This window comes from Molossus molossus, unplaced genomic scaffold, assembly GCF_014108415.1.
Source record: "Molossus molossus isolate mMolMol1 unplaced genomic scaffold, mMolMol1.p scaffold_m16_p_16, whole genome shotgun sequence".
Lineage (NCBI taxonomy): Eukaryota > Metazoa > Chordata > Mammalia > Chiroptera > Molossidae > Molossus > Molossus molossus.
Window position 1 is genome coordinate 39,973,066 of NW_023425351.1, and position 144,179 is coordinate 40,117,244.

At 42.5% G+C, this 144,179-nt stretch overlaps 3 protein-coding genes across 8 annotated transcripts in view; 1 reads left to right on the plus strand and 2 right to left on the minus strand.

Annotated features, from left to right (window-relative positions):
• The window catches only part of LOC118631617 (cytochrome b-c1 complex subunit 7), a 4,276-nt gene extending 3,166 nt beyond the window's left edge, over positions 1 to 1,110 (minus strand). Inside the window, exon 1 of the mRNA XM_036264111.1 lies at positions 1,010 to 1,110. Within this exon, the coding sequence (XP_036120004.1) occupies positions 1,010 to 1,028 (19 nt within the window). The 5' untranslated portion in view covers positions 1,029 to 1,110. The remainder of the gene's footprint in view (positions 1 to 1,009) is intronic.
• Positions 1,111 to 4,295: 3,185 nt separating this feature from the next.
• On the minus strand, positions 4,296 to 27,272 carry MTERF3 (mitochondrial transcription termination factor 3). 4 transcript variants are annotated; one of them, XM_036264363.1, is made up of 10 exons: positions 27,167 to 27,272; positions 24,186 to 24,340; positions 22,489 to 22,840; positions 21,091 to 21,243; positions 16,181 to 16,370; positions 10,819 to 10,966; positions 10,409 to 10,480; positions 8,861 to 9,022; positions 7,829 to 7,881; positions 7,207 to 7,228 (listed from the first exon to the last, which is right to left on the minus strand). In XM_036264363.1, exons 3-10 carry the CDS (start codon positions 22,823 to 22,825, stop codon positions 7,222 to 7,224), a joined length of 1,122 nt encoding a protein of 373 aa, XP_036120256.1. In that variant the 5' UTR covers positions 22,826 to 22,840; positions 24,186 to 24,340; positions 27,167 to 27,272; the 3' UTR covers positions 7,207 to 7,221. The 4 variants fall into 4 exon arrangements, 3 of the variants coding, with proteins under 3 accessions (XP_036120255.1, XP_036120257.1, XP_036120256.1); XR_004959894.1 differs by lacking the exon at positions 7,207 to 7,228 and adding an exon at positions 8,209 to 8,332 and having other exon boundaries at positions 7,863 to 7,881; positions 27,167 to 27,265; XM_036264362.1 differs by lacking the exons at positions 7,207 to 7,228; positions 7,829 to 7,881 and adding an exon at positions 4,296 to 4,537.
• Positions 27,273 to 27,582: 310 nt separating this feature from the next.
• On the plus strand, positions 27,583 to 94,728 carry PTDSS1 (phosphatidylserine synthase 1). 3 transcript variants are annotated; one of them, XM_036264047.1, is made up of 13 exons: positions 27,583 to 27,888; positions 44,274 to 44,365; positions 54,581 to 54,625; positions 57,974 to 58,098; positions 63,732 to 63,890; positions 67,226 to 67,377; positions 68,940 to 69,081; positions 71,005 to 71,117; positions 76,140 to 76,205; positions 85,342 to 85,441; positions 90,517 to 90,585; positions 91,296 to 91,365; positions 93,346 to 94,728. In XM_036264047.1, exons 1-13 carry the CDS (start codon positions 27,710 to 27,712, stop codon positions 93,453 to 93,455), a joined length of 1,422 nt encoding a protein of 473 aa, XP_036119940.1. In that variant the 5' UTR covers positions 27,583 to 27,709; the 3' UTR covers positions 93,456 to 94,728. The 3 variants fall into 3 exon arrangements, 2 of the variants coding, with proteins under 2 accessions (XP_036119940.1, XP_036119941.1); XM_036264048.1 differs by lacking the exon at positions 27,583 to 27,888 and adding an exon at positions 41,996 to 42,047 and having other exon boundaries at positions 93,346 to 94,727; XR_004959864.1 differs by lacking the exons at positions 90,517 to 90,585; positions 91,296 to 91,365; positions 93,346 to 94,728 and adding an exon at positions 83,734 to 83,898 and having other exon boundaries at positions 27,646 to 27,888.
• Positions 94,729 to 144,179: the final 49,451 nt, after the last annotated feature.

Sequence of the window (144,179 nt, forward strand, 5' to 3'; positions counted from 1 at the left end):
TTTACAGCAGGCATGTCCCTGCAAACGAGGAATAGTCTATAGAAGAAACCCCATCCAAGATCAAAGCCAGTTGGTGATAGGACTTAGGGCAGGTATATCTAGTTCCAAACACTAGAGCGCCTTCAGTATTTGTAAAGTTAAATTAAATAATGCATTCGCAAGTGTCTCCCCCACCCCCCAATAGCTCAACGACGCTTAGGTTAATTAATTTTTCTGGCAATTTAATGTTTCCTAATAGCCTGACAATTGCTGAGGGCAGGGTGAAAGGGACTACTATTTCTTTTTAACAGATACGTCAATTTATACCGTCAGAGGGCAGAGATTAGCAACAACAACAACAAAAAGGTAAAATTCTATTTGCTGTTCACGTTGTTTTAAATATTCCGGTAATTTCCGTATTCTATTCAATAATAAAGATGTTTGTTCTAGTGCCTCCAATAAATACAAATGTCTTCAAATTTACTGACCAAGCTGACGTTCTCGATTAGGTCAACTTGAAGCTTCTCTGCAACCTTTGCTCAGCTACCTCTAAGTCCCGGTTGGAGAAGCGCGAGGGGCGGGACGCTGTCTCCAGCCCTAGTTGCTCCGGCCTCTTTGCCCCCGTTACCACGGTCAAGGGCAAACGAACAGCCCTCGCCGCGCTGGCATTGAGTTCCTCATGCTAATTCACATGACGGCACTTGTCACAAAAGGCACTGAGCTCGTCTTGGCTGAAAGTCATCCAGTTATCTCCCTGTGCCCTTGACCTCTTCTTAGGCCGGCGGAAGGAACGCCGGGCACAGGCCAGGAGCCACCGCGGGCACCTTCCCCAAGTGCAGGTCCGCATCCCAACCCCCTAGGCAAGCCTGGCCGGGGGTCAGCAAGGGGGCAGGCGCAAGGCGGCCTTCAGGCTGGACCGGAGCCGCCCCTTCCCTTATGCCGTAAAACTGGCCATTTAGAGCAGAGAAAGAGAAGAAAGTTGCTGTGAGAATAAAAGGTTGAGAACAGCGATAGGGCATCAATCACCTACCAGCAGGCCGGCCCGCCATTTTGACCCGACGCTGAAGCGTTGCCTACTGGGTAAGTCCAAGAGGGCGCGCTGGGTCCGGCGCGCAGGCGCCTCAGCAATTGTCGCAAGGCCAGGGAGGACGCCCGCGCAGGCGCCGTTCTGGTGGCGACGCTCGGCCCTGTCAAGCGTGACTTTCACGGAGGAGGCCGGGCGTTGTACGCGCCGGGTTCCGGAAGCGTTCCAGGTGACGTGATGGGGAAAACCCTTGGAAAGGAATTAGGGCACCGGGGCTATATCCTGGGCCCTTTAGAGACGAGCTATGAGACTCTGGGCAATATTAATTGCGCCCTTGTGTCAAGCAGCGCGCTAGGCGTGTTATGGGCATATTTTCATTTAATTCTAATTCTTAAGTACTATGATTATCCCCAATGGAGACAGGAAGAAACAGGCTTAGAAAGGTTGGATAAATCGTCCAGGGACACACAGCTGGGAAGAACTCGGATTCATCTTCCAGTATTTCAGAGTTCAGATAAAACTTTGGAACTCCTTAATTCTAGGGCCATATGCTGCACTACTATTCCAGAAGACACTAACCCTCTCTGGCCTTCAGTTTCTCCAGCTGAAGATCTACATTAAACCATTTAGTACGAGGTTAAAGGTTAGTTCAGGGGGTAAAAAAAATAATATTAAATCTAATCTATATAGCAGAACTTGCATGCAATTAAGGTAAAAGCAAGTACAGTTTTAAGGTCTCAGCTCCACCATATTAAATCTAGGGCATAAAAAATCTAGGGCCAGAAAAAAGTTCAGGGAGTTAGTATGGCTGATGCTCCTTCAGTTATGGTGAACTTCTACCATCAACTGTCTCTGTCAGCTGAGGCTGCCGTAACAAAATACCAGACTGGGTAACTTAAGAACAGAAATTTATTTTCTCAGTTCTGGAGGCTACAGACGCGTCAAGGTGAGCACAGGTGAGAGCTCTTTTCCTGTGGCTTGTAGTGAGCTGTCTTCTCAGTGAGTCTTCACATGGCAGGGAGAGAGCAAGCTCTTTTGTGTTTCTTCTCATAAGGGCACTAATCCCATCATGAGGGTCCCAGAGTTATGGCCTCATCTAAACCTGATTATTTCCCCAAAGTCCCATTTCCAAACACCATCACATTGTGGGGTAGAGTTTCAACACATGAACTTTGAGGGGGATACAATTCAGTTCATAGCAACTACCCATTGACACACTTTTGTTTCCTTTGTTCTGAAGTTGAGACCTGGAACAGTAGAATCCATGTCACTGTAAGTTCTAAGTTAGATCTAATGGTCTTAATCCATTTCAGTTCTAAAATTCTGTTGCCTTCTCTCTTATCCTCCTCTGTGCCATTACAATTTCTCACATTAGTCATCCTGCATGCATAACTAAATAAACTCATACCTAAATGATGAATAGTCTGAACAATGTGAAAAAAATGCAATACAGTTGTACATTGGCACATTGCCTTACAAGTACTCAGTAAACTCTTTTCCCTTCCTCCTTACCCCGTAAGTTTCAGTTAGAGAAGGAAGATCTTGTCAAGGGATCAGATACCCAGGACTGTCATAAATAGAGAGCCTGGATGTTTGCTGGTAGTTATTAATGTGGATTCAGAAGTGATTTTTGGTTTTCCTCCTGGCACATGGTAGAATTGTACTTCTCTTTCCCCTTAGAGCTAAGCAAGGCCATGTGGTGCTTTGGTCAAGAAAAATGTGTTTTTGAGAGCAATTTCCATATTCCTTTCCCTTCCATAGACTGGCTATACCCAACATAGTAGAGGCTCCATCAATCTCTATCACTAAAGTTGTAGAGGAGAGCCTTTTTGGTCCCAAGTTGGACATGTATGAGATGCAAATCTTCGATGCTTTTAAATCATTTGAAGTTTTAGGACTATTAAGTACATCACCAGAGCTAGTCTATTCTAGCTATGAATAGGTTGTTAATAAAGGTTAAATGAGGTTCTCAGCCATAGAAAGACCAGGCAGGATGGTGCCATCCTTTGTCTCCCAGCTGTACCTTCTTCCTTGTTTCCTGTCTATTGATCTCATCCATTAGTCAGCTCCATGAAGGCACATATCTGTGCCACACTCACCACCATATTCTAGGAACTCAAATGTATGTTGAGTGAATGAATAAAATATGTAATAAGAAGGCCACTATACCTGGCCCTGACCAGTTACAAATTTCTCATAAGGTTTCAGGACATCCAACATACCACAAAATACTGGTGTACAACAAGCTAACCCCACGTTACTGGTGTAAAACACCGTTATTTTTCCTAATTCTGAATTCAGCCGGTAGTTCTGCTCCATGTCCTATCTACTGAGGCTGGAATATCCAAGATAGCCTCTTCACTCACATGTCTGGAACTCAGTTGGCATCACTAGAAGAGCTGAGATTTGGTCAGGAGTCTCTATAGCAAGAGGCTAAGATCCGATGTGCAAGTGCTTATCAAGAGGCTTGACAGTCCCACGGACAAAATTGCACTGGCCTAGTTTCATCCTAGAGGAAACTACATGAGTGCAAATACCAGGTATGGTTCCATAGGGGTCTCCAGTGTTAACATTCTATTCAGTCTTGAGATCCTAAGGCAGATTAATTAAAGTCATGATGCCTCATTTTCCAAATAGACTCAGGTGTAATCATTTGCCCAGGATTGCACATCTAACTGGTAAGTGTAAAAAAACAACAAAAAAGTATCCATTTGTTACAAATCTTTGCACACAGGCAGTAAGTCAAAAATTTGTTAGGACCTTTTACCATGTCTCATTGTCATCTACTTACTTTCAAACTACTTCCCTCCCTATTTTTCCTTTCCTGATTCTCAGTAGTCACCTCTGAGCATCTGTGCTTGGGAAGACAACAGTGTAGACAGTCCAAAATTACATGTGTTTTGTAGCATTAGCTAAGTAAGTAGTAGACATTAGGTAAATAATATAGTATGCTCCAGAAACTCATTTAACATTTCAAAGAAAATACAGCTGTCTTGTGATAAAACCACTTTAAAAGACCTGTGAATGTAAGAGGAAAACCCTCCACTTTCTCATCTTCACCAGAATGACAACATGCCAGGCTATATGTAGTAAACCAACTCTGTTTCTTTAAGTTTGTTATGCTATGTTGTGAATTTTCTTCTTCCCTAGAAGGAAGGAAATGGTTGAGTCAAAGAATTAAGTCACTAGGATTTTTAAAAAAGATCTACCAGAAGTGTACCAAAATTTATAATATCAAGAAATTGTTTCCAATATCAATTGAGGCTTGAGGCATTTATTTAGAAGAATATCAGTCATACATACATTTATTTTACATTATATTTTAACATTCATCAAAAACTAAAGAGTTTTTAAGAATTTTTCAAAGTCCTGTACTGAGGCTTTGGCAATCTCCTCACAAAATATTTCATCAGGCATTGAAACCAATTTGTCCAAAGAGATGTAGTTAGGTTTTGCTGGATCATACTGTGCTCTTCCTAAATAGGTCAGAAACGAATGCCTTTCTTTGACTTTAAACAGCCTTGTATTAAATACCTACAAAAGAAGAAAAGTTAAAAAAAAATTGTGCACTGGCAGATGAACTATTAAAATGTTTATGTGGCTAAAATTTTTAATAGGCTAACAAATATAAAGTATTGACCACATGCTCAGTAAATATGACAAATACCCAGGGTTTAAACCTTACAGCTTCCACTAAGAAAGTATAATTAAAAAGGGACTCAATCCTGGCCATGGTGGCTAAGCAGTTAGTGTCAGCCCACAGACCAAAGGGTTCAATTCCCAGTCAAGGGCATGTACCTGGGTTGCAGGTTCATCCCTGGCCCCCAGTCGGGGACATGTGCAGGAGGCAACCGATTGATGTGTCTCTCTCATCTCTCCCTTCCACTCTCTCTAAAAGCAATGGGAAAAATATCCTCAGGTGTGGATTAACAAAAACAAAACAACAAAAAAAGGGACTCAAAACTTAGAAACAGAACAATTATAAAAAATTAAAGACTACATTGTCATCAGAGAACATTGACTAATCCAAGGACACAGGAGAAGTGAAAAAAGCAAATCCTCAGACTCCACCCCAAACCTACATAATCAGAAACTTTGAGAGTGGCGCCCACAAGTCCTCCAAATAATTCAGAAGTCTCCTAAGTTTGAGAGCCAAGGTTAAAGATCCAGGTCTATGGCATCAAAAAATGTGTTAGATTACATAATCTGTGAAGCTTCCCCATTTAAAAAAAAAAATTCCTGCTGCTCCCTGACTTAACCTCAAAATGAAATGAACCTGGACTCTAGGGGAGCAACTAGGGAAGAAAAGTGTCTTTCCCACCTCAGGGTTAAAACTCCTAAGCAGGAGAATGAGTAGCAGCAACCTTAGAAAGGAATCAGAAACAGGCTAAGTCCCTACAGTTAGCGGCAAGAAAGGGAGAATTGGGAGATCCAGACTTGAAAGGGAGCTCTATCTAAGCTGAAGAGACAGACATCTGTGATATGCCCTGGCAAGGCCCAAATGAACCACATTCACTATGTTTCTCAGGTTATTCACTTGACTATATTTCAGGTACACTGGGAATACTCTACATGGCACATAACCTGTAGGAGTCATTGCTTATGTTCAAGTGGACACAGGATAATAACAGATCACTTAGAAAGGACATATATAAAACAATTGTTAAAAACTAAAGTATGGTGACCAAAAAATGGTGCGCTAACTCAACATGCGTCTGGCTTTTTAACAAAACATCCTTTTCTCTCAGACAAAACAAATTACATGCTGTTCTGCCTTCGTTTTGGTAACTAAATTCCCATTACTGCTCATAAAAATGTAGGAAGTTTCTGGATGTATTTCTTTAGAACAGTGATTTACAGCTGTTGCTCAATCATTTTTAAAACATGTAACACCTGATTTAGTCAGGGGCACTGACTTCTTTTCCTTAGATTGTCAAATAAAAAAAAAAAAATAGTAACAACAGCCAACACAGCAATAGCCATCTGGTGTGAATGAATCAAAATTATACCTATTTTTGGGTCAGATCAGCAAAATAATATATTTTTTGGTGTGCTGCAGTATTAATAGTTTATGTGTACCAAGAGCTAAAAAAGGTTTGAAAAATCACTGCTTTAGATGTATGACTTTTTATTTTATTGTTGACAGCGTTACAGATGTCCTCTAACACCCTCCCCCCATTTATCCCCTCCTCGCAGCTCCTGCCCACCCCAGGCCCTCACTACACTATTGTCTGTGTCCATGGGCTATATTTAAGTCCTTTGGTTAATCTCTTCCCATCCCCCCACACCCTTCCCCTCTGAGATCTGTCAGTCTGTTCCATGCCTCCATGCCTCTGGACCTATTTTATTTGTCAGTTTATTATGTTCATTAGATTCCACTTATAAGTGATATTTGTCTTTCTCTGACTGGCATATTTCACTCAGCATAATACTCTCCAGGTCTATCCATGCTGTTGCAAAGGGTAAGAAACTCTTTTTCACAGCTGCATAGTAGTCCATTGTGCAAATGTACCATAGCTTTTTTTATCCACTCATCTACTGATGGACACTTGGGCTGTTTCCAGATCTTAGCTATTGTAAATAACACTGCTATAAACATAGTGGTGTACACATTCTTTCTAATTGGTTTTACGGGATTTTAAGGATATATTCCTAGAAGTGGGATTGCTGGGTAAAAAGGTAGTTCCATCTTTACTTTTTTATTTTTAAAGGATTTATTTATTTATTTATTTTTTATCCTCACCCGGGGACTTTTTTCCATTTTTTGATCAGATAGAATGGGAGGGAGAGAGAGAAACATCGATGTGAAAACATGGAGTGGCTGCCACATGCACAACCCAACCAGGGCCGGGGACAAACTGCAAACCGAGATACGTGCCCCTAGCGGGAACCGAACCCGGGTCTCTCTAGACCACAGGCCAACGCTCCAACCACTGAGCCAAACCGGCCAGGGCCATCTTTACTTTTTAACTTTGAGTAAATTCAACACTGTTTTCCATAGTGGCTGCACCAGTCTACATTCCCACCAACACAGCACTAGGGTTCCCCCTTTTCTTCACATCCTCACCCGCATTTGTTGTGTGTTGATTTATTGATGGTAGCCATTCTGGCAGGTGTGAGGTGATATTGTCGTTTTAATTTGTATCTCTCTAGTGATTCGTGACGTAGATCATTTCTTCATATATATCTTGGCATCTGTACGGCCAAGTTTAGGATGCCTAAAATCTGTGTTTTTAAATGTGATTTTAGTGCATTTGGTCAAATTTATAGTTTCCTCTATTTGTAAATTTTCTGTCCATCTTTGAGACCCTACACATTCTACAGACATCTCAAATGTAATTTCTTAGAGTAGCAGCAAATCCTAGTTAAGAGCATGGGTTTTTAAGCTCGATTGCCAAAGTTCTAATCCCATTTCTGCCCTTTGTTACCTGGGTAATCTTAGACAAATTACTGAATCTATGTTTACCTTCTTCATTTATAAGATAGGGATAATAATAGTACCCACTTTATTTGATTGTTGTGAAGATTAAATGAATTAATACAAGTAAAGCAGTAAAGACAGTGCTGTCTCATAGTAAGGACTCAATAGCTGTTATTATTTCTCTGATTTCCCTACCTCTTCTGAACTGAATTAATAACTCTATAAGACATATGGTTAAAACTAATTTTATGTAAAACAATTACACTTTTTAAAACCCATCTTCCATGTTAGATTATAAATTCCACAAGAATACAGACCATGTCTAATTGGTTTCTGTATCCCCAAATCAGATTCGCTTTTATCATGCTTCAACTGCCATTGCTTTTCAGTTGAAGATTACTTACTTTACAATTGTTCCAAAAGCCAAATTTGCGCCACTCCAGGCATCTAACACTTTCTAAAACAGATACATATGCAATTGATGAAACAGAAAAAATTCTCTATTAAGGACCCATTCATAGTAAAGTATGATAGGTGGATAAACATTGCTATTTGTGAAGGAACTGGATGAAATGCAATCTAGTTCTGAGGGTTGTTATTAAAGTCACATTCCTTTTGCCTGTCTTTATATAAAGAACACATCTAGCAAATGAAGTAGAACGATCACTTTAATGAAATTTAATCTCCATTTATCCAATGAGTACTTACTCTAGTCACATTGCAAACAGAAAAGAAGAATGACTTTGATGAAATGCAATCATTCATTTGTTCAGCAAATATTTACCTAGTGCCTACTAATCGCCGGGTATTGTTCCAGGTGCTGGGAATTCAGCAGCGTAAAAAAATAAAACAAGATCTCTGCTTTCAAAGAGTTAACATTCTTGAAAACAGGCAGATAATGTCGCTCTCTAGGTAAAGAACAGGAAAGTCTGATTAGTTTAAAAATATAATTAAGGCTTTGTCATGAGGGCAAACTGGAACCATTTTACATTTGGTAGGAAATCATTTAAATATGGTTTGTTAACTAATGGATTTAGATAGACTGTAAATAAAAAATGTATAGCACTGAAAGGACCTTTAAAGGAAATGATCTATTTCAAATTTAAATTGAGAAAAACATAAAAGAAATTACATTAGATTCCAACAGGCATAGACTCATCCCTTATTTCTCCTCTGGAGAGGGACATGTGTACCCTAGAAGTTGTAAACTTTGCACAAGCCACCCCTGCTTCTACTCTGTTTGATAGATGTTTTCTTGATAAAAAGATGGGCAGGGCAAAAGAAATGTGACCTTCATATAACTCTCAGTATTAGACTGCATCTGGTCCAATTCCTTCACAAACAGCAAGGCACAATCACAAGCGAACAGCATTATGCTACGGAGCAGCTGCAGATGGAGGGCAAGGCTAACTCTCACAGAGAGTTGTGTGCGTTACCTGTGGGAATCTGACAATGACATGGTGGGGAATGCTCATCACATTGTGCACGTAATCGAAAGTCTCCGTAAGTTTCCTTTTATTTGCAGTTAACATCTTTGGGATTTTGGTGATCATATGTTGAATTTCATTATGTTTAAAACCTAGTTCAAGACGATAAACCTAAAAGAAAGTAAAGTTGCTATAAATCATGAATAGAAAGTTATCTTGGTACTATGCCAGAAGACACACTGATTCTTTTAAAATTTAAAATAAAAATGTTAAAATCTAGAGATAGCTATGCCAGTGTCCTCAAGGGATCATAGCTTCCTACTTCTGGGGTAACCTGAATTTCAAACCCCTCTCCTGAGAATGAGCTACTCACAGCATGGTGATCAAGAGGATCCAAAAGGAGCTATCATACTCATGAGACGTAATGGTGTGGGCATGGGGTACCTGGTCAGGTTATCTTTATGGGCCCCACCACAAAGACCAGCAATAAGACTTTCAAAGTGCTTTTGAGCCTCTGCTCCCAAGTGTTATCTGGAAAACGGCATTTCATAATTCCAGACAGAAATGAAGAAAACTAAACAAACAAAAGTGGGTTCGGTCCTCTATGTGCAATCATATTGGCCTATGTGCAATTATATTGGCCTGTGTGGCATGCTTGTATCACTCGGCATGCTCTCCCTGACTAGACTGGAAGCTCCATAACAGCATGGACTCTCTTCCCAGCACGCTGTGTGGGCAGGTGCTCAACAAAAATGTTTACAACTGACCCCCGGCCAGTTTTTCTCAGTGGTTAGAGTGCCAGCCCACGGACCAGAGACCCAGGTTCAGTTCCCACTAAGGGCACGTACCTCGGTTCCAATTTGTCCCCGGCTGCGGTTGGGGTCGTATGGGTGGCGACCAGTTGTAGTGTCTCTCTCTCATCAATGTTTCTCTCTCTCTTCCGTCCTTTCTCCCTCCTGCTCTATCTGAAGATAAATGCAAAAATGTCCTCGGTTGACGATAAATAAAAGAAACAATAAAAAAAATGTTTACAACTGAATATAAAACACTTTAAGCACCTCAGAAAATAGGTTGTAGATAATAATTTCAGATATTACTACAGCTTTGTGTACTAACTGGTCAGCTGCCCTTGGCTGCCATTCTCTGGGAGAAAAAATAGTGAAGAGTGTCTGATATGTTCTGTGATAGAACTACAGCTGGCAATTGGCACAGGTCTACAGAAAGCAATGTGCTGGCCACTGCTCTCTTCCTCAGAAGTCTTTTGAATACAGCCTCCAAAACTCATCTCCCACCTGGGTGACATAGACACAAGCTCTCATACTGGGCAATGGAAGCAGTTTCCAGGGACCATCCAGATACTTAATCTACTGTAGGGTTACAGGCATCAGTGTCTGCAAGGTGACTTACTCATGTAACATCTGGTGAACATGTGAAAATATTATCAACTTAAACAGCTTGCTAGATATTTATTATTTTCTATTTTCATCTTTTTAGAAAGAACTTAATTTAAACACTTAAAAAAAAAAGCTGATTTCTCAAAGCTTCAAGTCATCCTACCTTTATATTTTCTTTCACGGGCTCCAGACTTCCAGTTAGTAGCCTTGGGAGACGAACTACCAGATCTCTAGTCTATAGTTATAAAACAATCCATCGTTACTATACATGCATGTCCGACTATTGTGGAAAACCAAAGCACTACTAGAAATACAAAACTAAAAATTCTAACATGACCCTGTCAGAGAGGTGCTAGGAACCCCATAAATACATAAATTTAATACTGTTTGAGTAAAAAAAAAAAAATACTAAAAACAAAATTTAAGGAAACAATTTGATAGAATATTATAAAATAATACAGCTATATGTTTAACCTAGCAGGCTTATTTATTCATACCTGTTAGAAACATGAGATTTAATGGTTACTAAATGTAGCTGACATGGAAATATATAAATTATCCTCTTTTCTTTACCTTCTTCACGCTAAGTTCAAGTTCTTTCTGAAAAAATCCCAATCTGTTATCCAGTCTTTCCACTGAAAAATTCAGCAAAAATGGTGCATTTCTGACCATCTGTGTGATATCTGCTTTACTGAAATTTTTTGACTGTAGATAAGCCACTCTAAAGAAACAAAATACATATACATAATAAATATTTACTAGTTGCATGCTACTTTCCCAAATACTGTTTTTAAAAAGCCGACCCCCAACACACAAAGATTAAAAAAAACAACTACAATAATGGCCCAAATATAGTTAAATCAAGCATCCATCTAGCTCTAGAATGGTTCCCCCATTTACATTTAAAAAAACAGAAAATAATTCCCTCTTCAGTTAATCTGACTTACTTTATTACTTGGTAGAAAAAAAAGAGAAATAGATTCTGTTTAAGAATATTTTTGGCCTAAGAACAGGAAATACACAAATTCAGAAAATAGACTCAGAATTCTCTTTAAAAAGAAAGACTTTCAGGCCTGAGATGAAATTTTTATTTTAGTATCTCAGAGAAACTTAAAGGAAATTTTTGCCCTGGCCAGTTTGGCTCAGCGGTTAGAGCGTCGGCCTGCGGTCCAGAGAGACCCGGGTTCAGTTCCCACTAAGGGCATGTACCTCAGTTGCAGTTTGTCCCCGGCCCAGTGGCAACCACTCGATGTGTCCCTTTCACGTCAATGTTTCTTTCTCTCTCCCTCCCACTGTATCTGAACAAAATATCAAAAAAGGTCCTCGGGTGAGGACTAAAAAAAAAAAAAGGAAATTTTTATTTTAGTACATTTACTGAGTATGTATTTTCATAATTAATTTTAACCGCAATATGTATTTTGTTAACAAAGAAAAAATTTCCTGCTAAGTTTCTGGAAACCAAAATAAGGTAGTGAAATATAATCTAAAAACATAGTACAAGTCAGTTTTTATTAAATGCCTAAAATATACCAAGACATTATCTTGTTTAATTCTTACCAGAAAAACAAAAAACTTGTGAACCAGATAAAATTTCTATATTACATTGGAAAAAACACAGATCTAGAGAAGTTAAATAACTTTAAGACTATCACCTAATTGACGAAGTTGAGATTTCAACTAAGTTCTATACCTACCTTTAATGCCTATATTTCTTTACCATGTATCAAATCTTATATATTTAAATGACTACTACTACTTTAAAACTGTCTCTTAAAAACCAAAAGAGAAAAGATTAATAAATTTAACTTTATAAAAATTAAAAATTCAAAGCAAGAAAACAGGATCAATAAAGCCAAAGGCAAGTAATAACCTGGGGAAATATTTCCAACATGTCACAAGGAAAGAACAAATTTTCTTAATATATAAATAATGCTTACCAAAAAAAAAAAGGAAAATAGACATGAAAAATGCTCCAAACATTTGATGTTCAAATCATTTCAAAAACAATAATGAGGCATTATTTTTATCTATAAAATGAACTGAAATCAGTGTGGTAACACTGTTTTAGTGAGAATAGCAACTGACACTGTACATTGTTGGTGGGAGTGTAAGTTGGAAAACAACCACCTACATGGTGAACATTTTGTCAATGCCTATTAAAATTACAAATGTACATACACTTTGACCTAATAATCCCTCCACCCATTTCTAGAGACCTGTCCTACAGATATACACCAATGTGTGGAATGATGTATATACAAGCAGAGTCACTGCAGCCTCACTGAAATAGTGAAGACTGCAAACCACCACCATGTTTACAAAAAAGGGACTACATAAATCCAAATTATGAACTATATACTAGGGATAAAAATAAATAGGAAGCACCAATAAAAAACTCTCTCCAACATACAGCAAAAGTAAGAAAGTGGGGTACAGGTGTATAAATGCTAACAGTCATATGTATTAGTGCTCATGTGTATGTGTGCAAATACATATGTATATATGCTTGTATATGGTAGAACATTCTTAGCAGGTTGAACAAAAAAACTTAAGCACTGGCTGGTTTGGCTCAGCGGATGGAGCATTGGCCCTCGGACCAGGGTCCCGGGTTCGGTTTCCGCTGGGGGCACGTACCTCGGTTGCAGTTTGTCCCCACCCTGGTTGGGGTTGTGTGGGTGGCAGCCACTCGATGTGTCTCTCTCACGTCGATGTTTCTCTCTCTTCCTCTCCCTCTCCCTCCTGCTCTATCTGAAGATAAATGCAAAAGTGTCCTGGGGTGAGGATAAAAAAAACAAAAACTTAATAGTAGCTGCCTCCATAGATAGGTCTTAGAAGATGATGAGGGAAAGGAGTTAAGTAGGTACAAAGCAGGATTACTTTTTCTTTCTCACTGTTCAAGGTTTATTTAGTGTTTTTAGTTAGTATGACATTGGGATAGTTGGCTGCATTATTTATATGTGGACTTTGCTTTTTATAGCATGTGGCAATGTACACTAATCTGATACATATAGTGAACAAAATAAGACCCTTTCGAACAGTTATGCACAAGACATGCAATATTGGATTTATACATTAGATCCCATGATGTGATTTATTGGAGGAAAATAAAAGTTGGACTCGGCATGTTGGGTAAAAAGGAACCACAAGTTCTATAACACAGTGAACACACATCTAGTTTGAAGGGCAACTGTAGTGTGTGCAACACTGGTAGTGGTGCCTTTGAGGAGGTGGAAGTATTCACATTAATCAGTTTAGGACTACACAAGACAAGTAGCACCCAGCATCAGGATGCAGATGCAGGGTCTTATGAACCATTACTATTTCTACCTTTAGGAAACTGATATTTTTAGTCACAAATCAGATAAAAAGGACAATATGCACAATCTCCAAGTGAAATCTTGTGGTAGCCTAGACTGTGAGGTGGTATGACATGAGAAGACTTTGAACCTGCAGCTCTTTCGGGATCCCCCAAAGTGTATCTTGCACTCTTCTTCAAATGGGCTTCTTTCTCAGGTGTCCGTTACCTTCACAACACAGGAGATTCCACTCTGTCCCAAGATGCAAGGAGCACTAAGGAAGACTCTTCTTTTATTCCACAGAGACCCTTAATCATGGCGGAAATTGGATGCACCTGCCTAAGATTCTTCATTACACTTTCTGCTAAATCTGCAGTGGCCAGGCTGTTAGTCCAATGGCCCAGGATGATCACCAAGGAGGATTATAGTGTGTGTAGCAGCAAGGATCAATATATCTGATTAAAACTGTTGTCTACATTGTGATAATATTTCCAATAAAACATTATATATATAAGGCACAACCAGAAAAAATAATTTACGTGCAGATTATTCATTTGAAAATTCTTACAAAGAATCAACATTTTTACACATTTAAAATTTACTTCATTAAAAAGAAAACAAGTATATGAAATCAGTGCTCTTATAGAAATTCTAGAAAATAAGAATGCTGTACATATACCAGAGCTAGAAGGTAAGTTCAATGAAATAAAGCTTATTTTTCATTGTATTTATTTTGAGAACATATGAATAAATTACCTATTAAAAAATACACAGTAATTTAAAAAATGCTCCACAGGTTAATTTGTCAGCCAGATTTAGGAGCCATCAGACTACTATCTACATGAGAATATTCCTTAGTTGTTAGGAGCATGTGTAACTTAAACTCCTTTGAAGCTTAAGTTTCCTTCACAGAATTAAAAGTAGAGGCAGTATGGTGTAGTAGCCAGGACTCTGGAGTAAGACTAATTGGGTTTGAATCCCAGGCCTGCCACTTACACTAGCTATGCAACGTTGAGCAAATTACTTAACCTCTGTGCCTCCCCAATAAAATGGGGCCTTTAAAACAGTACTACAGTAGGAAGTACTGTAATGGCTCTGAGTGATCCCCACCTTCTGGTATGTACACTTCCTCAGAATTAATCTCGAGCAAGAAGGGCAAGTTGGTTTTTTTTTTTAAATGTTTTTGACTTCAGAGAGCAAAAGGGAGAGGGAGAGAGAAACATCAATGAGACAGAAACATTGACTGGCCTCCTGCACGTCTCCTACTGGGGATCGAGCCTGCAATCGGGGCATGTGCCCTGACTGAGAATCAAACCAGGGACCTCCTGGTGCACAGGTCGATGCTCAGCTCCTCAGCTACACAAGCTGGGCACAAGTTGGTTTTTGAGTGGGAAGAAATTAGTGTTTCAGATAGCCAGGAGGAGCAGATATGGATATGTCAGACTGCGTTTCCTAGAATTCTTCTTTCTCTCCCCAGTATTGTAATACAAGTCCCATTAAGGGAAGGAGCATGACGATCTTACATGACCCAAGTCTCTAGCTCAGTGCCTTGTGTATACAATAAAGGCTCAAATTGCTCAGTATAAGGAATGTGCTGTTCTGCCTTTTTTTTTTTTTTTCCTAATTCAGAAAAAAGGAGTATCAAACTATGAAGGTTCAAGGAATTGCAAAGCTCTCCGGAATACAGTGATGCTCCACATTAGTGTAGGAATAGTCTCGGGAGAAGACTTGGGGCAGACCAGCTAGGAGACTGCAGTAGTAATCTTGGTGCGAAATGATGAAGACTTGAAGTAAGGTATTCAAAGTGAAGATTAAGGGACATGCATTGACTGACTTGAGAGATATAAAAAGGTAAAATTGATAGAGTGAGGTGATTTATTGGATGTGGATACTATAAGAAGAGTAGCCCGTTAATACTAGTATTTCTGATTTGGGCAACAGGGTGACAGAGCTCCAATTCATTGAATCTGGAGTACAGGGCAGTGATTTAAGTGAGAGGTGGGGGTGGTGATAAAGTCAAAGTGTGAATTTAACTGACAGGGACTCTGTTTCATTCTCTGTGGTGTTCCCAATGCCTAGCAGAAGTCTTATCTCACTGTACTGATATCACAGATTCAATGCATTCTCTGAATGTGAAATAAAGCACAAAGTTGTTTACAGAAGTGCTATTGAAAGACACACACAAAAAGGAACCAAAATAGATAACTGATGAGAATGATTAAACAAATTATACAATATTCTGCCAAGAGAATGTCAAATGTTTACCTTCAGAAACTGGCTAGTAAAAAACACAAAAGTTCACAATTTCTTAACTTTAAGTGTACTCTGAGACAATCCTGACATTTGTTCATGGATTAAAAAAAACTTATTCCAGTTTCCAAAGAGAAACAGTTAAGTACTGACTCAGCGAGAAGTTTTTATGTTTTGTTTTTGTTTTCACATAAAAATAATAATGGGCTGTTGAAAAAACAATTGTTTTAGATTCTTAATTTTGATCAAAGAAGGTCCAAACAACACAATAACACTCATGTTCATTATCTCAGGTGATCCTTATACAGCTGAGACTTAAAAAATAACACTCATGTATTTCCTTCAAAATTACTTCTTGGGTTATATGAGAATCATTCTAAAAACCCTACCTGGTCTTAAGATTTTCAAGGTCTTCAGAGAAAATAGCATAATTTTTCGTCAGGAATGTTCCCAGTTGGTTATCCTCTATACCCAGATCTTTAAGGAATAGGAGTATTTGCTTAATGTCTTTTTCAAAATCCAGTCTCAGAAGGAGGTTGGCTGCATCTGGGTGTTTCTCTATCTTGGACAAGTCCACTCCTATAATAAATATAAACACTGTTTGAAGAGAACCGCTTAACTTAAATTCAAATGAAAACATAGTATTTATTTCAAAGTCATATATAGAGGGAAAACAATGCATTTGGGGCTAAATTTCCACCCAAAACAAATTCACTAAGTCATATTAGGATCATTATCTATGGTTTCTTGAGTATTGTTTGAAGGATGCTTATGAGCATCTAATGAGTACCATTACTTAACTGGTAATGCTGTAGGGTAACAAACCATTTAAATAAACTTAGTTTCTTTGAAGTTTTCTAAGTCATTTTCTTAGTTACAAGCATTATTTTGAAATATGCTTATGATCCCCTCCATAGGAGGAATAAAAATGACCACGTGTCTAACTCATCATTGTAATCTCCAGATCTTTAGTACAGAGACAAGTACCTTGAAGGCACTCAAGAAACGTGTGTGTGAGAATTTGTGAATGTACGCAGCCTTCAAGTACACCACAAAGCAGAAAGTATACAACCTTTAACCCTCACATATTCTTATAATTTTAGGTAATCTAAGTAAATTAGACAAGGGGCAGGAGAGAAAGAATAAAAAGGGGAAATATCAAGTTGTTATTTTTTTTTTTTTTATCCTCACCCGAGGATATTTTTTCATTTTTTGTACAGATAGAATGGGAGGGAGAGAGAGGAAGAGAGAGAGAGAAACATCGACGTGAAAGGGACACATCGAGTGGCTGCCACCCGCACGACCAACCAGGGCCGGGGACAAACTGCAACCGAGGTACGTGCCCTTAGCGGGAACCGAACCCGGGTCTCTCCGGACCGCAGGCCGATGCTCTAACCGCTGAGCCAAACTGGCCAGGGCTCAAGTTGTTATTTTAAATCATTCTTTGGTTATGGATAGCATTAATTAGGCAGAGAATCAAAGTAACCCAAAATTCAAAATTCTCACTAAAACTGAGCACTTTATTCTCATTTTTTTCCTTTTTGATTAAAAATAAATATGTTAAACATGAATAGGAAAGGCCTATTCCTTACCTTTAAAGTAAACCTATGAAGATAAGGTAAAACCTTAAGTTTAGATTCAAATTTTATATTCGTTAACATATTTCTTCAGGTTAAAAATAACTCTCAAACTGATTTCTAAATGCAACTTTACAGTCTTAAATACAAAAGCAATGAAATTTCTTTCTTTCTTTTTTTTTTTTTATCCTCACCCGAGGATATTTTTCCATTTTTTGTACAGATAGAGTGGGAGGGAGAGAGAGGAAGGGAGAGAGAGAGAGAAACATCGACGTGAAGGGACACATCGAGTGGCTGCCACCCGCACGACCAACCAGGGCCGGGGACAAACTGCAACCGAAGTACGTGCCCTTAGCGGGAACCGAACCCGGGTCTCTCCGGACCACAGGCCGATGCTCTAACCGCTGAGCCAAACTGGCCAGGGCTGAAATTTCTTTCTTTAATGGTGTCCACAACTAGAAAAATTATAACTCCACATTTCTAGATCCATATGAAATTCAAAACTCAAATTTCTGGCTACTGATATATGAAATTCAAAACTCAAATTTCTGGCTATTGATATATGATGGTCAAAAACAGAAAAATAGATTATAGATGCACACAGAATGAAGACCAGAAAAACAGAGCCAGGATGAACTAAAAATCTGCTATACAATAATGACATTCAAATTAACAGGGGAAAAGGACTATTAATTGGAATATAATGAGACCACTTGAAAAAAAATTAAGAATTCCTATATCTAACATAGAAATTAATTTCATATAGATGTAGATCTAAATGTATACCAACTTTAAAACTACTAGAAGAAAACACAATTGAAAAAATAACACTAAGTTCGACTACATAAAAGTATTAAACCTATGTATAACTTTCTGTATGGTTAATATTTGCATAGAAAAAGGTATGGCAAGCCACTCCAAAAACTGGTAATGTTTACCTTCAGAAAGTGGAACTGCCTATGTAGAGAGCTGAAGAGTTCTTTCTTTTGTAATATTTGCCCTTCTAATAACTCGATGTAATTCTTTTGCAATTTAAAATGAGATTAATAAAAACATAAATAAAATTTTTGAATGGAAGGATAAATAAATTATAAACCAGTTCCACATACATATCTGTGCTAAATGAGGGAAGGGATGCTTTAAAAATAACACAAAGGGTTCAGACTTCAAATTTGACCAAGTATCACAGCTTACATGTGCTAAAGTGCCTCGCTCAACCTGACCTGTCGCACCCTGACTGCACTGAAACAGAAATCCCGAAAAGCTGCTTTTTCACAGCAACGGGAGAGCAGACTCTCATCAGCAGGGCACACTACAGTTAGCACAAATCACTTGGGCTTACTCACAATTTCATTAACTTGAAAAATAGTCACTGACCATCTACTATGGTTACTTTGATTCTCTGATAGGTTCTGGGAATATATAAAATAAATAATAAATACACAATTCTAACTTTTAGGTGACCACAGTCTAAGTTGGCTTTATCCCATCAGTTCAGTAACTACCAACATTACTGCTGTGTTCAGTTAGTGTTACACATATTTACTGTATCAATCACAGTCTGTCAGGCAAATTGCTCTAGAAAGTTCAAATGAAAACAACTTTAAGGAAGGGACTTTATACAGTGGTGTGAGCAGAATTAAGAGAACAAAACAAGGGCACCCCTAGAGTGAAAGAGACAGGGAGAAAAAGTATTACCCAAACACAGAGGGAACTAGAGGCAATTATGAAAGGGTTTCTCAGTGGGAGCTGTTGTCATGGAAGAGGCAGTTACATGACCCAAAGCAGGGAGGGAACAAGATAAAAATACTCCCACCCTCCCTCTCTCCTCCTGCAGGTGCCTCCTGCTGGCTCAGGCAGCCCAGAAGCCAGCTGGCAAAGGAACCCTAGTGCATAGATGTTAGCCTCCTGGGATGTAGAACAGGCAGAGAAAGGCAGAGAACAGATCTGGGAAGCAAACAGAGAAGTAGATTAGGGTTCTCAAAAATACTGCCTGACAATGCAGTCATGGTTCCTCTATAGTACTGTCATTTAAGTTACCTTTACATTGTGCTGTCGAAGTCTCAGCATACAGATGAAGGAATGGCTGACATATATTCCTAAGTATACTGTAAATTATTTAAAGGTAGGGACCATGTTATTTTATCTTGTTTTACCCAGAGCACCAATCACAAGGCTGGGAAAGTTGTTCTAAAAGGAAGGACACTGGCTCCCCTGCTTGCAGCAGATGTCATCTTTCTCTCCCCTGAGCCCACAGAACACTTTATTTGTATTTCTCATATGGGACTTGCCACTTTCATCCTTGCATTTTAGTTATTCTTATATGTGTGTATTTAGATGCTTGTGAAGTCTTGAAGCTTCTTGAGAACAAAGGCCATTCCCTATTAGGTAACTTGCACAAGGACAGATGAGTCAGCAGTTATGTTATCAGTGCTAGGACTAAAGCAAGGAGAGGGTGAGAAGGGTCACTCTGTTTGTAAGGTCAGAAGATATTTTAGAAGTTACTTGAACTTGAATTAAGTTCTCCAGTTGTCCAGGCTGGCCAACCAAAAGAAGGCTGGCAGGCAGTGAAGCTTTTTAAAAAGGTAAGTGGGGACCAGAAATAACTTTGAAGCCATGGGAAAGCTTTGAGGGATTTCAAGTAGGTAGGTTATTGACATAATCTGGTTTGTATTTTAGAAAGAGCATAACATAAAAGATATTATCAGGACAATATTGCTGTAAGAAAACTATCAAGCTAGGGAGCTCCTAACCTTTCAGTGAAAAATGAGGACCTAAACTGGAGAATGAGAGAAGCAGACGGATTTCAGAGATAATCCCTTACCCTGTTCTTTCAATCCTCCAGGAGAAAGAAGGTTCATCATCTGGGAAAATCAAGTAAGAGAACTGCCAGACCCAGAGATGATGGAAAAAGCAGAAGGCAGCAGTAAGGTGCTAGAATGAAGATAAGAGGACTAAGTAAAAGCTCACAGTGAGATTCCTGGGTGCCTTCAACTATCCAGATCTGAGCGCATCCTATGTCAACAAGCTAAGATACTTATGGAGCAGTCCTAGAGAGAACCCATCCAAATCAGGAGGACATTAGGCTCCAGGAGAAAGGTTAGGGTGGTAGGGGAAATGGAACAAACACATCATATGATAGGGTTAACTGTAGGAAAACTGTCCTGAGAGGCCACTGGAAGATGTTGGAAAATGTGGCCCGAGGAACAAACAAAACTAATCAAATGAAAAACAAGACAATTATTAACCTTGGAAAAGTGAAAAATTTTACGGGAAGGAAAACAATCATAATACGTTTCCTGGAGAGCAGTGAGCAACATTCATAGTCAAAAAGTAGTCACTAATAATTTATCTAAAACTTGTTAATGTAAACTATACAGGGAGAACTGACGAGAATAGGGGAAAATATGTGTGCATATACAAGAGATCAACTGTTGTCTGAAACTAATGAACTAAGCAACAGCAGTATAAATAACTACAAAAACATTTAGAGGTTAAATACAAACAGGAAGAGCTATAAAAGTAGGTACCTCTGGGGAACGGGATGCAACGTCAGAAAGAATGAAGCGGGGAGTGCAGTTTTTCACTAGAAGCCTTTCACACTATTTGACTTCTGTTTGTGTGTATGTACTACTCTGATAAAGATTAGAAACGCTTAACTTAAGATAAAAAGAGAAATGAAGAGTACATTCAGGAAGTACTTGTAGGTTACTCAGACTTACCTAGAAGCACTAACTTCTGCAGAGTCTCAGAATGATCCACGTAGTCTCGAAGTGTGAATGAAACGGGGGGCAATGGAGGGTCTGCAATAATCTGAACAGCCTCCTCCTCAGAGATTGGCTGCAATGGAGACAATGGAGGCACATCATCCAGTCCTTTGAAGCCAGCCATATGGAAAGAGGAGCAAGTTAGCTCTCGGATCTGTGTACTTAAAACTATTTCTACAAAAACAACTTCTTCCCTAGTTTGCTTATTTTTAAATCGTGGGATCATTTCAAGATTAAACATCTAAGAAGTACAAATATTTTCTACCTCCTAATAGGAAAGGTTAAAACTATTTAGAGATCAACGACTCTTCCTCCAAGGTAAGACATTTCTTAGTACATTTCTATCCCATAAAGGTGAGTCCTTCCCCTTTCCTTCACTTTTAATCAACAGTTAAGAATACTAAAGACTAACTGACCTTCAAGTACATTTTGAGAAAAAGATAGAATCTATCATAGTTTGCTAACTTGGCCAAAAGTACAACATATTCTACCAGCCTGAACTGTGTGGGTTAAAGCCACACATTTATTAATGCCTTTACTTTGATTCAATCCCCTCTCCTCCAAGTTATTCTTAAATATGTCCTTAAGAGAATGTCTACCGCCCACACATAGTCCTTTGCTAAGTGACTCTGTAGTACAGCTTTGATTCTGAGGTTTTGTTCCATCTTAAATCGAACACAGAATGTAAGATACTGGAAACTATAATTTACCTTAAGTTAAGAAATCAGGACTGTGATTTTTCTTTTTTCATTTGCCTCTAATCACTAAACTTTTTCTATTCTTATAGCCAGCATCTCCTCCTAGCATTCTGACTACCCCGACCCCCGCCCTTTCTCTTTCATATTCTACCCAACCCAGTATCTCATTTGCAATGAAATATTCTTGCATAGAAATATCCCTATAATAGGAAGCACAGGAGGGAGAAGGCTGACTGAAAAGTGACACAAGGGAGCTTTTGGGGGTGACATACTGTTGTATTGGTTGATTGTAGTAGTCATTACATAACTTATGTCAAAACTCATACAACTGTATACCCAAAAAGGATGAATTTTTCTTAATATAAATTATACCCGAATAAACCTGTTACCCGAAAATTTTTTTTGCAATCTAAATAAAGTATTTGCAGAAAGCAAATGTTGTATATAGAGCTATAAAATAATTTTATACATATTAATCTATAAAATTTTTATCTTAGTAAAACAAAGGTATAATAGAAATAAATGAATAGAACTGGCATTGTTACTTTTCTTAACTGTTACAAAATATGACTTGCAATAGGCTAAGAATGTAAACAGGTAGCTTATTTAAATTACCAAAGTGGAACAAGAGACTTCCCCAAAAGTTCAGAATTACCTTCTAGAGACAGCTCAGAATCAAAGTTGGGTATCTTTTGTGTCTCTTGTGACTGTTCATTCACAGAAGGAAGCATAGTGCTTTGGGCAGAATCAATCTCTTGTCTACTTGATTTGGTAAACTGGGAATTATTATTCCATATGGAAGAAGTCCTATAAGTCTTAAATCCCCATTGTAGGAAGCAGTTGTCAGAGGACATCTGAGGCTGAGCAGAAACTCCATACATCAATGTTTTTCCTGGTCTCTGAAAACAATTTCTGAGTTGTGTAGCAGTAATGAAGCTATTCTGTTTAATTGAGTTGAACCATCTGGGTATCTGTTGGGCTGACAGGGCCATTTTTCTTAAAGTAGCCTACAAAGGATACAGATAATCATTAAAAAAAAGAGAAAGGCACTTTACTTGAACATTTAAAACAATATTCAAACAATAAAAAGATAAACTGGAAACTATTTTTTTCTACTTAAAAGGTGTTTAATAAATTTAGATGACTCAAGTAGTCAGATGTTTCTTAAGCACAAGAAAAGCCAAAAACAAGGCAGTTTCATTTACAAACCAAAAGACAGGAACTTTTGAACTGGAAAAATAACGATCTGCTTTTCCATTTAAAAACAGAAAACAAAATCACTGATGTAAGAAAAATATTTAAAACAAAAATCTGTAAATGTTCAAATTATAACTGAACCCAATAATCTCTGTTAATTTAATAATTTAAAGAAAATAAATTAATGCAATTAAGTGTTCTTGAAATTTGGTTTGAAGGACACGTAAGAAACAGATTGCTGATCAAAACGACCGTGAATTATTCAAATGCATTTTATGTATATGCAGCTCACCCTTGGTCAACATGGGAGTTAAGGGCCCCATGCCCCACCACTTACAGCAGCATATTCATGTATAACTTTTGACTCCTTCAAAACTTAACTACTAATAGCTGACTGTTGAACAGAAGAAGCCTTATCAATAACATAAAGAGTTGATAAACAAATATTTAGTATGCGATGTGTGTTTGTTTTTTTAATCCTCACGCGGGGAAACTTTTTTCCATTTATCTTCAGATAGAGTAGGGGGGAGAGAGACACACATACACAAATACATCAATTGGTTGCCTCCTGCATGACCCCAACCAGGGCTGGGGACAGAACCACAACTGAGGTACATGCCCTTTGACTGGAACTGAACCCGAGACTCTTTGGTCTGCAGGCAGACACTCTAACCGTTGAGCCAAACTGGCCAGGAATGCTATATGTATGATATAATGTATTCTTACAATAAAGGAAACTAGACAAATGAAAATGTTATTAAGAAAATTGTAAGAAAAAATACATTTACACTACTATACTGTATTTATCAATACTGTAAGTACATGATGAACTGCCAGTACCTACATCAACATTGTCTAATGATACAAAACACTATAGATATTATATGTATTATTAACACTAGACATCAAAAATAAAAAGATAATGTGAAAAAAATTTGCATTTATTAACAGGTATGATTCATGCATTCATAACAAAGCATCACCAATATAAATTGCTTGATGGTTGATTTGTCTAAGGTAACTAGTATGATTGTTTTGATATGATAACCTATACACTAATGAAAAATAGTTACACATTTTTTTACGGCATACAGTATTAGTCATATTCATAATACAGTGTTGGAAACTGTTATACTCTTTAAAATAACCACTTACCTGTGATGATGTGCAGTTTCTACAATTACTGGAGGGGGAGAGAGAGAGAAAGATACTTTGTCATGACTTTACTCTGGTTCTTGGGAGCACTTCCAGCATCACTAGTGGCGCTTTGTTTGGGTCCCATGGTGGTATTCAAGGTTGATGGTATTACACTAAACACAATGTGATACGCAATTTACTGGAGAGGAAATGCTCACGTGGAGATAATTAGCATCACATGGTATTTTAAGCAGACGCTCCTAACACTTGAGTTCACCACAATAGCAACACAAAGTGGCTACAAAATTATTACTGTAGTACTGTATGTACCACAGTGAATTTCATGCTGTTATGATTTAATACTGCATTTTTACCTTTGTTTACATTTCTCTTGGCTGTGACCACAAATGCATAGTCTGTAAGTATTACATGTCCAAGTTTTGATGTTTTAACTTTTAATAATAGATGTGTGTATATATTGTAGTAAATGATATAACAGACTGGTATCTACATGTAGTTTATGCATTCATGACATAGCTAACTTTTTCTTAATTTTTCAATATTTCTAGGCTATGTGGTTCATTTGCAAATTTCTTCAAACTGTCACAAACTCCAAAAATTTTCCCAATATATTTATTGAAAGAAATCCACCTATATAAGTGGACCCATGCAGTTCAAACCCATGTTGTTAAATGGTCAACTGTACATTAGTCACAAAATAAAAAACAGAAAGAAATCTAATAGTTTGTCTTAAATGAATCATCAAAGTATTATCATGGCTATCTAAAAGAATGGTTCTTGCTTTATCCTCAGGGCAAAACACTTTTGATTATTTCAGATAAAGCTGTTACTCAAAAGGGAACTGAACAAAATTAATTTGGTCAAATTCTGTTTATAAGAAAAAAGAAAAAGAAAAGCCTGAAATCAAAACTGGAAAGCAAAATGCAGTGAGAGAAATACATAGCAACAAGCAATAAATATATTTATGATGGAAAAACATTCGCTTTTAAGATTTTTAAATCTTATAAAAATCTTATAAGAGCTGATGAGAAGTTGGAAGGATTATGAAGGAATTTGTATTTAGCCAGTTAATTACAAAGGTAAATTAGATACATATATACTTTCACTTTAAATAATTTAATACACAGAAAACATTGCAGAGTCCTGCATAAGGAAAATGCTTCAGAAATGTCACTGGCTATTATTATTGATTACACAACCAAATATAAATGAATCAAATACCTTTTTTTTTCCCCCTGTTGTTTAGACCAAATACTTCAGAGTCTAAATTCTCTTGGAAATTTTTACAGTTGACCACTGAACAATTTGAGTGTTAGGGACACCGACTACTGTGCAGTGGTAAATCTGGGTATAACTTATGTCCACCCTCCATATATGCAGACTCCCAATTGCAAATTGAAAAGGCTTAGTTCAGAAAAGTCTTCTGAAAGGGATTTTAAAAAGTGAAAGTAGTACTCATTCTGAAATGATTTTTAAAAAGAAATAAGCATTCTCGATAGCCTGCGAGATAGATGATTTTTGTTAAAATGTTATTAGGAAATGAGCCTCCAAACCAAATTTTCTCTCAAACCTACAACATTCATTCTCTGCACAGCAAAGTCATAAGGCACTAAATTGGAACCCATACTTCAATTAGGCTACCTTGATGAGACTAGCACATCTGGCCCATGTCGTGGTTCAATGACCATCCTTTCACTAAGGATTTTTTTTTTTCTTGTGGTACGTGCCCCCAGTGAGAACCGAACCAGGGACTCTCTGGTCCGCAGGCCGACGCTCAACCGCTGAGCCAAAGTGGCCCGGGCTCACTAACGCATATTTAAAAGGTCACAGGTACAATAAGAAGATCCTTAAGGTCCCTATTAGCTGTAGAATATTTTGACTTACAAGTTTACCTGAGAATGTCCTGTTTGTCAAACTCCTGAAATGGCAACTTACTCAGAAGCCTTTCCAGGCTCAAATTAATACTCCTGCACGAGGCAGATTAGCTTTTGAATTCCCTCCACAGTCATTAAAATACCTTTATGTATACAACTCATGTTTATATTTTCAAACACACTATCATCTCTACATCATTTCACTGCTGTATTTCTTTTATTATTATTATTTTTATTCCTTTATTGATTTTAGAGAGAGAGGAAGGGAGAGGGAGAGAGAAACATCGATGAGAGAGAACAGCGATTGGCCGCCTCCTGCATGCCTCCCACTGGGGATCGGGCCCACATCCAGGGCATGTGCCCTGACCGGAATCTAAAGGGGCACCTCTTGGTGCATGGGTCGCCGCTCAACCCCTGAGCCACACCGACAGATTCCCTTCCTTCAGGACAACAGGGTCTCTCATCTCTGGATTCACCCTCCCAGGGACTACTCCCCATGAGCCCTGCACCGCTCCAATGTGTGTCGGGCTGAAACACATCTACTGCAATTATGGTTAACGCATTCGCCTACACAGCGGGTAACACATTCGCATATGTGTCGAAAAGCCCTGCTTAGTGATAACAGTCTCTAACACGACTCCCTCGGCAGGAATATTAAAGAAAAAACGCTTTAATTAATTCTTCAGCCTATTAAAATATCACATACTCCTTCCCAACTGTGTGCCTCAGTACTTCCCTAGGAATAGGAATTGGCACTGAAACGCTATTTTTGGAGGGTTCAAGATTTCCACCTCGGTAAGGATAATAAATGAGCAGATGAAACAGGGCTGGAGCGGCGGCTTCGAAGTACACTGCTCGGCACCCCGCCTCGGCTATTTTAAATGAGCACCCACCCGAACTTCCGCATACAGACTGACAAGCATTACTTCCGCGTCCCCCGAAAAGCACAGTTTGGTTACATCAGCCAGGGGTAAAAAACAAAACAAATCACCCTCGACTGGGCCGCGAAGACCTAACAAGGCCCCGAGGCCCTGGGACTCGGCGAGTCCGGACCCAAACCCAGGCCGGGACGGCGCCCTGGCGCCCCATCGCCTTCCGCTTTACCTGGGGCGAGGCCTCGGGAGGTCCTGCGGGTTACTTCGCAGTGGCTGTCAGGGTGGCCGGGCAGCGCGTACCGCATCCCACCCCCCGAACTCCAACTCGTCGGCCCGCGGGCCCGCGCTCGGCGCAGCCTCGCCCACGTGGGCTGCGGCGGGAGTGGGCGAGACCATCGGAGAGACAGCGGCGGGGGGGAGAGCGGGCGGCGTGCGGAGAAAGAGCGAGCTGGACCCGCAGCTTCCCTTCCCGCGCTCGCCACCTTCCTTAGGCCTGGTCCACCGGGAACGTGGAGACGCCAGGAGTGCACAGCTATGCCTCTCCCAGAACGCCAGCAGGGGGGCGGCCGGCGGGGCCCCCCGCCCGAGGCCGCGTTGGCGGTGACGCGACCCCGCCCTCCGGCGCCCGTCCTTCCTTTGGCTCCCAGCGGGTCTTCCGCGCCAGATCCGGCCGCGCGGTTCGGGCTCCCTCCCGCTGTGGCTCGTCACCTCCGGGGTCCCAGCCTCCACGGGCCGGGGCCGCCGCCGCCGCCGCAGAACGGGGAGGCGGGCCATGGCATCCTGCGTGGGGAGCAGGACCCTGAGCAAAGATGATGTGAACTACAAGATGCATTTCCGGATGATCAACGAGCAGCAAGTGGAGGACATCACCATCGACTTCTTCTACCGGCCGCACACCATCACCCTGCTCAGCTTCACCATCGTCAGCCTTATGTACTTCGCCTTCACCCGGTGAGACGGGCCGGGCCGCGCGGGGGGCGCGCCCTTGAGCGGAGGGACGGGGGGGCGGGAGGCGCCGGCAGGGGCCACGGCCCGGTGAGGCTCGGGTGAGGAAGCGGGCCGCCCGCCCCTCGCACACTCCCGCAGACGCGCCGCCCACGCAGCTCTTCAGCCGGCCGGGTGTCTAGCAGCAGACGCGTCCTTTGCAACCCCTCTGCACCGGCGTTCGCCCCGACCCCCACCCTGCTGTACCGCCTCTCCCGGTACAGCGCCTCGGGCTACCTCGGGACACTCGCGGGGCATCTAGCACGATTCCCCGCCCTCCCACCGCACTCAGCATCGCTCCCCACTCGCGTCACGACACCAGCCCCCTCCTCTCCACTCCGCGTTTCTACCCAGCACACCGCATGAATCACCATGTGCACCCCTTTCAAAACATAGCACTACACGCTGACAACACCGGAGTCCACAGCGTCTCCAGGCACCAGGCCCAGGCCACAATCCAGGTCCCTTCCCACGGAGCTCCTCCGGTGTTCGGCACTACCCGCCATGTAAAAAATGCACATGTGAGGCGCACCACTCCTCCTGTATGCACTGTGCACAAATCATCTAGCATAACCCTTCCCCAGCCTCAAACACGACCGTCTATATCATAACACGAACTGTAGGTACACACATCACAGTGGACCTTTCTCCTCCCTAGCATAGCCAGTACCTGTCACCTCTTGTGTACATTGCTACATAGACACAATGCACTGTTAATCACCTGACATACTCACTGAAATGAAGTATTGTCAAACAGTTGTAATGATGCCTGGTGCATACATGACAAACGCTATGGAAGTGTTAAAACACATACATCTCACACAACATAGCACAACTCTCTTAATCCCCCTGAAAACACAAACACACACACACACACACACACACGCGCACTCAGTACTTCTAATATATACACCTATGCATAGTTGCTACTCAACCCAACTCTTGGCACCCACATCTTATAAGTCTTAGTCATGAACATGTGGCCCCTCAACCCTAACTCAGGGAACTAATTCATACGGACACGCAACCCATGGGTCCTACTTATAAGGATTTATATTTTCTGAATGAACCTCTTCAAAGAAAGAAAAAGCATGCCTACCACACCCTTGTAGTTTAAAAGACCAACCCAGAGAAATGTGGTTTTGGAGCCAAACTATCTGTGTGTTCAAGTTACTTAATGCTTCTCTAAGCTCCAGGATCCACACCTGTAAAATGGAGATAAAATGTGAATTTACCTCATATGAGATTATTAAGATTGAATGAATATGTATGAATGTGCTTAGCAGAGTACTTGGTGCAGGATTCAGTTAATACCAGTTACTTCTCTCTCAACATTTTTATCCAACAGTTAGTGGTTCTCAGTCCAGGTCAGCAGAAAATGTGCAAGGATATATTCAGTGATCACAAGCTTTGGGAAAACTTCTGGTATTTTATGGGTGGGGGTGAAGCATGGTAAATGTGCCCTGGCTGGATGGAGTTGGTTGGAGTGTCATCTCTGCACCAAAAGGTGATGGGTTGGATTCCCAGTCAGGGCACATACCCACATTGCAGATTCTGTCGCAGGTCAGGGCATGTACAGGAGGCAACTGATCAATGTTTCTCTCTCACATCAGTGTTTTCCTTTCTCTCTCCTTTCCTCTCTCTAGATTCAATTTAAAAAGAAGAATGCTAAATGTATTTTAATGCATGGGACAGCATTCTAAAACAAAGAATTAATTGCCCTCTACATACACCCATTCGTGTGTGTGTGTGTGTGTGTGTGTGTACATCCCTTGGGAATTGCTGCAATTTTTTAAGATTTTCATAAAACTAATAATATCTACCTACATTATACTTGTTCCGCACCTCCATAATTCATTTGATTCTTGGTTTTCATTTTGTTAAATGTTTATTTGCATGAATCTGCTTGAAGCTATGAAGCATATGTAACAGTTACTTACTCTAAAATGATTGATGATATAGCTACTATTATTGTAAAGGCTTGTGTTAATGCTGTGCTGTGGGATAAGAACAGACCTTTCCACAATGTCCAACCAAGAACACATTTCTGGCTTTGGAGAGAAATCATCCCTGTCCCTAATTATGGTTACCCTCAAATATTTCATCATGTCCACTAATTTTACAACTTTAAAGATTTATGGCCACTTAATAAGCTTCAGCTTCCTTATCTGTATGTAAAATAAATATATCTAGTACTCACAGGGCTGTCTGTCATGGGGGTTCAATTCATTTTTTTTTTTTTTTTAGATAATCTGTGTTTAGCTCAATGCAAGTAGTAAGTGCCCAATAAACATTAGCTATTATCATTAAATCATTTTATTGTGTGCTAATGCCTTCTAAATTGTATTTGTCATTGATTGAGGATGTAGTATGCTCTACAATTAAGAAAAAGGATAAAGGCATTGGAAAAATGGACATCGCTTTACTTGGATTTTGTACACGTCTGTTCCTTAATAACTTCTGTTTAACTTCATCTTATATATGGGTTGGCAGTGATGGAATTAGTGCAGGAGTTTCTTTGGAAATTAGAAAAGTAATTATATTTTATTTTAAATAACAAGAAACGAGAGCAGTTTGCTTCAGCCTTTTATCTTTAATATTATTCTGGACCGGAACTTCCAGTCAAGATGGCAGCTTAGGTAACTGCGGTACTCGCCTCCTCCTACAACCACATCAAATTTCAACTAAACTACAGAAAAAAACTATCACTTGTAACCTCTTCAAATCGAGCTGAATGGAAGTCCTACAATGACAAAATTAAGGAAGAAGCCACATCAACAGTGGTAGGAGGGGCAGAGGCACTAGGGGTAGAGGCACAGATGGGCTGGTCCCACACTCATTTGTGGCAGATAAAAACCAGGAGGGACACTCTGAGGAGTGAGGGGTCCCAGTCCTACACCAGGCTCCTAGCTCAGGGTTCCAGTGCCAGGAAGGGAAGTCCCCATAACTTCTGGCTGTAAAAACCAGCAGTAACTGAGGCTGAGGCTGCTGGAGCCCTAAGCAGTTCCTCTTAAAGGGCCCAGCAGGACTTACCCAGATTTGCTCCCTCTGAGCTTGGAGGAGAGGCAGTTTGAAAGGCACCAGAGACATACTGGGAACAACTGAGCTGTTTGGCCTCCAGACAAGGGCTAGAGAGGCAGCTTTCTCGAGGATAGATATGCTGGTGGAGGCCTTTGTTCATTTGGTGAGCCCTTCCCTGGGGCAGCAGACACCAGCCACCATATCTGGGTCTTCAGCAACCAGGATTACACTGTTTGCCCCATCCTGGTGACTCCCTGAGGCCCTGCTCCACCCAACTTTCAAGTCTACCCAATCTGTTTCTAATGGCTTTATCATAGGATTGGCCTGTCTTGGATCTTGCTTCAGGTTTTCCTAAAATATCTCAAGCAAGCAGCAGCATCTGGTCTCAGCAGGCCCCATACCTCTGTTAAGGGGCCTCAGGCCTGGCACTAGAAGCAGCCAGCCTTGGTTCACAACTTGGCTTTTCCTGGGCACCTCCAAGCCCACCACAAAAGATAGCCATTGCAGATCCCTTTGTAGTTTATGCTGGGTGGCCCCTGATAGAACACAGGCTCAGTGGCTGACCTTGCCCCAGAGCCAGCACACCTGGTGGACAGCTTCAGACCACATCGAAGCACCACCACCCAACCACCTCCATAAGTGACACACTCAATGAGTGGACTCATTGGGTACCAGAACCCTGCTGAAGTAAATCTTGCTCTGTGTGGTGAGCCTCTACACAGCTGATCCTCCAAAGTAGTCAGAGGCCAGTGGTCAGTGGGAACAGCCAGTCCTTGCAGGTGATCAGCCTGAGTAATCCTTCCCATTGATGTGCCAACAGCAATCAAGACTCAATTACAACCAAAGAGTGTACAGTCCACACTAGGGGTGCACTTCGAGGGCCCAGCTAGGGTGATCAGGGAGGCTGTGCCACTGTACCCTGAAGGACACCTACAACAGTGGGTCACCCTACACAGCCCAGGAGACCTAGCAACTCTAACTAACACATAGAAACAAACACAGGGAAGCAGCCAAAATGAGGAGACACAGAAACATGTCCCAAGTGAAAGAAAAGAATGAAACTCCAGGAAAAGAACTACACAAATGGAGATAAGCAATCTGATGGAGTTCAAAACACTGGTTATAAGGATGCTCAAGGAACTTAGAATTTTAAGGAGCTTAAGGAGAACTCCAAGGAACTTAGTGAGAACATCAACAACATAAAAAAGGACCAGTCGGAAATAAAGGATGCACTAACTGAAATAAATAATAATTTACAGACAATCAATAGTAGAGTAGGTAAAGCCAAGAAGCAAACTGTTGATTTGGAATATAAGGAGCAAAAAAACACCCAATCAGAACAGCAAAAAGAAGAAAGAATCCAAAAAAATGAGGATAGTGTAAGGAGCCTCTGGGACAACTTCAAGCATGCCAATATTCATTTCATGGGGATGCTGGAAGGAGAAGAGAGAGAGCAAGAAATTTAAAACCTATTTGAAAAAATAATGACAGAAAACAGACAAACAAGTCCAGGAAGCACAGAGAGCCCCAAACAAGATGAACCCAAAGAGGTCCACACCAGAACACATCACCATCAAAATGCCAAAGGTTAAAGACAAAGAGAGAATCTTAAAAGCAGCAAGAGAAAAGCAGTTTGTTACCTACAAAGGAGCTCCCATAAGACTGTCAGCCAATTTCTCAAAAGAAACTTTGCAGGCCAAAAAGGAGTGGCAAGAGATATTCAAGGTGATGAAAAGCAACAACCTACAACCAAGATTACTTTATCCTGCAGAGCTATCATTTAGAATCGATGGACATACCAAGTTTCCCAGACAAGGAAAAACTAAAAGAGTTCATCACCACCAAACCAGTATTATATGAAATGTTGAGGAGTCTTTAAGAAGAAGATAAAAAAATGTGAACAATAAAATGGCAATAAATACTATCTATCAACAATTGAATCTATAAACAAAATGAGCAAGCAGAACAGAAACAGACTCATAGATACAGAGAACTTCTTGGTTGCGTGTCAGATGGGTGGGGAGGGGGGGATGGGTGTAAAAGATGAAGGATTTAAGAAGTACAAATTGGTTGTTAGACTGATGAACCTCAAAGGGAAGGGGGAAGGGAGGGCGGGATGAGATAAGACAAAGAACTTCTATGCATATATGCATATCCAATGGACACCAACAGTAGTGTGGGGAAGGGGGGGGCGTTGGGGAGGAGGGGTCAGTGGGGGAAAAAAGGGGACATCTGTAATACATTCAACAATAAAGATAAGTTAAAAAAATATTATTCTTGCCCTTTCAGAATAGATCATCCTCTTTTCTAATATAGTAAGTCACATTCTTCTGGAAATTTCCCTTTTACAGCATATTCTGCCTAAAGAGTCAATAAATTGCAGCAGTGAAAGTATAAGAAATAAATATGAATTGTAATAGCTTGTCAAAAGTAATAGAAAAGACATAATCTGAATCTCAAACTATGGCCTTTCCCAAAAATGGTCATTTTATTTCTTCCACTAATTTCACAAAGAGACAGAAATCACACACCAAAGAACTAATAAATTTCACCTTATATAAAATCATAAGCGTCATTAATACAATTAGTAATTACTATGTCTTATTCATGTTTTGTAAGATTTGTAACCCTTAAAAAAATTTTTTTGTTATTCATTTTATAGAGAGAGTAAGGGAGAGGGAGAGAGAAATGGGAACATCGATGAGAGAGAACATTGATTGGCTACCTCCTGCATGCCCCCCATTGGGGATTTGCATGTTCACTGACCAAAAATTAAACTGGCAACCTCTTGGTGCATGGGTGGATGCTCAACCACTGAGCCACACCGCCGGGCTGATTTGTAACCCTTTAAAGTGGAACATTACAGTAATAGCTTTATCTTCATCCATAAAAATGGAAAGCACTTGTTTAGAGGTGTCTTTGAGCTTGCTGAGTAAACACCAGGAGCAAAGCTCTCCCCACCCCACTCCCAGCCCCCCCTCCAGCCCCCAGTTAAAAATATGTATGGACAAGAAGTTATCCTTGAAATTAAATGGTGGCAATGTGCGGAAATGATAACTCTTGGGCAACTGAACAATATTGGAATGGGGGTAATACAAGGAAATAATAGAAAAATCAGCTGCTTCCACATGTCACCTCTCCACAGCACCTGTTTTACTACAGTAAAATTGAGTCTTGTACATTTTCACATTGCACTTTTGTTAAGTAAACTTTTGTATTGGCCAAAAAAAATTGAAAGTAGTGACTTTTTAAATGAAAAGTATTTGTTCTGTGCTCTTTTGTAATGATTATGTCTGGTACCTGATACTTATTTTATAACAGGATTTTAGTTGGGTGACTGTTTAGTGCAATTCTTTCTGCAAAACTTTAAAAAATATGTCTTAAACTTTGTTTTTCAAAGATTAGTAGTCTAAGAGAATAGGAGATGGAATACTTTTGGGGTGTCTTGTTACCAGTGTGTGAACCGCAGTACCTGGGTCATGTCACACGCTTTAGATGCACAGCAAGAATTTAGGATCGTAACGGATTAGATACCTTATACAGAAGTCTGAGAGGAGTTTTTATTTGTCAAGTATTTTTTTTGTTAAATAGCAACTAGGCCAACTCGCTGTTAAATCATGCATGTAAATGTCATATCCCTATTGCTGTCATTAAAAATAAAGCCAGATGCTTATCAAATCATTCTCCCCAAGATTTGAAAAAGCTCGTTTTGCTACCTTTTAGAATAAGTATTTCTATAAATCAAATGCTTTGGCATATGTCTTAAAAGTATGTTCAACCAAAGTAGAGCAAGGAGAACCTTTGTCTCAAGCTCAGAGTGTAGTAATTACTGAGGTGCCTCATGTTTCATCTGCTTACAGAGGTTGGTAAACTGGGAAATGTTGAATGACCTTAGTTTCAAAACACACCAAAATCACCCAGCCGGTGTGGCTCAGTGGTTGAGTGTTGACCCATGCACTAAGAGGTCACTGGTTTAATTCCCGTCCAGGGCACATGCCCAGGTTGTGGGCTCAATCCCCAGTGGGGGGCATACAGGAGGCGGCCAGTCGATGTTCTCATTGATATTTCTCTCTCTCTCTCCCTCTCCCTTCTTCACTCTCTAAACATCAATAAAGAAAAAAAATAAAAATAAAAAAATACACCAAAATCTACTAAATCTCATTCATACCAGTCCACCTCTTTCTCTTAACAGGAGAGAGCCTGCCTGTTCTTGTTCCCCAGCACCAGCAATAAAATGGTGGAATCAGCTTCTCCAGCAGCACTTGTCCAACAGACATTGCCACTTACCTAGAAGAGATTGCCTCCCTGCACCTAAGCTTGCTGTACCTAAGTGATTTCAACTATGCTAGGTTTTGCCTTGACATGGGACTAAGGAGATGGACAAAGGCAGGGAAATGGACAGATCTTTGATTGATTTGTTTTTATTTACCTGTTAATAGTGATTTTTACTTCATTTCCTTTAGTGACTTTGGAGCTCCAGCTCTTTTTCATATCATTAAGCCATATTATTGCCCCTTCTGTGTCACTTCCTTCATGGACACCTGCCAGCCTTCCCTGTTCTTTCCCTTTTAGACCATACAGATCCCCTTAGAAAACATTTCCTGACACTGCCAATTCAGTCATCTCAGTCCTTTTTCCTCCATGTACATTGTGTTCTTCCTTTCCCAATAACAGACAGCCTTCCTGTTCTTGTTTCCCAGCACCAGTTCTATTAAGTGATGGTCCACAGAGGCTGTGTGCTGAGGTTAAACCAACCCTGGAGGTGAACAGAGCACACTGTTGGGTGGCACCTCTGCAGCGGTCCAGTTAACAGTGACCTTAACATTTCTCTTCCCCACTTCCTATTTGAATCATACTTTTAATTGAATTTAAGTAAACTTATTTTTATGTCCTTATACTTATTTCTGGTGTTTTATGACCCTAATATGATTATAAACTTATTTCTTTGGGGTCTTCTGTAGTAATAGGCACCTGAGTGACTTCAGATATTTAATTGGTTTAGATGATGTCTAACCTCAGAAGGATTACATGCCTACAAACTGCTGCCTGGTGTTGAGCGTTTTAGCTGTAATTATGTTATCAAGTATAATATAATTTATCTTATGATATAATGCCTGTAGCCCCAGATTTCTGCAGGGAAGTTAGCAGTTTTTCCGTCTTGACGCAATCAGAAGCCAGGGCTCGTCCAGTCAGCCAGAACTGCTTCCTGAGCATCTGGTTAAATTCGTTTCAACAATTCAGCAGTCCCTGTACCCATTCTGCCCAGGTCTCTGCCATCCTGGAGTTCATCTAGTTTGTCTTCACCAGGTCTGACTGGGCCTTTATAGCTTTCAGAGTTCTCTCCCCTATGAGGATAACATGCTTCTGGCCTTTACTCCATATTACTCCAGTCTGTTCTCCACAGGGCTGTCTGTCCTCATGTTTCTTAAAAAATATTTTTTTTCTTTACTGAGTTTAGAGAGAGATAAAAACAAATCGATGAGAGAGAACATTGATTGGCCGCCTCCTGCACACTCCCCACTGGGGATTGGGCCCACAGCCTGTGCCCTGAGTGGAAATTGAACCAGTGACCTCTTGGTGCATTGGTCGACGCTCAACCACTAAGCCACACTGGCTGGGCTGTCCTCATGACCTTTTAAAGACAGAATGTTGATCCTATCTGTCCCCTGCTTATAACCTTTTGCTGGATCCCTATCACCTGTAGGCAGTGCTAGCTGGACCGTAAGTTATTTTTTTTTAGTCCTCATCCAAGGATATGTTTATTGATTTTTAGAGAGAGGGGAAGGTAGAAAGAGAGAGTGAGAAACATCAATGTGAGAGAGAACATCGATTAGTTGCCTTCTGTATGTGCCCTGATCAAGGATCAAACCCAAAACCTAGGTATGCGCCCTGGCTGGAAATTGAAACCACAACCTTTCAGTGTATGGGACAGCTCTCCAACCAACTGAGCCACGCTGGCCAGGGCCAGACCCTTAGGTCTTTCATTATAGAGTGGGTCTGCTTCTGGCCTTACACTGGCCCCACCTGTACACAGCACACTCAGCAGGCCTAGACAGTTCACTGGCCCCACACCCAGGACCAGGTTGGCAGATCTCTCTGACTGGAGAGCACCTCCCTGTACCTCCTGACTACCCATGAGCCCATGGCATCTTTCACAGCCCACCCAGACGGTCCCCCTCCCAGACAGGAAGCACAGAGGAAGAAATACTTATATACTTTCAAACACCTTTTATTATGATATCTCTCATATTGTAATATTTGTTTCTGTATCAGTTTCTACAGACCAATATCTTAATCTTCTCAGGATACACACCCAGTACATTGCTGACTGAATCAAATACAAGAAATACATTTATCCAATAAGAACTTTAAAAATATTACCCTTCTTCTCCTTTAGTTGATATCTGAGCTGTAATTCTTGACAAGGATCATAACTTCGTATAAAATGAAGTGAATGTCGTCTTCTGAAGTAATACCAACGCTAATTAACATCTGTCTGCTTTGTAATGGGGACTAAGTTTTCCAATGGGAGAGAGGATCCTTAAATATGACTAGCCTCATATACATGACCCTACCTATGTGTCTCAGTTTCAGGGACTTATATTAAAGGGAAGGGAAGGAAAAGATAGAAGGTGGAAGGGGGACAATCAGCCTTGCAGCCTTTGGAGTCAGGATAAATGTTGAACTTTCTTGTCTGCCCCACCCAGGAACACAGCCTAGTCTCAAGATGGTATGTAAGTGAATAAAGTTTGCTGTGGTTTCCTGAAGTCTCCTCATCCACTGCCTGTAGTCAAAAATTAAACTGACGCAGAATCTGAGTCCAAAATTTTTTTTTAGTCTAAACTTGTTTTGTTTTGTTTTTTAACTCAGTGCTTTCCTTACACATTTCTTGCTTTTAGGACAGTCTCTTCCCTGCGTAGCTCCCTGTATTGGTTGAAACTGATTGGACAGGAGTTGAGGTATTTGAATACTTGCTTGGTCACTGAACACTGGGACAGGGAAGTCACTGTCAGTGGAGCCAGTGGGCTCAGGCTATGACTCATCCTCATGTTAACTAAGTTACTGGGCCCACTCAGACATAGCATCTTGCTCTTTCTGGCACCACAGTATATTGAGGATACCTGCTGTGTGCCAAGCATTGTGCTGGACAGTGGAGGTACCTGGGAGGTGTAAAATAGGACCTGCGCCCTCTGGAGCATAAATTACAATTTTATTCTAATCTGCTCATTTGTATTTTTAATACAAATAATCTGACCACTGTATGTGGTCAGAGCTAGCCAGCATGCTTCTGGAACTCCTCCTAAATTTATCAGAGAGAGAAAAGGAGGTTGCTTTCCTGAACGTCTCTGTATGATATTGGTTAATGTAGCCGTCTTGACCTGGAGCCAGCATTCCGGAAGCCCTGCTCCTTCTTCCACTCCGGCTCGGTGTGTAACTATGGGTAAGATAAAGCAAGAGCTTTCTTTTCCTCATTCTTCAAGTAAAGGTAATCCCCGCTCCCACCCTCAAACTGTGGAGCAGTTTAATAAAATGCCAGCTGGGAAAGTTCTTTGCAGAGTTCATAGCACCAGAGACTGACAGCCTGAGACAGTTATCCTTAGGAGCTGCAAGTCCTCAGAAATCAAGGAGCTTCTGACTTCTTAACCGAAAGCTTGAGTCCTTTTGGTTTCTGCTGCTAAAATGTCTTAATTGGATGAGAATCCTGAGGCCAGGAAAAGTTGAGATGGGGATCATGCAGCCCTGACCGAGAGTTCTGAATTGGGAACCTGATCACCCCCTAGAAAAGCCTTTAGAATACTGTAAGCCCCATGAAGAGGGCTGGGCATGTGAACAGTCAAACAGTTCTTTGGGGTGGGGTTGTCAGGTTCATTAGTGACAGTTCCAGCAAATAAAAATCCCAACTTTTCTTTCAGGTTAAAACAGGCTGAGATAATTTCGTTTTATGTCTCGTCCCTTTTTTAAAAATATATGTTTTTCATTTATTTTTTTAGAGAGAGAGAGAAACATGGATGAGAGCGAAACATGGATCAGCTGCTCTTGCAGGCCTCCCGCTGGGGATGGAGCCTGCAATCCGGGCATGTGCCCTGACCGGGAATTGATCTAGGACTTCTCAGTCCATGGGATGACGCTCAGTCCACTGAATCACACTGGCTGGGCTCATTGTCCCCTTTGATTGTGATTCTCTCAAGAATAAGGACCATGTCTATTTATTTTTCTCTTCTTAGCCCAGTGGTCTTCTCAGAATAGTACCTACCCCAGTGATAAGCATTGGCAACAGGGGATGAGTGGACATAAGTGAATAGCATTCAAACTAATAACTGACATGTCCTCTGTGCCAGGCCCTGATCTAAGTACTGTACATGTGCTAAGTTATTTTATCCTTACAACCATCCTATCAGGGCACAGAGAAGTTGGGTAATCTGCTCAAGGTCACACAGGCTGATGAGTATTGAAGCCAGAATTCTGGCTCAGGCATTCTTGCCTCAAGCCTCCAAAAGGGGAGAAAGTTTAAACTTTGGAGCCAGGCCCCATCAGTAAAATGTAGATTGTGATTATTTCCCCCCTTTAGGGTGATACGAAGATTAAGGGAGCTAATATGCAAAGCTGGCATTCTGAGTGAGACAGATAATAGTCTAGAGACACCCATGTGGTCTGTGGCCTTTGCAGCCAAGTTGCTTTTCATGATTAACTATGGAAAATTACTGTGTACTTCAGTGTATGGTTATGTCTCAAGCTCACTGAGAGTTTAGAGAGGATGAACTCAGGCAACAGAGAATAGCCCCTGTGTGGTCAGGTTGTCAGGAGGTTGGGGGTGGGGAGGACTTGGGCAGCCTCATGAGTCATTCATTCAGTTCTTTCTGGGCGCCCACTTCTTGTAAGGGTCTGTGGGCATAGTCTATTGAAACTCAGGGTGTGAAGCTGGGGCCATGCTTGATATGACTCAGATTTCTTCTTGAGCTCCAACCTTTCATCGCAGAAGTTTGCTCTTCTTGTTCTGTATACTTTCAGTTGATGTAATGATCTTGCTTGTTCATCTTTGATACATTTTTTTCTAACTAGACAATTATAAAACAGCCAACTTTTAGACCTACTGCTATTTTACTCAAGTTGTTTAATTGGCTGCCATTTTTCTCCTGAAACTAGGCCATGTATTTGATCTTCTTTTCCTTTTTTTTTTTTAATCCTCACCCGAGGATATTTTTCCATTTTTTGTACAGATAGAGTGGGAGGGAGAGAGAGGAAGGGAGAGAGAGAGAGAAACATCGATGTGAAGGGACACATCGAGTGGCTGCCACCTGCACGACCAACCAGGGCCGAAGTACGTGCCCTTAGCGGGAACCGAACCCGGGTCTCTCCGGACCGCAGGCTGACGCTCTAACCGCTGAGCCAAACTGGCCAGGGCTGATCTTCTTTTTCTAATAAAATTGCTCAATATATATAAAATTACCATCTAATTGGTTTTATATCTGGATTTATTACTGATCTCAAGTTCTTATAAATTTAATGATGTATGTGTTCAGATAGTTTGACTAATAAACAATTTTAAATAAAGACTGATTTGATTTACTGTAGCCATTTATTTAACTAAAATTTTAATTAACTTTTTAAAAAAGAATAGTGTGTCCACATTGCTTGATATCCAAGATATACCAAAGGGTATGTGGTGAAAAGTCCCCTTCTTGCTCCCCTTTCTCCTCTTTTGAGAAAACCAGTGTCATTGTTTCTTGGGGAGGTTTCTAGAGACATTTTTTGCAGCTATAAGCACCAGTTACAAGTTATGTACACCCCACATACACACACCCTTTTTTGTACAAATAGTGCTTACTATTCCCACTGTTCTATAACTTGCTTTATTTACTTCATGATAGCTCTTAAATTATTCTGTATCAGTTAATTCATAAGAAGCTTCATGCCCTGGCCAGTTTTGCTCAGCGGTTAGAGCATTGGCCTGTAGTCCAGAGAGACCCAGGTTTGGTGTCTGCTAAGGGCACGTGCCTGGGTTGCAGTTTGTCCCCTGCCCTGGTTGGGTCATGCGGGTGGCGGCCACTCAATATGTGTCTCTTTCACATCGATGTTTCTCTCTCTCTCTCTCTCTCTCTCTCTCTCCCGCTCTGTCTGAACAAAAAATGAAAAAGTGTCCTCAGGTAAGGATAAAAAAAAAAAAGCTTCTTCATTCTTTCTATGGCTGCCTAGTATTCCATTATGAGATGGGACCACAATTTATTTAATCAGTCCCCTTTTGTTGAACTTTTAGTCTATTTCTAACATTGTACTAATATATATAATGCCCCAGTGAACAAACAACCTTGCACATATGTCATTTTTGCACAAATGATGGTATGTCTGTGGGATAAAGTTCTATACATGGAATTGTTGAGTCACAGGGTATATGCATGTGTATATTTAATATGTTGCCAAATTGCCCTCCATGGAGGTGGTTTAAATTTATACTACCACCAGCAATGTGTGAGAGTGCCTGTTCATGTTTCTTTATATCCATACTAGCTCAGTCATTAAATTCTTACCTTTGTCCATAAGGTAGATGAAAAATGGTCTCTCACTGTTTTTTTGCCAGTCACCACAAGTGAGGTTAACCATCTTTTCACTTGCCATTAGATTTCCCATGCCGAACTGTCTCTTCATATCCTTCGCCCATTTGTCTGTTTTTCTCTATGCATTTGTTGTTCTTTCTGTTAATTGATTGAGGGGGGTGCTTTGTATACTAAGGAAATGAACACTTTGCCTTGATCTGAGTTGCAAATATTTTTTCCAAGTTTATCAGTTTTTCTTTACTGATTTCTTTGCTGTGCAAATTTATCTATTTTTAAAAATGACTTCTGATTTTGTGTCATACTTTAGAAAGGTCTTTCCTGCTCTGAGATTGTTGTATTTTGGTTTTGGTTTTTTTAATTTTCCTATCATTCCTTCTAGAAAGTTTTTTGGTTTTGGTTTTTTACATTTATTCTTTGAATGATTCAGAATATATTTTAATATAAAGTATGGATTTTCCCAGACAGCAGTTATTTGTTTCAATCTTGCTTTTATTTTGTAGCTTACAAAGTATGTGCCCTGTCAACCTCTGGTACCATCCCTGTGCATCTAATGTGAGTCACATTGATTTAGAATGATATAGTTTGTTCAGGAGGCAGCTTGCCATGCAGATCATCATCTTCAGAGTGTAGCAGACCTGATTTGAATGCTGACTCTTCAGCTTCTTATCTACACAACCTTGGGCAAGTTACATAACCTTTCTGAGCCTTTGATACCACATTTGTTAATTGACCGGGTTTTCTAGTCACCTTGTGGGCTGTGGCCTCTGTAACTTACCTTGCTTTTCATACTTAACTATGGAAAATTTCAGTTAATACCCCATTTTGCAAATGGGTTGTGACAATTGGAGATGATGTTTATAAACTGCCGTTTAGTGCCTAGCACACAGTAGATACTTGACAGAGAACAGCTGTTATTATCCTCTTAATCATTATCAGTATCAGTAGTGTGATATTGGTCTGAATGAGGACAGTGTCCCCCACACTTCTTGTATGGAGCCATTCTTCAGTAAAAGCTGGTGTTCCTGAAAGTTGGATTTGGCTTAAACCAGAGGGCTTCGCGAGTACCCTAGTAATCTTCTAGCTGGCATTCTTATCAGGCTGGCATTCTTAGGGCGGTGTTCATAACTTCCGGGCAGATGTTAAGTCATTAGTGTCCATTAATGTAGGATTGTATGTCACTGCAGGAGGAAGTTTGATTCTTTAGTTTGGTTTTATAATCAGATCTATGTGAGATAACAGTTAAGCCTTGTTTGTCCAGCATCACTGTTAGTGCTGTTTGGCCATATGAAAATCTAAGAAACATTTATGGTCTGTACGATCTCTTATTTTACTATCTTATGTTCAATCCTGTCATAAGTCTGGAAATTATGTATGGAGTGTAGAAACGTAGTCTAAACAGAAGTTGATACCTAAATTAAAACAGCATCTCAGGACCTAGTCTTTTTTAGATAATTTACTTTTTTTTCATTCCACACCTCTTCATGTATTCTGATGTTCTAAATTTTTTCATGCTTATTTAATTTTCTTCTCAGATATTTACTTTTTTTTTCTTTAGTAATGCTTCATCTTAATTTAATATGTGTCTTTTGAAAGATTTTTTTACTGCAGGCCTTCTCCATATAAACTCAACATTTTGTAGTCATTTTTAAATGTATTGCTATATCTCATTCTCTGTCAGATATCTCCTTCCACTCTTTTTCTCTCATTTTCTGTCTGCTCACCCTGCACGTTTCTAAACTGAAATGCCACACTTCCCTTTCCCAGGCTTCTCAACAATGATCAATAAGCCAGAACATCTTACTGTCTTATATTTCTCTTTTCCCTCCCCTTTTTTTTGTTTGTTTCTCTAGAGCCCCAAATATGTTACTAGACTCTTCTTCTTCTTTTTAAAATATAAACTGTCAAAACCTAATTCTTCTTTCCCACCATGAATATTGAGAAAATTTTCACTTCGTTTTAACAATAAATTTTCTCTCTAATCAATAATTAGTCCACTAATATCTACTTGAGGGCCTACTGTGTGCCAGGCCCCAAGGATACACAAGTAAATAATTCCCTGCCTTCAGGAGATTATGATCTTTCTACAGGAAAGACAGATAACATATAAACCAACAAACAGAACCATTTCAGTTATTGAAGTTACAGAGGAGATGAATACAGTAATAAATTAGAAATGACCAGTCATGACACTGAGGACGCTCATCTCTTTTCTTTACAATTCTTTATCTTCTGGTCTGATTTTAAATCTTGTGTTTTATTTTCTCTTTAAACTTTTTTTTTTTAGGTGCCTTCTTCCCCTTCCCCCTTTCATCAATACTTTAGATAGCCAGTTGCCCATCTTTAAGGACAGATTATATAATTTCATTGCATTAACGCCCTTTCTCCTTGTAATCTTATGCCTTCTTTCTGATTTTGAAAATTTTCTTTGCCACAGTCCTGAGTTATTCTTGAAACCAAAAGGCATTTCTCCAAAGTAAACCTGTCTTTAGACTTCCTGGATTGTTTTTTATTTTATTTTATTTTTTTAAGGAGAGTGATTCTCAAATGTCCACAGAATGTATGTTGGTGTGTAGCGTTGCCAGTTGCCTTTCTTGTAAGAACTAGACTTTATTTTGAGATTGTATTATTTTAGGAAATGATAATGAATAATAAGCAGTGTACATAATGACTTTGCTCAGTAAAATAAAGTTAGCAATCCCCTGGTTTTTATAACATCAAACTCTGACTCCTAGGTTTAGATTTGAAAATGAAAACTCAATGTTCTTTTTCTGTTTTCAGGGATGACTCTGTCCCAGAAGACAACATCTGGAGGGGTATCCTCTCTGTTATTTTCTTCTTTCTTATCATCAGTGTATTAGCTTTCCCCAATGGTAAGTAATGTACTGCTTTATCACATTTCTCCTTCTGTGCATTGTGCCCTTTTGGTATTTTTGAGATGCAAGCCATCTAGAAGATGAAACTAAAGGGTGGAATAAAACAAAAAATAATTGGAGTTTTGTGTGGCGGGTGGGGCACAGGCTCTGGAGGCAGACTGCCCATTCTGCAGCTTCCTCTAGCTCTGTGGCCACATCAAGAGGGCTTCAGTCACTCTACAAAATGCAGTAACAGGTAGGTACTGTTGGGAGGGTTAACTCAATTAATACATGTTAAATTCTCTGAATAGTGACTGACAATTGCAAGCTCTCAAAGAATGTTAGCTGCTGTTTTTGTTATTATCAGCTGAGTTGTAAATGCTCAATTATTCAGTTGCTCCTTTTTGCTAAGGACAAGGGTCAGTGCTATAATGAGTATTACCTAATAATTTGTTGTCATAGTGGTCTTTTATCACAGTAAACTTTGCTGATTATATATTTGGGATATGAATTTTCATCAGCAGGTAAAAAAGACAATATTACAGTGAATTTTACCACCCATCACGATTAGAGAGTGAGGCAAAAACTTTGTTTAAAAAAACTAGTTTGGTATTCTGCCATCCTTAAGATTCATCCTTTCCTCTGAATTGTCCCTTACAAATTGCTTTATTTTTTCTTATTCTACTTCCATCTTTTTTGTAGAATATTATTATTCTCTGTAACTATGACAGGCATCTCCCACAGACACCAGAGAGGTGTTATTGGACAGTCTCCTGAATCAGAGGGAGTAGGCTGTCCCCAACCGTGACCCTTGTCTTCTCATATAAGTGAATTTAAATGAGAGACCTCAGATAATATTGCATTGTGTTTAGTGAGTTTATTGACATATTAATGCAAGTAAATTTATTAAAAAGTTAAAGCATACACATTTATTAATGAAGCAAAGCAAGCAAACCTATGCATATGGTTTATGAAGCACAGAGGAGCTCTCAGCTAATCTGAAGAGCCAGTGTGATGGGTGGTTTCTGCCTTATTTACCCTTCCGTCTGTAAACCCAAAAAAAAAAAAAACATTCTTCTGCTAGATATAATGATACAGATTAACTCTAAAAGTCTCCCCTTTTCTTTGTTATGGCTTTCCCACAATTTATAGGAAGTACCTGGCAATTTATATTGTTCTTTTCCCCTCCTCCCTGCTGTTCTAACAACATCAGGATGATTTACTGTAAGCCCTTCCCTTCCCCCTTCTCTCCTGCATTCTTATGTGAGGAGAGGTTTTAACCCTTTGTTCTCAAGATAAGGCCCTGCTATAAGTAGCCTTCAAAGCTTATTGACTTTAACTTTCTACCTCAGTTTCCCTAGTTCACATATCCCAGAAGTTTCCTAGCTTTTCATTGCCCTACAGCAGCCTGGCCTCCTTTTCAAGGGTGCCATGTTGTAGTACCAGCTAAGTGGCCACTTACAGTATAAATCATTTCACATACGCTGGAACCTCCAGTCTGTGGGTGGTCCCCCTGAGCTCTGGAACCTGAGTTTTTCATACAATGGTAGCATAAGAATAGAGCCCAGTGCAAGAAGATTGTCATACCCATCTTAGGTGGGATACCAACACAAGGTCAACTGCCACCAAAGCCACAAGGGAAAGTTGTTATAATGTGTCAGCGAGATAACCAGAGACGCACAGCACAGCCAAATTGTAAAGGAGCATTTTATTCTCACTGGCGGGCTGCGAAGGGCATAGTCTCCCCTCAGAGAAGCAGCCAGGATTCTTCTTGCTAGTCTGATTTTGAAGACAGAAGCCCCATCCTCCTTCCACCCCCACTTCCTCAGAGGACCAGTACAATAGTGGGTGTGACAGCGGGCTCAGGAGTACCTGCAAATGCCTGCAATTACCATTACTCGGAAACTGCAGATGCCTCCCAACAGTGGGCAGCTACAATCTTAGCTATAATCTTAGGCAAAATTCCTTTACTTCTAGAGGTAATTAACCTATTACTGGAAAAATATCGAGGAAGGTCTATTGATAATAAAAATGAAATTAGTCGCCTTAGCCAGGAGTCCTACATAAGAATGGAATCTAGTCATAGCCTCGGGTCAAGGTGAGTAGATTACAATTCAGGTGGTGGTGTGGATGCCACTCTTCTCCTCAGCCATTCTGTCTTCTGTGTCCTGGGAAGGTCTGCTGCTTGCTTTCATGCCATCAGTTGATGCCAGGACCATTATTGGCCTGTGCCCTCTATTTTTATTTCTTATCTTGTCTATCCCCAGCCCTACTCTTTTTCTTCTTCATCTTTTAATCAGTCAGAGCAGAGTACATGCTTAGGAAACTAATCAATCCAAAAATATCAGGTCTGTTCTTCAAGTCTCCAGCTTTCTTCGGCTGTGTGTTAGTTTGTTGCTTAGTTCTTAAGGGTTACTTCTTCACACTTTGAAGGTTTCTTTTTTGCAAGTTGCTATTTCTGAATCTAGAGACATTTTGGAACTATGTGGACTCTCAGTAGCCATGATGTTACAGCCACCTGTTCAGGAACCTGTAGCAGGAGCTGGGTTTGGGGCTTCATCAGCAGATATTTTTCATAAGGTACCAAGGCCCTGAAGGTTGGGCGCTAAAATCTGTTGGAGGTAACATTTTACATGGGTTCTGCTGATTTTTCCTCTATTCGCTAATGATATTCTCTAATCTTCAAAGTCCATTTACCCCGCCCAGTCTCAGGTGGAGCTGTGCTCTTGTTTTCTTTCTGGAAAGATACAAATTAAGTTTCTTTTATTTTTTCTTATGCTGGCGGTGTGGACTTTATGATACATTCAGAGAGGGGAGTTCCCACAGGGCTTCTAGTTCAGCCTGCTTGGTTTACAACTGAGAAGGCTGAACGCATGGTGTCTTTTACCCATGAGAAGTCACCAGCTACTTGATGTCAGCCTGGTGTTGTTACTGAAAGGGGACCTGGCACTCGGCAGGTCTGCCTAGGGCCACTAGTAGTGTGTGGGTTATTGACTTTGTGCAGAAAACGTTTCACAACACAAGTCCAGGTAACTTTTAGAGGATACTTATAAAGCAGGGGACAGTGAAACAAGAATGGGCTGGGGAAGTGAAGTCAGAGAAAAGGGGGCCTTGGGGACAGGCTTGGCGGGGAGGTTGCCTGGGATGAACTGCCACTGCTCATTGCTGCCCTTGTGGTGTCCCTTAGAGTTTAGCAGATACAGCTTGTGGGGTGTGGGGGAGGGGAAGGCCTGGGCTGGCTCCTGGGAGGGGGAGTGAGCACTGGGTCCTTTGTCTTGAGGCTTTTATCTCTTTCTTACAGGCCAGGTGAGATCTCAGGGGAGGTTTCAGCAGAATATTCATCCCTTTTCTAGGTGTGCTCCTTCAGGGTATGTGGTCTTCACTGATTGGTCAGTGTCAGGGAAGGGTCCTTCATTGCAGCTGGTCCTGGTGTCACCTACCTGGTTTTACTGCTTTTCTGGATCTGTAGCTGAAATAAAACTGAGGCCTAAATGTGATTTGTAGTGTCTCCTATAAATTACTCTGTCAGTTTGTTTGGCCAGCTGTCTCAGTTTCCCTATTCCACTTGTCCAGGCTTACTGACCTGTCTCAGTGTTTGCGCCCGGCTCACACGTTTTCCTTCACTCAGCATTGCTCTGGCCATTTCTCATGTTGGGTTCACTGCGAGGTGTTATATCTCTGTCTTCCTCTATGTTCCTGTCTCCCTCTGCTTCTCTTGCTCTATCAGTCTCTGGCTTTTCTCTTTCTCAGAGTGTGGTCTAGAGGCTTAGTTGGCCTGTGCCGTGTACTCTGGGTTCTACAGAAGGCAAATGTGCCCAGAGCCCTGTGTTGCCAGTGTCATCCAGGACCAGCAGAAGCCAGCAGATCGATCTGAACCTCTATACTTCCTCCTTTTCCTACTCTCTTCTTGCCTCCTTCCACTACCACCTCTGTGCGCTTGCTCACACACACACCACTCATGTAGGCAGAACACGCCCCAGACAAGGTCTCAGACAGACGTGGAAAAGGACATTGGCAGTTCAGGATTCTTTGTAAGAAGGATTAGGATGTTAGGGAAGGGAGTGCTGAGAGGTTTCTCCTGAAGCCGTGTGTATGTACAAACACAGTTTCTACCTTGTTTTCTAAAGGTGGACTTAAAAGGTAGAAACTATAAGTTTTCCACACTAAAGAATGTTATTGAATATGTTTAAGTTAGGATTAGCTTTGGGAGGTGCCATAGAAGTGATGGGGGAATTTTCTGGGCCCCTGGGCTGGGTGCTCCTGAGCTAGGTGGCTGTCCCTTCCCAGAGCTAGCATTCAGACTTCGGGCCTGTCCCGGAGCCACAGTGCTGGAGGGCTGCTGCGCTATGTACCTCCCTTCTTGCTCCAGTCTTGTCACCATATTTTCCATTCTCCCCACCCTGGTACATATTATCACATTAAGGAATGACATGAATCAGAAAACAAAGCTCAACATTAGTTTCTCCTTGAAAGGCACTTTTGGGGAAGTGCCTGCCGTGGATGGTAGTCACAGAACGGTTCTGTTTTGGAAATGTCAAGTGTATTTATTCTCACCCTCGTAAAGGCTGCCCTTCATGCATAGGCCTGAATATGACTGTGTCCATATGTGTCATATGTGTGAGTTCATGTATGGCATCTGTGTGGTAGAATTGGTAAACTCCTACAGGAAGGGGTCCTGTGATTTTTTTTTTTTTTTTTGTACAGAGTCTAAATAAAAAAGAAAACTTCTCCATAGGATTTTATAGTCGTCAGGATGCTTTTGGCCACAGGTAATAGGAAACCCATTTCAAAATGGCTTAAAGAATAGGGAAAATGGCCCTGGTCAGTTTGGCTCAGCGGTTAGAGTGTCAGCCTGCGGTCCAGAGAGACTGGATTCGGTTCCCGCTAAGGGCACATACCTTGGTTGCATTTTGTCCCCGATTTTGGTTGGTCGTGCGGGTGGCAGCCACTCGCTGTGTCCCTTTCATGTCGATGTTTCTCTTCCTCTCTCTCCCTCACACTTATCTGAACAATAAATGGAAAAATGTCCTTGGGTGAGGATGAAAAAAAAAAAAGAATAGGGAAAATGTTTACTTTTGCATATCACCAGAAGTCCCAGGGTTGGGTAATTCAGCAGCTCTGGGACATGTGAAGACCCGGGCTCTTGACCTCTTTCAGTTTTCCACCATCTTCAGCATGTTGGCCCTAACCTGTGCTTCGCTGCCCTAATGCTCCCGAGGTGGCTGCTGCAGTGCCGGACCATAGTTGTGGACAGTGTCCCGCAGAAGGAAAAGTCATTTCTTCCTATGTATTTTTTTAACAGTGAGGAAACCTTTTCTAGAAACCTTCCAGCACAGTAGTCCTCTGTTCTCTTTGTCTAGGATTGGGCGATGTGCCTCTTACCAGCCAGACCTGAGGACAGGAATGTATAGTGCCTAGAGGAGTAGGCTCTTAGTAGGGCTTCAGTAGATCTCATGACTGAAAGGATGTAAGGATAGGATTCCCTTCATCGGCTGAGAAGTTACTGGGGTTATGTGGGAGAGGAATGGGAACTCGACAAAATGTGCTTCAGTCAACAGGAGGAGTGACAGGCCTAGGTTGTCAAGTTCCTTTTTTTAGCCCTGTGCACAGACATGGAGGGAGAGACCCTGAAGTAGGGTTGGGAAGGAAAGGGCCTGGTAACCACGTCACAGTTCTCTCCTGCCATCATCCTCTGTCCCATTCGCTTTTGATTCCCTTCAATTTTGTCTGTCTGTCTGTCTGTTTGTTTTAAATGGTACTTCCATCTCATTACAGCAACTGACACTCAAATCTAAGTGTAATTTTATCATTGGAGTGTAATTATAACTATCTCACTATATCACTGGGGTGAAATTTAGAAACCTATTTTAGTCTCCAGTTGCCTTTGCGATTTAACAGATAACCGTCTCCTGTACTTTTCTGGCTTCTGAAGGCTTCCCTGAGCTGTTCCTCCCTCTTCCACCCCCGCATTCAAACTGCCCAAGCCTGCTCTGCACCCCAGTGCCTGGCTCTCAATGAATATATGTTGAATTAGGTAATGAATCTGTCAGCAAAAAAAAAAAAAAAATCACAGTATTAGCCCTCTTTTTCCTTTGACTTATCTGCAAGAGAAACACACCACTCAGCACTTCTTCAAGGTATTTTCAGTAGAGTGAAGTAGTAGTATTTCTAGATTTTCCTGATTTTATCATTCTGTTTGTCCTTCAGGCTCATTTGACTTCTCTGAGCTCAGCATGGTGCTAATTACATCTCTGATATGTGAAGGTGAACCAGGAGGTTCACTGCCTTCTAAATGAAAAAAAAAAAGTTCTTGTCCCCTACCCCACTACTTTTTCATGTTAAAAATTATTTTTCTTAACTTTAAATTTGCGTAGAAATGCTTTTATCTACTTTTCTTAGTTTTAGAGACATTAAACCTTTAATAATAATCAAATATCTTACAGATATGTCAGTTATGCCTCAGTAAAGCTGGAAAAAAACAATAAGGGGAAAAGCAGACGAGGAGGGTCTGAGGACACAGATGTAACTTCTAATTTTTGTTAAAAGAATTATACTTCCCTATGGTTCGGTTCCTTAAACTTAGTCATAGGTATAACTCTTGCCGGCCAGTCAAGCCAGTGACCTGATTTCTCGTTTCTGAGGTAGTTTTTAAAATGTTCCTCTTCTCATGATGAAGATATTTTATTTCTTTATCTTTTGAAATTAAACTTGCTCTTAATATCTGATTAAAATTACATAGTGTAGATGTAGGAACTGATGAAGAAGATAAAAGGTGTTGTTTTTAAATGTGCCTGGTAAGAAACCAGAACCCAGAACAATGACACCTCTTTCCCCGTTTCTCCTGCCTGGTGAAGGGGAAGAGCCCTGCACGGGAGACCCAGGCTCTTCCAGGCAGCCGGGTGGAGGTGAGGTAAGAGGCAGCTCGCTCTGAGATGGAGCTTCAGGGGGAGAGAAGGAATCATCCCTTTATAGAACACTTGGAAATAGTTTGTTGGGAGATAAGCTCTGTGGAGGCCTTGAGTTTGTAAAGCAGATGTTCAGAGGAGGCTCTAGGTAGTACTGATACTCCTAGGCAGATCATGCTGTGGAAAGTATGGCTTTGAAAAGGTGACTTGATTAGAGTAGCCAAGTGTGGGTAATCTAGTGAGCATAAAAATCAAGGCTTATGATATAGAAGAATACCAGCCTCACTCTTGGTTTTATAAAAAGTGTAACATTACTTTTAGTAACATTACTGTCTGATGGTGAAGATGGTTCTCTTAGTGAGTAATGTTACTAGAGTGCACTTCTAAGAAGTGAGCAGATTTGAAGTTCGTTACTGAAAGGGTCACCTTACATTCTCCAGGGCTTTATCTCACCTTTTGTAGGTAAAAGACACAGGTGGTTCCCAAGGACCGGGTCCAGGACAGAGCGCCCTGGTACTCTGTCTCTTCTGAAACCACCACGTCAGGTTTCCTAAGCCTGTTTCAGAGCCAGTGCATTTCAGATGGCAAAGCCAAAAGGTCTTTTAAAACTTGGCTTTTTTGAGAAACATTGTGATGTGATCTTATGATGTGTAAGTGAGAAATCTGGAAAAAAAGAGGAAAAAATCCAATTAGGGATAAGTCAAGGCTTAAAGAAACCAAACAGTCCTGGAACAGCGTGTGCCGGTCCCAGGCAATCACGGAGAAACAGGGAAGTGCCCTGGGCTGCGCAGTGGTTGTAGGTTGAGGAGAGCTGCGAGGCTCCTCAGCGCCAAGTTTCTCAAGCACCCTCTGTCCTCTCATTTACTCGGGAACACACTGCTTAGGTCAAATAGGCAGGGGCTGCGTCTGTTTTTGGAAGGCTTCTCTTCAAGTAGTCACAGGTGGAAGAGGACTTTGGAGGCCTTTCTACTGGTTGATGTGAGGGACTCCCATTAGCTCCCCAGCATTTCCCCATCCTTCCTGTTCTTCCTGACCTCGTTCATCAATTCCACATTGCAGGACCTCAACACCACCCACTAGCTGGCTTCTCCCGCCTTGCCCTCCGGCCCTGAGAGTTCTGGCTCAGCCCCTCAGCTCCGCCTCAGCCTCTCCTAAGCTGGCCCAGGCCTGACAGAGTTGATGGAGAACTACATATGTGCTCAGACCAGAGTGGAGGTCTGTGAGCTGTGTGACCCTGGGCAAGTTCCCTGGGGCTCATTGTTCTTATCTGTAAAATGGGGATGATGGTACCACCCTCATCACCCAGCTGTCAGGAGAAAATGGGGGGCAGGGTGTCTCATCTTCAGCCTGGTACACAATGAGTGCTCAGGAAAGTACTGCTGACCTTCATAAATTAATATTATGATTGCTCTTGAGAGTAACAACATATGATTTTAAGTGTTTATTGGGCATGAAATTCTGTTGCAAGCCAAATAAAGTTTAGAGTTGGACCTTGTAAGAGGAAACCATAGAGAAAGCTGGGGTCCCTTGTTATGTCTGAAAGGTTAATTCAGTGGTATGGATAATGTAATATTTCAAAGGAGATAGCCATCAGAATACATGGTGACAAGTCAAGAGACATCAACCAAAATTCAGTGAAGAACAGCGTTTGGAAGAGAAAATTACTTAAAAGATGGTACTGTTAGGTGTCAGTTTTCCAAAGATGTTTGAAGAAAGGTGACCACGTTATGTTACCTACAGGGGGATTCTGGTTTCTCTGCTTCACTGTGTTTTTCTGAGAAAGAAGCAGATGATTAAGAAGAAAACAGGTATTCCCCACTGTCTGAAATCAGAATTTGAACAGACTTGGATAAACTTATAAATCTTTCACCTCTGAGCACTCACTACTTGTCATCCAAAACTCAGGCACCTAATTAATTTGGATAAAGCAGTCTCACAAAGCTAACTTCCTGAGTTCTCACCATCTGTACTCAGGAACTAATAGAATTCGATGGGGGATACTTGTAACTGATTTTCCTGGTATGAACTTGATTCATCAAAAGAAAGCAGTTCAAATATATTTTAATATAGTCTGTATAAAAAGAGATGGATTTTAGAATGAGTTCTAGAATAAAAATTATAATGCCGTATTTGCTTCCCAGGATTCCCAGTTGCAAGCAACAGAGGCTGACTCTGCGGATTTAAAAGCCCGTTCAATGGGTGTTAGCTGGCTTGAGGAGGAGTTGTAGAAGGCTGGGGAGCAAGTTCCCCGGAAAGCTTCTAGAAACTGGCATGTCACCCAGAACGGGTCTGATGAGGAAAGCCCTGTGAGCATAGGCCCACCGTCACTTCTGCAGTGAGCGTGAATGGAACCTGCACTGCCACAATCAGTGTGAGGAGTGCCTCTGGCCAGCTCCAGAGAGAAGGAGGGGAGGGCTGTGCATGTTTACCTCTACTATCACCAGCTCCTACGGTCAAGTCTGGCATGGGTGCCGCTGAAGAACTGAGCCCAATTATAAAGAAAACTGGGCAGCAGATTCTGGCATCTACCCTGGAGATGTAGGACGCGTAATGCTGGAAATTCTCCAAGTGTAGGAAGGCTGTTCCAAAGGTGTGGGCAGCTCCAGATAGGTGCCCACTACAACAGTGTTCAACATTTTCAAGTTGTAACCCTTCAGTTTGGTCATAAATCAGTTTAATGAACCAAAGTCCAGCTTTTAATGAAATAAAATAGAAGAGAAAGTCTATGTATGGAGACTGAGTTGCCAGGTAAAAGCTATTTTTTTACCATAGTTCATGATCTCAAAAGCCTGAATGTTCCAGTGTTCAAAGGATTTGTTTTCAATCTCACTCTCTACCTCACTTATTTTCATAGCACAGTATTTCTCTCTTCTCTTTCATTTTCAGAATAAGTCAGTGCCCCCCCCCCCCCCCACACACACACACACACACACACGATGTTCAGAACTTCTTTCCCCTAGAGCTCCTGGGTAGCAGGGAGATTTCACTTGTTAAGGTACAACATGTATTACATACACTTAAAGACCAGCCTGGTAACCTACTTACTGTTAATAACATTGTTTCCCTGGGAAATTATAATCTGAGTTCTAAAGAAAAAAATATGTTTTAAACTTATGGAGATTTGGTATCTGTTATGTGTGGCTACAGCTGTTACAAGGTGGATAAAACATTTCAACCTAGACTTTGACCTCAAAGTATCTGTTGTAAAAAAGAATGTTTACGTAAAGAGCTTTTTACTATTGTTTATCTCTTTGGAGGTCAGCAGCACTGTCTTTAGTCTTTGTCTCTGAAGTCAGTTTGTTCTAACCTTGTATTGTTACCTCCACAGGTCCATTTACTCGACCTCATCCAGCCTTATGGAGAATGGTTTTTGGTGAGTTACCCATTAGATTTTAAAATATATTCTACTTAAAAAAAATTTTTTTTTTGGTATATTATCATAGCAGTTTTACTTACCACTCTACAGAAAAACTCTGTAGCTTTTTACTTCTGGGTGTTTCTAATATAAATTTTTTACTTAAAATCTTTGCCACAAAATAAAGTACTAGTGGTAATCAACATCCCCATACATGCGAACTCTTTCAGCTCCATATGCCCCTTTCTTATGCTGGTGTCTCTTAATATACACAGGATTTGACGTCAGGGAATGTGGACTTGTTGTTCTTTACGCATCTTCGTGTTTCTCGTCACTAGTGCAAGCTCAGGTGTGTCCTGTGAGTGCATTGGTCACATCAGCATCAGGGAGGACTGAAAAATCCAGCAATCTCATATCAGGAATGGCAAAGAACCTGGAAAAGGGAGATGTCTTATTTTTATTTGATTTCTAGTCAAAATAATTAAATCACCTGAAAGGATTTAAAACAGATCTTCAAAACTATAGATTTTGTCCTGGCCAGTTTGGGTCAGAGGTGGTTGGAGCGTTGGCCCAAGGACCAAGGATTCATTGGTTAGATTCCTGGTCAAGGGCACATACCTCAGTTGCAGGTTTGATCCCCAGCCCTGCTCAGATAGTGCAGAAGGCAACCAATCGAAGTGTCTCTCTCACATCAGTGTTTCCTCTCTCTCTCTCCCTCTCCTTTCCTCCCTCTCTGTCTAAAAATCAGTGGAAGAGCCTTGGCCGGTTTGGCTCAGCGGTTAGAGTGTCGGCCTGCGGTCCGGAGAGACCCAGGTTCGGTTCCTGCTAAGGGCATGTACTTTGGTTGCAGTTTGTCCCCGGCCCTGGTTGGTCATGCGGGTGGCAGCCACTCGATGTGTCCCTTTCATGTCGATGTTTCTCTCTCTCTCTCTCTCTCTCTCTCTCTCTCTCTCTCTCTCTCTCTCCCTCCCACTCTATCTGTACAAAAAATGGAAAAATGTCCTCGGATGAGGATAAAAAAAAAAAAAATCAGTGGAAGAATATTCTTGGATGAGGATTTAAAAAAGAAAAAACTATAGATACTGGCTTTATCTTGCCTAAACAAGACATCAAATAAGTTATTTTACCCTCAGAAAATGCAGTCTTATGCAAAAGGATCCTAAAGATGAACCTTTTTCTCAAGGTTGCCTGTTTTTCTTCAGATATTCAGGGATCAAAGGTAAATCCCTTTGAATTTAGTGGTCAGCCCTGGACCTTCGTCGAGCAGGGGTTCGCTGAGTGCCTCCATGTGCAGGCGCTGCCCTGGCCCTGAGGCTGCGGTGGGGCAGACGCCCAGGGGCAGCCCTTCCGGTCAAGAGGGGTCCTGTAGAGGGAGGACAACTACAGCAAACAAACTGTTAAACCAATAATATAAAAATCAGATGTTGCTTCAGGGTTAGGATGTTTATTAAAATCATATGAGGTGATAGTGACTGGATGGCTGCTTTTGCTTGTGCGTGAGGGGAGGTTTGAAGGCAGGATGCTTAACCCAAAACCTGCATGCCAAGAAGGATCTAAGCATGCAAAGAGGGGAACCAGACCAAGGAGTTGCTGCTAAAATGGTCCCCAGCTAGGACAAATTTGGCATGTTCAAGGCCAGTGTGGCCGGAGCATAGCAGGCCTGGGAGAATAGAGAGAGTGGTCAGGGCCCAGTAAGGATTGTGGATGTGAAGGGCAGTGGGAAGTCATGGGAGGATTTTTGCAGAGGAGTGAGATGATTTATTTATATTTTAAAAACAATAATCCTTGTTGCATCATACTTACATCTTATGGACTTAATATTCCTACTTGAAGTTAAAAGTTATTTTCAGCTAGTTGACTACATCTGAGTTTTTTCTATTTCAAATGGTCTGTTACAGGTAATGAGCAGTTTTGTTTCTTACCTGAGATCTTTTGGGATCGAGGAGCCCTTTGATAGTCTGATGGGAACTATAGATCCTTTCCTTTCCTAACAGACACACAAACACGCATACTTGCTCGCACACACACAGTTCTGCATATTCTTCATGGACCTTGAAGTCTAACCATAAACTCCAGTTTAAGAACCCCTGCTCCACAGACTCTGTCTTTCTGTCTTAAAGAAATTATTTTGAAAGGATTATAACAAAAAGGTATGGGGCAAGGAGCATTTGAGTTGAAAATTTGTGTAAAAATAGCTGGTGCATAAGTGCAAACCTCAGGAGGTCCTCATACTTATAAACTTAAAAATGTGTGCTCCCTGGGCCCTGGGACACATGACTTGGTGAGAATGCTCCTCTCCAACCCTCCTCCCGCCCCGCACCACACACACACACACAGCTCTCTGGGACTGAGTGCTCCCTGTTGGAAGGCCTGGTGCTATAGACATTCCATTTCTTCCTGGCCACAGACATTCTCCTCTAGAGTGGTTCCCTGCAAATTAATGCTGAGCCAAGTTTGGACAGGGTGCTGTGATCCAAGGTCATTTGTAACAGTGTTTAGATGTCCGACATTAACATCTAATGTGTAAATTCTAGCAGGTTTGAGAGAAAGAAGTGACAAAGCCACTGGTGGTTGGTTTTCAAATCTTTCTCAAATGTATTTACAGGCTTTGCCTTCTTAAAGTAGATTAACTTTATTTTTAAGTGACATGGATGATTATTAGGATACCAATTATGATATGATGTGAAAGTAACATAATGCCTGCAAGCTAAAATGGGTATAAGATGTTGATCGGTGGCACTGGGTCACCTCTCGTACTTCAAATCTGTCACTCCTGAACCAGCCCCCGGACTAGACTGTCTGCACCTGGCCTTGCCCATCTGCGTCCACTCTCCACACAGTGGCCAGGGTCAGCTTCGTAAAATGTTACCTAGTTCATCTTATATCTTCACTGAAACGCTGTCAAGTGCTCCTAGTTTCACGTAAGATAAAATCTGAAATCTTTGCCATGGCCCCCAAGCCCTGACTGTCAATTCAAAGCCACCTTACTCTCTTCCCTTTCTCCTGGCACCCCAGCCACATCCCAGCTTCCAGACAGGTCTCATTCTAAGGACCTACCCGCACACCTTTCTTTGCCTGAAATCTGCATTCGCCCCTCCATCCCACTCCCACACCCTCTGTCTGCCACTCCTTCAAGTCTCAGCTTCAGCATAATTTTCTCAGCAAGTGTTACTGACCCTCTCCACCTGAATTAGGACTGTGTATCAGACTCTCAGCAAAGGAAGTACCAGATTGTAATGGGGGTCTCGGTACGCTGTGTCACAACATCCGTGTCTGCTTTGGCCGTAAAGTGACTTGAGTGTAACATGTGCTGTGCACCTGACACCCAGGTCTTTCCTCAGTATGACGTTGTTTTGTTTCCCTTAGGACTCAGTGTGCTCTACTTCCTGTTCCTGGTCTTCCTCCTCTTCCTGAACTTTGAGCAGGTGAAATCCCTAATGTACTGGCTAGATCCAAACCTCCGATACGCCACGAGGGAAGCGGACGTCATGGTATGTACCTGTCAGCGGTCTCGGAAGCTGGTGGGCTCCTGGACTTGGGAGGTAGTCAGATGCACATTCTAGATTGTTCCTGCTCCAGCTCTCCTGTGTGGAGATCTAAAAGCCAGGTCTCTGGGCAGGTTGGTAAGGTGCACGGTTTCCATGAGTGATGCGCTCAGGGAAGTGAGCTCCTCTCTTGGAGCAAAGCGGGGTGGCAGGAAGAGTGTGAACGTTATCATGAGAGAGCCTCGGGTGTGAATTCTGCCTGTCACTTGTTAGCTGCAGGACTTTGTGTATTTGGGGAGTTTATTGTGAACTAAAGAAGTAACGTTATCCACGAGGCCTAGCACAGGGCCTTGCACACGCCAGGTCCTCAGCAAGGGCAGCTGCGCTCTGTCGCCCTCCAGCCCCAATGCCATGTCCCTTCCCACCTGCTTGCTGTGAAGGCCCAGTTTTAATTATTTGGGCCATTGCATTCATTATTTTAATTAAATCACAAGAAATAGTTTTATTCTTGGCTAAAATGACTCTGTACTTCGGCTGTAAGAGAATATTTTATAATGTAACACAGCTGCTTTCCACACCCTCCCTTAAATTCCTAACATTTGTTTGGTGCAGATTGAAGGAAAAGCGAGTGATGCTCAGAACAGGAGAATAGGCATTTGGGCCAGAGACAGACCTTTGTTTAATGAACAAAAAACAGTAGGAAAGGACTTAATAAAAGGTCAGAGAAGTAATCTTCTACTGTGGTTGAAATTGGTCAGACCCTTCTCTGAATGGTGTTTCCAGATTTTATCTTTAACTTTAAAAAAATTTTTTTTTTCTTTATTGATTTTTAGAGAGAGGAAGGTATAGGGAGAGAGAGAGAAACATCAAAGAGAGATTATCGCCCTGGCCAGTTTGGCTCAGCGGTTAGAGCGTCTGCCTGCGATCCGGAGAGACCCGGGTTCGGTTCCCGCTAAGGGCATGTACCTCGGTTGCAGTTTGTCTCCGGCCCTGGTTGGTTGTGCAGGTGGTAGCCACTCGATGTGTCCCTTCACGTCGATGTTTCTCTCTCTCTCTCCCTTCCTCTCTCTCCCTCCCACTCTATCTGTACAAAAAAATGGAAAAATATCCTCGGGTGAGGATAAAAAAAAAAAGAGAGAGAGATTATCAATTGACTGCCTTCTGCATGCTCCCCACTAGGGATTTGGCCCACAACCTGGGCATGTGCCCTGACCGGGAATCGAAGCAGCTTCTTGGTGCATGGGTTGACGCTCAACCAGTGAGCTACACCAGCCAGGCTATCTTTAACTTTTATAAAGGACATGCTAAAGGCGAAAATAAGAATGCCAAACATTACTTAAAAGTCTTGGGGAAAACTGTTGGGGGTTTGTACTCTAAGGAAGAGGTTGGTACAGGGTGCTTACAGCTTCTAATGATAATGATTTTGATAGTTATGGTGAGGATGATAACAGGGACTGATCAAGGGTTGTCTACTCTGCCAGGCACTGGGCTGGGTGCATTATATTGAATCTACACAAGCCTCACTGAGGCATGCATGGCAGACATTACTATCCCCAACTTACTGAGGAGAAAATAGAAGCTTAAAATAGATAAATATCTCACTCAGAACACAAATTGGTAAGATCCCTTTGGCTCCAAAACCTGTACTTTCCTTTTGGACTAGTCTTCAGTTATACAGTTATAATAATAGTAACAATAAGTGCTTTGACGCTCACTGACGTCTGTGGAATCTTAGAGATTAGGAGAAACATGTCTCAGTTATGAGATTTCCCCCACAATTTTCTTGGGCTTTTGAAGTAAACTGACTCATAGGTGAATTTGCAGATGAGTCTCTGTTGACCCCATTCTCACAGCAAGCTGGGGAAGTAAACCTAATATGCTTTTGACATCACAGAGATGTTTGACTGTCACAATGACGTCCCCAAAAGAGCTGAAACTGGCTTTTAGACTCTAGTTTTCAAATATTGGCTAATACATTCTTGCCGAAAGCAAAGCATGACACTCTTCACCTTCTAGAGTTCCAGCTGGTGCTGGAGCACCTCGGTCCCCTTCTGGAATCCCCAGCCTCTTTTCCCTTAGAAATAATATCATGAAATAGGACTGGGGGTCTTTGGAATCCTATTTGAGGCAGTTTGTGTGTGTGTGTGTGTGTGTGTGTGTAATTGTCTGGAAGTTTGCTATTTTTCTAAATATTAATTATATTAAAAATATGCGTGTGTGCTTTAGACAAGCTTTCAGAGCACATCTCGTTTGTAAAGTGGGCTGCGTGAAGCAGCGGTCTTCTGTTTAGTGAAAACGCACGGGGCTCTGCTGTGCTCTGGGCTCCGCTGTGCTCTGGGCTCCGCTGTGCTCTGGGCTCCGCTGTGCTCTGGGCTCCGCTGTGCTCTGGGCTCCGCTGTGCTCTGGGCTCCGCTGTGCTCTGGGCTCCGCTGTGCTCTGGGCTCCGCTGGTGGTGGTAGGAAGCGCAGGCACACTCCTGTCTCTTGGAGCATAGAGTCCACAGGAAAGCAGATGAAACAAATACAGTAATTGTCGGCTCTTTTTCTTTTACTCAAGACAACCTCAACCGGTTTTTTGTTTGTTTAATTATATCAACACATGCTCGATCTTGTTTCATTTTTATCCCCCATAACTTGGATTCTTTTGAAATAGTTCTCAGACATTAATCTAAAATATAGGGACTTTTAAAATACAATCACAGTGCCATTTTTAGTTGCGTAACAGATCACAGTATGCATCGCTGTTTGCATTTCCAGTTACCTCACAAAGGTATTACATGGTTGATTTGTTCAAAATAGGATCCAGACAAGGTCCGCACATTGTATTTGCTGTAGCTCTTACATTTCTCATCTGTAGTCACTCCCCACCTGAGTTTATTAGTCAGAGAAACCATACTGTTTATTTTATAGAGTTTCTCCTGTCTGAATTTTGAAACTTGCATCTGCAAGGTGCTGTGTAGCACACTCTACTGTGCCTGTGTTTCCCGTGCACTGGAAGGTACAGTAGAAGCTGGTTCTAGATTCCCGCTCAGCTCTATGTACTGTGTGGGACTGCTTCACTGGAGGTGCTGTGCGTCGCACCAGGAGACCCACGAGGTCTGCTTGTCTCTCTTCCTGTAACATTAAGATTGATCATGCAGTTCAGGAAGTCAATATTAATGTTAAGATGTGCCATCAATTCATTCTAGGTATGGCTTTTGGGAGGGAAATAAAGAAACCTTATGTTAAATGCACCAAACATAGTAATATATTGACATTTTCATCTCAGTTATTTAAGTACTACAATGTGTGAAGGACATGTCATAGAACCAGAAAGCGTCATGACTATAGATGTGTACAGTGCATTGAAGGAAGAGAAATGGGTGCCATTAGAACTTAGGAAAGAGACCCAATCCAGTCTGGGAAGTCAGGGCAGGTTTTGTGGAGAGCTGATGTTTAAGCTGACAACTAAAAAGTGAGTGAAAGTTGGCCAAACAAAGTGGGTGTAGGGGTTTGTGGCCCTTTTTCAGGAAGGGGGAACAGCCTGTGAGGAGGCCCTGACTCAAGAAGCTGGGATCAGTCAAGAGCTGAAGGAGAGCAGAAATCAAAAGGTAGGGAAGGGCAGTTCCTGAGGCTAGGGAGACTTGGATGAGGACTTTGGATGCTACTCTGAATGCAATAAAAGGCCATGGGAGGTTTATAAATAGAGCAGTTACATGATCTATGTTACTGTTTCAGGGGGTCACTTAATAATACCCCCATCTCCAGTCAAGTTTGGAGACAAGCACAAAAAAGGAATGCAGAATATCAGCTGATTCCTTCCCGTGAAAGCTCGGTGGAGCAGACGGCTTCAGACCTGCCCATGGCCTTGTTTGTACAACCAGACTTCTCCTCCCTTATCCCATTGGACAACCACAAGTCTTTTCCCAAGAGGAGAGAGCACACGAGGACTCTCTGTACCGTCTGGAGGCAAATAATTTCCAAAGACATTGGAGTTCATATGTTCTTGCTTCTTCCAAGGTCATCAACCTTAGAAGTCGGAGAGAGTGTGACAGGAGTCCTGGAGCGTGTAGTAGTGGAGATTCTTTCACACTGGGAAGGATGCCTGACCAGCCACCCCCACAAACACCACCCCCCCAAATGATCTGATTCATCATCTGTAAAATCATTTTGTTTGTAGAGAGTCAATAACAGGAAGCAAAAGTGAATACAGGGAGACCAGTTAAGGATCTCTGTAGTGTTAAGCTGGGGGTGGGTGCTGAGGTGCTTATTAAAGTGTTACCTGTACTCTCGAATATCTGAAAACTTCACAATTTTAAGAAGCTCTTGCAGGCATCTAAGCGAGGAATAATAGTGGTGGTGAGATGGAGAAAAGAACCACTGGGGAGGTGAAATGGAGACTTGTACTAGGTTAACTGTTGGGCTGCAAGGGGGAAGGCGGAGCCACCGAGATAGCCCTTGGACCAGTGGGAGACAGGCAGAAAGTGCTGCACCTCCATAGGCAGTGTTGACGTACAAGTATGTCAGGTGTGTTAAAAACAAAAAGATACAGGAAAAAGAACCAGTATCTTTTAAAGCTTTGTAATTTTTTAAATATTTAAATTATGTAATATTGGATACATTTTAGCGTGAGGGGGTTATTCTGTTTTTTTCTAATTTTTGAAGTTGGATGTTTTTGTTTCTCTTCTAATGTGAGCAATTAAGGCTTTTTGTTTCCCTCTTAAAGTCTGCTTAACTGCATCCCATCTTTGTGTGTGTGTGTGAGTGTGTGTGTGTGTGTGTGTGTTTTAATGTTTTTATTGATTTTAGAGAGAGTAGAAGGGAGTTTTGGGGGCGGGGGGCGACATCAATGTGAGAGAAATATCTGTCAGTTGCCTCCTGTATGCACCCTGACCGGGAATCGAACCAGCAATCTTTGGGTGGATAGGACGACACTTAACAAACTGAGCCACACTTGCCAGGGCTATCTTTTTTTATACATAGCATTTTCATTATCTTTTATTACTGAATATATTATATAATTTTTTTTCTTAATTAATGATATTTAAAGTTGTGTTTTAAACCTGTTGGGATCCTATTTATTCTTTATTTATTGGGATTTTATTTATGTTTTTTGTTGTTGTTGTCATTGTTAATCCTCATCCGAGGATATTTTTTCCCACTGATTTTTAGAAAAGTGGAAGAAGGGCAGGGGGAGAGAGAGAGAGACATTCATTGGTACCCTCTCCCACGTGTCCCAACTGGGGCTGGGTATCAAACCTGCAACCCAGGTACCTGCTCTTGACCAGAAATCAAACCGGTAACCCTTCGGTGTGCAGGCTGATACTCAAACACTGAGCCATACTGGCCAGGGCTTATTTATGTTTTGTTACTGGCCTTAACACGGTTGCCCTATGGTCAGGTGACACAGCCTGTGTGATACCACTTCTTTGAGATGTATAAGACTTTGTAAAATTACTTTGCTTCTCATTTTAACCCAGTTTTTGCAATTCGGAGCAAAGCAATTTCCCAAAAAATCTTACGTTATTAAAACTTTTTTTGTTTTTGGATAGGACGCATATTAATTATCAAAGTCACATCAGTTCTTATTTATTATCAGAATCCAGGAAGCAAGTTGGTTTTCAGAGTATCATTGATTCTTCTCCATTTTACTTTAAACAGGAGTATGCTGTGAACTGCCATGATATCACCTGGGAGAGGATTATCAGCCACTTCGATATCTTTGCATTCGGACATTTCTGGGGCTGGGCCATGAAGGCCTTACTGATCCGTAGTTATGGTCTCTGCTGGACCATCAGTATTACCTGGGAGCTAACCGAGGTAAGAAGGGGAGTGTGGCCCGTTATCTGGACCTGCAGGTGGAAGTTTCTATGTAGGAATTTAAACCACCCCCTAGGAATATTTTACAGCTTTTTCAGGAAAACTTCTCGGTAATTTAAAATGTGTCTGTTTGTCAAAAATCTTAAAGAGAAACAAATAAGCTCTGGCCGGGTAGCTCAGTTGGTTCGAGTGTCTTCCCAGTATGCCAAAGTTGTGGGTTTGATCGCCGGTCAGGGCACATACAAGAATCAACCAATGAATGCATAACTAAATGGAACAGCAAATCAGTATTTCTCTCCCTTCTCCTTTCTCTAAAATCAATCAATAAAGAAAAACACAAATGAAATTAAGCTAAAGAGTGACATTGAAATCCCAAGTGAGACAAATAAAGGGTAATGCAATCTGCTTAGAAGTAAATAGGTAGTTTACCCACTAACTAGTTTCCAGTATGAAATAAATAGGCTTGTGGTATTTGGAAGTTATAAGGGCATCGATGATATTTTGTCACTGAATAATGAATTCCCAATATAGTTTTACTATCTCAGTAATCAAAATATTGTCGCATTTAATAAAAGAGATCTATTCTTGAAAAACTATTAGCAAAATGCAATTTTGGGTTCTAATCTGTTTATTGTTTTATTATTATATTATTCTTATTCATTTACAAGAAACAGATTTTGGCCATGTGCACGGCATGTTTCTCCATGCCAGTCCTTGTCCTGATCCTAACTTAGAGAAGCGTGCCAGTTAGCTATAGCTTCTGTTAATGCGCCTCTCCCGGCCCTAGAGGCTAGAAGCCCTAGTTCAAGGTGTCAGCAGGGTTGGTTCCCTCTGAGAGCTGTGAGGGGGAATCTGTCCCAAGCTTCTTGTGATTTGTTGGCAATCTTTGACATTTTTGGCTTGTGGATGCGTCACTCTGATCTCTGCCTTCTCCACTTGGCATTCTCCTTGGGTGCATTCATATGGTGTCCTTGTCATAGTGCCACCAGTCATACTGGATTAGGGGCCCACCCTACTGTAGTGTGACCTCTTAACTAATTACTTCTGCAGTGACTGTTTCCAAACACAGTCACATTAGGAGGTGCTGGAGGTCAAGGCTTCAATGAGAAGGCTTCAACAAGAAATTTTGAGGGGACACAATCGATAATAGTGCCCAACATGGTACCTATATCATTCTAAATCCTCACCAAAACCAGAAAAGGCAGTGTATATTCCCCAGGTGCACATGGGGAACCAAGGCTCAGAGCCTCACTTCCTTGTTGACCCAGGATTAGATTCCAGATGTGCAGTCCATGTTCCTCTCTTCCTACGTTGACCTCTGTGACTTCCAGGAGACTTCATAAAGTGGCCGCTTGTGCAAGACACTTGGCCTTTCTGGGCCTTCCGTGTTCCCGCTTCCCCCACGCTACAGACTGGGCCCGCCACACCTTCCTTTCCTTGCTCCTCAGCATCCCATCGTCCCCAAGTTCTGTAGACTTTTCTAGACACCGTCAGTCCCTCTGCGTTTCTCCACACCTCTGCACCCACTGTATCTCTGTCTGAATTACTCGTCTCCTCCTTTCACATAACCTTTTGACAAAGTGGCACTTTTCAGACCTCAACCTGTTCACGTTCTTGTCCTACTAATAACTCTTTACTGTTTGTCCCTTACTGATGAGACAGAATCCAACTTCTGAACCAGGCTCTGAGGCTTGACGTTAACTGGCCCAGCCCTCCTCCCCAGCCTCCTCGAGACCCCTCGCCACCTTGCTGTCTGCTCTGGTCATCTTTGCATTCTTTGTTTTAAAGGTGATGTGTCCTTTCCTCTCACCGAGCCCTCCTCCAAGCTGTTGCCTCTCTTCCCTGCTCCTTCCATATCTGTGCTCCGTATTTGTACAACTGGCCCTTCTCCTGTGAAACACTCGACATATTTTACATGCTTGATAAGTGCCTCTTCTTACTAAACATTATGCCTGGAGAGGGCAGGGCCCCTATCTGCCTAGTCCCAGATGTCAGATCATTTCCAGATCCCTAGTGAAGGAATGACTGCGGCCCTGCAGCTCCTCCTCAGGCCTCTCAGGGTATTTCCAGAAAAGCTCCTCAGGCCGAAGCATGTCCTCCACAGCCCACTCCCCTGTCTAGTTTTGTTTTAGCAAATATGTGTCGTCTGCATCTGCTGAAGTTTCTCTCAGGATAAGAGTCAATGCTGCATCTCATGGCTGGGAGCCTGGGAATGCACTCGGGGCAGTGACGGGCCCGAGTGCAGGCAGAGTGCAGGCACAGGCCACCACGTGCAGCGGCTAGTGTCTCGTGTCTTAGCAGCAGGCACCGTAGGAGGGCAACTCCTCAGACACAGGTATTTGTCATGTTTTACAGTCTGTGAACTGCTCTCATGAATACTTTTATTTTGTAGTGTTCATTGTATTACTTCAGAGTAATTTTATTCTATTCTATTCTAATACTTTGTAATTGTGGGGTTTCCTCTTTTCAGAGAACCCCAGACAGTTTCTCTGTAATTTCAGACTTTAAAATGGGCCTCACACAGCAGGGTGATCTGTCCTGGACACAGCTGATAGGCCCCTTGTTTTGAACAAAGCAATGTCTGCAGTAGACCTCTGTTCCACCCTTGACATCACTGTTCCTCTTTCTGAAATGTCCTCATCTTCCTCTGTGTCTCCTGAAGCCCGTCATTTCTGCCCCTAACCATCCCACTTCAGTAGATCTTCCTTGCGGAAGCCTGCTCCAGTTGCCATCTGTCAGAATGAATCTTGTCCCCACTGTGTTCCATTGATGTCACCATGGTAACACTTGCCACAGCCTACCTTATTTTTTGGTTCTAGATAAACGTTCTGACTCCTACCCTTGAGACCAAGAACTTGACTTCATTTTGTCTTACGACCTTGTTCATCATAGGTGCTTGATAAGAGATAATTATTGTGAATCAGTGAGTGGGAGATTTCCTAATAAGCTATCAGTTCCTACATCATGTCATTAAAGTCTAACCTTTTCTAATCTACTTTTACAGCTTCCTCACTGTTTTACCCAAATATCTGTGGAATATTTCTGAAATGCACAGCTTGAATTATCAAGCTGCTAATTTTGAGTATAATTATGCCAGTGCTTTGTTGGCAGGAGTGAAAACCTTTCTCCTTTACCCCTCCTGAGTCCTTGTCATGTTGTCATTAGCCAGTATAAAAGAACCAGGTTACAGACCTTCCTTTTTTTTAAATACTTTGAGAAAAACTGACGCATCAGCAATTTTTCCTAAAACATGTATTATTAAAAGGAAATTGATCTTTTCTTGTGGTACTCCCAATTTTTTTTTTTTTAACACCATCATCTGTTGTGTTTCTCAGCTTTTCTTTATGCATCTCCTGCCCAATTTTGCTGAGTGCTGGTGGGACCAGGTTGTTCTGGACATCCTGCTGTGCAATGGCGGCGGCATCTGGCTGGGCATGGTCGTCTGCCGGTTCCTAGAGATGAGGACTTACCACTGGGCGAGCTTCAGGTGAGTCATCTTCTTTCTGGGCAGCGGTCACAGTTCCACAGTGCATATGTAAGTGCTGTAGTAGCAGCTCTGTGTGCGGTCTTTGACGACAAGGAATGAATGATGCGTTAGTACTTGAAACTCATACATGATTATGAGCGAATTTCAGGCATTCATTCAGAACGTGCTAAGTCATTTATGATTTTCTCAAAACTATTTATCTTTATGTCTCTCTGGACCGCAGGCCGACACTCTAACTGCTGAGTCAAATCGGCCAGGGCTGAAACAACTTCTTTATGAAGTATTCCACATCCCAATTATTGCTGTATTTCTCCATTTATTCCCAACTTTCTCTGCATCTTTTCATGAAATTTGGTCAATTTTTAAAAATACAGCTCCTGCCCTGGCCAGTTTGGCTCAGCCATTAGAGCATTGACCTGTGGACCAAAGAGTTTCGGGTTCGATTCCAGTCAAGGGCACGTACCTTGGTTGCGATTCTGTCCCCGGCCTTGGTCAGGGTCATGCGGGAGGCAACCAGCCGATATGTCTCTTTCACATCGATGTTTCTCTCTCTCCCTCCCTCCCACTCTTTCTGAAGATAAATGGAAAAATATTCTCAGGGGAGGATTTAAAAAGAAAATACAGATTCCTCATAATTCTTGTTTATTTTTGCATAGTCTGTTTTTTGTTGCTTTTTTGCCTCGAATCAGCTTGCTCAGAGGTTTTCTTACTTCATACTTGTTGGTGGGTATGTGAGTGAATGAAGGAACAAGCCTGGTTTCCTTCTCCTCCCCTCACCTCCCCCTGAGAGACTAAAAGGCCCGACTTATTTGCATTTGTGCCTTTAGCACTTAGCACAGTAGTGTCTGCAACTTAAAGATCCTTGACATAAGTTACCACTTAGTAACTGCTCCTTACCTTGGGTTTCGGCTCTCCTCGACTAGTGAGACAGGGCTGGAATGCACACAGGCTCCGAGGTTTGCAGAGTGAGCCTGGGTCAGCCAGTTGCTCTCTCTGAGCCTAATGTTCTCGTTTGTGATATATGTGGACTGTTTCTGTCTGTCACAGGAGTATGACATTTTTGAGTCATTTTAGGATTAAAAGTAGGGTTAAAAATCACTGCTCACTTGTTTGAGGAAGAGACAGGGTGAAGAAATGATGTGGGAGACCTCAAGAATATGGAGCATGTTCTCTGTTTTAATAACTCAATCCTCCAACTTGGGAGGCAAACAGTGGGTTAGAGTCAGATTCGTGCTGGCATCCCTGTCCTTCCTGGCCAGGTTCCAGAAGGTTGTCTCTAATGCTTCTTAGCTTCTTTTGTCACCAGTTTACAAATTCAGGCCTTCCCTGGCTCTGCAGTGACCTGAGCTCTGCGCTGTGCCTGTCATCCCCGAATTCCCCAGAGCTCCACCTGTGAATAGAGAGGCCATTGTTGGAGAGACAGTTCAGTAGAAAGGAATCCTTTTGTTGTAAACAGTCAATTCACGGGGTTGTTTTTTCTTGGTTTCTAGTGTTTTGGGTTTTTTTTTTCTTTCCCTTTCTTATCTCTTCTGATTTTCATTGGAGCTGTTCTCTTCTTACAGGGACATCCACACCACCACTGGGAAAATCAAAAGAGCCGTGCTTCAGTTCACTCCTGCTAGCTGGACCTACGTTCGATGGTTCGACCCCAAGTCTTCATTTCAGAGAGTGGCTGGAGTATACCTTTTTATGATCATCTGGCAGGTATTTTTTTCAGCTGCCCAGAAATAGGAAAAAATAAATGAAATCTAGCCAGCAATTTAGAGGTAATGCTAGTTGACATTGCTTACTAGCTAGTTGCTTCATCATGAAGGCAATTTAAAATATCAATCTTTGAATTTTGAATAAGAAACAGATTAAAATTCCCTTAAAGGAGCTCACAGTCAGCATCCATCATCCAATGACATAGTCATTGGATTGCTTTTTAGAAAGATCATTTTCAGGACCAAAGGAACAAATCACAGCTTTTTCTTTTGTTCCAAATTCAATGTGTGATTTTTTAAATTGTGTCTGGCTGTTGCCATTTTGGGTAATTTATTAGAGAGCTAAATAAAGAAGCCCTCTGCTACCCATGGGCATCGGTGTCCTGGGGGACCTGGGTCTCCAGATGGTGTCGGCAGCGGAGAAACACACACTCTCCTGGCAAGCAGACCGTTGCATGATGGAGGTAGTTCATACAGCCACAGGTCCTGGGAAAGGGTTACCAAACATCTCTGTTTTCTAGGGACAGCATTTTTATTGCTCCTCCCATCTCCAGGTTAATTGTTTCACAACTTTGGAAGACATAGCTAGATACCAGCTTTTGCCTGGAGGATCCTTTAGAATCATCAGAAATTGTGCAGGGTGAGGCAAAAGTAGGTTATAGTTACTCAGCTGGAAAATAATACAAGAATAAACTGTGTTTTGTGTACTCACAACTGTAAACCTACTTTGGCCACACCTTCTATTTTGAACACAAGCACAATAACTCCCAATATAAGGAAAAATCAGCATGTCAGTTTAAGATAGACAGTTCTTGTACACACGCAGAGAATAATAATGCCCAGCTAACTAAATGGAGTTTGTGGATACAGAAGTGTATGTGAATAGTTAGACGCCGTGGTTTGGGGAAATCAGTGTGTATAAAAATTAGAGTGTAAATGGATTGAGATTAAGCCTTACCTTCATTGGGCAATGTCAGGGAAGATACAGCGTTTCTTCTGTCCCAAGAACGAAGGAGGAATCTGGATTTGTCAGGAGAGAGCAGTGTGCTCCTCAAAGGCAGCGTGCCGCAGGGCCCACCTTCCCTCAGTGTGAGCACTGTGCTGTGAGCAGCTTCCCCTGTGGAGTGTTCATTGGTGGACCATTTTTTAAATTTTATATCCTTGAAGTCAGCAAATGGGAAGAGACACATGTTTCATGTCATTAAATGAACCTGCTGGGCTATATGTGTTCTTACAGCAGTGACCTTTCCTAGTCTCTTAGTCTGGAGGGGAAATGTAGGACCTGGGGTCTGAGAACTGAGCTCGTCCCTGCAAGAAGTCTCTTGTGCTGCTAAGGACTCAAAATGCAATGAGCTGCACAGGATGCTAACCTCAGGGAAAAGGACCACTGCCCCAGGGTGGAACTTGGACCCACCTTTCACACCCACTTTTAAGAACTGGTCAGGGACCTCTTCTGGCCTCAGGCATGTATTAAATGAGTGCACAGTCATCTCTCTGTGACATAGCTCAAGCTTCTGGTTATTAAAGCTTTACTTTCCTAATGTCGACTGCTTTTAGACATGGCCTGATTTCTAAAAGGCTGCGTAGGTGTTCCATGGCATGTATTTGTTTCTATGATTTCTGCTATTTTCAAAGTATACCTCCCCTGACTATCCCAGCAGATCACACCATGACCCAAGTGACAATCATGCAAACCAGGAAGTGCCCCCATGTGCTTCTCCTAGTACCCTAGCTCCTCCCCCTTTAGGCCCGATTGTACTGGCCGTTACGAAGTTTGAATAACAACATTTGGAAGACCCCATGTATTCTCTGAAAATGCTTTGAACGTACCAATTATTTTTAGTTGTACAATGTTCATTAAGGGAATATATGATTATGACTCAGTATGAAGTATCAGATTGACTAATGCCTCCTCCTTTTTCAGCTGACTGAGTTGAACACCTTCTTCCTGAAACATATCTTTGTGTTCCAAGCCAGCCATCCATTAAGTTGGTGTAGAATTCTCTTTATTGGTGGCATCACGGCGCCCACAGTGAGGTAATTCTGTATAAGTCTGACTGTCACTTGAGCATGTTAACCTGCTTTTATTTTCCTGTTTAGCATAAGGGACATCACATAAACTAGCAGATTTTCCATGAAAATATCATTGCAAAGAATTATACATTCATAATACGAAGGAAGTATTTTGCTCTCAGACCTTGGTAACAGAAGTGAATAATCAAAAGCTACAACATTATTTTCAAACCCTTTTATCATCTTCACTGCTGTTTTCTTTTTCTTTTTTTAAATATTTTTTTCTTTATTGATTTTAAAGAGAGGAAAGGAGAGAGATAGAAACATTGATGAGAGAGAACATCGATTGGCTACCTCCTCTCCTGCATGCCCCTCATTGGAAATCGGGCCCACAACCTGGGCATGTGCCCTGACTGTGAATCGAACCAGCAATCTCTTAACCAGTGAGCAACACCAGACAGACTTTTTTTTTTTTTTATATGTTTTTATTGATTTTTTAAACAGAGGAAGGGAGAGAGAGAGATAGAAACATCGATGAGAGAGAACATCTATTGGCTACCTCCTGCACGGCCCCCACTGGGGATTGAGCCCAAAACCCATGTGCCCTGATCAGGAACCGAAGCTAGACCTCTCAGTCCATGGGACAACGCTCAGTCCACTGAGCCACATGGGCCGGGCAATATTATTTTATATTAATTTCAGGTGTATACATAGTGGTCAGGCATTTATATAATTTATGAAGTGATCTCCCAATAAGGCTAGTAGCCACGTAGCACCATCCATACTTATTACCATATTACTGACTATATTCCCTATGCTGTACTTTATATCCCCATCACTATTTTGTAACTGCCAGTTTGTGCTTCTTAATCTCTTCACCTTTTCTACCCAGCCTCCCAAACACCCTCTCTTCTGACAACTATCAGTGTGTTCTCTGTATCTATGAGTCTATTTCTGTTTTGTCTGTCTATTTTGTTTTTTAGATTCCACATATAAGGGAAATTGTGCTATTTGTCTTTCTTTGTCTGACTCATTTCACCTAGCATAATACTCTAGTTCTATCCATGTTGTTGTAAATGGTGAGATTTCATTCTTTTTTATGTCTGAGTAATATTCATTGTGTATACATACCACATCTTCTTTATCCACTCGTCTATTGATGAGCACTTTGGTTGCTTTCATATCTTGGCTATTTTAAATAACACTGTAATTAACATAATGGTGCGTATATCATTTCAGGTTACTGTTTTGGATTTCTTTGGATAAATACCCAGAAGTGGAATTGCTGGGTCATGAGGTAGTTCCATTTTTCATTTGTTTGAGGAACCTCCATACTGTTTTCCACAGTGTCTGCACCAGTTTACAATCCCACCAACAATGCATTAGTGTTCCCATTTCTTCACATCCTCGTCAACACTTGATGCTTGTTGATTTATTGGTGATAGCCATTCTGACAGGTGTGAGGTATTATCTCATGATTTTAATTTGTACTTCTTTGATGATAAGTGACAGTGTGCATCTTTTTGTGTATATTGGCCATCTGTATGTCCTCTTTGGCTTTAAAAATGTTCCATGTGCACTTGAAAAAAAATGTATATTCTGTTGGCTTGGGGTGAAATGCTCTAAAAATACCAATTAAATCCATCTGGTCTAATGTACCGTTTACAGCCACTGTTTCCTTGTTGATTTTCTGTCTGGAAGATCTATCCATTGATGTCAATGCATGTTAAAGTCCCCTACTATGACTATATTATTGTTGATCTCTCCCTTTATGTTCATCAACATTTGTTTTATATATGTAGGTGCTCCTATATTGTGTGCATAAATGTCTACAAGGGTTATATTCTCTTGTTGGATTGATCCCTTTATCATTATGAAATGTTCTTTGTCACTCTTTATAGCCTTTGTTTTAAATTCTGTTTTATCTGATAAAAGCATTTACTACCCCAGCATTTTTTCATTTTCATTTGCATAAAATATCTTTTTCCATTTCTTTACTTTCAGTCTGTGCATGTCTTTCGATCTGAAGTAGGTCTTGTAGACAGTTTTTATTAATTTATTTTTGTTGCAGATGTTTCTCCTTTTTCCCCCTGGATACCCTCCTCCTGATCCACCTCCCACCCTCCCGCCCCAGCATTGTTGTCTTTGCCCATCGGTTATGCATACATGCAAATAAGTTCTTTGGTTTATGATGTTATTTTTTAAATGAGACTTTATTAGCTCTTTTAGAGCCAATTAAGTTAATTTCCTTTAAAAAAAAACAAGATCCTGCCCTGGCTGGTGTGCTCAGTGGTTAGAGTGTCAGCTCACACACCAAAGGGTTGCTGGTTCCATTCCCAATCAAGAGCACGTATCCGGGTTGCAGGTTCAATTCCAGCCCCGGTTGGGGTGCATGCTGGAGGCAACCAATTGACGTCTCTCTCACATCGATGTTTCTGTCTCTCTCTGTCTCTTTCTCTCTCTCCCTGCTCTCTCCTTCCCTTCCATTCTCTGTAAAAATCAATGGAAAAAATATCCTCTGGTGAAGATTAATAAATAAATAAATAATTTTAAAATGTCCTTCCATAGTCCTCCAGGACAACCAGGATAAACCTGGATTTCATACCATTGTTCCCCTGGACTCCTTTAGCATCCCAGAGATGAGATGTTAGCGGAGACTGTCCTTCACATAGACTGATCCCAGGGAATTTCATAGCAAAACATTTTCATTGTTTTATTTTTCTATTTAGAAATGGGCATTTTGGGTTTTTTAACTAATAGGGAGTACTGGCATTAATTATCAGAAGCACCAAAGATCTTGAACAACTGATGCAAATATAAACTAAGCAGTTAAAAGGGTTAGCTTTTCAGAAGCTATAGGATATCTTAATTTATCATTGTCAATGTTCTTGCAAAGTACATAAGCAGAGGTCTCACTTGCCAAGGAGAGTAGGTGTTGTTTTTGGTCAAGCATACGGCTTACCCCCAGCCAGCACCTATTCTTGTCCTCATCTATTATTACAAATATATTTTTAACGTAATATTTGAGATAGATACAGGTGTGTGTGTGTGTGTGTGTGTGTGTAAAGACAGAGAGAGATCCCCATATCCTGAATTGGACAAACCAAAGAAGATATAGCTGAACCCTGTGGAGTCAGACCCAAAATTCCATTTCTTCTTTTTATTTTGAACTAAACAGGAAAGTAACAGTTGGTAAGCCGGCAGCCCTTTGACATTTTATAGGCCAGGGATCTATTGAAGTAGTTACCTTACAAATGCTGTTTTTCGTTTGGCAGATTGCAGCCTCCCTCCCATATTTAAAATTTAATTTAACTTAATTTGAGGCTCAAAATTAGTGACTGGCAGCATTTTCTTCATTAAATTAGAAGCAATTAATAAAATCAATAAGCAGGGAAAGAAATCTCTTATAAAACAGAATAGCAAATCACATCTGGTTTACCATGAAATTTCAATATTATTAAACATTTCAAAACAAAAACTAGAGGCTAAAAACACATATTTTGACTTTCTGAGAGCTGCTCAGAATTTTTGCCAAACATTATGGATTTCTACAAAATTTTGTTTGTTTGTTTGTTTGTTTAAAAAATTAGCCACTTGCTGTATTTCTTACGCTGCTTGAGGCAGTTCCTGTGGAAGGAGCTGCTTTAACAAGCGTCTTGGAAGGATGGGAGTGCTCTCATGGGTTAAACAGCCATTCCAGTTAGCAAATGGAAGGCCCTAAAAAGAAGACAGCCTATAGGCTTCAGGATAAATCATACACTCCTTATCTTCATTTCCTTCCTTTTCGGTTAGAGTTTCATATGAATCTGCTTTGAGAAAATGTTTGAGTGATCCTTCTTTTAGTCTGATATATAAAGTGCAGCATAAGAGGATGGGTACATTACAGGGTTAAGTGGCTGAGCTGGTGAAAACGGATTAGGTCGTGAAAATGTGGAAAGGAAAACCTGAATTCTTGATCACTAGAATTCTGCAGTGGGGTCTTCGGGGTGAGGAGGCGATAGTTCGTGGATGAACTTTAGGTGTAAGTGAATCCCCTGAAGTTCAATGCAAAATTTTGTGTGCGTGTTTTTGTGTGTGCCTTTATCAGTGGCTTTCATCAAATCCTCAAAGGAGTCTATGATCTCAAAAAAGATGAACTCCTCGTTCAGATGCAACTTCAGAAGGGATGGTTTGTTTCAGGGTAGAGACTAAGCCTACACTGTCCTATACAGCAGCCACTCACCAAGTGTGGTTGTGAGCTCTGGAAACGTGGCTAGCCCACACTGAAATGTGCTGTAACCAGATTTTGGGGACTTGGTACAAAAAATAATATAAAACTTTATAATGTTTTCAGTATATTGGGTTAAATAACAATATGAAAATGAATTTCATCTGTTTCTTTTTACTTTTCTAACATGGCTACTAGAAAATTTTAAATTGCATTTGTGGCTTGTATTGTATTTCTGTTGGGTAAGGTGCTACTCTACGCCTTTCAACTCCATGTCATTGCCCCCCACCCCGCCCCTGCCTTTTTAAAAATCTTGTAACATTCAAGATCATTGGCATCCAGTGACAGCGAGGTGCCATTCCAGTTTCTGAGACCATATATACATACATACATACATACATACATATATATATATATATATATATATATATATAGTTCTTGCCTGGTTACCATCAGCAAACTCTGTCCTGGAGAGAGCCAGAGGAGACTGTTAATGACAGTGCAGGTAACTATGGAATCACCTCCACAGAGGGAAACTGAAGCACCCACTGGGTTGCTTTGGCTCACGGCTTTGGGAACCTGTCCCTGAACCAAGAACCCCTTTTCCCATAATCTGGCTGTTTAAACCATGCTCCCCTCCCTGTAACCCAGCTAACCTGTTGCAGAACATTTCAACAGGCACCAGCTTTCTAGTCCCTTGACTAGAACTAGACTAGGCAGTTGAGTGTGTGGAAGAAGGTGGTACATTTTATGTATTCACTCTGTCACAGTGATTTAATTCCGTATTGACGTGTTGGTCTGACAGAAGTTCTCAGTGAATTCCACCTTTGTCCTTTCAGACAGTACTACGCCTACCTCACCGACACGCAGTGCAAACGTGTGGGGACACAGTGCTGGGTGTTTGGGTAAGTGTCATCTGGAGGTTTAAACACATAAGCCTCTAGATTTCTTCTGTTGTTTCTTGACCCTGTGTTAATTGCCTTTCAATGTAATTTTCCTAGGAAAGCTTCTTGATGTTTTTATATGGCTTTCATTTGTTTTGTTTTGTTTTTTTAACCTTAATTATTTTTATTCTTAAAAGATCAAGTACAGTGAATTTGATAATTACCTGATAATGCCTTTTAAATTAAGGTAGATTAGCCCTGGCCAGTTTTGCTCAGTGGTTAGAGCATCAATTGTGGACCAATGGGTATGGGTTCGATTTCTGGTCAAGGGCCTGTGCTGGGGTGCAGGTTTGATCCCTGGCCCTGGTTGGGGTCATGCAGGAGGCAGCCAGTTGATGTGTCTCTCACATCGATGTTTCTCTCTCTCTCCATCCCTCCCTCCCTTCCTTCCACTCTATCTAAAAAAAAAATCAATGGAAAAATATCCTCAGATGAGGATTAACAAAAATAAATTAATTAATTAAGGTAGATTAAAAGCTTCAAATTTGGTTTTTCTAAATGCTTAGTAGATATTTTTGATTTTATCTTTTAAATGTTTTTATTGATTTTAGAGAGAGAGGAAAGGAGGGCAAGAGAGAGAGAGAAATATTGATGAGAGAGCAATATCAATCTGCCACCTCCTGCACACCCCCCACTGGGGATCGCCCTGACTGGGAATCAAACCATGGGACAGCACTCAACCATCTGAGCCACACTGGTCGGGTTTATTTTTATATTTTTTACATTTAATTTTGTGTTTTAATTATAGTTGACATTCAATATTATTTTATATTAATTTCAGCTGTATAGCATAGTGGTTAAACGTTTATGTAATTTACGAAGTAATCCCCCTGATAAGTCTGGTACCCACCTGGCACCAAAATAGTTATTATAATATTATTGGCTATATTCCTTATACTGTACTTTATATCCTTGTGACTGTTTTGTAACTGCCAATCTGTACTTCTCAATACTTTCATCTTTTTTGCCCAGGCCCCCAACACCCCTCCTACCTGGCAATCATAGTCTGTTCTCTGTACCTGTGAGTCTGTTTGGTTTGTTTGTTCATTTATTTTGTTCTTTAGCTTCTACATATAAGTGAAATCATATGGTATTTGTCTTTCTCTGTCTGACTTATTTCACTTAGCATAATTAATACCTTCTAGGTCCATCTATGTTGTCACAAATGTTAAGATTTCATTCTTTTTTTATGGCCAAGTGATATTTCATTGTGTACATGTGTCGTATTTTCTTTATCCATTTGTCTATTGATGGATATTTGGGTTGCTTCCATACCTTGCTGTTGTGAACAGTGCTTCAGTGAACATAGAGGTGCATATATCTTTTAGAATTAGTATTTTGGGTTTCTTCAGATATATACTGAGAAGTAGAATTACTGGGTCATGTGCTAGTTCTATTTTTAATTTTTTGAGGAACCCCCATACTGCTTTCCACACTGACTGCACCAGTTTGTAATCTACCAACAGTGCACAAGGGTTCCCTCTTCTCCACCACTTGTTTGTTGATTTATTGATAATAGTAAATGGCTTCCATCTTTAACACTACCTTTTCTGATTTAAGTTTAGAATAGTTAATTGGCAAATTATAGAACAAGGGTATATAAACTGTTAAAGAAATACTAGGAAATCAAAAGATATCTCCCATCTAGAACTCAGATACCTTATTTTATTAAATATATTAGATACAAAATAGAATTTTCCAGTTTCTTCGGAATTTAGCAATAAGTTTGAGACATCATTTTGTGATGGGCTTACCCACACTTTATGTTACTTTTACATCAGAAAGACTCTGCAAAACAGCTGTTTGATATATGCCTAAGTATAATTTATTGTCCCAAAGAGAATTAACACATGACCGCATGGTCACAATTTATTGTCTTGTTACGGATACAAATGTTGTATCCAAATTTACTATTATTAAAGAGATGAAACAACCACAGGTTATCTAATTTACATTCCTTCCCCCCATGTGAAATGTGAGGCCACCTTTAGTATGCCAGGTAAGTGATTCTTAAACACCATCAACAATTCACCATGCCATTTAGCATTTGAAGTTATAGAGACATCCAGCAAATCTGCACATGACATTCAGTCCCTTAGGTAGCTTAGATTAAAAATTCTAGCTTCTAAATTGAATTGAAAGCATTTATTTCATGAAACTTTGATGGAAAACTATAGTAGGGAGAAATTATTGCTTTCAACCGCTTTTTAAAAAGGATAACTGTTTTCCAATTAAAAGGTAGAAACTAAAGATCATCCAAAGAAGTCAGTCATTTAGAGATAATTGCTGCTAACATTGCAATAGTATTCCTTCTAAATGTGTGTGTGTGTGTGTGTGTGTGTGTGCGCGTGCGCGCGCACACATGCGCATGCACACATCCAGTTCACATTCCAGATTTTGAGGGGCTACTCAATTAGATTTAGGTAAATCCACCCTTGCCTGAAGACAAAGGGCCATTGTCATTTGTTTCTCATAAACTCTGTGATGTGAGCTTATTTTCCTACCTAAAGTGATTTCAGTTTAAAGGGTGATAAGTTAGATTAGATTTCTCATGTTTAGAGATCTAGCAGGTGAAAGAATTGTACACACCTACCAGATTTCTAATATACAAGGCTGTGTGAGTCATAGAAGGGAGGGAGGGTGAGCTTTTCTCCTGGTCTTTCCTTATATTTTTGCCCAAGGAGGAGGTGATCTTTCCTGCATTTGAACTCTTTACCACTCGCCTATTCTTTCCACACTCATTTTTCTCTTCACATTTAAAGTTCAGCTCTTGTTACGGTCTTAGTCTGCTGTGGAGGGGATATATTTTCTGCAGAACTGTGTGTCTGTTTGCCTGTTGAGAGAAAGGAGATGCAGATCAGAGAGAGAGGTAGTGTTACAGCCAAGTTCCTCTCCCATCAGGCGGTTGAAAAATGAAATCCTGTGGCGGGAGCAGTGGCCAGAGTGGCAGGAAACACTGCTGTAGTAAGGTGTGCCTTGCCGAAAAGTGACGAAGTGAAATGCAAAGAAAAGATCATTTGTCTAATTTAGTATATTTGTTGAGAATTGAGAACTCCCAGTATAGTGATATCAAGATTAATGAATCTTGAGAATTCGTGGGCCATGCTGAAAAGGAACAAAGCCCTCTTCATAAATCAAACCAGCAGATCCACTGGGTGGGTGGACCCGAGCTGCCTCTGCAGATCCATGTAGCCAGCTGGAGAAGGTGACAGGAGGCTGAGCCTCTGGTGAGCCCCTGGTGTGGTCTCTTCGCTCTCAGTGTTTGCCCCTCGGGGGCACCCCTCCCTGTCCTGGACCATCCCCTCCCCGACCGCACTGTTGCCTTCATTTTGCCTTTTTTCCATCTCCTGTCATAGCAGCAAACATTTAAATGTCTGATTTCCTTTCATCACTGATAGCTGCTTTAGGGTTTCTTTTCACTGATTTTGGAGTGAGCTCAGCCTCAGCAAGGTGCCCCCTGCAGGGACTGGAGTTTGCCTTTGGGGAGGTGGGGAGGGGAAGGTCCAACCGGACCTCGAGGCTTCTTTCCCACTGGTGCACGTGGTTTCCTGAGGGCACTTTCCTGTGAATGTGGTGCCCTCACAAAGTTTGCGTTAATTACTCACTGACATAATTAAATACAGACCTACAATGTGGTCTACAGGTCTGCCAGAGATCTGAGCCTGTGAGCATTTTCAGCTTAAATGTGCTGTGCCCGGCAGGGAGGGCTGCGCCCGGCTGGGGAGCGGGACCCCCGGGGAGAGGGCAGCAGTGTGAACAGTTGGCTTCTCCTCTGTTCAGAAAGCTGCATTCCATCGCGGCAGCCCTGTGGGAGCAGCAGGGCCAGACCCCCAGGTGTGCGCTTTATCTCCTCCATCATCTCTACCTTCCTTTCTCCCACTCCACTCTATAATGCAGCTTCTGTGCCTGAAAAGAAGAGAATTCGCCTGGCTTATAAGAGAAGCTGTTTGAAGACCTGGCCCAGGAAGGAGGGTGTCCGAGCTTTGGCTTTAGCTGGAGAGAGCAGTCACTTGTCCTCTTCCCAAGAGTTCCTGGCTTGGGAAGCGTGGACCATGCCTGGGGGCCACCTTGCTGTCAGAACTGGCCCCTCAGCCCTAAGTTTCCTGCATGTTATCCCAACCCTGCTGGCACCTGTCACAGTGCATTCCACCTCTGCTGCTCTGCCCACTTGTCCTCTCCCAGCTCAGCTCCCCGTACCAGCAGGTCCCCTCTCCACCGGCACCTCTTCTGCCGTCCCGCAGCATCTCCCCTCCCACAGCCCCTCTCTGCCTTCTGCAACGGCCGCCGTGTTTGCTCCCACTTTTCTGTTTCTTCTCAGTGTCCTCTGCTGGCTTCCCATTCCACCCCCTCACCCACCCATAAGAATGTCTTAGGATTGTGCCATTCTTCTTCCAGGCTCTTTTCTAAGGATAGACAAACACGAAGCACAGGGTCCATCCAGGAGGAGGACGTGTGCTGAGGACAACTGTAAGAGGTGTCGTCTGACTCCTGACCTCCCCGGCACTACCCGCCCCCACCATCTTCCTGTTGCCGGTTCACAGCCTCCCCTCCCATCCGCGCCTTCTCTCCAGTCTGTTTCAGGCCCTCCGGCTCTCACGGCTAGGGTAGCTCCCCTCTCCCAGCACCGTCCCTTCATCCCCTCCTCCGCAGGACTTCACCGTGCCCCTCCCTGCCCCCTTGCTTTGAAGCACCTCCGCTGACAGCCCCCGCCCCTGGCCGTAGTTATTTTTATTTAGCAGCTGAATATCGCTCCTCAAATGACATCTTGCCCCAACCCTAATGTACATCAGAACTAGTGAGGAGAGCTGTACTGGGTGTCCCACCTGAGCCGATCTGCCCTCTCCACCCTCCCCCCGCCCCTGGTTCTGGGGAAGTCAGGAAGCCCCAGGAGCACAGTGGGAAGTCTCTGCTGGTAAGTCCTGCTCAGCTGTCACTTCCTCCGAACAGGCATTCTTGCCCACCCAATCAGAGCCGCACTCACTCTGGAACACTCCCGGGCTCTGTGTGATGGTGTAACAGTCGGGTCATGTTACACAGGCCTCGTTTCCGCTGCTGCTGGGTCACCTTCCGGCCGGCCAGAGGCTCACCCACACCGGTGCCTGAGCATCTCCTGCAGCGGGGGCAGAGTTGTGCCATGCAGGCAGGCTGTGGCAGCCTCAGATCCAGCGGGGGTGTCCGGGTGTCCGTGGCCGACTGAAAACTTCCTCTGCTTGAACCCCAGCTCACAGGAGGAGCCTTGAGCTTCCACTTTCTGTAATAGCCCTGCTCACGTTCCTGTTCCCCGCACTGAGGAGCTTGTACCCTGGCTCTGCGTTAACGTCTTCATTTTCATCTGGTCTCCAGAGGGGGCTGAGAGTGGGAGTGCTGACCAGCCCCACCCCAGGCAGAAGCGCCTCAGGCAGCCCAAAGGACTGTCTACCTTCTAACCCTGTTCATTCGAGATAAAAATGGCACAGGCATCAAAGGGAGCGGGAGCCCTCACTGAATTTCATCAGGCCCCATTGGCCACCTAGCCCAGTTTGGTAAAGATCAGAGGTTTCAGTTTGCCCTGAGTTCAGGGACACCCCCCCCCACACACACACACACATTCCCTTCATATAGGCCCCCACCCAACCCAAGCCTTGGCCTCAGCCCTAAAGTAGCAGCCATTTGAGTCTTGTACAAAAGTAATGTTAACCTTCCAAAAGGACGTTCTTTTTTGAAAAAAATATTTTTTCTTTATTGATTTTAGAGAGAGATTTAGAAACATCCATGAGAGGGAACATCAACTGGCTGCCTCCTGCATGCCCCCCACTGGGGATTGGGCCCACAACCTAGGCATGTGCCCTAACTGGGAATTGAACTAGTAACTTCTTGATGCATGGGTCGATGTTCAACCACTGAGCTATACCGGCTGGGCCCAAAAGGGCGTTCTTTATTAGGAGTCCCTTTGGGGCAGAGGCTGGTGATTAGAGTCCATGTGATTTTGGGGTAGTGCCTCCCAGTCCCCACCACTTCTCACATCACAGCTGCTTCCTGGTACTCCCCTTGTGCTAGAAGCCTCCCTGTTTCTGCCCTTGCCTCCTCATCAGCTCTCAGCTCAGCCACCAGATGGATCCTATTAAAATGTACATCGAATAATGTTAAATCCTCTACTCCAAACCATCCAGGGGCTCCTGGCTCCCTCAGACTAAAAGCCAAGCCCTAGGGAGGCCCTCAAGATCCACGCTACCCTGTGACTCAACTCTGACCCTTGCCCTCACTCCAGTGCTGCCCACACTGCCCTGTCTTTCCACCTAGTCTTTGCTCAAAGGTCACCTCACTGAGAAGGCCGCATGCATGGACAGCTGCTTAGCCAGGATTCCTTAGCACGTAGCAGCAAAGCACATCCTAAACTTGGTGACTGAAAAGTTCTGGTCTTCAGAGCCAACTTCAGTCCATCATGAAGTCAACTGGGTGGGTCCTGACCAGCATCTTCATAAAGTGAAATAGAAAAGTGTTAGGGTAAGGAGACAAAGGATTTGGTGAAACTTTTGTTTCTGTGTGGTGGTGGTGGTGGTGGGTGGGTGTGTGTGTGTGTGTGTGTGCGTGCACACGCACGCGTGTACTGAGTCACCATAAAAAGTGTGTTTTGCCCTGGCCAGTTTTGCTCAGCGGTTAGAGCATCGGCCTGCGGTCCAGAGAGACCTGGGTTCAATTCCTGCTAAGGGAGCGTACCTCGGTTGTAGTTTTTCCCCGGCCTTGGTTGGGTTTTACGGGTGGCAGCCACTTGATATGTTCCTTTCACGTTGATGTTTCTCTCTCTCTCTCTCTTCCTCTCTCTCCCTCCCCTCCCACTCTATCTGAACAAAAAATGGAAAAATGTCCTTAGGTGAGGATAAAAAAAACTGTGTTTCTGCTGTGGGACTCAGATCACAGAATTTTGAGAAATACTGCTGTGGTCTGCTGTCACCGTGTTTTTGAAAGGTCACTCATGAGTTCAATATCTCACAATAAACTCTAGTGTTCTGTCTGACCCGAGGGCAGATAGCACACTTATTCCTGGGCTTAACACTTTCCATTGTAGTTCTTCAGAAAGTCCCAGCTGAAGGTTCAATATTCGTTTGATGTCCACAGGCAGGCACCTCTCCTTCGCTGCACAGCCTGGAAGTAGCCGAAGCTTAGCTGCCCTCTAGCGTCAGCTCACAGTCCAGGCTTCAGGATCACAGGGAAACTCATACCTACAGTTAAAAGTGTGCTGTGTCGCCGCTAAAACGTTGCTTTGTTGGGGTTAGGGCAGGCTCCACAGATTCAGGCCAGCCACTGCCAAACCTTGTCTGGTGAGGGTGAGGGGAAGAGACAGCCCCAAACTCTGAAGATATATTAAGGACATTTTCTGTTTTGCTAAAGGGGTCCTGGTTCCAGACACCCAGTTGTTTTAAAGCCACCCATACCTTTGATGATTGCAGTGACCTCTGTGTCTGCTGGTGGTAGGGGACACAGGCCTTCTGGGCCCCTTCTTTCCTTTTAGAGAGTGTCTGTGTCGCCACACCAGCCCGACAGCTGATTCCCCTCCAGCAGGGAGCTCTACATCGGACTTGGAAGTCGGCATGTGTTAAGCAGTCTCTGGGGTCGCAGGGCCAGCTGTGGCCCCTCCCCTCATCGGTTCTTACCTGAGCTCTGAATATTAGTAGAGGTTTGGTTTTTATATACATAAATGAAGATGTAGAACGTAAGAGGGGCTTTTTTCTTTGATGTTTTAATTAAACAATAAAACATGAAGTTTTTTAAAACATTTTTGTATTTAGCAAAACTGCTTACAGATCAAGAGAGGATAAAAAGTTTACATTGTCAGCAGACACAGGGGATATTGAATCTGGAATTTCTTAGAAGGCTGGGAGGGAATGTGATTTCTACCTTCAAGTTATCGAAAGCCTTGCTTGGCGGGCTCAGACTCACCCTGTGGGGTAGCGGAGGGCAGAGTCAGGACCCACGGGTGGAAGTAGGCAGATACCAGCCAGAGGCGAGGAAAAACCTCCCAATAGCCAGAGACTGGCAGCAGAACAGGCTGCCTACGAAGGTAGCCGGTTCCCTGTCCTTGAAAGGGTTCCAGCAGGTGGTGACTGTCCACCCTGGTGGTAACAGGCCTTGAGTTAGATGATGCCATACATTTTAATAGCCTCCGGCTGTTAAAATGTGTGAGCTGATATTTTAGTCTTGGCGGAAAGGAAGAAGTAAAACATATTTTGTTATCTCTGGGGAGGGGCAGAGTGATGAATAGGCAGAGTGCAAAGGATTTTTAGGGCAGTGAAACTACTCTGTAATGATTGTGTAATGGTAGATACATGTAATTATACATTTGTCCAAACCCCTAGAACATACAGCATCAAGAGTGAACCCTAATGTCATCTATGGACTTTCGGTAATACTGACATGTCAGTGTAGGTTCATCAGTTGTAACCAGTGGGGGTTACTCTGTAACTCGGGGGGGATATGATAGTGGGGGAGGGTGGGCATGTGTGAGAGCAGGAGTATAAGAGAAATCTCCGTACCTTCGCCTCAGTCTCACTGAACCTGTAACTGCTCTAAAAACTAAAGTCTTTAAAATAGAAACGAGTAAATATATATATCTATACACACAGTTGACCCTGGAACAACATGGGGATGAGGGGTACCAATCCCTTGAAGTCAACAATTTGCATATAACTTTTGACTCCCCCCGAAACTTAACTATTAATCACCTACTGTTGAACAGTAAGATTTCCGATAACATAAACAGACAACACATATTTGTATGTTATATGTATTGTGTACTGCATTCTTATACTAGCATAAGCTAGAGAAAAGAGTTTTTGGGAAATCATAAGGAAAAGCAGATACATTTACAATATTTATTGAAAACAGTGTGTGTGAGTTCACACAGTTCAAACCATACTGCTCAGAGGTCTACTGTATATTATTTTTTAAGGAAGTGCAGTGGGGTCGAACAATGTCAATTTGTGGGGAAACTGCTACCAGTGTTTGGGGCAGAAATCTTATGACCAATTGAACTTTTTAATGGAATAATTCATATTTCTGGTAATGTATATGCTCTGATAATATGAATTAGTATTTAACCTCTTGTTCTTTGTGTAACTAGGGTCATTGGTTTCCTGGAAGCTATTGTTTGCATAAAATTTGGACAAGATCTCTTCTCTAAGACACAGATACTGTATGTTGTGCTTTGGCTTCTTTGTGTGGTAAGTCATTCCTTTTTTACCCAAAGGGTTAGCTAAACTCTCCCTTTCGTCTCTTTGAAAACAAAAAACTCTCTGTGCACCAAGATTTCTTAGAAATTCATAGACAGGACATTCTATTTGTAATAACCTGAGATTGGCCACCAGTCTGAAGTTCAAGAGTAAACACAGAACCATATGGCATCCAAAATAGGTCACCTTCACTGGTTCTGGTCAGAAGTCCTCAGCAGGTGCATTATACACGCATTTATTCTACTCATCACGGGTATTCGTCTACACACACTAAGAATTTCAGGCCTGCCTCCAAGGGTCAAGAACAGTTACAGGGTCTATAACATACACATTTCTGTACAAGCATTTATGTACAAAATGACGGACTGTCGTTTATAGACCATGTGAGATGGTTTTGAAGGTAATCAGACTGTGCAGCTTCTGTCCCACCAGCCAGCTTTCCAGGCCACGCCTGGGTAGGGTGGGCTTCCTCTCTGAAGGGCAGACCGCTGGGGCCTCCAGCTCCCTGTCCTCGGACGCCTCTCTCGCCTTTAATGTGAACGGAGATTTTACCTAGCTTTCATATTCGGTGACTGTCCTTCTTAACATAGTTGTTTTGTCATTTTGGAGAAAAATCTTCTTATACATTTAAGCTTAGGATTCTTTATTTACTTGGTCCAGAAAATTAATTTGCACTTTCTTTATAATTATTGAAACTTACAATATGTTTGGAAGTAGATAGAGTAGATGACCCCTTGTGTACCCATTATCCAGTTTCAACAATTACCAACTCAGCCAATCTTGTTTCCTTATATTTCCTGCTCTCTGTGTCCACCACTCCAGATTACTTTGAAGCAGAGCTACCAGTAATATTTTGGGATGTAGCTCTAAAAAAAGATAAGATTTCTTTTTTTGTTAATGCAACCATTATCACACCTAAAAAGAATTAATAATAATCCTTAACATTATCAAACATCTAATCAATGTTCAGATTACTAACATTTTCTTAAATTTTGTATTTTTTAAATGTATTTGAATCAGTACCCTTTTACAATTGTTGGCATGCCTTTTAAGTCTTTCTTTTTTTCTTTTAATATTCACCCAAGGATTTTTTTTTCCATTGAATTTTTTATTTTTTATAGAGAATGGAAGGGAGGGAGAGAAGGGAGCGAGAGACAGACAGAAACATCGATTGGTTGCCTACTGCACACACGCTGACCAGGGCCAGGGATCAAACCTGCAACCCAGGTACATACATACCCTTGACTGGAAATTGAACCCGTGACCCTTTGGCGCCTATCCACTGAGCCACACTGGCCAGAGCTTAAGTCTTTTTTAATTTACAATTTTCTTCTATCTAGCTCTCTCACCTTGCAATTATTTTGTTGAAGAAACTACTTTTTTTGTCCTGTAGATTCTTCCAGTCTGGATTTTACTGATTTCATCCTATGCTATAATTTAACAGATTTCTTTGTCCTCTGTATTTTCTATAACTGTTAGCTGTCTCTAGATGGTGATCTGTTGAAGAGCAAGAGTGAGGAGAACTCGGAGGGGGAGAGGAGGGGGGACCTCTGCTAGGAGGACTCTGTGTGTCGGTAGTGGGAGACCCAAAGAAGTTGTTCAGTGGGAGGACATCTCAAAGAAACTGGAGGGTGGGAGATTCTGGAGGGAAGAAGGGTTGGAGGAGGGGTGCAGGCTGAGGGTGTTGCAGGGTCCTAGGTGAGAAATGACAGGCTGAACCCTGGCAGTGGCACTGAAGATACAGAGAAGGCTGGACTTGAGAGCTGCTCAAGAGGTCACCTCCATAGGATGCCATCTCTGTGACAGCTGGGAAGGGGCTGAAGGGTGACTCCAGGGTGTCCAACTTGTGCCCTTGGGTGGCTGTCAGTGCTAGTTACAGACTGGGGATATCAGAGAAGTCCCTTGAGAGGAGATGAATTGGGTTTGGGGCATTGGGGTTTAGGGACCCTTAAAACTTACAGGTGAAGGTGTCCTGTATCATTGGAAATTCCAGTGTGTCCATTAGCACTGGATAGACTGGGTCGGCCCTGGAGATAGAAGGTTGGGGCCATGGGTGTGTAGGGCACAGCTGGGGCCATTGGATTTGGTTGCGGACACAGTGTGGGGAAGAAAAGCTCGTTGAGGGTGGAATTCTGTGGAGCAGCCACATTTAGAGGCCAGGCAGGGGCTGAGACACAGGCGCTGCAGAGCAGGACTTAGAAGGCAAGTGATTCTGCCAACTGCTGTTTGCTGAGTGCCGTGGTGGGGGTGGCCCAAAATGAGGCCATTGCTGGGATGGTTAGGGGTCTCCAGTGCTTTGCACGTTTACCAGTTAAGGGAGAAGAATGGAAACAAGGTCCTGGTGCTTTTTTGTACTCATGGCCTTGACTAAAGATCAAGATCCATCTCAAACTCGGGAGGGAGGTGAACATACTCAGTAAAGGAGTGTTACCTGTGTACGCCATGCCGCCCACGTGACTCAGGAACACGGCCCTAAGGACTCCCCTTGCTGGGAGGAGAACACACCGGGAACTTCAGACTGGTGGGGCGCAGACCCACACTGCTGGCCGACAGGCTTCTAGCAGCGGTTGTCTGACCAGCCCTGGTGGGTCTGCATGCCGTGGCCGGGCCACCAACCCGCATTCACGCCCTCATCGCCCCACAGCCTTGGCTCTCATCCCACATGTGCTTTTTCTTTTTCGTTTTTTCTTTCCTTTCTTTAAACAAAATCTGTACAACTGCTGTTTTAAATGTAGGCCTTGGCACTTTAAGTGGGTACTTGCCTAGATTTCCACAGGTGTGATTGCAAACCCCAAATTACAAGCTCTTGTCTCCTGGGACTAGTGTGAACTAGGCCCTCTGTACCCAGGTGAAGTGGTAGATTTGGCAGCCACAGTAGGCCCTTTGTGTGGGGGGTAATGATAGTTCACCTCCTGCCGGTGTCTGCCTGTCCCCTGCAGCGCTGTCTGCCCAGCTGCCCTCCCAGGGGTGGGGCTGGGGGCGGGTGAGGAAGAGCCTCACGCACCTGCCCTGTGATGGACAGCCCAGCCCTCCCTGTTTCCACTGGCCTAGCGGAGTGACCTTGCTCTGCCTCCCCACCCCCACTGCACAGCCACTGACCGGTCTGCAGAGGCCGGGCCTGTCCTCCCAACCTCCCCCTCTAGTGAAACAGGATGGCCCGTGTTGCTCCTTGTGAAGGACCTAGCGCACACATAGGCTAACGCACTGCAGTTCCCCTAGTCTTTCCCACTCTTCCCAGTCCTTGAAGGTGGTACGTGTAGTGGGTGGTGTAGGTTAGAAATTTGAGCATGTGCTAGAGGATGGTAAAGGTGAGAAGTAGTTTTCACTTTATAATTTTAATATATTCATTCATTGCCTTATTTTTTGATGGGGTAATGTGAGCTCTTTTTTGTTTTATACCACAGTGTGCGTGTGGATTTAATAGAAAAGGGACTGGTGGTCCTGAGTGTTTCCTGTTACCCTCCACCCTGCCGTTCTCCCCACTTCATTGATTTGGGCTGGGGGGCGGTTGGAGCACTCAGCCTCTTCTTTCCTTACAGACACTTAGTGACTATTGTTACCTCAGAGGAACTGGGCCAGAGCTGAACTGCCGGCGGCAGTGCTGAGACTTCCCGTCGCCTGCCTTCCCTGCACTGTGGCTTCTCCCTGCAGACTGGGTCCCCGCAGAGCGGGTGCTGTGGGCGCTGGCTGCTCCTGTGATCCTTTTCATTCTCTGGGGCTGGAGGAGGGGATGAGTGGATGGATAAAGGTGTGAAGGCGTGTAGGCATCAAGTCAGTGTTTAGCTCAACAGCCACCCCTACCCCTTGTGTCCGGGGATATCGGGAGGCCTGTGTCCTGCCTCCAGTTTTGCTACATACTAGCTGCGTGTCCTCAGTGGGGCCACTCTCGTTCCTCTCCTGTGAAATGACGGGAGTTGAAGTTAATGATCTGTGTGGTGACCCTTTTAGCTCTAAAGTTATGATTCTTAGCAAGAATGAGAAGTATTCCTCAGAAGGATCCACCACATTCCACACCTGTTCCCACAGCTGGGCCAGGGATAGGTCCCCCCCAGGGAGACGGAGGTTAGACAGTGAGGCTGGTGTCTACCGAACAGTGAAGAGAGGTGTTCCCAAGGAAGGTAGGGGTGGCGTGGGCAGTCGTGTTCTGGCTGGTCCCCTGCAGTCAGGAAGGTGAGGCGCAGGTGATCAGAGGGCTTGGCCAGGACCTGTCCTCGCCCTGAGCCGCATGCGCCCTCTCCGTCACCACGCAGTCTAGGCAGCCAGGAACTCTCCCCCGACCCTGTGTTTGACCGTGTTTAGCCTTTGGGTTCTTGCCTTCCCTGGGAGTATAATTTAGTGTGGTGCAGGGTAGGTGGGGATGCTAGGGGGGAGTCGAGGTTGTCAGTTTTCCCTGCCTCTGGGTCCCCATGGACCACACCCTTCTCATTTCACTGAGGAGTTTACAGGGCTTTTTTCCCCTTCACTTTCCTATGTACTTAAACAACAAAAACAAAAAGCTACCAGAGCCGGGGCCAGGGTGTGGCCGTGGAGGCTGGAGGCAGTGCAAAGCAGGGGCAGCAGTGTTCTGCCGCCGACACGATGCCCTTTGCCCTGGATGCCCTCCCGGCCGTGACCCAGAGTGAATGAATATCCTCAGATATCCTCTCCTCCTCAGAAGGTGACAAGCAGAGTCCTTATAACTCTCCCCCCTGATGGAGGGGGGGTGGGCCATGAAACCAGAACACAGAAGAGACTCCTGTGTGTCCTCTTTGTGTCCTGTATGACCAGCAAAGTCCCTCAGAAAGGGCATCCTTTATCCCGCAGCTCAACGTGGTTTGCCTTCTGCTAGTCGAATCGCAGGTAGTAACTGCTCTCGTAACTCTTCTTGTCAGAGGCTTTGGGGATGGTCCCCAACTCATCTCCTGGGGTTCATCTCTGCCACATCCAGTCACTTTGTAACCAGCATCCTAGGATAATGACAGAAACACACCCAGCCGTCTAGCGTGAATGCCATCGCAACCCAGAAGTTCTGGGAAATGGAATTTGTGCACCAGCATTTATAAAACGAGCTTGTTTTTCCCTTCCAGGCTTTCACCACCTTCCTGTGCCTGTACGGCATGGTGTGGTACGCAGAGCACTGCGGGCACCGGGAAAAGGTATCTGAGGGAAGGCAGGGTGGTCTGTATCTGAAGTTACCGTGTGACAGGGCTTGGAGCGTTAGCCCGGAGCGTGTTCGTGTGAGAGTGGGTGGCCGGCGCGTGACAGCTGGGCTCCGTCTCCCGTGTAGAAACTTAACCAGTTCAGAACTCATTCCCTATTGGTTGCTGTTCGTGCTTGTGACCGCCTTGTTCTGTGTGTCATAATGTTTATCCTCCTTTTGTAAGAGGTTTTAACGTAATGTTTTTAAAAATTGTGGGGAGAGCCCAGGACCACGTTTTGGAAAAGTCCTGTCCCCGGCCCTTGCACGTTGTCTGGCCTCTTCCTGTGTCCAGCCTGGGCTTCATCGCAGAATGCCTGCCTTCCCACCTCGGTGGGTGTGAGGATTAACGGGAGAATAGATGTGTGCGGGCTTAAAATGCTATAGCAGTCTTGTCAGCTGTCATTTTTTAAAAGTAAAAATAACATTTTTCATCCTTTATTCATACCTTGAGTCTGAGGAATAAAAGGTACTTTCTAGAAGCTTTGTTCTGCATCACCTGGGAGATAACCTTGGCTTCACAGCCGCAGAACATAAGCATGAGGGGGCTCTGTAGCGTGGTGGCGGTGACCAAGCCAGGAGAGGCAGGGCCAGAGCATGTCACTCATTTGCGCCCCCCCCCCCCCCGGAGTCCTCCAGATTCCTCACTGAGCCTGCTTGTCTTCCTAGACCTACTCAGAGTGTGACGATGGCACCTACAGCCCAGATATTTCCTGGCCTCATGGGAAATGTACAAAAGGTATTTCTTTTTTGCTTATTGTTTAAAACTTGACTGGGTCCTGCCCTTCCCAAGGCCCAGTGAGGAGATTCAGAATCGGTACTTCTCCTCTGAATGCTGGTAAATGGGTCTCAAGCTTCCTCACGCATGCCTCCTGTTGCTCATTAAGAAACATGCAAAGTGCTCGTAGGATCTGCCCAAAAAACGTGCTGGAGAGGGGGCGCCACGTAGTTCCCCCTCTCTGGGCGGGAAGACATTGCGAAGCGCGCATCTCTCAAGCGTACTGATAGGAGTGTTCTTCTGGGCTTTTATCCTGAGCAAAAAGCGTTAGAAAGAATTGTGTGCCAGAAGGAAAAGCCTTTCAAAAGAGCAGATCGATGTATCACATTTATTCCAGAGGCAGGCCAGTGTAAGAGGGATGTCTAGTGTAGTCAGGGGTCTCCCAGGGTTCTCTTCAGGGAGCATTTTGGGAAGTTGTGTGGCCACCTGGTTATTTTAAAGAATTGGGCCCATGGAATAATGACACTGAGGAGGCTCCAGTGGACCGCAGTTTCTTGCCAGTTCTTATGAGCTGGTGGAAGGCCTTTTGAAGGGAGAGCATTATGGACGCTAGAGACTGAGTGTCAGCTCACAGATTGCTTCGGAAACAGTGGGCCCAGGGGGAGGAAAGCAGTCCTGCCATGGTTGCTCTCCTGAATTCTGGTGTCAGGCTTTGCAGAGCTCTGCCTCAGGAAGACACTGTCACACACCCCACTGAGTTGCCACATACCCTTTTTGAAGTGGTTTTTGCTTAATCAAAGAGTTGATCAGCAGCCTGTTGGAATGCCGACAGAAATGGGCGGAGGGGTCCCAGAGCTTCCCAGAGCATCCCGCTCCCACAGATCAGTCCTTGCTCTTCCGAGTACTTCTCCACCGGAAAGAGCAAAAGTGGGAAGCAGGGCTAGAGATATATTTCAATGAAAGGTAGATAGAATAGTAAAAAAAGAAAGAAAGAAAGAAACCTTCAGAGTGGTAAAAGTGTCTCTTGGAATAAGCCAAATGCCCCTTACAATGGAGACCGAAACCCTCAGAACTTTTTCTTAGTGGCTGTCTCAGGTGGAGATTTCCTCTGGGGCTGAGCCCTGGGACAGACAACCTTTTGGCTTGACTGTGAGGCCAGGAGTTGGCCATATACAGAACCTAAGAGCAGAGCCTGTCCAGTGCCATAAAGTTCGCGGACCTCCTAAGCCTTACACATCTCTAACTGGAATGTCCCCCTCCCCCAACGCCCCCGGCCCACCTTCCACCTGGCTGATGCCTGCTGGTGGATGGCTCAGCTCTCAGCTGATGTGGAAGTTTCTCTGCGCTCTCAAATAGTATAGTGTGACAGATGTTGTCGCTGTAGACTGAGCATCTTCATGGTGTGGCTCCAGCGCTGTCTGTCATGAGCATATTTGTGAAGGTGGCCTGCGGATCAGATGATAGAGAGCGTATATATTTTTAATTTTTTAAAGTCAGGAATCCTATCCAATTAAGGGATTAGAAACTAGTGTGTAGTATATAGTGTGACAGATGTTGTCGCTGTAGACTGAGCATCTTCATGGTGTGGAAACCTAGGTAATGCACTGTTTGGTTGCAAGGGTAGACTTGACACCCATGCGGCTTCAACTTTAACTGCCCATCCTTTGTGCTTTCATTTCATTTGTACTCACATTTCTGGTTCCCATCACCATGTCCACGATGTCCCCTACACAGTGTGATGGTAAGGCTTCTGCAGGACCCCACCCCTGGACTGTGTGCCTTGCATACCCAGGCACCTGCTATACTAACTAGCTTTGCTTTGGGGTTTCTGTGCCTTGCCTAAATTTGTTAGTGAGTCCACTAGGGGGCAGGCAAGTATCAGTGGAAGAGCCTGCATTTACCGACAGGCCTAGGGCAGCTAGGCAGGGACAGCTACAAATCTGAGGAAGCCAGGGAATCCCACAGCCTGTGGTGACGGCCTATACTGATTCCTTTGGCCAGGTTCTGAAGACAGCCCACCCAAGCATCCAGGCAACAACGAAAGCCATTCTTCCAGAAGAAGAAATCGACATTCCAAGTCAAAAGTCACCAACGGAGTTGGAAAGAAATGAAAGACCTTGGTTAATCAGAGATGTTCCAGAGAGTGCCTAGAACTGAGAGGGAGACGGAATCATTTGGACCTCCCTGCTAGGAGGTCAAAACACACAGTGCAAACGGGAAGAGGAGAGGGGACTTTGGGAGGGGGTGTCACTATTTAAGGGTGTGAGTCTTGTTTCCCACAGACACGGCAGCATCAGGCAGGCCACTGCCTGGGGTCCTTTGCCAATGTGGGGTCTCTTTTAAGGTCAGCACCTGGCATGCAGTCACCTGTAGCAAGCAGTACAGTATGTTTGAAAGAAAAGGTAGCTATTTACTCACAGTTGCCAAGAGCAGCTTTGTGCTTGTGAGTTTGTGGATACAGATTAAACATCTTCAATCAGACAGGACATTAACTGGTCACCAGTTCTTTTAGTGAATCTGCCTTTCCATTCGATTGGTTTACATTTAGGCCTCTTTTTTGTTTTTTATCTTGTTGTCATCTGTTTTTAAGTTAGGTTGCTTGAAAACCTTCAGAAGCCACTGCTGACTGAACTGGGGAGGGCTCCTCTCTCGTCTAGAAAAAGAAAAGGAAGAGCTTTTGTGTTACTGTTTAGCAAACCCCATCCCCTTTTTAGGGCCTGAAACCACACAGCAGGTGTAAACAGTCTGAGGAAAGGTTAGCAACCCACATAGGATCCTGGGCTCCAGATCAGAACCTTTTCTGTACCATCCCAACGCCACTGGCCACACTCACAGTGCACAGCGGTGGACAGCTCGAGGGGCTGTGCACACGGCTCCTCCCTCAGCCAGGTGCCTTGTACCTTTCGTTTTCCTTCCATGGCGTGCTGCTGACATGGTCTTTTACCCCCATGTGAGGTGCTGGTGAGTATTACCTTTCCTCCATGCCATGCTCTAGAATGTTTACCTGATAGTTCAGCTCTGGCGGCTCCTGCTTTAAATAAAACGTTCACATTAAAGCCTGTCAAAGCTCTGTCTCTGCAAAGTGCTCCTTTCTCTGCATCATGTGGATACTTTCCACTGTTTATCAGCAAGTACTGGATTTTTCAACTGACTTTAGGATAATATGACTAGGTGTGTGTTTCATACAGTAAGAAGGAAAAAGGAAAACAATACGTATTTTGGAGTGTGAAAGACACATACATCCTACTTCCTACACTTCCCAAGTGGCCGATAGGAAATGAACAACAGCCGTCGTCTTTCCCCTGTGGTAATGGTTACAGCCACCGCGTGGGGTTTCTCTCTGATGAGGCTGGTGCCCAGCTGGTTGGCTCATAGATATATATAAACGTGCTGAAAGCAGGCCTTTTGTTTCCTCGTTTCACACACCACAAAGGTTTCGATGTCTTTTCTCCCTTTAAGGAAATCTTTAACCATAGAAGTGTAATGTTTTTCTTTTTCTGCAGAAGAATTCCAGGGTGAAGGGGTTCAGTGAATCATGCAAGCCGGTCACATCCTGTGTTCTGGGCCTCTGGCAACCACTTGTTGAGAGTCTCACACAGACGTGCCGGGCAGCCGCCCGGCTGGCACAGTGCGCTGGGGCCCCCACTCTGATCGGCCCTGTGCCGGGGAGCCTTGCCGGGGAGCACTGAGGAGGGCAGAGCTGCCGGTCTCCGAACGCACCTTACTTTACAACCCAGTGCAAACATTGTGTTCTTTGAAAGTAGGCGAGTTTGCTTTGTTTTCCCTGAATTTTGCTCTTCTGAGCACTGAGTATTTCCATGTCTCCTGTACACGTCTGGCTTGACTCCGTCCTCGTGCCTGGGCCGCTTCTACAGTGTTTGCAAGGTTATTTTCTGAGAGCGTTGGGCCTACCACCTCAGTGCCCCCCTGGCTAATTATTAGCTGATGCATAGCTCAGTCCGGCCGATGAAGCACATTCCTTTCTCCTAGGCCAGCAGAGAGGCACCTGTTTGCAGGTGGGACTTTGACTTTCCTGTGGGATATGCAAAAGGCAAAGTGCACAAGACCATTTTTTTTACATGGCTTTGTACAAAACGGCCAGGAAAGTCTTCAGATACTTTCCAGGCCCTTCCTTGGAGCTTAAACTTTTTTCCCCCTTTCGGTAAGAACTCTACTACAGTGGTTACAAAACCAGTGCTTTCCGAGACTGGCCAGACCCACAGTTGTCATTCCTCCTAGAAACCATACTGCTGGGTTTGGCCTACTTTTTCCATCTGTTTCTATGGAAATGGGCCTCACATCGATGGAAATAGAATGCATGTTTCAGAGACCTCACTTACTATTGGAAATTATTTGATTGCAAATCATCTCATGCTTACCATTACAAACGTCCTCTTAAAAGACCATGCTTTTAGATTTAATGCAGGAAGAATGATTTGTGTATTTTTCTCCTTAAGTAGCATTGCGGTGACCATTAGGTACTTTTCCCTTTTTGTCATTCTCGGTCTTTCCATGGCCTCTCCCTGCTTTTCTGTGTCTGTTTCCCATTTGTAGAAGCCTTGCCCGAGCTCCCACTGCAGCACTGGGACGTTCCGTTGACCGCGAGGTGTTCTGATGAAAGGCATCCTGTAAATGCCAGTCTTATTTTCACCAGGATGGTTTCTAGAGTGAGCTTGTGAGTAAAGTACTCATCCAGGAGAAATAAAATAAAATTCTTCATCAAATGCATCAGGTCCGGACCTGTCAGAGTCCCTCCGAAGCTGTATGGAGGCACCTCGAAGCGATGCCTCTCGTCAAGGCTCCACCTTGGGTTTGGACCTGTTGTTTTGTTGACAGTGGTGCACTTGGGTAGCCCTTACAGGGGCAGGATGGACTCAGAAAGGGAGGCCAAACACAAAGGGAAAAAACCCTGAAAGCCAGACTGAAGTGAGCACTTCAGACAGGGGATGTAACTTGTGTGCTCCGAACTCTGCTCTGGAATTCCTGGGCCACCACTGGCTTCGTCAGGTGGGCTTCCTCTGCAGCTTGTCATGAAAACCAGGAATCCCACAGGTAGGCTATTGCAGTCTTGAATATATTTCCCACTATGTGATTAAAATCAAAATGTAAGGAGAGCCCAGACTTCGTTTACAAGTGTTTCATTACAGATCCATCTCTGCTCTTCATCTGCGTGCATTACAAGGATTAGATGTGAGATTGTGGTTCTTTGCAGGGGTCAGCGTAGTAATGACTAAGACCGGTGTGCTGTCCAGTCTTGTTTCCAGCCCATAAATTAGATTTTTACAACATTTCCCTGTATCATGTTTTATTGTAATCCTGATGCTACCACAATCACAGGTGACCTGGTGCTCTATTACAGATGAAGGTGGCAACATTTTTAATTAAACTTTGATATTATCTTTAATGCAATAAATACTTATGGCTTTTTTATTTTTCTGTCTTCTGTGAATTTAAAGGAATTGTGAGTGTGTACAAAAGAAGGGAAAAAAATAGTTGGACGTGCATTTTTTTAGTTTGTGGGAATACAGAATTATAAGATCTTCCTTGTCTCCTGTATTTACTGAAGACTGCCTTTAGTCCATCTCAGAAATTCACCTGTGGGTGTGCCGCCTCTAACATTCCCTCTGTGGCTGTCCTATGAGGTGTTTGTTGTCATAATCAATACAGTCAAGGATTTGCAGCAGGTCCAAGTAGCTCCAAGGCCTCAGGGCTGATCTAAGTTTACACATCTTCATACTCAGGTTGTACACCGGCCTGGCTGGAGGGGGGTGGGCAGGCCAGCTTGCTGCCCACAGTGCTGGCACAGGGCTCTTAAGCCCCCAGCATTATTCTCCCCGTGCAGCAGGGAGACTGGTATTGGCAGGTCCATCCCTCTAGAAAGCCAGTGAGGACAGGAAAATAGAATTTGCCTGAGAGTTTTGCTTTCACAGCTGATGTAACCACCCCACCCAAGCCTCCTTAGTCATTCTGGGCTTAGATATGAACCTCTTGTGCCCCTGGTGTTAATTATTTTTCTTTGTTATTGGAACGTTCTGAAAACATGCTCCAGGGGCCTGCAAGTTGTGGGCACAATGCCCGGGGATGGCAGGAAGTTTCCTCCGAGCTGCCTGGCCTCCTGCCCCTCCACACAGTCTCCCCAGGACCTCAGATGCCAGTGTTGCTACATAGGGTCTGGCCTCTTTCTGGATGCTGAGTAAAGGGAACTCCTGATCCTACAAACCCTACGAAGTGAGGTTTGTTTGCCTTTAAATGAAAAATAGAAAAATTTTAGACCAAAAGAGTCAAAAGTTGCGTTTTCATGTCTGAAGTTTGCACACAGTAGCCTTAATTGCAGAGTTGAATTGCAGGCAGGGTTATGTAACATCCATACTGGAAGGTCTGGACTACAGACTCGCTGTTCCCGCTCGCCTGACAGGGCTGTTTGGGCCCGTCCTCCATAGCCTGACTGCACGTGTTGTGAACGGACTAGGTACTGTGTTCTACCGGTGCAACCTGGCAAAGGCTTAAGAAAGAGCTCCGGCTTTCAAAGTGCCGAGAATCCTCCACCTTCTCTTGGAGTGGATGAAATCCAGGCCAGAAGCAGGGGGTGGTTCACTAGGGTCACTGCTAACAAATCTTCCAGATAAAAGCATTGCAGCACTGAGAGCCATCAAAGGACCTCTGGATGGGGCTGTCGGAATCCCTCCCTCCCGAGTCCTAGTGGCCGCGCTAGCACTTGAGACGCTTTGCCAGAGAGCTGACTGCCAGGGTAGCATTTTCATTTCCAGGGGAAAGGGTGTCCCTTACACAACTCCCTCCCCACCACGTGTCCAGCACCATATGTGTATCTGTGAATCCGGTGAGTTTGGTGTGTTATCCTCCTTCTCCAGGGTCTTCAGGCTTTAGAGGTTAAGTACGTGAACAAGAAAACAGCCATGAGGGGTGTCAGATCAACCCGGGCCTATGTTCTTCCCTCCTCTCCTGGCTCCTTGATTCATGTGCACCTGTCTTATGCCCTGTAAGTCCACAGTCTTCGCCCACTCTCCCCACCTCCCTCCCAGCCAGCCTCAGCCTCAGCCTCAGCCAGTAAGTGGTGATGAGTCCCCAGAATGCCCACGCCTTTGTCTCCCCTTCCTTTGGAAGGAGATTCGGTGTGACTCAGGTCCAGGTGCTCACTTCATTAGGGGTGGCCAAGCCTCCGAGCCACTGTCCAGATGCTGGCCTGGTGTGGTTTCGGCTGCTTGCTCGGTGGAAGGAATAGCTGTCAGCCTTGGGTGCCTCATGCTTCCTTGAAGCAGAGCCCTATCTCTCCATTTGGGGTTTTTCCCTGATGTTTTGATGCATTCTGCAAACTTGAAGGCAGTGCGTCCTCCCTGGAGTGGCTCCCTCTGCCCTCAGGAATCTGATTTACGATCTGGTGAGGCCATAAACCTCTGCTCTTCACTTCTGAAAAATAGCAAAGTATGGGAAAGAATGTAAATTATAAATACTGGATTCCTATGGTCAGCAATAATGTAATGGGTTGTTGGTTTTTAAATATGGTATGCATATGGCTTTAATTTCCAGGGGCTGGGTTCTCCCACCCCTACCACTGTATTTCTAGGGAGAACAGATAACGGTGAAATGTCCCGCTGAGATAGTATTTTTCCAAAATGAAAATTAGCATTTTTCTGATGACTCACTGGCCAAATAGTTTGAAATGCCACTCATCACCGAGAGGGGAGAGGGACGGGACAGGAGGTGACTGACGGCTCCACTCCCGTCAGCCTGCTGGTGTGCCGCGCTCCGCTGCAAACCACCCCTTGGTGTTCTCACGTTGCAAGCCCCCCCCCCCCCCCCGCTAAAATTTTAACTTTCTAGGAGGAGGTGTTCCTGTATATTTTTGAAATTCTCTTCCTGTCGCTTTTATCAGTCAAAGGTTCTGCTCACTAACTGGGAACAGACTTCTTACTGCTGCCGCAGCAGTAAGGACAACCACAAAGTCATCCTGAACACCAAACAGCGGTATGGGTTTGAATTTTTATTCCAGTGGTGGGTCAGCTCCAGGATTAGATTTCATAAGCTGGGCAGAAGCAGCTCCTTGCTCTGCTGGGGCGGGTAGGGGCTGCTAGTCACCGCGGAAATTCCTGCTGCCTTCTGCGACCACGGAATCCATGCCCAAGATTGCTGTGCTGGGGTTTCAGTATTTTTCCCTTTAAGCCCAGCCTCGCCCAGTTCAAAATGATGGGTGAAAGCTGAAAAAACACCCAGAGTCTCAAAGTTCCCAAGCTACTATGATAACAGCCCCAGTGTGCCAAAGCATCTATTAAAGTCGATTGTGTTCTCCTTTGTGTGGTCAGCAAGTATGCTGACAGCGAGGCCATGTGTGTGAGAATATGATGCTTAAAATCACAAATGTGTCCACCCACAGAAATAATAACCTCACAAACACCTATTCACTCCTGCACTCGCCCTCATGTCTTCCTGATGTTTTCTTTGGACCACATTTGATTTACAAAATGCCAGGCTCAGCATGGGACTAGCCAGACCACACAGGACATGGAAGAGAGGCTCCAAGATGTCCCCGTGGAGGTGTGGCCTCCGCTGCAGGTCCATTCTTCAGTATTGCATCTCTGCCAAACGTTTCTGTGTGCGTGCGTCTAAATAATTCCAACAGCAAAGATAAGCCCAGGAGTGATGGCCATAGAAAATGTGTACCTCAGCCCTGGCTGGTGTTGCCCAGTGGTTAGAGCATTGGCCTATAGTCCAGAGAGACCCCGGTTCGGTTCCCATTAAGGGCACGTATCTCAGTTGCAGTTTGTCCCCAGCCCTGGTTGGGTCGTGCGGGTGGCAGCCACTCGATATGTACCTCTCATGTCGATGTTTCTATCTTCCTCTCCCTCCCTCCCACTCTATCTGAACGAAAAATGAAAAAATGTCCTCGGGTGCAGATAAAAAAAAAAGAAAATGTGTACCTCAGAGTGATGGCTAATTTAATGTGTCAACTTGACCAGACTCAAGGATGCCTAGACAGCTAGTAAAACCTATCTGGGTGTGTCTGTGAGGATGTCTCAGGAAAACAACATTTGAATCAGTAGACTAAAGCAGATGGCCCTCACTCATGCCACGTGGCAGGCATCATCCACACCACTGACGGCCTGAATAGAACAAAAAGATGGAGGAAGGGTGAATCTGTTATCTCCTCGCTTGAGCTGAGACATCCACCTTCTCTTGCCCTCAGACTTTGTAGCTCCTGGTTCTCGGGCTTTCACAGTCATTCAAGGACCTAACACTAAAGTCCTCTCAGTTCTCAGGCCTTTGGGCTCAGACTGAATTCACCACCAGCCATCCTGGTTCTCCTTGCAGACAGTAGACTGTGGGCCTTCTCAGTCTCTGGCTGTGTGAGCTCATTCCCATAACGAATCTCATATATATAGGAACTGGGGCGGGGGGGTGGGGCGTGTATACACTTGACCCTTGAACAACATGGGTTTGAACTGCATGGGTCCACTTAAGGATTTTTTTTCAATAAGAACTATAAATGTATTTTCTCATGATTTTTCTAATAACATTTTTATCTAGCTTACTTTGTTGTAAGAATACAGTATATAATACATATACAAAACGTGTTAACGGACTGTTTATATTATTGGTAAGGCTATTGGTTAACATAGGCTATTAGGAGTTAAGCTTTGGGGAGTAGGGTAGGGGGTCAGCACACCTCTAACCTCTGCAGAGTGTGTGTGTGTGTGTGTGTGTGTGTGTGTGTGTGTGTGTGTATCTCCTATTTGTTCGATTTCTCTGGGTAATCCTGATATCTACAGCCAGCCTTGTATTTGGACTAAGGTTTATAAGTTAAACTTACGAAGGGAAATGACAAAATGAGAGTTCTTGAGTAGTGACTGCTCCAAAATGTGATTGTTGGCATATAAATTAAATTGTGTTGTCGTTGGTTTTTCAGGTAACATCGCTGTGAACAGCAGAATTGCTTTTTAAGTTTTGGAACAGTGGAGTAAACACAGTTTCCCTTAGCTGCTGCTGGTGGTGTCATCAGATGCACCCCAGTGGGTACAATAAAGTTGACCTGAGGAGAGAAGCAAAGGCCTACATCACACCTGGACTCACAGCCTCTCCCTTTCCCACTTGTCCCATTCCGACCCCTGGGTTTTAAAAAATTTGTTGCAGTTAGTTCTATCTTATTTAAGAAAATTCTTTAATATCCAGCTGCTCGGACTGGAAGAAGGAAACAGAATATTTAGGTAAACTAACACTTAGGCTCATTATGTGCCCAGCACCATGCTTGGTGCTTTTGACAGATTATCCAGTTTATTCCCCAAAAGGTTGGCATTGGTGTTTCATATTACAGATGGGGAGAGGGCAAGTTTGGAAAGTTAGAGACTCCGGTAATCTCATTGCAGACTGCGGTGCAGTCTGGATCCTGCTGCCTGAGAGTCAATATCATGAGAACTTTGGTGTGGGAACCAGATCCTGGTTCAGATATTGTCCCCTCCTCTTACAAGCTGTATGACTTTCAGCACATTATTTTATTTCTGTGCCTCAGTTTCCTCCTCTATAAAATGAGAGTGATCATACCTACTTCATAGTGTTGCTAAGAAGATGTAGTAAATTCATTCCTTTAAAGCATATAGAACAGTGTCCAGATGGTCATAAGTGCTCAATCAATACACACTATTATTATGCTGACTGAAACTTTGGAGGCAGGGCAGTGTTAGGGGGTAATTGCAATGAACTAAGCAGGAGCTAGTGAGGAGCTAAGTTAGGTGAGCCTTAGGGTGGAGAGGAGGGGACAGACTGGAGAGGCCCGACAGAGCATTGGTGGGGATGGATACTCATGAGGGAGTTGAGGATCGAGCTCACACTCCTTGGCACAGTCTGACCCAGCCATGTGTCCAGCATCAGCTCCTGCTCTTCCCCTGCACCCCCACCCTCCCCATGCCCCCTGCTTATATTTAGCTCCGTGGAGCCCCTGGCTGTTTCCCACGACCCGTCAAGTGTACCACACTTGGGCTCTTCAGCATTTTTGACACACCTTGAACGTCTGCCCCTGGCATTCTGCCTGGTGAGCTTCACTACTCTGCAAATCTCAGCTCAAATGCTCTGTGCTGTGTGAACTCCCTGTTCCCTGACGGCCATGGATGCACTCCTTCCCTCGTGCTGTAACAACCTCTTGTATTGCAGTTACAATTTGTGTCTCCTCCACTCAGCCTAGGCTCCTCAGAGTGTTTATTTCATCCCCAACACTTCGCCCACAGCAGGTGCTCAGTAAATGCTCTTTGAGTGAGTGTGTGAATGAGGTTGTAGGACAGAGACCATAGACTACCCTTTCTAGGATGGAACACTTAGTGTAAGGGTTGATCCATTTCCAGTTCCACAGAAATCTTGTACGGGGTTCTCTGGCCCAGGTGTACCTTGGCCTGCAGTTGGGTGTGCATTTAAGTCCTGGTGAAGGAATTTATTTTTCTATTTTAGAGGAGTTTTAGGTTTACTGCAAAATTGAGCAAATGATACAGAGATTGCCCATATACCCCTACCCCATCCCTACTCATACATAGCCTTCTTTATTATAAACATCCCTACCACGGAGCTATATTTTTTGTTACAATCAATGAACCTACACTGACATATCATAATCACCCAGAGTCCATGGCTTGCATTAGGATTTACTCTTGGTGTTATACATTCTGTGTTTGGACAAGTGTACAATAACCCTATCTACCATATAGTACTATACAGGGTATTTCCACCACCCCAGAGATCTTTGCTCTGCCCAGTCATTGCCCTCCACCCCCACGTTTCAGGCAACAACTGATCTTTTTATTGGCTCCATGGTTGTTGTTTTTCCCCCTAGAATGTTATATAGTAGCAATCATACAGTTGGAAGCCTTTTTATTTTTTTATTTATTTACTTATTTGGAGCTCATTAGTTTATTTAAAAAATTTATAAGAGCATACTTTAATGAAACTTTTAAAAATAAAATGTTTTAATAGGCATACCATAAAAGTCACCATTTTATTGTATATAATTCAGTGGCATTAAGTGGATTAAGTACTTTCACAGGGTTGTACAACCATCACCACTACTTATATCCAGAACATTTTCATCAACCAGAGGAGAAATGCATTAGCAGTCATTCCCCCATCCTTCCTGCACCCAGTCCCTAGCAACTGCCTATCTTTCTTTTTCTATGGATTTGCCTATTCGAGATATTTCATATAAATGGAAGCATATAATATAGGGCCATTCAGGTCTGGCTTTTTAGTGTAATGTTTTCATGGTTCATCTCTGTTGTAGTACTGTTATTATTTCTTATTCCTGAAGAATATTCCATTGTATGGCTGTACCATATTATGTTTATCCATTCACCTTTTTTTTTTTTTTTTTTTTTATCCTCACCCGAGGATATTTTTCCATTTTTTGTACAGATAGAATGGGAGGGAGAGAGAGGAAGGGAGAGAGAGTGAGAAACATCGACGTGAAGGGACACATCGAGTGGCTGCCACCCGCACGACCAACCAGGGCCGGGGACAAACTGCAACCGAAGTACGTGCCTTTAGCGGGAACCGAACCCGGGTCTCTCCGGACCGCAGGCCAACGCTCTAACCGCTGAGCCAAACTGGCCAGGGCTCCATTCACCTCTTAATGGACATTTGGGATGTCCCCACTTTGGGCTATTATGAATAAGAGTGCTATGAACATGTAAGAGTGCTTTGTCCTGTACAAGTTTTTGTGTGAACATGTTTTAGATTCTCTAGGGCATATACCTAGGAGTGAAATTGCTGGGTGATATAGTAACTATATGTTTAACTTTTCCAGGAATTGCTAAACTGCTTTTCATAGCACTTTTTGAAAGTGATTGCATCATTTTACATTCCCATTGGCAATGTTCAAGGGTTCCACTATTCTCACATCCTCACCAAACCTTGTTATTTTTCTTTCCTTTAAAAATAATTATAGTCATCCTTGTGGGTGTGAAGTGATATCTCATTTTGGTTATGATTTGAAATTTCCCTGTGATTAATGATGTTGGGCTTCTTATCACTTTCTTTTTTTAAAGTTAATTTATTTTTATTGTTGAGAGTATTACAGCTGTCCCTCAGTTTCTACCACCCCCTCCTTTACACTCCTTCTCTCAGCTCCTACCCACCCTAGGCCTTCCCCACACAATTGCCTGAGTCCATTGGTTATGCATATATGTATGTAAGTTCTTTGGTTAATCTCTTCCCATCCCACCCCTCCTTAGATATATCAGTCTGTCCCATACCTCCATCCCTCTGGACCAGTTTGTTCACCAGTTTATTGTATTCATTAAATTCTACTTGTAAGTGATACCATGATATTTGTCTGTCTTTGACTGGCTTATTTCACTCAGTATAAGATTCTCCAGGTCTACCTATGCTGTTGCAAAGGGTAAGAGATCCTTCTCTTTTATGGCTGCATAGTATTCCATTGTGTAAATGGAATACAGCTTTCTTATCCACTCCTCTACTGATGAGCACTTGGGTTGTTTCCAGATCTTAGCTATTGTAAACAACACTGCTATGAACATAGGGGTACATATATTCTTTCTGATCGGTATTTCAGCTTTTTAGGATATGTTCCTAAAAGTGGGATTGCTGGGTCAAACAGTAGTTCCATTTTTAATTTGTTGAGTGAATTCCATGCTATTTTCCATAGTGGCTGCACCAGTCTGCATTCCCACCAACAGTGCATTAAGGTTCCCTTTTCTCCACATCCTCGCCAGCAGTTGTTTGTTGATTTATTAATGGTAGCCATTCTGGCAAGTGTGAGGTGATACCTCATTTTAGTTCTATTTTGCATCTCTCTGATGATCAGTGATGTTGAGTTTTTGGTTTTTTTTTAATATGTCTCTTGGCCATATGTATGTCCTCTTTGGAGAACTGCCTATTCAGGTCCTGTGCCCATTTTTCAATTAGGTTGTTTGTCTTCCTTTTGTTGAGCTGTATGAGTTCTTTATATATTTTGGAAATTAACCCCTTATCAGATGTGTCATTGGCAAATATGTTCTCCCATTCAGTGGATTCCTTTTTCATTTTGATGATGGTTTCTTTTGCTGTGCAGAGCTTTTTAGTTTGATGTAGACCCATTTATTTTCTCCTTTGTTTCTCTTTCCCTAGGATATATATCTGTGAAAAATCTGCGTGAGGTGTCTGAGATTTTGCTGCCTATGTTTTCTTCTAGGATTTTTATGGTTTTGCGCCTTATATTTAAGTCTTTTATCCATTTTGAGTTTATTCTTGTGTATGGTGTAAGTTGGTGATCTAGTTTAAATTTTTTTTTTTTTTTGCATGTATCTGTCCAAATTTCTCAACATCAGTTATTGAAGAGACTGTCTTTACTCCATTATATATTTTTGCCTTCTTTGTCAAATATTAATTGACATAATGATATGGTCAATTTCTGGGTTCTCTGTTCTGTTCTAGTGATCTATATACTTACTTGTTCTTGTGCCAGTAACCAGGATATTTTGATTACAGTGGATTTTTAGTATAGTTTGATATCTGATACTGTGCTTGTTCCAATCTTTCTCATGATTGGTGCACCATTCAGCATCTTTTTTAGTTCCATATAAATTTTTGGAATATTTGTTTTAGACATCTGTGAAATATGCCATTTGTATTTTAATAGGAATTGCATTGAATCAATAGATTGCTTTGGGTAGTATAGACATTTTAATGATGCTAATTCTTTCAAACCATGAACACAGTATATACTTCCACTTGTTTGTATCTTCCTCTATTTCTTTTTTCAATGTCCTGTAGTTTTCTGAGAACAGGACTTTTACTTCCTTGGTTAAGTTTATTTCACGGTATCTTATTTTGTTGTTGTTACAATGGTAAATGGGATTGTTTTTTAGTTTCTCTTTCTGTGAGATCATTTTGGTGTATAAAAATGCCATTGATATCTGGACGTTGATTTTGTATCCTGCTACTTTGCCGAATTCATTTATTAAATCTAGTAGTTTTTTTTTTTTTTTGGTAGAGATTTTAGATTTTTTATGTACAATATCATATTATCTGCAAATATTGACGGTTTTACTTCCTCCCTTTCAATTTGTATGCCTTTTATTTTTTATTCTTGTCTGATCACTGTGGCTAGGACTTTAAGTACTATGTTAAACAAGAGTGGTGATATACACAATGGAGTGCTATGCAGCTGTAAGAAAGAAAGATCTCTTATCCTTTGAGACGACATGGAGGGACTTGGAAAGTATTATCCTAAGTGAAACAAGCCAAACAGAGAAAGACGAGTATCATATGATCTCACTTATTTGTGGAATATAATGAACACAACAGTCTGAGGAATAGGTAGTCCCAGAGACGTGGAAGTGGGGTACAGACTAACAATCCCCAGAAGAGGGGGTGGTGGGGGAGAGATAAACCACAGAACTTATATGCATGTGTCCATGAACAGTGGACATGGACAGCAAAGCTGGGGATAGGGTGGGGTGGGGGGAGGGGAGTCAGTGGGGAAAAAAGGAGAAACATCTGTAACCAAAATAAATTAATTAATTTAAAAAAATTCTTATAAATAAATAAATAAATAGTGGTGAAAGTGGACATCCCTGTCTTGTTCTTAAGGGAAACACTTTTAGTCTTTGCCCATTGAGTATGATGTTGGCTGTTGGTTTGTCATATATGGCCTTTATTATGTTGAGGTATGATCCCTCTATTCCTGCTTTGCTGAGAGTTTTTATCAAAAATGGGTGCTGGATTCTGTCAAGTGCTTTTTCTGCATCTATTGATATGATCATGTGATTTTTATCTTTCATTTTGTTTATCTGATGTATCACATTTATTGATTGCATCCCCAAAATAAATCCCACTTGGTCATGGTGTATGGTCTTTTAATGTATTGCTGGATCCAATTTGCTAATATTTGGTTGAAGATTTTATATCTATGTTCATCAGGGATATTGACCTATAATTTTCTTTCTTTGTAGTGTCTTTTTATGGTTTTAGAATTAAGATAATGCTGGCCTTGTACAAAGAGCTTGGAAGTGTTTCTTCATGGATTGTTTTGAGTAGTTTGAGGAGGATGTTAGTTCTTTGAATGTTTGGTAAACTTGTCTGTGAAGCCATCCAGTCCAGGACTTGTGTTTGCTGAGAGTTTTTTAAATTACTGCTTCAATTTCATCAGTTTTTATCAGCCTATTCAGGTTTTCTGATTCTTCTTGATTAAGTTTTGGAAGATTGTATTTTTCTAGAAATTTGTCCATTTCATCCACATTGTCCAGTTTTTTGGCATATAGTTGTTCTTAGTATTTTCTTACAGTCCTTTGTATTTCTATGGTGTCAGTTGTTACTTTGCGTCTTTCATTTCTGATTTTATTTATTTGGGTTCCCTGTTTCTTGATGAGTCTGGCTAAAGGTTCATTGATCTTGCTTATCTTTTCAAAAACCATCTCAGTTGCATTGATCTTTTGTATTTTTTTTTTTTTTTTCAGTCTTCATGTCATTTATATCCACTCTAATCTTTATTATTTTTTTCCTTCTGCTTACCCTGGACTTTTCTCATTGTTCTCTTTCTAATTTTTTTAGTTGTAGGGTTAGATTTGGAAGCTGTTTTAGACGGCCTTTTTCACTTAGTATTACGTATTTAAGGTTCCTCCATGCCTTTTCATGGCTTGATGACTCATTTCCTTTTAGCATTGAATAATGTTCCACTGTCTGGATGTACCACAGTTCATCCATTTGCCTCCTAAACAACATCTTGGTTGCTTCCACGTTTTGGCAATTATGAATAAACCTGCTGTAAATATATGGGTGTAGGTTTTCGTGTAGACCTATGTTTTCAACTCCCTTGGGTAAATACCAAGAGCACAGTTACTGGATTATATGGTAAGAATATGTTTACATTCCTGTGAACCTAAAAATAAAAGGCCTTTCAAAGTGAAAGACAACAAGCACTAATTTGAGATCAAAGAATAGCTATTTGGGAAACACTGATTCAGGCAGAAGCCCAAATAATGTTCCAATTAGGAGACAAAGGCAATGGGTACTTATGAGAAAGGGAAGGGAACAATTACATCGATAGAACGAAGGACTTTCTATTGGTGCAGGTAATATAACATAGTTGTGTTTATTCTAAAGAATGTTTTAAATTTTCAGTCTGGTACCATCAGTCTGGTAGTCATAATATCTGTTTTCTTGTTATCCTTGCAAATAGTTCTTTGGGACATAAGGTTGCTTAGGCTCAGGCCAATGGTTATCCTGCCCTGTTTTAACATCCCAAAAGCTTGAGGCATGAAACATGAAAGGCAGTTTCTCTGGTATGGCAGCAGTGGCTCTATTTATTTTTCACATTTCTAAGAAACCATCAAACTGTCTTTCAGAGTGGCTGTGCCGTTTTGTATCCCCACCAGCAGTGAATGAGAGTTCCTGTTTCTCCATGTCCTGTCAGTGTTTGGTGCTGTCAGTGTTCTGGGTTTGGGCCATTCTAATAGAGGTGTAGGTATCTTGTTGTTTTAATTTGCATTTCCCTGATGACATAGGATTTTCACCTGGCACATCTAACTGTCCATTGGTTCTGTAGCCGAGCATTTCAGAGGTCTGTCTTGCTTACTTTTTTTCTGTTAGACTTCCACCAACAGTGGAAATTGACATCGCCCCTTTAGAGTGTTAGAAAATTATTTTCAAGTTTCTTAGAAGGTGAGGACTGAAACCACTTCTTGATTCTCAGCACTAGGGCCGGGACAGGTGCCAGGGGCACCCACGCTCCCCCCTCCAGTATCTGCTTTGGTAATGCCAGAGCCCCAACAATGCTCCGATTTTTTTGCCTTGGATGCTGGTTCATGGTCATAACTCAAAACTCCAGGTTTAGTGGAGCCTTCCATTTGGGGCTCATAATTCTAGAGGTTCTTTCTAAGAAAAATAATGTAAAAATGCTTACTCTTGAAACTTGATACAAGTAAATGCCACATGACCCCCGTGCTAGGCATCCTCTGTAGGCTTGGAAGAGGCCACGGCTAGTGAAGGGGACTCAACCCCGTAAGCTTCATGAACCTCACAGGAAACCGGCCTCTCCTAGAACCAGAACTTGCCTCACCTGCCAGGGATTCAAATAAGCCACGTAGCTCATTCTTCCCATTAACTGCTCAAACCCTGAGATGTCATTACCAACAGGAAGTGTAGCCTTGCTGCCTCGAGGCCTCTTCCACCCCACCCAATCCTCTAAGAACATTAGGGATCTGTTCCGTCCCCTGAAGGAGGAACCATGGGTTCAGGAGTTCACCCTCACAGAGCAGTGAACAGTTGTCCACTCAGATCCCACTCCACAGTGGTCGTGTCCATCTTGAGTGGCCAGGTGGCACCATGCCTAAGTCATCCCCACAGCACAACACTGTGCCCAGAAGGGGGAGTCTATTGGACATTCAGGCCTCAAACACAGCCTCCTCCAGACCCAGCCCTTGCCCCCAGTGAAGTCCTATTCACCAGTCAGGCAGCTCCTTCCCTCCTTGGGCCTCAGTGTTCACTGCTGGGGCCAAGCTAATTCGTCCGGGACAGTCCCATAAGTGCTACACCAACAGGAAAGAGTGGAGTTCTCAATCCCTCTCCTGCCCCTTGGCCTCTCTGCAACTCCGCCACCTCCTGCCCAGATCAGCTTGCCCACAGGGGATATTGGAAGTGGGTGCCTTGCCAGGGCACAGAGGCAGAACCAAGAAGCTCCGCTGCAGCAGGCTCTGTTTCCCAGTTTTGTGATTCTTTCCCTAGAAGGAGCTGGCTGGATCTGCTTCATCAGATCGGACTGTTTACAGAGGAGTTCCTGCTCCCATATAAGCTGCTTCCTTCCTGACAAGACACAGCCCCTCTGGTTTTCAGTTGGTGACAGCAGTGTTCATGGGGGTTCCTTCCGGAGCCACAGTATCTGGGCTGCGTCTGCTGTGTGTCTAGGGAAGATCTTCCTTCTGTATCTTGCAAGGCCTGGTTATTGCTTTAATGAGAAAGGAGACCCAGAAAAGGCACTTCCATTGGTGGTTTTCCCCAAACTGAAATCATTACCTTTCATCCTGCTAACTTTATCCTGCTGTGACCAGTTTTGCTTGGGTAACTATTTTTGCTTTGAACACAAATGTTCTTCCCTCTCACATCTGCTCACCACAAGTTTTCCAAACAGGCAATGACAGACCACTGAGTAAAATATTTTATCCCCTGAACAAAGCACTTATGTGTTTTTTGAAAATGTGTTTCCTCAAGAAAGCCACCCCCATGTGCAACATCTGCCTTTTCCAGGCAAGTGCCTGTGTGAATCGGACTTCTCTCCGGGGTTAACGGAGCCAGAGATGAATCACTTGGCTGCAGGCAGAAGCCAGCTTGTCATTCTGCAAGGTTACAATCCCATAGTCAGACTACCAATCCCTTCTGCTGATTGAAGCCAGAAGACTGGGCTGTATTTAAAGGTGGCTGACTACGTGACACAGACTAGCACATTTTCACCTCCTTTCTGATCCAAAGAGAGTTGCTCCCAGATGCTATTTTTGCAGTCCTGCTTCGAAAACTACTCAAGAAGGAATTTGGGGCCTGGATAGCAAAGAGGCCACATGACATAACTTTCTCCTTATAAAACACACACATACAGGGGAAACAAGCAGACATTTGGAGGAGGGGGCTCAGGGTGGAATCCCTACAGTTCATAGGTTAAGACACCAAGGTACCCCTCACACCCACTAGGATGGCTGTTGTTCAAACAAAACAAAACAAAATAAAACAAAATAACAATTGTTGGCGAACATGTGGTGAAATTGGAACCTTGGTGAGAATGTAAAATGGTGCAGCTGCTGTGGAAAACAGTATGGTGATTCTTCAAAAAATTAAAAATAGAATTACTATATGATCCAGGAATTCACTTCTGAGTATATACCCCAAAAAGTTGAAAGTAGGATCTCAAAGAGATTTTTATATCCATAGCAACATTATGTACAATAGCTAAAATGTAGAAAAAATACTTGTGTCCATCAACGAATGGATAAATAAAATGTGGTGTGTACATACAACGGAAGGAAGGAAATTCTGCAATATGATACAACACGGATGAACCTTGAGGATATGCTAAGTGAAATAAGTCCTCCACAAAAGGACAAAAACTATGATTCTACTTACATGAAGAACTTAGAGAAGTCAAAATCGGAGAGATGGGAAGTAGAATGGTAGTTGCCACAAGCTGGTGGAGGAGAGAGAAATGGGGACTTGTTGTTCAGTGGGTATGTAGTTTCAGTTTTACAAGATGAAGAGCTATTGGAGACAGATGGTGCTGATGGTGCACAACATTATGCATGTATTTAAATGTATTGAAAACTACTGAACCCTACATTTAAAAATTGTTAACATAGGCCCTGGCCAGTTTTGCTCAGCAGTTAGAGCATTAGCCTACGGACCAATGAGTTGCAGGTTTGATTCTGGTCAAGGGCACATACCTCGGTTGCAGTTTGGTCCCTGGCCCTAGTTGGGATTGTGTGGGAGGCAACCAGTCGATGTGTCCCTCTTACATGGGTGCTTATCCCCACCCCCCACCCCCGCTCCCTCCCACTCTATCTGAAAATAAATGGAAAAATATCCTTGGATGAGGATTAAGAAAAATGGTTAAGATGGTAATTTTTATGTTATAGAAAAAATGTAGGGAAAAAAGACAATGAGGCCCAGCATAATGAAGTAACTTGACAAGGGTCATACAGCTGGCGGAGCCGGAGCCAGAGTTTGGGCTGCCTTCAGATCCTGGCTCCAGCATTCTCGCCCTGGCACACCACGTCCTCCCATGAGTTATGGAAGTAGACGAACTTGTGTGTTGCTCATACAGCTGCCGAGGATTTGTGAATTTAGAGAATTTGTTCTTTCGAACGAACTTCCTTTTTCCCGTCGCTATCACCACACCTTCATGCCAGTTCCACTCTGAAGTCTTCTGTTACTGAATTATAGGTCCAGAATTTTAAAGGGCATATACAAAAATAGAGTGCACACAGCCATGGTCACTTATCAAAGGGTGACAAAACCCCATGAAAATAGGGTATCAGGAGTGGCCAAAGCCTGGGGTGATCTGAAGTGTTTGGAAAGTGCTAAGGACAACTTTTAAAAAGGAGGTGGGGAGAGATTTCAAAAGAACAAGAAGGAAAAATGAAAGAGCGGCATCCACTGTTTGGAAAAGAGTTCAATCTGATTACATCTTTCCCTGTTACAGATCCTTCTGTGATTTCTCTTTGCTCTTTATCATGGCTCAAAAATCAAGCTCGCTTCCCCACCCCCCGCTGTGTACCCTTTTCCCCCTCATCTCTGTATTCCCCCAGTGAACTTGCCTGCATCCTTTCATTCTCAAGTAGAACATCATTTCTGTAGGAACACTTTCATCCACACCCAGACTAGATTATCACACACATAGCACCATCCATTCCCTTTTGTAACTCTTACTTGTTCAATGTCTATCTTCCCTGTCAGCTTATTAATTCCAAGACTAGTTTGGCTTTTCCACTCTGAGATTCCCAACATCTAGCACATTAGGTACTCAGATATATTTGCTGGATGAATGAATTCTTTAATGAACAGATAATAGAGAAAACAGCACCAGTCAATACACACATAGCAAAGGATTAAAAGAAGGGAGAGAGATGGTCAATCAGAAAAGACTTTTATGCCCTGGCCGGTTTGGCTCAGCGGTTAGAGCGTCGGCCTGCGGTCCTGAGAGACCCGGGTTCGGTTCCCGCTGAGGGCGCGTACCTCGGTTGCAGTTTGTCCCCGGCCCTGGTTGTGCGGGTGGCAGCCACTCGATGTGTTCCTTTCACATCGATGTTTCTCTCTCTCTCTCTGTTCCTCTCTCTCCCTCCCACTCTACCTGAACAAAAAAATGGAAAAATGTCCTCGGGTGAGGATAGAAAAAAAAAAAAGAAAAGACTTTTATGAAGTGACAGTGTCCAGCTATGTCTAGAAGGAAATGAATACAGATTAGCACAGAGAAGTCAGAAGTCAATGGGAAGCAGAGGGAGAAGCATGAACATCTGAGACAAGGTCAGTTAGAAATCTGTCTTGACCACGGGGCTGAGTTATTTATATTGCATTTATATATTTTCCATCAACACAGTGATATTCAACCTGGAAAAAGGAAGAACATGCATTGATAGAAGGAAATTGAATCCCAAGATATCACCAAACTGTGTTAAAAATGTTGTCTCTAAGTAAATATATAAATATCATGGTGCTGACTTTTAGAGCTGTTATTGGTTAAACTCTGAGAAACAAGAAAGTGTCATCAGGAGAGGAAAGAGGTAGATTTGTCAAGCTTCAGACCAACAAGCTTGGTATGAATCCACAGTAATATTCTAGAGCAGGTTGTTAAAGGTGGTCTGTGATCATCCTTACAGAAGAAATCATTAGTACTGGATATTAGCAGAGCTTCACTAACAATAAGCCATATAAGGCTAATGTATCCTTTTTTTTTTTTTTTCCATAAGATTACCAGATTGGAAGATCAAGTGAATGCTGTAAATGAACAAATCTCAGAGTATAAATCCCATCTAAGTTTAAAAATAATTTTAAAAAAATTTAAAAACCACTTTAAGAAACCCAGTATGCTATCATAGCTCCTCTTGGAGAGTCACAGTACACATTAACACATTAAAGGTTCTGAGAATTTCTATACCAACAAACCTATTTAACATTATCTCACTGAGCAAGTAAGTGTTCCATGGAACACATTTGTAGAAAGGGTGGTTTGGGCAAATTTTAGCAAGGTGTGTTGCAAAGTCTTTTGTTACATAAATTGTTAAAGAGGTGAAGAAATTTGGGATTAAAAATAATTCATTAGAATCACAACTGACCAACTCTACCTGATGAGCACTAATTCATTGATTAGTAACCATTCTATGGAGGGTTTTTAATAGAATGTCTAGAATGTCTTGAATCTCTGCCCTTGGTCCTGGAATGTTAAACATTCTTACAGGAACTTGTATCACAACATTGAAGACCTATTTTTAAAATTTTTAGATACTTAAGTGAGAGAAGCAAATAATACAATATATACACATAGAAATACTGTCTCAAAACTGAGAAAGTACTCCAACAAAATTCCACTGGAATTTGTCAGAATCAATTGTGTAAGTAGAGAATAGATAAACTCTCATTTGAAACTAGTTCATATGAAAAAGACCAGAGGTCATAGCTATACCAAGACCAGCCCAGGCCAGATGCTTGATAAGGCTACTATGCTTCTAAAGTCAGTAAAGCCATCCTGGGCAGGCAAGATGGCTTGCAAGGCAATCAAGATGGACTGGCCACACTGAGAATGATATTCTGGTCTCCTGCTGCATTTTTAGAGAAACATGGACATATTGGAACACATTTAGAGAATGACCAACATCAGGAGAGTTTTGGAGAACATGTGCTCTGAGTGAAAATGTCTGAAAAAACAAACAGATTGTTAGACTATCTGTAAAAGAAAACAAAGAGCATGTTGATAACTGACTTTGGGAAGCACTGTAAGATAGTATAAAAGTGGTGAATTTGTGTTTTAAATCTCTGTTCTAGTCCTTTTAAGATATGTGGCCTTGGACATATTTCTTAATATCTCTTAGCTTCAGAGCCATTTAAACAATAAACCATCATCCCTATTTAGTGGGGATATTGTGATGGTCCTGAGGCAGAGTACGTGATCAACACATGCTTCTCTTCCCCTTCTCCACGTGAAGAAGCACAACTGTAGCAATCAGAAAGGTGACCAATTTGATGTAGCTCCAGGGGAAAGCTGGGACCAATGGGAGAATTCCTTTAAGAGAGGTAGATGTGGCTGATGAAAAGTGGGAACCTTGTGGTAATCAAAAGCTGGAAAACAAAGGGACTGACCTAGCTGCCTTTACATTAACAATAGAACCACCAGAAATCTCTGCTTTGAATGGAAGGTGGTATTAGATTACCTCCAGATCGCCTCCAACTCTGAGATACCATGATTCAGACTCAGCTTGACTGTTTATTGTTCTCTTCCATAGATAGTCAACTCATATATTCAACTCCCATTCATATATATTGAAGAGATACTTATGTGAACTTATTTAAAATTATTCTTGGCCATTCCCTAGGAATTCTTTCTCTCCTACTTTGGGGACCCATTATAGCCTTATTCAGGGATCTGTCCTCAGTGGGATACTTAATAAATGTTGATGAACTAATAAGAGAAATCTATGTGATCTAGTGACTACAGACTCACACTATGGATTCACATAAGCATGTGTTCAAATCTTGCCTCTCCAACAGAAATACTTTTTCCCTGATCAACATGAATACTCTGCAACTAATTCTAGGAAGATACAAAGGGGAGGCTGCTGAGGTCCGCCAGTCACCATTACTGTGAGAACAAAGCAACAAAGGCACCAGCCAACATCCCCCAGCTCACCTTACCCTCACCCATTGCAGCTGTACTGACAATGTTTGGCTGCAAGGTACAGCACTGGGATTTCATGGATTTGGAACCTAATTGCTCACCACTTTCCCCCACAGGGTGGGTACCCTGAGACCAAGGCAATCTGATCAAAGAGGAGACACCCACCTTCCCAGGGAAGGCCATTTTCCACCACCTTGCAGAGATCTGAAAAGCCAGAACACTACAAGAGAACTGAAAAAAAAACTACTTCAGTGCCAACTACTACAAAACAAGAGAAAGACTTCTTCATATTAATCTATTAGAGAAATGCCACTCATACATAGATGCCTAGACAGAGAGGTATGCATCAAATACCATGAATAACCAAGGTAACAAGGCAGCTCAGAATGAAAATAAAAACTCTCCAGAAAATAAAGGTCAAGACACGAACATGTGTGATTTAAATGACAGAGAATTCAAGATTGCAGTTATGAAAAAACTCAACAAGATACAAGAAAACACGGATAGGCAGTTTAATGAACTCAAAAATAAAATCAACAAGCAAAATGAGTACTTAACAAAGAGATTGAAACTTAAAAGCAAAAGCAAATAGAAATTCTGAAGATGAAAACTCAAAAAAAGAGATAAAGAATGAACTAGTGAGCTTGAAAATAGAACTGACCAGGTGGAAGAAAGAATTCGTGATATTGAAGATAGAATTTAGAAATGATGCAGATGGAAGAAGAGAGAAACTTGAGCATTAAAAATATAGAACTCTAACAGAACTGTCAGACTCCATCAGAAAGAGTAATATAAGAATAACAGGCATACCAGCCTAGCTGGTGTGGCTCAGTGGTTGAGCATTGACCCATGCAACAAGAGGTTGCTGGTTCGATTTCTGGTCAGGGCACATGCCCAGATTGTGGGCCAAATTCCCAGTCGGGGGGCATGCAGGAGGCAACCAATTGATGTTCTCTCTCATTGATGTTTCTATCTGTCTATCCTTCTTTCTTCCTCGCTCTCTAAAAATCAATAAAGAAAAAAAAAGGTATTATCTTAAAAAACAAAACAAAGAATAACAGGCATACCAGAATAAGAAGAGAGGGAGAGAAAAACAGAGAGCCTATTCAAATAAATAGTTGATGAGAACTGCCTAACTGCCTAAACCTATGGAAAGAGCTAGATCCTTGAACTTAATAAGCAAATAGAACACCTAATTATCTCAATCCAAAAAGGCCTTCTCCAAGGCACATTATATTAAAACTGTCAAAAATTAATGACAAAGAACACTAAAATTACAACCAAACTATAGAACAGCCATCATTCAGAACCCCTTGAGCTGAATGGAAGTCCTAGAACTACAAAATAAAAGAAGAAGCCACATAAAGATTGGTAGGACAGTGGAGCCATGTAAGGACAGGTCCCACAACCACACTCACATGTGGCAGATAAAAATCCGTAGAGATACCTGCACTGTAAAGGTCCTCCCTGAGGAAAAAGGGGTTTCTGTCCCACACCAGGTACCCAAGCTCAGGGTTCCAGTGTCAGGAAGAGAAGTCCTCATAACATCTGCCTGTAAAAACCAGCAGGAATTGAGACTGAGGGAGGCTGACTGGAGTAGTCCCAGGCAGTTACTCTTAAAAGGCCCATACATGGACTTACTTGGACTCACTCCTTCTGGGCTCCAGAATAGTGGAGGCAGCTGGAAAGGCACCAGAGACATACGGGGAAGAATGAGTTGTTTGGCTTAGGGGTGAGAGCTGGAGAGGCAGCTTTTTTCCTGGATAGATGTTCTAGTGGAGGTCACTATTCCTTTGGTGAGCTCTTCCCCCATGGGGCCAGCAGATGGGCATCATATCTGGGACTCCAGCAACCTGGCTCACACTGTTTGCCCCACTCTGATGATTCCTCGTGGTCCTGACCCACCCAGCTTTTGGGCCCACCCAAGCTTCTTCCAGTGGCTTTAACATAAGAATGGCCTGTCTTGGCTCATGCTTCAGATTTTCCTAAAATCTCTCAAACAAGCAGCTTCTGGCCTCAGCAAGCCCCATATCTTTCACTAAGCATCCCCAAATCTGGCATTAGCAGCAGCCGGTCTTGGTTCACAGCTTGGCCTCTTCTGGGTACCTCCAAGCACAGCACAAGAAGTCGCCATCTGAAGATCATTGTGTAGCTTATGCCTGGTGGCCCCAGCTAGAATACAAGCAGTGGCTGACCTTGGCCTGTACCTCCTAAAATGCCCCAATGCCAGCACACCCAGTAGATAGCTTCAGACCACATCAAAGCACCACGACCCAACCACCTACACAAGCAAAACACTCAAGGAGAGTACTCAGTGAGTATCAGAGCCCTGCTGAAGTAAATCTTGGTCTGTGTGGTGGGCCCTTGCACAACTGATCCTCCAATGTGGTCAAAGGTCAGTGGGCACAGACAGTCCTTACAGCTGATCAGCCTGAGTAAATCCCTCCCATTGACGTGACAATGACAATCAAAACTCAATTACAACAGAATGGTGTACAGTCCACACAGAGGGTGCACCTTGAGTGCCCAGCTCGGGTGATCAAAGAGGCTGTGCCACTGGACCCTATAGGACATCTAGTACAATAGGCCACCCTAGGGAGCCTAGGAGACATAGCAACTCTACCTAATACATAGAAACAGATAATGATTCAGCCAAAAAGGAAAGACAAGGAAACATGTCCCGAATTAAAGAACAGAAAAAAACTTCAGAAAATGGTCTAAATGAAATGAAGATAAGCAATCTAACAGATGCAGAGTTCAAAACACTGATTATAAGGATGCTCAAGGAACTTAGTAAGGACCTCAAGAGCATATTAAAGAACCAGTCAGAAATGAAGGATGTACTAACTGAAATAAAGAATAATTTATAGGGTATCAACAATAGAGTAGGTAAAGCCGAGAATCAAACCATTGACTTGGAATATATGGAAGCAAAAAACACCCAATCAGAACAGACAAAAGAAAAAAGAATAAAAAAAAAAAATGAAGATAGTATAAGGAGCCTCTGGGACAACTTCAAGCATACCAACATGCACACAATGGGGATGCTGGAAGGAGAAGAGAGAGAGCAAGAAATTTGAAAAAATAATGACAGAAAACTTTCCTAATTTGGTGAGGGAAACAGATATACAAGTCCAGGAATCATAGAGAGGCCCAAACAAGATAAACCCAAAGAGGCCCATACCAAGAAACATCATAATTAAAATGCAAGAGGTTAAAGACAAAGAGAGTATCTTAAGAGCAGCAAGAGAACAGCAGTTAGTTACCTGCAAGGGAGCTCCCATAAGGCTGTCAGCCGATTTCTCAAAAGAAACTTTGGAGGCCAGAAGGGAGTGGCAAGAATATTCAAAATGAAGAAAAGCAAAGACCTATAATCAAGATATATTCTGCAAAGCTATCATTTAGAATCAATGGACATATAACGAGCTTCCCAGATAAGAAAAAGTTAAAGGAGTTGATCACCACCAGTATTATATGAAACATTGAAGGGTCTTCTTGAAGAATAATAAGATTAAAAATATGAACAATAAAATTACAATAAATACTTATCTGTCAACAATTGAATCTACAAACCAAATGAAGAAGCAGAAGAGAAACAGATTCATGGATACAGAGAATTTTTGATGGTTGCAAATTAGGAGAGAGGTTGGGGGATGAGTGAAAAATGTGAAGGGATTAAGAAGTACAAATTTGTTGTTAGACTGACAATCCTCAGAGGAAAAGAGGGAAGGGAGGGGTGGTGGTGCAGGAACAGATAAACCAAAGAACTTATGTTCATATATGCATAACCAATGGACACAGACAATAGTGAGGAAGACAAGATGGGGTGGGAACAGGGAGGAGGGGGGTGAATGGGAGGAAAAGGTGGGTAGCATCTGTAATACTTTCAACAATAAAGATACATTTTAAAAATCAGTGACAAAGAAAGAAATTTTGGCTCTCCTCCTTGGACATGTGACCTTGGGCAATTTGCTCCCTCCATTTCCTCATCTGTAAGATAGATATAGTAATCATAGCTTTATGAGATAAAATGGAAAGGATATTTTAAGTTCTTAGAAAAACAGTAAGTATACAATAAATGTCAGATATCACTCGTTTTGTTGTTGCTGTCAGAGTGAACTTAAATCCACTTAATGCTCATATAGGGTTTTCACAGTAAGAAGCTTAGGGATGAATTGGTTCTTCCTGTACCTACTTAATTAAAAACATTATCTCTTAAACAGTATCCTTGGTTATCATGCCCCAAAGACTACTAAAGTCTATTACCCTAGTTCCTGCAGCACTCACATGGAGACAAGAAGGAATCAACTGGAAATAATAAAAAATGGAGACATTAAATGGGGCAATTTAGCCTTGACCAGAAAATCTGTAAGGCCAGAGCTCATCTGAAACATCCTCAGGGGAAACACCTGGTGTACAGTCAGCCCAGCGAGCCTCCAGCTGAATCAGTTGGGCAATGGCCCTGCCTCTTTGTGTGTTTTACAGAATAGAGGCTGTCCAATGGGCACGCTCGAGGGGTCTGTGAGCATTTGCAGACAGGGCCAGAACCTTGGTTAGTGCCTAGCCACCATGGGCCATGGTCTGGACTTAGAGATATTTGGCTAGGATGAAAGGGAAGGAAAATGAAGTAGAGATGCTTTTTAAGACATTATTTTTAATTGTGGTAAGAAAAACAAAAACCCCTGCATAACCTAAAATTTACTACTTAATCATTTTTAAGTGTAAAGTTTTAGTGTTAAGTATATTCATATTATTGTGTAACAAATCTCAAAACTTTTTCACCTTGCAAAACTAAAACTTTTATTAAACAAGTCCCATTTTCCTTTCCGTCCAGGTGCTGGTAATTACCATTGTACTTTCTGTTTCTATGAGACTACTTTAGATACTTAATACATATGAAATCATACAGTGTTTGTCTTTTTGTGACTGGCTTATTTCAATTAGTATAATGTACTCAAGATTTATCCATGTTGTAGCATGTGATAGGATTTCCTTTTTTCCAGGGTGAATAATATTCCATTGTGTGTGGAATAGCTATATAAAATTTTGTTTATCCACTCATCCATTGATGGACACACTTGGGCTGCTTCTACCTCTTAGCTATAGTGAACAATCCTGCTATGAACATAGGTGTACAAATATGGAAATGATTTTAAAGGGATGCAGAAGTTAATAGTTTGAAAAGTTGTGGGGGAGATTTGGGGAAATAAATGTGTAGAGACAGAGAAGCAACTCAAAAGCATTAAGTACCCAACAATGGAGATTTTGAAAGGATACCAGTAAACAGATGGCGGGAAAAGTTGTTAGTAATGAATTGTTGAGTTGTGAGGAACAGAACCCACTCAAACTAGCTCAAAAGAAGAGAAGAGTTTATTATGAGAATACAGAGGTGGGTGTCTCTTGGTACCCAAGGTGAGGCCTCAGGAAAGACTAGAACAGAAATTGGAGTTAAAAACCAAAATTCCTCTCTACATTCCTACAGAACCCACATTCATTCTCTCAACAGCTGGCACTGCTGTTCTAGACTTTGTGAATAAGACAGACTTTAAACTGTCAAAGATGGGTAATAAATAAATTAAAAAGAAATTTCAAATTCTGTAAATTTTATGAAGAAAAAAGTGAATACTGTGAGAAAGAATATAATGGAGGTGGGGATGAGATGGGGCCTGACTTTGCCCAGATGAGCATTGATTGCTTCTCTGAAGAGGCCACAATGAAGCTGCATGGAGGCGATGGTCACGTGAAATTCGATGTAGAGAGGACAGCATGCGGAGGACATGAGATCGTGAGCCTTGAGGGGAGTGAGTGAAGGCAGTGGAGCAGATGGAAAGAAGTGTAATGCAGGCAACAGAATGCACAGAGCCTTGTCATCTTGCAATGGATTTTTTTCTCTAGCACATTGGGAATCCATTCACAGATTTTAAACGAGGGAGTGACATTACCTGATTTACATGTCTAACCAATCCTTCTGGCAGTGAGGTGGAGAATGGATTGGAGGGGTTTTTGTTGTTGTTGTTGTTGTTTTATTGATTTTGAGAGAGAGAGAAATTTGTTGTTCCACTTATTTATGCATTCATTGGTTTCTTCTTGCATGTGCCCTGACCTAGGATTGAACCTGCAACTTGATGTATCTGGATGATGCTTTAACCAACTGAGCTACCTGGCCAGAGCCAGAAGTGAAATTCTTGAAGATAGTGGCTTAAGCCAAGGTGGAGACAGGGGAGGTAAAGAGAAGTTAAGACATACTTAAGGTACATGAATGTTCAACAGCATTATTCATAATAGCAAAAAGGTAACAATGATCCAAATGCCTATCAATTGATGAATGGTAAACAAATATGGTATATCCATACAGTAGAATATCACTCAGCCATGAAAAGGAAGGAAGTACTGATACAGGCTACAATATCGATAAACCTGAAAAACATTATGTTAAATGAAAGAAGCCAGTCACAAAGGATCACATGTTTATTATTTTATTCATATGAAAGCCCAGAATAGAAAAATCTATAGAGACAGAAAGTAGACTAGTGGTTGCCTAGGGCTATGGGGAGAGAGTGGTAGGAGGAGAGGTGATAGCTAAATGCCAAGGAGTCGGGGTGTGTGTCTTTTTTAGATGATGAAACTGTTCTGAAATTGACTGGGAGTGAATGTATTAAAAGTCATTGGATCGCACACTTTAAATGGGTGAATTATATGGTATGTAAACTGTATCTCAATAAAGCTGTTAAAAAATTTGACTCCTCCTTGGGAGGCAGAACTGACAGGACCCACTGCTGGTTGGAGCAGGAGGGCACAGCCTCTCATCTGTATTTTTTTTTCCATCTTAAGGATGATCCTTTTAATTTTTTGGTTATCTGTGGGAAAGTATGGCTTAAAAAGTGATAGGTGGTGTTATCCTGTGTTTGAACGAGAAAACTGATGACCTACAAAAGGAACAATGCCGTTCTTAACACAGAAAACTATTAATTCTCAATTTTATAAAGGTTTTAACTTTACGCTCACAGGTGCATTTATAAATAACTGCCTTACCATCATGCCTGAAATAATTACATAAATTCCTCTGGGCTCATCCCATTCTTCAAATCTATCATTTCCACAGTCCAATGTTACAAATTTGGCTCTTTCCTAGAAAACAATCACCAAATGTTTGCTATAAACAATATTGTAGCAGTGGTTGGGGACGTTGAAGTTCACATTTTAATTAAAAAGTTTTTACATACAAATCTTATCTACGTGAATATTTTATTTCTTAATAATATCAACTGAATTATTTGTTCCTATATTGTTGGGTTTACGTTGCTCATCTCTGTTTTCTCGGTGTCACTGCAGTACTCCCTTTTCTCTTTGCGGGGAGGCTCTCTCTGCACACAGAGAGAAGTGCTGTCCCGGGGCTTCCTCCACAATCCACCCAGCCCCAGTGCCCCAGTGCCCCGACAATAGAAATCTCCCCAACCCAATTGCAGATCCGGGGTGGCAGCTTGTCTGCACAGCGTGAGTCAGGGCCAGTGAAGCAAGGCTGCCTGGTTCATCAGCCAGGTCCACCCTTGAGCAAGGCTGTGGTGGACGAGCAGTTCCCATCCTCTGAAAGGGGTCTACTTTCAGACAGAACCAACATATGATGGGCACCTTCCATGTGTCACATACACTGTCCTTGGCTTTCACATCCTTATCCCATGTAATCCCTTCTCTACTGCTGACTAAAGAAAACATCCTCAATTGGGTTCACTTGTGGTGTCTGCATAATGTCATAACAAGGCAACCACTGGTAAAACCATCTACCCCAGGGTAGGAAAAGACCTCCTGAAACGGGATTACCAGCCGCGGAGTCTGGTTACCAGAGGGTGGTGTCTTCAGTTTCATCAAAACACAGGGCTCCCAGTTCTTCCTGATTAGTGAGCTGCTTCGGCCAACAGAGAGATGTTTCTGAAAAAACACTTAAAACCCAGTCTGGTGGGCGGTGAATCTGTTACAAAATTATTTGGTTCTTAAACATTCGTAATCTGCGAATTCCCTAATTAAAAACCCTTCCTAGCCTTACTGGCTGACGTTCTTTAGAAGGAATGATTGGTAACGTTTCAGGCCGAAGGTGTGGAGACACAAGGAAAATTCATATTATTTCAATTAATCAGTGCTTCTGTTGTCGGCAGAACCCAAATCCAAACCATGTTTTTCAAAAAGATTTTCCCTCTTAATTCTCAAATCCATGTGCATTATATGAGAAATCTAATCCGTATGTTTCTTACTCATTTACACTTAACTCATCAAAGCATTTCCTCTAAAGAACTATTTGATGTCCAAGGAGACGTTAGAAATTTTTCTTTTTAACAAGCCTTTGTTCTTAGAAATAAAGGAGCTGCTGAAATTGTATATGCAAAGAATAAATGAACTTGAAACTCAGAAAGGTTAAATTTTAAGTAGGTTCTATTTTTTAAAGAAACACGTTTAGGAATGAGCTGTTTTTCTTTTTTTTTTTAAAAAGGGTTTTTTTAGTACGGGCCTCCAAATGAACTTGGGTTTTCATGCCAAAACAATTTTCTCTCAGCTGTTGGTAGGCACCTTTGTTTGACAAAGTCCATTTCTGTAAGGCATTCCAAGGTGGTCTTCAGCTTCTTAGTTAGAAGAGACAGCACCTAATTTTGCTCTTTCTCTGATAATTTGTGGCAAAATCTGCCCAGGGGAGATGCATCCTTCCACAATCCCAGCATGTGTGTTGGGGAGAACAAAGATCCTTAGGAAAGAGGTGCCATGCAATGGCAGGGCCACCTCCCTGGGGTCCTTTCCCCTGGGGACCTTGCCCAAGCCATCTTAGAGAAGCTGGGTTCATAATGTCTCATCCCCCAAATTCCCAAATTTCTCCCTTCATTTGCTAACATTTACCTTTATTCTTCATTCGTGTCACATTTATTTGCACCCCTTTGCATAGCTGTGCCATGGGCTGTGAGGGGCGGGAAGAAGCAGAAGATACGGCTCCTGCCTCAGAGGTTCATGGTTTCACTGGGAAACACAGGGACCCAACTGGAAAGTTCATCAGATTGTGTGCTTGGTGGGCATTCCCGGACGTCCAGGAAGGGGAGGATGCTCAAGGACAGGCAGAGCAGGGGAAGTTCCCCAGAGCCAGTGGGCCCTGGGTACTGGGCACAGCAGCCTCAGTACTGACGCAGCCATACCCAGACGAAGACACAAGCTGCCCTGGGCTGGCATCAGTAGGACACATCTTCAAATTGATGTGTTACAAATATTTGCTTAAAGTTTATCTGGAAAAGAACTGTTTTAGTTCCCCTTGTTCTGGGACAGCTGCCTGGCTGCAATGATGTGCGATATGGGAAAATACTTAGCTCGGTGCCTGGACAAAAGGAACAAGGCTGAAGAAGAAAACATGGGTCTAGAGCACCAGCATTTGCTTTTCTCCTATGTTCAGGGCTAGAGCTTGGCATCTTACAAACACGCTCTCATTTATTCTTCATAACAGCACTACAAGGCAAGCGCCATGGTCCCATTTAACAGACGAGGAAGGAGATACACAGAGGCTAATACACTTGCCTACAGGCAGCTAATAAGGAGTGAAGCTTGAATCGAAGCTCAACATAGGGTTAGGATGGATCAGGGGAACAGAGAGAAGTGAAGATTAGAGTCAGGGATAGCAGTGAGGAGCCACCGAGAGACCTGGAGATGAAAGGACAGGGCAGTGAGCCATGAACAGGGCATAGAATAGATACTATGGGCAAAGAAGAACAGACTTATGAGCATTGGAGGTGGGGCTGGAGGGAGAGGAAACGAAGTTTATGGTCCCGATAAAACATGGGTGACACCGAAACCTGGATGTCAAGTGAGGGTTTGCGTTTGAAGGAAATGATGCTGAATCTGTGGTGTTTGAGGTTCTGGAAGGACTGCAGTCCAGGCTTCTGTTCTGTGCTGGGAAGTGGTCAGTGCTGGACTGGTGGACCAGCCTCACGTTGAGGTTCTGAAGGCCATGGCTGGGGCCACCAGGCAAGGAAGCAGAGAAGCCCACTGAACATGGAAACTTTGTTACCACCCAGTGGTCCTCATAATGCAGTATTGCTGCTTCTCAGTGGGGGCTCTGCTGTCTCTGAGGCAGAGCATTGAAAAATAGAGGGGATGCTTCTGGTTGACCCAGTGACTGGAGGATGTTACTGTTCTTCAAAAGTCATACAGAGTATATGGGAATACAAGATGCCTTACAATGCACAGGACAGTTCGGAACAATGAAACATTACTTTGGGGTCCTCTTGATTTCTAAACATCCCATTGGACATTCATTTATGTGAAAAATCTATTTATAAGTCTCCGGACCTAGAATCTATAGTTTCCATATATACGTATATATTTTTTCTTTATTTAATTAATACTCAGTTTCACAAGACTGTAAACATATAAATAAAAAAGTTGTTTGGCTCAGCAGTTAGAGTGTTAGCCCTGGAACCGAAGAGTTGAGGGTTTGATTTCTGGTCAAGGGCACATACCTGGGTTGCAGGTTCAATTCCTGGTCCCGGTTGGGGTCGTGTGGGAGGCAACAAGAACAACAAAAAAGTTGTACTTTCTTTTGTGGAAACTTAACTGAGTCATTTGATATCAGAAAATTATACCTCTGATGGCACTCTTTTTCTGGAAGTCGAGTTCTTATCTGCATTCACAGCAAACCCACCAATGGTGAGTCTGCACATGTGTTTGAGCATCCAGCCATCCCGTCTTCGAGCACTGCTGTCTAACCATACGTTGAAATACATTTTCCACTGTAGATTCCTTCCCTTTATCTTTTTATTACAGTTAGGCCATTATATTGATTTTTAACCACTGTGCGTGTAAATGAGTTATAGTATCTATAACGTTTATTTCAGGAGGGTGTGGCAAATTTATTGTTCTAAGGAAGGGTGGAGAGGAATGTGGTTGAGAACCCCTGGCTCTAGACTAGCGCCATCCAGTGGAAAAATGTAATACAAGCTAAAGATAAAATGTTAAGTTTTCTAGTAGCCGTGTGTGTGTGTGTGTGTGTGTGTGTGTGTGTGTGTATTCCTCACCTGAGGACATTTGTGCATTTATCTTCAGACAGAGTAAGAGGGAGAGAGGGGGAAAGAGAGTGAGTGATACATCGATGTGAGAGAGACACATCAACTGGCTACCACCCACATGACCCCAACAGGGGCTGGGGACAAACTGCAACTGAGGTACGTGCCCTTAATGGGAACTGAACCCAGGACTCTCTGGTCTGAGAGCCGATGCTCTAACTGCTGAGCCAAACTGGCCAGGGCTCTAGTAGCCATATTTTAAAAATAAATAAAAAGTGCAGAATATTATGCAACCTTAAAAAGGAAGTGAACCTTGAGGACGGCATGCTAAGTAAAATAAGCCAGTTATGAAACGACAAATACGGTATGATTTCACTTACTAGGAGGCATCTAAAGTCAGATTCTTAGAGTGGCGGTTGCCAAGCACTGTAGGAGGAAGAAAAAGAGAGCTGTTACTTATAGGTATAGAGTTTCTGTTTTGCAAGATGAAAAGGTGCTGGAGATTAGTATCACACATGTAAAAATCCTCAACACTACTGAACAGTACACATAAAATGTGTTTAAGAGATCAATTTTGTGTTTTGTGCTTTTGACCAAAATAAAAACATTAAAAGGAGCAGGTGAAATTAATTTTAATAGTATATATTTATTTAATCCAACATATCCAAAATGCTCTCATTAGGGTTTGGCGCTCTCAACATAGAATCAGTATAAAACCTATCAATGAGATATTCTATTTTATTTTTCTTGTAAAGGTTTCTGACATCTGCATGTATTTTACAGTAACAGCACCTATCAACCCAAACTACCAGATTCCTAGTGCCCAGCAGCCACATGCGGTTAGTGGTTACCACACCGGACGGCCAAGCTCTAGATAATACCTAACACTTGTTGAGTAGACGTTCTGTCCCAGGCACTGTAACAGACTCATTTAATCTTCCTAATGGCCCTAGAAGATGGGCACAATTACTGTCCCCCATTACTCATGAGGCACTGAAGGTCAGAGAGCTTGAGTAGCTTGCTGAGGTCATGCACCGTTGTGTCCCCAGGTGGAAAGTTGAACCCAGGCATTTTGGCTCCAGAGCCTTGCCTTCACCACTTGCTATGGGTGCCTTTGTAGGGCTTTGCCCTAGGACTCCCTTTCTGGCCATCTGGGAGTCAGCACAGCCCTAGGGGCCTTGAGGCAGCAGGAGCCTGCTGGTCTACCAAGGAGTCAGTTCAGCTCATCTCTCCCTGCCATCCCCAAGGAGCATGGCAGAGGTGCTGGCCTGCTTTTCTGAGACACAGAGAGCAACACGTGCTGGCCTCCAGGCCCCTGCAATGCTCACTGTTCTCATGAGGAGAGGCAGTGGGTCTGGGCAAATCAAATCAAACAGATGGGGCAGAAAGACAGTTCCAACTCACTGCCAGAGTCTTGCTGGCAAATTGTCTGCGTCCCGGTACCTCTTTCTCCTGGGTTCTCCTTAATAAAGACAGATTTCATTTGCTGGACTCCTTCAAGATTACACTGACAACTTCCCATTAATTATCAAATTACGCCCCATCACTAAATGATTACGTTTGCTTCCTACCTAAACACCTCCCCTCATTGATGCAAAGCCTCATTTAAACTAATATGCTTTTAACTTACTTCTGTTCAACGCCTCCGTAGAGGCTACTAATGAGCTGACTCCTTGCCCAGCTGGTCCCTCAGCCCCTCCTTCTGCTCTGTGTTAAAGACCAATTTAACTCTTGCCTTACAGGGAAGGGGAGGGCTTAACCTTTGAATCCAAGGCCTGGCTGGAGCTTTCTTCAAGGATGTGTGTACTTAAAACCACAACCTTGAGTCTGAGCCCGCATGAGGTGAGACTCCACTTGCTGCTTCCAGAAACCTGAAAATTGCCTGAGAGCGCGGCCACCGGAGTGAAATGGCTTCCTGGTTTCGACTGGGCAACTTAATGAGTCAGGTAATTATACCCAGATTCTCTTTACAGGGGCTCTTAATTATTATTTAATACAGGGGATGATTTCAGGCTATGACCCACAAGGCTGGTGGCATTATAACCATAAAGCTGGAAAAAATGCCTCCTCCCAGATGTCCCCCTCTGCAGGAAGAACGGGTGCTTTGAAAGGACCTCTCGTCCCTGCTTTTGGAGAATATCACATGCCAAACAATTCCTCTTCCTGGCACTATCTTCTCTTGGGTGTCAGATGGGTCACTTCACTGGAGTGCTATGAATCAGGTCAGTCTGTTCCTCTGATTAACCCTGATCTCATTCTGTTGGCAACAGGCAGTAGCCTGAGGCCCTGCTGCCTTCTGAAGGCTGCCCGCTCCCGCTGGGGCTGCTGGGAGCAGGAAGAGCCGACTGAGTGCACATCATGAGCCAGGTTCGGTTCTAAGTGCTCTCAATGCCTGTCTCCTTAAAATTTCATGTAGGTATCATTGTACTTTCCTCCCCATTTTACAGATTAGGAAACGGAGTCTCTGGGGTTATGCACATTGCCCTAAAGGCCTCACAACTAATGTAACTGGGAAAGTGGGGATTTGAACCTACATCTCTCTGACTCCAGAGCCTAGGGGCTTCACTCCTGTACCATACTGCTAAGGGATAGCTGGCCACGAAGAGAATTATTTGGACTATGTTTTCATGGCTAGAACTTTGCTAGATTATCTAAGGACATCTATTTTTTAAAAAATTAATTAATTTATTTTTGTTACAGATGTTTCTCCTTTTTCCCCCACTGATTCCCCCCTTCCCATTTCTCCCCGCCCTGTCCCCAGCTTTGTTGTCCATGTCCATTGTTCATGCATACATGCATGTAAGTTCTGTGGTTTATCTCTGCTCCACCACTCCCTTTTCTGGGGATTGTCAGTCTGTACCCCATTTCCACGTCTCTGGGACTACCCCATTCCTCAGACTGTTATATTCATTATATTCCACAAATAAGTGAGATCATATGATACTTGTCTTTCTCTGTTTGGCTTGTTTTGCTTAGGATAATACTCTCCAGGTCCCTCCATGTTGTCTCAAAAGATAAGAGATCTTCCTTTCTTACAGCTGCATAGTACTCCATTGTGTATATGTACCACAGCTTTTTTATCCATTTTCATCAATATTGATGGTGCATATGCTCTTGGCATATAGTAATTATAATTTTCTTTCCCCATCCAAGCCATATTTATTAGACCAGGGATGGGCTCATTATCCCAGCCAGACCAATTGAAGGTCTTCAATGGGAATTTCAAATTGGAATAAAAAAAAGAGGGGACTTTCCCACTTCAGTGGTGCAGCTAGGTAAATGTGAGCTCCGAGTGGCCGTGGGTCATGGTCCAGGCTTGTGGAGAAGGGCAAAGAGATATACACAGAGAAAGAGAAAAATTCCAAAGGCATGTGAACCCGTGATTCAAATTCTTGTATTTCCCATAAGTCAACCAGGAAAGTCAATAAATTTCCCCTTCTCACCCAAAATAGTCCTACTTAGGTTTCTATCACTTGTGATAAAATCATTCTAATATACCATGCTCTGGAATTTGGTCTACTAAGGACAATGGGGAAACTCTAAGCCTTAGGGCTTTAGTGTGTACTCTAGAGAGGCAGCTGTGGCATGGTAGGGCATGGATGGGGGACACTGTAGCAGGAAGACCAGCAAGGAGCCTCTTGCAGGTGGTTGCAGCAATGTTCCACAGAGAGACAATGAAGGCTGGAACTAAGGTGGCTGTGGATGGTGTCAAGAAATATTTAGTTGGTAGAAGTTTTTAGATTTTGTGATTGATTAAAATGGGAAAGATTATACTGGAGATACACAGGCTAATTCTCAAGTGGATAATGATGCCATTAGCTGAATGGAAAACAGCAGGTAGAGCAGACTTGGCGGGGGGAGGTGGGGAAGCAGTATGTAATAGGTTGGCCATGGACACTTGACTGATGTCCAGCTGCGTGTGGCTCCTTGAAGCCGACACAATATGTTCTGGCACTATGACAAAGTTATACTCTGGCAATCACCTGCTGGTCACAGCCTTGGTCCTGACTCACTCATCCTAATCTGTGCCTCACACCCCTTTCCATCCTGCTCTCAGCTCTCCCACTTGCCAAGTGGTCATCTTATTTTTGTCATTGCATCACCCTGATTTGTCAGAACTGGTATCATCTTTCTGGTGGGACTTGGGCTTCTTTCCATAAGATTCATCCTCCCTGCTGCTCCGGTGAATTGAGCCACCTTGAATAACTCCCTCCCTGGAGTGATGGGGAAGGATGGCTAGCACTGTTAAAAACAAACAGGGGAATCATGCTGTGGAAAACTGACTCCAGCCAATTTGGCTACTTATAATTATTAGGTTCTTTGTGCAGGGTGGCTACAGCTTACCATAGTGAAGGGGAGATGAGGACTATAGATCTCATGTACCTCAGCTGCACAAGTAAGGGGCATGTCAGTTTGTATCGAAAGCAAGACCCAGATCAAATTCTGCTGTACATACAAATATTTACTTATGAGCAGGCACCGTAAATAAGGCATGGTCGTTTTTTCTGTCTAATGAGATTTTTGCTCTCTATCTGGCATGATGAGATAGACAATATTCTAGTGGCAGAATTCATCTGAGCTACAGGTCAGAATTGGGCAACAGCCTCTCCATTTAGTGCAGCACAAAGATCAGAAGAAGTCTCAGGCTTGGTGGACTATCATAAAGGGTGTAAGCAATGGAGTCTCCAAAATTCTTACACTCTGTTTACATAAGCATGGAGGGCTTGTATCATATTTCTAGCTATCCACATATCTTTTGCACCATTGATTTTACAAATGAAAAATCATTTCTAAACCCATTATACAAATGAACATACCATCTAGTGCCAATGGAAGATCAGGATTGCTGCAACTCTACCCAGAAATAAAAACACACATATATGGTCAATCAATATTTGACAAGGAAGTTAAAAAAGACCCAATGGGTAAAGATAGTCTCTTCAATAAATGGTGTTGGGAAAACTGGATACCCACATACAGAAGAATAAAGTTAGACCCCAATTTTACACCACTCACAAAAATTAATCTAAAATGGATTAGAGAGTCCAAACTAGAAGAAAACATAGGAAAAGGCTCCTTACATTGGCCTTGGAGAAGAATTTTTAGATAAGACACCAAGAGTGCAAGCAAAAGTAAACAATTGAAACTATCTCAAACTAAAAAGCTTTCTTTTTGCACAACAAAAGAAATAATCAGCAAAATACAAAGACAACCTAAAAAATGGGAGAAAATATTCACAAACCACCTCTCTGATAAAATGTCAATATCCAAAATATATAAGGAACTCATACCACTCAATAGCAAAAAAAACAATCTGATTAAAAATGGGCAAAGGCCTTGAATAGGCATTTTCCGGTGAAGACATACAAATGGCCAACAGATACACAAAAGGATGCTCAACATCACTGATCATCAGGGGCATACCCTGATGAGATATCACCTCATCCTTGTTAGACTGGCTATTATCAAAAAGACAAAAGATAAGTGTTGGTGAGAAAGTAGGAAAAAGAAAATTTCTTATATACTACAGATAGGAATGCAAATTGGTACAGCTAATATGGAAAAGAGTGTGTAAGTTTCTCAAAAAATTAAAAATAGAACTACCATATGATCCAGCAATCTTCCTTCTGGGTATATATTCAATTAAAATGAAATCACTATCTCAGAGAGATATTTGTACCTCCATATTCATTGTAGTATATTATTCACAGTAGTCAAGACATGGACACAACCTACGTGTCCATCATCAAAGGATGAATAAAGAAAATTACAACTTCCGGTCAAGATGGTTGCATAGGTATATGTAGTATCGCCTCCTCCCACAACCACATCAAAATTACAACTAAACTACTAAACAAACATCCTTCAGAACTGCCTGACATGAAGCTGAATGGAAGTCCTACACCTACAAAATTAAAAAAAGCAGTCACATGGAGACTGGTAGGAAGGGTGGAGGCAGATGGGCTGGTCCCACACCCATCAGTGGCATATAAAAATCAGAAGGGTACCTTGTCTAGGAAGGTCCTCCTTGAGGAGTGAAGGGTCCCTGTCTCACACCAGGCACCCAGCTCAGGGTTCCAGTGCCAGGAAGAAAATTTCCCATAACTTCTAGCTGTAAAACCAGCGGGAACTGAGGCTGAGGGAGGCTGAGGCTGCTGGAGCCCCAGCAAAAAGAAAAGAGAATTAAAAAAACAGGATAGTATAAGGAGTCTGTGGGACAACTTCAAGTGTACCGACATTCACATCATGGAAGTGCCAGAAAGAGAGCAAGAAATTAAAAACCTATTTGAAAAAATAACAACAGAAAACTTCCCTAACTTGGTGAAGGAAGCAGACATTCAAGTTCAGGAAACACAGAAAGTTGCTAACAAGATGAACCCCAAAAGGTCCATACCAAAACATATCATCATCAAAATGCCAAAGGTTAAAGACAAAGAGAGAATCTTAAAAGCAGCAAGAGAAAAGCAGTTAGATACCTACAACAGAGCTCCCATAAGGCTGTCAGCTGATTTCTCAAAAGAAACTTTGCAGGCCAGGAGGGAATGGCAAGAAATATTTAAAACAATGAAAAGCAAGGACCTACAACCAAGATTACGCTATCCTGCAAAGCTGTCATTTAGAATCGATGGCCTTATAAAGAGTTTCCCAGACAAGAAAAAGCTAAAGGAGTTCATCACCACCAAACCTGTATTATATGAAACGTTGACGGGTCTTCTTGAAGAAGATTAAAAAATGTGAACAATAAAATGTCAATAAGTACATATCTATCAACAATTGAATCCACAAACAAAATAAGCAAGCAAAACAGAAACAAACTTATAGATACAGAGAACTTTTTGTTGGTTGCCAGATGGGAGGGGAGTTGGATAAAAAAGATGAAGGGACTAGGAAGTACAAATTGGTTGTTAGACTGATGAACCTCAAAAGGAAGGGGGGAGGTGGGGGCAGAAAGAGAGAAACCTAAGATCTTACGTGCATATGTGCATAACAAATAGACACAGATGATAGTGTGGGGAAAGCAGGAGGGGGGCAGGTTGGGAAAGAGGAGGTTATGAGGGGAAAAAAGAGGGACATCTGTAATACATTCAACAAGAAAGATAATTAAAAAAAAGAAAGAAAATGTTACATATATAATTTAGCCATAAAAAAGGAAATCCTAACTCTGACAACATAGATGAGCCTTGAGGGCATTATGTTAAGTGTAATAAATTAGACAGAGAAAGACAAATATTGTGTGCTCTCAGAAACAGAGAATAGAATAGTGGTTGCCTGGGCTGGGGATGGGTGAGTGAGGGCAATGGGAAGTTGTTGGGCAAAGGGTACAAACCCCCAGCTATAAGATGAAGTTCTGGGGATCTAATGTGCAGCATGGTGACTATAACAGTACTGTATTAAATACTTGAAAGTTGTGAATAGAGTAGACTTTAAATTTTATCATCACACACACACAAGTAATTATGTGAGGTGATGAAGGTGTTAAATAATTTTATTGTGGTAATCATTTTGCAATATGTATGTACCAAGTTATCACATATGTACACCTTAAAATTACATGTTATAAGTCAATAATAACAATAAAACAAACAAACAAAAAAAGATTGCTTAAGCTTCCATTAGAAGCTTAGAAAACACTCTGGAATGTGTATTCTTGATCAGAGTACTTCAGATGTTAACAAATTGCTCCTAAGATATAAATAAAAACTAACACATACATCTGTCTAAGCTAAAATATTTTAACATAAGTCACATGCTACATAATTCACACCTTGTCCTTGCCTGAGAACCTTTGCAAAAGCTGGTCTCTACATACAATTTCTTCATCTTCTTCTCACCCATTTGCTTGGATAACTTCTATTCAATCTTCAGGACTAGAATAGTTGTCACCTGCTCCAGGAAATCTTTCCCAGTTCTCCCACATCCCCAACACTGTTGAGTTGAGTGTTTTTCTCATGTTTTATGTACTTTTGTAGCACCTTATGCTAACTTCTCATCATTAAGAGTCAACTGGTCTGTCTCCTTCTCTTGATTGTACTTCTTAGTCCTTTTATCCCTAGTACTAAGCAGAATACCTGCTATTAGCAGGTGCTCAAATTGTTTGTAAAATTGAATTTAATTCCAAAAAGAAACCAATTTTGATTTCCTTCCTCCCTGCTTTTCATCCATGTATTGGAATAGGAAAAACCAATAATGATTTGTTGGCCTAAGACAGGTAACTGATGCGAAGAGGATGAATGAGGCACAGTCCTGGAGAGATCATGAGTGAGAATAATTTGGAAGCGACCAAACACAGAAATATTTTTAGCCTGTTTTCACTGTAAATGCTCCAAGTCTTCACTGCATTTGCTCCCGGGGTGAGCTCTGGAGCTGAAGCCTGTGTTGGCTGATCTCTGATATTTATCTTGAAGAGAAGAAAGCAACCAGAAGCCTTAATTGAGTCGATGCTCTCCATGAGTCACAATTCCAAGTGGAGTGAAGGTCGGTGAGGTGCTGTCAGCCAGACAGTAAGCCCACTGGGAGGCTGCTGACCTCTTTTCGTCTACCACAGTCCAAATACACATACTTGGACTTGACATTTGCCAAAGTGGAGCTAAACAAATGGTGGTAAAATAAAGCTCCCCCTATTCAACACCATATCAAAGTGGCTAAACGGAGTTTTTAATGTTAGAAAATAGACTCTGCAGAAATAGTGACATACAGGTCATTTATTCAGAGCTATTCTTCTTTGAAGCCCTGAACCTGTAATTTTAAATAAGCCCAGGCCTATATCCCATTGAACATTTTGTCTCATTCAAATAAATAGTGAAGAAGGAGCGAGCATGATGTGACATTTATGTATAGAGTACATGCTTTCTTGTTATGTGGAAAATACTGTGAGCAAATGATAGCTGATCCCAGAGATGCCAGGAAAGAAACAAAACGGGGGAGGGGGGGCGGGGAGCACTTTATCCAGGGCCCCAACATCACAAAGTCATGCTAGAATCACCATTCTGGGAAGGAAAATCCTATGATACAGAGTTGACTTCTAGGAAGCGCTGAGCCTGCATTCAGGTAGAGCTGGACAGGTATGTAAGGCCTGGGGCTTATATTGTTCCTTGTGGGTCCTCTGAAGAACTGTTAGATGAAGGTCATTCTGTGAATAAAATCTGGAGGGTTTGTATTCTTTGCTCTCATAAGGAAAAAGAATGGTTGGGGGGAAAAAGGCTCCCAAGCCTTTATTCAGAATACTTGGGGGGCCACATGTGTTCCAGAATCCAGAATTTTTCACATTTTACTGACAATGCAGCAAATCATCACACAAATATATCTGCAGCGAACATGTGACTATACATCCCAAGTAAGGCCACAAAGATGATGAAGAGCTCATGTCGATTCAGATCAATTCGGGTTTTGCCATTGAATGAATTATGAAAAACTTTTGGTTTTGAGAGCTGTCTGAATCAGAAATTTTGAATAAGAGATTATGGGCCTATAATAACATTTTCTAGATGGACTATTGCCTCTCAGTTTTCTTAAGAAAAGGGACTCCAAGTTCCACTACCCCATGTAGGGAGCCACCAAACCAGCACACAGCTCCAGGCTCGGGATCCTGGCACACTTCAAGTGAACCTGCAGCATCTCCCTGCCACCTGCATGGCCTTCCCCGAAATTTTAAGACTGTCTGTGTGTTTTCAGTTTTTTTCTGCATTGTGCTTAAGGCCATGTTGGCTTCATTGCTCTTCCACCATGGTAAAACAATACAAAAAATGGCTAAGGGCTAAGACTAGAAGGTGCTTGATTTAAATCCTACAGGTGGCATGTGGTAGCTGTTCGTTGCATTCTGGGATTTCATCATGTGGAGGGAGGTCTTAATATAGGAAAGGTGGCACCTGTTGGCTGGTCATAAAGATGGCCCTCGCCCTGAGACTTCACAACTCAGATTCTCTCTGTGTGTCTCTGGCAGCCCCTGAACCTGATTGGAATTTCTCCAGTTTTTTTAAAGACATACCACGAGGGCCTAGGCTGGTTGTCACTGAAGGATCCTCAGGTCTCACACAAGTTGGGTAGGGTAGGGCCTCAAGGAGTTACCAGATTGGAGCTAGTGTAGATCACCAGGTAATGCCATGTGGGGGCAAGGCTCAGCCCAGGAAAGAAGGCACCTTTGAGTCATTTGGGAGGAGGACTCAACACAGGGATATTGGGGGCTGTCCTTCCAGCCCTCTCCCAGATGCCATAAACCTTAGTCTCCCCCTGTATGTCTCTGGCGCCCCCTGAGCTGCTGTGATCCACTGGAGCCCAGAGTGCTTGTCTATGAGTGAGCATTTGTGTGCTCTCCCTTTCAGAGGACCTAGGTTTTCCAACAGCCTTCTGTCTCACTTGAGCAGACAGAATCCCCACTAACTTTCCCACCAGATGTAATGTGGGCTCCTCTTTCTAGCGCTGGTGGTCCTGACTGAGGAGCCTGGCACGGCACTGAGATTACTCGCTCCTCAGGGGGGTCCTCTGCAGCTGAGATATCCCTCCAGATTCTCAACCACCTCATGTGGGTGTGGGACAAGCCCTTTTGACGTCTCTGTCCCCCTACCAGTCTTGACTTTGCATCTTCTCTAAATCCTTAGTTTTAGGACATTTGTTCAGCTAGTCTTCAAATGTCTAGTTTGATTTTCCTATCATTTAGTTGTAATTTCAATGTAGTCATGGGAGTAGGTAAGTGTAGCTTCCCCTTACTCTGCCATCTTGGATCTGTCTCAAGATTTATAGTTTTATTTATTTATTTTTTTAGGTATTTTTTTAATTGATTTTTTTTTTGTTACAGATGTTTCTCCTTTTTTACCCCATTGACACCCTCCTCCCTATCTCCCCCCCACCCCATCCCCAGCTTTGTTGTCCATGTCTATTGGTTATGCATACATGCATATAAGTTCTGTGGTTTATCTCTTCCCACCTCCCCACCCCCTCTTCTGAGGGATGTCAGTCTGTGCCCTACTTCCATGTTTCTGGGTCTACTCTATTCCTTAGACTCTTATGTTCATTATATTCCGTATATAAGTGAGATCATGTGGTATTTGTCTTTTTCTGCTTGGCTTATTTCACTTAGGATAACACTTTCCAGGTCCCTCCATGTCATCTCAAAGGATAAGAGATCTTTCTTTCTTATAGCTGCATAGTACTCCATTGTGTATATGTACCACAGCTTTTTTACCCATTCGTCTACTGATGGACACTTGGGCTGTTTCCAGATCTTAGCTATTGTAAATAGTGCTGCTATGAACATGGAGGTACATATATTCTTCCTGATTGGTGTTTCAGGCTTCTTAGGGTATATTCCTAGAAGCGGGATCACTGGGTCAAACGGCAATTCAATTTTTAATATTCTCCTCACTGTCCCCTTACTTTTGTGTTCCCTCCACCTCCAATCTATTCTCTACCCTAGCTCCTGCTTTCATCTTCAAAACTTCATGATCTAATAAAATCATTTCCACTTCTCTACAAAACTTCAGAAAGGGCTGTCTTTTCTGGATCAAATGGAACAGACTCCAAGATGCCTTTGGGCATGGACTGGGGTCTCAGAGGAACTGCTTTGGGGATTCTTTGAGAGAAATCTCATGTGAATTGTCAGGGGTCCCCAGTGCAAGGGAAGCTATCCATAGGGCTGAAGAAATAGCCTGGTTCCTGAAGAGATAGCCTGCCTGGCCACCACTTAAAGTTGGATCATTTCTCCTTGTGGCCGTTCTTTCGAGCAACCTAGTTTAGTACAGGCACACAGTGGCATTCAATATACACTTGCTGAATTAAATTAAACTGAATGCGGTTTAGCCAGGTTATCGCTCTATTATTTTTTGTAATCTAATCTGCATTTCTGGGACTTTCTTCTCCCTGCCCATACTTACTTATTAGAAAATCCTCCCCTTCTCCTTGCTTTACTGTGCTTGATCTCAGATTTATGGAAGGAAGAAACCCTGGCTGTTCTATGGCCACTCAGGACCCCTGGACATTGAGTCTGTGCACCAGGGTTATCCTCCCAGGCTCTCGAGGCATTTTGTGGTCTGGATTGTAACAATCTTGGGAGCACAGATTGAGCTGTCTTGGTGATGAGGGTGGGCATGACACTCCAGGCTCTCCTCATCCAGACACAGAGGAGTATTTATTTAGTGAACAAGTGCTAATATTTGGTTAGATGTGAAGGCCTCAGGAAGTAATTCTAAGAATACAAACTGACCTTCTAGCCTTCAAGTTCTCTGAACCAGTTTATCCCTACCCCATCCCCCACCATACACCTGAATTCTTTACCTTTCTTTTTTATCTTCCCCTTAGATCTGCTCCCTAAGCCTTCTCCAAGCCCTTTTTACGTCTCTACACAGCCTAGGCTTCCACTCTTGGTGTTATCTCTATATGACCCCTCCCTCTTCCAATCTTAGGTTGTTTGTTCAAACCCGTTGTATCTTCATTTATAATAGCTATTAGGAAATTCCTCTGCAATCTCAACCATATCTGCCTTTGAGTATTATCGGCTCACCTTCTGACCATGATGACTTTCTGGCCTTGGATCATCCTGCCTTACGTGTAAGGAATGATGATGGTGGTGTCAATGATGAGAGAAGTGAGTTCAAGGTGGTCCTAGGTAGTTGTGGGAATGTACTGGACACAGGAGGCCTTCAGAGTGGAGGTTTCTAAGAATCACTTTGGGGAAGGAATAGAAAGACACAACAGCAGATCACAGATTGCTCTTGACCAGAGATTTAGCTCCCATGACACCCTATAAAAATGAAACCTCTATTATCATAACACCTACTTCTCCAAGGTTGGCAGTGGAAAAAGAGCCTCTATGTAGATAAGGTATTTGGATTTCATGGCACCAGTTCCCAGGGAATAGCTGCCTCTTTGATCTTCCTGCCCAAGCCCTGCCCATAATTCTACTCTCTTTGTCTGGTCCACCCAATGAGATTATGTTGGAGAATAGACACCCCTTACCTAGAGCACTTAGACTCTGAACAGCCTAGGCTGCACTGCTGTGTGCTCCAAAGTGTCAGCATTTTCCCACTTAAACAGCATGAATTCATTATAGGTCTGTCTTCCCTGGACTGTATCTGTGTCATTCATTTTTATATTCTAGGCCATAGTTCAGTGACTGCCACAGGATAGATGCTCAATAAATACTTGTTGAATAATTGAATAAGTGAATTTTGCTTAAGGCTCAGAGGTAGCAAAAGACAAAACAGACTCAGAAAGTTAGTTATAACTAAAGAATCTGGCTTAACTTATGTGTCTCCAGTTTGTATTCCTCTCCAGGGCCTTCCCTCCTAGCTCCTGGCTTATCTCCACATATTTCCTGCCCACCTGCTATACCCCAGCATAGCTAGACCTCTACAGACAGACCCATGGGGCAAGAGAGAGACAGGAGATTCCTCCCCTGCTGGCCTAAATCCACTCTCGAGGATTCCAGATTCCTATAGATTCTGGAAATGTCCACCTCTTTAGGGGTGTGTGCTTACTCTAGGTCAGAAGGGAAAATAGCTTTCATCTCCCTGCCAACAGTCATCAGTTTTTCCTGAAGTACTCTATTGAAAATTAGCAAGAAAGAGTAGGTGATCAATTGACAGTGTCTACCATGGGTGTGGTGAAGAGGAAAGACAACATTTATGAAATGTATTTATCTATGGCCTCACAGAACAACAAGTCTTTATACAGCAAAAACAGTCTAAGATCCTCACTTAGTATTTATTTCATACTTGCCCTTTAAGGATTTAAGGTTCCCTTGGCAGTCTTCACACCTGCTGCTCCACTATGGAGACTTGGGGTGTAGGGAGTTTTAATAATTTGTATCAGTTTCTGATATGATTGGTTTTCTCCTGAGATCCAACAGAAACTGAAGGAAGCAACTGCAACTGGGTGATATTTCCTAAACCCAATTCAGTCACTTTTTTTTTTAAACCTATTAAAGTTTCTGTATTGAGGCATCATCTGTCCCTTGTGCTGCACTTTGAGAAAATTCCCCATCCAGACACCTGCCTTTTTCCAAGTGGGTTTGTAGGGGAAAAAAGTTTCCCCTCAAACTGAAAAATTTAAGCATGTCTGATGTTTAGTGACCGCATTACTCCCAGAAAGAAGGCTTCAAAAATCACGGCAGAGGGAATTAGGAAAAAGTACTTCAATTATTTTAAATTTAAACATTCTTAAATCCTTAGTTCCATACTTCGTGTTCTTTGGAAAACGGAACAGGAACTCCGTTGTTTCTAAGCTGTGGAGCGGCTGTCTTCACCCTTAGTCTTGTGGGAGGAGTCAGGGGGGCAGCCCTGCCCAACACAAACCCAGTTTCTGACCTCCCTTTCCAGGAAGGCCTCCAGCTTTTCCCTTTAAGGTCCCTGCCGGAAGTCGCTAGCACAGAGCCTCTTCCCATCACGTTTTCCCACCTTTCGCTGCTGAAGTTTCTTCGCTGGGACCAGCATGGCCCAGCCCCAATGCACCACCGGTCTACAGCCTGGAGTTAGCCCCGAAAGGACAAAGGAGAGGTGCCCACTTTGCGAGGGCGAGGACGTCCAGGGAGCTCAGGACAACGCGCGTACAGCGGTGGCCCCACGCTCCCACCGTCACTTTTTTTTTTTTTTTTAATTTTAGAATTTTATTATGAGCCTTTAACAGGATGCGGTGCTCCTTGTCAAGCATCATTTCCATGCGTTAGCAATAGTGATGGCTAAAGCAAGGACGGTCCAGATGGCCCCTCTCTGCCTCTTTTCCTCCTCAGGTCTGAAACCCATTTTCCAGCAGGCCCGAGGGGACTGGCTCAGCGTCTACACCAGCACTCTGGTTAGAGCTCTTGATGGGAAGACAAGGAGGCTCTTGACCTTGAGGGTGGTGGGCGATGGTAGCGGGGGAAGAGCCCGAGTGAGTTTAGGTTGGTTCTGTGCTTGAACCAACATGGGGGTATTTAGCATAAGAGGCGGATGGTAATGTGATCCACTTTGCCTCACTGGGCCCTGACAGTGGGCTGCAGACTGGAGGAACAACATGGTCAAGGTGGGCTGAAACAGGTGGAGGATGGGAGCGGAGTGAGGGGAGGAGTCACTGACAGGTACCAGACGGGAGAGGCGGAGACAGGGTATTTTTGCCCAGTGAAGTGGAATATTGTCTTTGGATGTTAAAATGACCCCGTGAATTTCTTCTAGTGCTTTTCCTTAACTCTGTGACTGAACATGGGCATGTGACCTGTCTAAAACTGTCTTGTTAAAAGCAATTGTTTGAAAACTGTCAGAAACAGGAGCAGATAAAGACAGGCTCCCACTTTTAAACATGGAAGGGGAGGGTTTCTCCCTGACTCCGTAATGTGACCAGTTCATGGAAACAAAGCATCAAGGCATGACCTGGCTCAGAATGTCCCGGCTCACCTTCCTGTATTTCCAGCTGTTTCTCAGACTTAGGTGTGTTTAATCATTTACTTTCTCAATGGGCAGCATGTCTTGTTTGAAGATAAAGGACACCATTCTGTTTGATGGGCAAAGATTGAATATCTAGAAAGTGTGTATTTTTAAACAATTTCCTATTGTTTAAAAAAATTGTTTTACCAGAAGATAAACAGATATAAATGTCCATGGATGATTTAAGGAATGCACTGATAACAAACTGAAGAGAGAAAACCCATTTCGCTTCCTCAGTCATCCTACTAATGTCTGAGACAGAAGAGTCTTTTTTTCACTTTCTCCTTTGACCTTCCTATTCAATAAGTAGTGATGACAATAACTGTATATATTTACAGTGACCATGCACATTATTATTCAAACTAGAGCTTTTTGACAGTGAAAGCAAGTGCCAATCATCACTATTAATCCAGGACAATAGGCTTACACTGAGACATATCATCCCCCTAAAAAATAGTGGAAATAGCATGGATTCTCTAGTCAGACCCAGATCTCAATACTAGTTTCCCACTACTTATTCACCCTGCAATGACAGATATACCACATCATCCCAAGGCCCCACTTTGCTCGTTTAATATTAATACTTACCTTGTAAGATTGTTATGAGGATTCAATGACATAGTTATATATGAAGTCACTTAGTATAGCACAAAACTGACATTCCAAATACATCCATATTCTTTGCTTTATAGCAATATGCCAGGATTAATGCATTAGTTCATTTATTCATTCAGTTGTGCACTCATGAGTGAACTGAACAGGCATTTATTGAGTGGAAGGGGTTCTCAGTGGAAGGAGTGCTTCTCCACAGGTGATGTTTTGGAAATTGGTGGAGGTGTATTTGCTTGTCATAATAACCTGGGGGTGCTAGTGGCATTTAGTAGGAGGATGCCAGGGATGCTGGACATCCTGCAATGCCCTAAAGACCTCTGCACCACGAAGGATGATCTTTCTTCCTTCATGGCCGCCTAGAGTCCTACTGAAATGTAGGTTTAAAAAAAAAAAAAAGCTTCAGCATGATCTGACCCTAGAGAACAATTTTATTTTACACATAAATGCAAAGCACTCTTTTTTGCAGAGTTCTAATGTGCACAGTGTTTTCCAGGAATGTATCAGCTGTGTAAACGAAGGGAAGACTGTACTTTGTTCAGAATTTTACCAAGAGTTTCTCACCATTCCAGAAACTCTCCTTAGTAGTGTCAGTACCACTGATGGATAGTAATGGTAAAGTGGGAAAGGATATATTTGTCACTAATACAGCACACCTGTCTTAACCCACATTTAAGGCCTCACATGATTTTCCATATAGGAACAAGCATCTGGCTCTCAGGTCTGCTTTCATGTAGGCGTGGCCATGAAAATCATGCTACTTTCTTATAAATTGTGTTTCTTTTATTTCTCTGTAGTAACAGGGTGTTGCATTTGTGGCAAAAAGTGAGATGCTCACCCAAAGCGATGTTCTCCTCTCTCTCTTGTGCCCCCAACTAGATTTGATTTCTGTCTGCCTTGCAGTTAGTTGTGGTCATGTGACTGAGTTCTAGCCAATGGCATCTGAGAAGTAATGCAAACCAATTCTAGGTCTGGCCCACAAAGCCTCCCACACACCCCTCCATGTCCATTTCTCTTCCCCACCAATTATGTATTTGCCCAGTCCTATGTAGGAGCTAGAAATAAATTTCTGTTGTGTTTATGCTATTGAATATAGGTTCTATTCATTTTAGCAATTAGTTTACCGTAACTAATACAATATAGTCTTCTTTTAATACTCACATCTAAATTTTATTTTAAGATAATAAAGAGGACATCATAAAATATTAGTTATAAAAGGGGCCTTAGGTCTGATAGATTTGAGAACTTCTAGCTTAGTCTGTGGAAGGTTTTGTAAGGACTATAAAGAAGAATAACACAGGGTCTGGACTTCATCAAGTTTATAATAGAGTATGCACAACTACACAGACACACATGTAGGCAGAGTTAATCATTAATTCAAAGCAGCATGTAATAAAAACAATTAAGTTGTATAAGTTGATGACCTCCAAACTTTTTAATTTTGTAATTCCATTA

Excerpts from the sequence above, each read along its gene's own strand:
- MTERF3 (XM_036264362.1), bottom strand. The coding sequence starts at position 22,825 with ATGGCCCTGTCAGCCCAACAGATACCCAGATGGTTCAACTCAATTAAA. Across the intron at positions 16,371-21,090 it reads GCAGAAGTTAGTGCTTCTAG|GAGTGGACTTGTCCAAGATA; the intron begins GTAAGTCTGAGT and ends TATTTATTATAG. Across the intron at positions 10,481-10,818 it reads TTGAACTTAGCGTGAAGAAG|ACTAGAGATCTGGTAGTTCG; the intron begins GTAAAGAAAAGA and ends TTATAACTATAG.
- PTDSS1 (XM_036264047.1), top strand. The coding sequence starts at position 27,710 with ATGGCATCCTGCGTGGGGAGCAGGACCCTGAGCAAAGATGATGTGAAC. Across the intron at positions 44,366-54,580 it reads TGTATTAGCTTTCCCCAATG|GTCCATTTACTCGACCTCAT; the intron begins GTAAGTAATGTA and ends TTACCTCCACAG. Across the intron at positions 85,442-90,516 it reads TGCTTTGGCTTCTTTGTGTG|GCTTTCACCACCTTCCTGTG; the intron begins GTAAGTCATTCC and ends TTTCCCTTCCAG.